Source organism: Equus caballus, chromosome 24 (assembly GCF_041296265.1).
Source record: "Equus caballus isolate H_3958 breed thoroughbred chromosome 24, TB-T2T, whole genome shotgun sequence".
Lineage (NCBI taxonomy): Eukaryota > Metazoa > Chordata > Mammalia > Perissodactyla > Equidae > Equus > Equus caballus.
Genome location: NC_091707.1, coordinates 8,268,644 through 8,405,107, shown reverse-complemented (window position 1 = coordinate 8,405,107; position 136,464 = coordinate 8,268,644).

The following is a 136,464-nucleotide window of genomic DNA, read 5'->3' as shown; positions in this document are numbered from 1 at the left end:
TTCCGAAGAGTTCACCAAATGGTTGTGGCGTAGCCGGCAGGTGATTTTGGCGTGTTCAGCAGGTGGTTTTGGCGAGTCGAGCAGGTGGTTCTGGCGTGCTCGGCAGGTGCTTCCGGAGTCATTGGCATGTGGTTCCGGCATGTCTGAGAGGCAGGTCATTTTGCATGCCCGGCAGGTGATTCCGGAGTGTTCGCCAAGTGGTTCTGGCGTAGCCGGCAGGTGATTTTGCATGTCCGGCAATGGTTCCGGCGAGTCGAGCCGGTGGTTCTCGCATGTCCGGCAGGTGATTCCTGCATGTCCAGCAGGTGGTTCCGGCATGCCCGGCAGGTGATTCCGGAGTGTCCGGCATGTGGTTCTGGCACCTCTGAGAGGTGGTTCCAGCATGCCCGGCAGGTGATACCGGAGTCTCCGGCATTTGGTTCTGGCACCTGTGAGAGGTGGTTCCGGAATGCCTGGCATGTGATTCCGGAGTGTCTGCCGTGTGTTTCTGGCGTAGCTGGCAGGTGATTTTGGCGTGTCCAGCAGGTGGTTCCAGCGAGCTCGGCAAGTGGTACCCGCGTGTCCGGATCATGGTTCTGGAACGTCTGAGAGATGGTTCCGGCATGCCCGGGAGGTGATTCGGGAGTGTCCGGCATGTGGTTCTGGCACCTCTGAGAGGTGGTTCCGGAATGCCCGGCAGGTGATTCTGGAGTGTTCGGCATGTGGTTCTGGCACCTCTGAGAGGTGGTTTGGGCATGCCCGACAGGTGATTCCGGAGTGTCCGCAACGTGGTTCTGGCGTACCCGGCAGGTGATTTTGGCGTGTCTGGCAGGTGTTTCTTGCAAGTCGAGCATGTGGCTCAGGCATGCTCAGCAGGTGCTTCCGGCGTGTCTGGCACGTGGTTCTGGTGAGTCTGAGAGCTGGTTCTGGCATGTCCGGCAGATGATTCCGGTGTGTCCACCAAGTGGTTTTGGCATACCCGGCAGGTGATTTTAGCGTGTCAGGTAGGTGGTTCCAGCGAGTCGAGTAGGTGGTTCCGGAGTGCTCGGCAGGTGGTTCAGGCGGGTCTGGCAGGTGGTTTCGTCTGTTCGGGGTGTGGTTCCGGCATCTCAGGCACATGGTTCTGGCACGTCTGATAGGTGGTTCCGGCCGGCCCGACAGGTGTTTCCATGGTGTCCGCCAAGTGGTTCTGGCATAGCTGGCAGGTGATGTTGGCGTGACCGGCAGGTGGTTCCAGCCAGCCCGGCAGGTGATTCCCAAGTGTTCACCAAATGGTTGTGGCGTAGCCGGAAGGTGATTTTGGCATGTAAAGCAGGTGGTTTTGGCGAGTCGAGTAGGTGGTTTCGGCGGGCTCGGCAGGTGCTTCCGGTGTCATTGGCATGTGGTTCCGGCATGTCTGAGAGGTGGTTCCGCCATGCCCGGCAGTTGATTCCGGAGTGTTCCCCAAGTGGTTCTGGCATAGCCGGCAGGTGATTTTGCATGTCCGGCAATGGTTCCGGCGAGTCGAGCCGGTGGTTCCGGAATGTCCGGCAGGTGGTTCCGGCATGCCCGGCAGGTGTTTCCGGAGTGTCCGGCATGCGGTTCTGGCACCTCTGAGAGGTGGTTCCAGCATGCCCGGCGGGTGATACCGGAGTGTTCGCCAAGTGGTTCTGGCATAGCCAGCAGGTGATTTTGCATGTCCGGCAATGGTTCCGGCGAGTCGAGCCGGTGGTTCCGGAATGTCCGGCAGGTGGTTCCGGCATGTCCGGCAGGTGGTTCCGGCATGTCCAGCACGTGGATCCAGCATGCCCTGCAGGTGATTCCGGAGTGTCCGGCATGGGGTTCTGGCACCTCTGAGAGGTGGTTCCGGCATGCCCGGCAGGTGTACCGGAGTCTCCCGCATTTGGTTCTGGCACCTCTGAGAGGTGGTTCCGGAATGCCTGGCATGTGATTCCGGAGTGTCTGCCGAGTGGTTCTGGCATAGCCGGCAGTTGATTTTGGCGTGTCCACTAGGTGGTTGTGGGGAGTGGATCAGGTGGTTCCGGCATACTCGGCAGGTGGTACCGGAGTGTCCATAACATGGTTCTGGAAAGTCTGAGAGGTAGTTCCGGCACGCCCGACAGGTGATTCCGGAGCCTCCGCCCAGTTTTTCTGGCGTACCCGGCAGGTGATTTTGGCATGTCCGACAGGTGTTTCTTGCGAGTCGAGCAGGTGGCTCAGGCATGCTCAGCTGGTGCTTTCGGCGTCTCTGGCACGTGGTTCTGGTGTGTCTGAGAGCTGGTTCTGGCATGTCCGGCAGATGATTCCGGAGTGTCCACCAAGTGGTTCTGGTATACCTGGCAGGTGATTTTGGCGTGTCAGGAAGTTGGTTCCGGCTAGTTGAGCAGGTGGATCAGGCGTGCTTGCTAGGGGCTTCAGGCGGGTCTGGCAGGTGGTTTCGGTCTGTTCGGGGAGTGGTTCCGCCATCTCAGGCTCATGGTTCTGGCACGTCTGAGAGGTGGTTCTGGCCGGCCCGACAGGTGTTTCCATGGTGTCCGCCAAGTGGTTCTGGCACAGCTGGCAGGTGATATTGGCGTGACCGGCAGGTGGTTCCAGCCAGCCCGGCAGGTGATTCCGGAGTGTCTGCCGTGTGGTTCTGGCGTAGCTGGCAGGTGATTTTGGCGTGTCCAGCAGGTGGTTCCGGCGAGCTCGGCAGGTGGTACCAGCGTGTCCGGAACATGGTTCTGGCACGTCTGAGAGATGGTTCCGGCATGCCCGGCAGGTGATTCGGGAGTGTCCGGCATGTGGTTCTGGCACCTCTGAGAGGTGGTTCCGGCATGCCAGGCAGGTGATTCTGGAGTGTTCGGCAAGTAGTTCTGGAACCTCTGAGAGGTGGTTCCGGCATGCCCGGCAGGTGTTTCCGGAGTGTCTGCCGAGTGTTTCTGGCGTAGTCGGCAGGTGATTCTGGCGTGTCCAGCAGGTGGTTCTGGGGAGTGGATCAGTTGGTTCCGGCATACTCGGCAGGTGGTACTGGCGTGTAAGGAACATGGTTCTGGCAAGTCTGAGAGGCGGTTCCGGCATGCCCGACAGGTGATTCCATGGTGTCCGCCAAGTGGTTATGGCATAGCTGGCAGGTGATATTGGCGTGACCGGCAGGTGGTTCCAGCAAGCCCGGCAGGTGATTCCGAAGAGTTCACCAAATGGTTGTGGCGTAGCCGGCAGGTGATTTTGGCGTGTCCAGCAGGTGGTTTTGGCGAGTCGAGCAGGTGGTTCTGGCGTGCTTGGCAGGTGCTTCCGGTGTCATTGGCATGTGTTTTTGGCATGTCTGAGAGCTGGTTCCGCCATGTCCGGCAGGTGATTCCGGAGTGTTCGCCAAGTGGTTCTGGTGTAGCCGGCAGGTGATTTTGCATGTCCGGCATTGGTTACGGCTAGTCGAGCCGGTGGTTCCGGCGAGTCGAGCCGGTGGTTCCGGCATGTCCGGCAGGTGATACCGGAGTGTTCGCCAAGTGGTTCTGGCGTAGCCGGCAGGTGATTTTGCATGTCCGGCAATGGTTCCGGCGAGTCGAGCCGGTGGTTCCGGAATGTCCCGAAGGTGGTTCCGGCATGTCCGGCAGGTGGTTCCGGCATGTCCAGCACGTGGTTCCAGCATGCCAGGCAGGTGATTCCGGAGTGTCCGGCATGTGGTTCTGGCACCTCTGAGAGGTGGTTCTGGAATGCCTGGCCTGTGATTCCGGAGTTTCTGACGAGTGGTTCTGGCGTAGCCGGCAGTTGATTTTGGCGTGTCCACTAGGTGGTTCTGGGGAGTGGATCAGCTGGTTCCGGCATACTCGGCAGGTGGTACCGGCGTGTCCGGAACATGATTCTGGCAAGTCTGAGAGGAGGTTCCGGCACGCCCGACAGGTGATTCCGGAGCGTCTGCCAAGTATTTCTGGCGTACCCGGCAGGTGATTTTGGCATCCGACAGGTGTATCTTGCGAGTCGAGCAGGTGGCTCAGGCATGCTCAGCTGTTGCTTCCGACGTCTCTGGCACGTGGTTCTGGTGTGTCTGAGAGCTGGTTCTGGCATGTCCGGCAGATGATTCCGGAGTGTCCACAAGTGGTTCTTGTATACCTGGCAGGTGATTTTGGCGTGTCAGGGAGTTGGTTCCGGCTAGTTGAGCAGGTGGATCAGGCGTGCTCGCCAGGTGGTCAGGCGGGTCTTGCAGGTGGTTTCGGTCTGTTCGGGGAGTGGTTCCGGCATCTCAGGCACATGGTTCTGGCACGTCTGAGAGGTGGTTCCGGCCGGCCCGACAGGTGTTTCCATGGTGTCTGCCAAGTGGTTCTGGCATAGCTGGCAGGTGATGTTGGCGTGACCGGCAGGTGGTTCCAACAAGCCCGGCAGGTGGTTCCGAAGAGTTCACCAAATGGTTGTGGCGTAGCCGGCAGGTGATTTTGGCGTGTCCAGCAGGTGGTTTTGGCGAGTCGAGCAGGTGGTTCTGGCGTGCTCGGCAGGTGCTTCCGGTGTCATTGGCATGTGATTCCGGCATGTCTGAGATGTGGGTCAGGCATGCCCGGCAGGTGGTTCCGGAGTGTCTGCCGAGTGGTTCTGGAGTAGTCGGCAGGTGATTCTGGCGTGTCCAGCAGGTGGTTCTGGGGAGAGGATCAGGTGGTTCCAGCATACTCGGCAGGTGGTTCTGGCGTGACCGGCACGAAGTTCTGGCACGTCTGAGAGTTGGTTCCGGCATGCCCGACAGGTGATTCCGGAGTGTCCGCCACGTGGTTCTGGCGTACCCGGCAGGTGATTTTGGCGTGTCTCGCAGGTGTTTCTTGCAAGTCGAGCATTTGGCTAAGGCATGCTCAGCAGGTGCTTCCGGCGTGTCTGGCACGTGGTTCTGGTGTGTCTGAGAGCTGGTTCGGGCATGTCCGGCAGATGATTCCGGAGTGTCCACCAAGTGGTTGTGGCATACCCGGCAGGTGATTTTAGCGTGTCAGGTAGATGGTTCCATCGAGTCATGTAGGTGGTTCCAGCGTGCTCGGCAGGTGGTTCAGACAGGTCTGGCAGGTGGTTTCGGTCTGTTCGGGGTGTGGTTCCGGCATCTCAGGCACATGGTTCTGGCAAGTCTGAGAGGCGGTTCCGGCATGCCCGACAGGTGATTCAGGAGTGTTCGCCAAGTGGTTCTGGCGTAGCCGGCAGGTCATTTTGAATGTCCGGCGGTGGTTCCGGCGAGTCGAGGCGGTGGTTCCGGCGTAGCCGGCAGTTGATTTTGGCGTGTCCACTAGGTGGTTCTGGGGAGTGGATCAGCTGGTTCCGGCATACTCGGCAGGTGGTACCGGCGTGTCCAGAACATGGTTCTGGCAAGTCTGAGAGGTGGTTCCGACACGCCCGACAGGTGATTCCGGAGCGTCCGCCAAGTTTTTCTGGCGGACCCGGCAGGTGATTTTGGCATGTCCGACAGGTGTTTCTTGCGAGTCGAGCAGGTGCCTCAGGCATGCTCTGCTGGTGCTTCCGGCGTCTGTGGCACGTGCTTCTGGTGTGTCTGAGAGCTGGTTCTGGCATGTCTGGCAGATGATTCCGGAGTGTCCACCAAGTGGTTCTTGTATACCTGGCAGGTGATTTGGCATGTCAGGAAGTTGGTTCCGGCTAGTTGAGCAGGTGGATCAGGCGTGCTCGCCAGGGGGTTCAGGCGGGTCTGGCAGGTGGTTTCGGTCTGTTCGGGGAGTGGTTCCGGCATCTCAGGCACATGGTTCTGGCACGTCTGAGAGGTAGTTCCGGCAGGCCCGACAGGTGTTTCCGGAGTGTCCGCCAAGTGGTTCCGGCGTAGCTGAAAGGTGATGTTGGCGTGTCCGGCAGGTGGTTCCAGCCAGCCCGGCAGGTGATTCCGGAGTGTCTGCCGAGTGGTTCTGGCGTAGCCGGCAGGTGATTTTGGCGTGTCCAGCAGGTGGTTCCGGCGAGCTCGTCAGGTGGTACCAGCGTGTCCGGAACATGGTTCTGGCATGTCTGAGAGATGGTTCCGTCATGCCAGGCAGGTGATTCCGGAGTGTCCGGCATGTGGTTCGGGCAACTCTGAGAGGTGGTTCCGGCATGCCCGGCATGTGATTCTGGAGTGTCCGGCATTTGGTTCTGGCACCTCTGATAGGTGGTTCCGGCATGCCCGTCAGGTGGTTCCGGAGTGTCTGCCAAGTGGTTCTGGAGTAGCCGGCAGGTGATTCTGGCGTATCCAGCAGGTGGTTCTGGGGAGTGGATCAGGTGGTTCCGGCATACTCGGCAGGTGGTACCGGCGTGTCCGGAACATGGTTTTGGCAAGTCTGAGAGGTGGTTCGGGCAGGCCCAACAGGTGATTCCGGAGTGTTCGCCAAGTGGTTCGGGCATAGCCGGCAGGTCATTTTGCATGTCCGGCGGTGGTTCCGGCGAGTCGAGCCGGTGGTTGCGGCGTATCCAGCAGGTGTTTCCCGTCTGTCCGGCAGGTGGTTCTGGCGTGACCGGCACGAGGTTCTGGCACGTCTGAGAGTTGGTTCCGGCATGCCCGACAGGTGATTCCGGAGTGTCCGCCACGTGGTTCTGGCGTACCCGGCAGGTGATTTTGGCGTGTCAGGCAGGTGTTTATTGCAAGTCGAGCTTTTGGCTCAGGCATGCTCAGCAGATGCTACCGGCGTGTCTGGCACTTGGTTCTGGTGAGTCTGAGAGCTGGTTCTGGCATGTCCGGCAGATGATTCCGGAGTGTCCAACAAGTGGTTGTGGCATACCCGGCAGGTGATTTTAGCGTGTCAGGTAGGTGGTTCCGGCGAGTCGAGTAGGCGGTTCCGGCGTGCTCGGCAGGTGGTTCAGGCGGGTCTGGCAGGTGGTTTCGGTCTGTTCGGGGTGTGGTTCCGGCATCTCAGGCACATGGTTCTGGCACGTCTGATAGGTGGTTCCGGCCAGCCTGACAGGTGTTTCCATGGTGTCCGCCAAGTGGTTCTGGCATAGCTGGCAGGTGATGTTGGCGTGACCGGCAGGTGGTTCCAGCCAGCCCGGCAGGTGATTCCGAAGCGTTCACCAAATGGTTGTGGCGTAGCCGGCAGGTGATTTTGGCGTGTCCAGCAGGTGGTTTTGGCGAGTAGAGCAGGTGGTTCTGGCTTGCTCGGCAGGTGCTTCCGGTGTCATTGGCATGTGGTTCCGGCATGTCTTAGAGGTGGTTCCGCCATGCCCGGCAGGTGATTCCTGAGTGTTCGCCAAGTGGTTCTGTTGTAGACGGCAGGTGATTTTGCATGTCCAGCAATGGTTCCGGCGAGTCGAGCCGGTGGTTCCGGCATGTCCGGCATGTGGTTCCGGCATGTCCGGCAGGTGGTTCCGGCATGCCCGGCAGGTGATTCCGGAGTGTCCGGCATATGGTTCCGGCACCTCTGAGAGGTGGTTCCGGCATGCCCGGCAGGTGATACCGGATTGTTCGCCAAGTGGTTCTGGCGTAGCCGGCAGGTGATTTTGCATGTCCGGCAATGGTTCCGGCGAGTCGAGCCGGTGGTTCCGGAATGTCCGGCAGGTGGTTCCGGCATGTCCGGCAGGTGGTTCTGGCATGTCCAGCATGTGGTTCCAGCATGCCCTGCAGGTGATTCCGGAGTGTCCGGCATGTGGTTCTGGCACCTCTGAGAGGTGGTTCCGGCATGCCCGGCAGGTGATACCGGAGTGTCCGACACTTGGTTCTGGCACCTCTGAGAGGTGGTTCCGGAATGCCTGGCCTGTGATTCCGGAGTGTCTGCCGAGTGGTTCTGGCGTAGCCGGCAGTTGATTTTGGCGTGACCACTAGGTGGTTCTGGGGAGTGGATCAGCTGGTTCCGGCATACTCGGCAGGTGGTACCGGCGTGTCCAGAACATGGTTCTGGAAAGTCTGAGAGGTGGTTCCGGCACGCCCGACAGGTGATTCCGGAGCGTCCGCCCAGTGTTTCTGGCGTACCCGGCAGGTGATTTTGGCATGTCCGACAGGTGTTTCTTGCGAGTCGAGCAGGTGGCTCAGGCATGCTCAGCTGGTGCTTTCGGCGTCTCTGGCACGTGGTTCTGGTGTGTCTGAGAGCTGGTTCTGGCATGTCCGGCAGATGATTCCGGAGTGTCCACCAAGTGGTTCTGGTATACCTGGCAGGTGATTTTGGCGTGTCAGGAAGTTGGTTCCGGCTAGTTGAGCAGGTGGATCAGGCGTGCTTGCTAGGGGCTTCAGGCGGGTCTGGCAGGTGGTTTCGGTCTGTTCGGGGAGTGGTTCCGCCATCTCAGGCTCATGGTTCTGGCACGTCTGAGAGGTGGTTCCGGCCGGCCCGACAGGTGTTTCCATGGTGTCCGCCAAGTGGTTCTGGCACAGCTGGCAGGTGATATTGGCGTGACCGGCAGGTGGTTCCAGCCAGCCCGGCAGGTGATTCCGGAGTGTCTGCCGTGTGGTTCTGGCGTAGCTGGCAGGTGATTTTGGCGTGTCCAGCAGGTGGTTCCGGCGAGCTCGGCAGGTGGTACCAGCGTGTCCGGAACATGGTTCTGGCACGTCTGAGAGATGGTTCCGGCATGCCCGGCAGGTGATTCGGGAGTGTCCGGCATGTGGTTCTGGCACCTCTGAGAGGTGGTTCCGGCATGCCAGGCAGGTGATTCTGGAGTGTTCGGCAAGTAGTTCTGGAACCTCTGAGAGGTGGTTCCGGCATGCCCGGCAGGTGTTTCCGGAGTGTCTGCCGAGTGGTTCTGGCCTAGTCGGCAGGTGATTCTGGCGTGTCCAGCAGGTGGTTCTGGGGAGTGGATCAGTTGGTTCCGGCATACTCGGCAGGTGGTACCGGCGTGTAAGGAACATGGTTCTGGCAAGTCTGAGAGGCGGTTCCGGCATGCCCGACAGGTGATTCCATGGTGTCCGCCAAGTGGTTCTGGCATAGCTGGCAGGTGATATTGGCGTGACTGGCAGGTGGTTCCAGCAAGCCCGGCAGGTGATTCCGAAGAGTTCACCAAATGGTTGTGGCGTAGCCGGCAGGTGATTTTGGCGTGTCCAGCAGGTGGTTTTGGCGAGTCGAGCAGGTGGTTCTGGCGTGCTTGGCAGGTGCTTCCGGTGTCATGGGCATGTGTTTTTGGCATGTCTGAGAGCTGGTTCCGCCATGCCCGGCAGGTGATTCCGGAGTGTTCGCCAAGTGGTTCTGGCGTAGCCGGCAGGTGATTTTGCATGTCCGGCAATGGTTACGGCTAGTCGAGCCGGTGGTTCCGGCGAGTCGAGCCGGTGGTTCCGGCATGTCCGGCAGGTGATACCGGAGTGTTCGCCAAGTGGCTCTGGCGTAGCCGGCAGGTGATTTTGCATGTCCGGCAATGGTTCCGGCGAGTCGAGCCGGTGGTTCCGGAATGTCCCGAAGGTGGTTCCGGCATGTCCGGCAGGTGGTTCCGGCATGTCCAGCACGTGGTTCCAGCATGCCAGGCAGGTGATTCCGGAGTGTCCGGCATGTGGTTCTGGCACCTCTGAGAGGTGGTTCCGGAATGCCTGGCCTGTGATTCCGGAGTTTCTGACGAGTGGTTCTGGCGTAGCCGGCAGTTGATTTTGGCGTGTCCACTAGGTGGTTCTGGGGAGTGGATCAGCTGGTTCCGGCATACTCGGCAGGTGGTACCGGCGTGTCCGGAACATGGTTCTGGCAAGTCTGAGAGGAGGTTCCGGCACGCCCGACAGGTGATTCCGGAGCGTCCGCCAAGTATTTCTGGCGTACCCGGCAGGTGATTTTGGCATCCGACAGGTGTATCTTGCGAGTCGAGCAGGTGGCTCAGGCATGCTCAGCTGTTGCTTCCGACGTCTCTGGCACGTGGTTCTGGTGTGTCTGAGAGCTGGTTCTGGCATGTCCGGCAGATGATTCCGGAGTGTCCACAAGTGGTTCTTGTATACCTGGCAGGTGATTTTGGCGTGTCAGGGATTTGGTTCCGGCTAGTTGAGCAGGTGGATCAGGCGTGCTCGCCAGGTGGTCAGGCGGGTCTTGCAGGTGGTTTCGGTCTGTTCGGGGAGTGGTTCCGGCATCTCAGGCACATGGTTCTGGCACGTCTGAGAGGTGGTTCCGGCCGGCCCGACAGGTGTTTCCATTGTGTCTGCCAAGTGGTTCTGGCATAGCTGGCAGGTGATGTTGGCGTGACCGGCAGGTGGTTCCAACAAGCCCGGCAGGTGGTTCCGAAGAGTTCACCAAATGGTTGTGGCGTAGCCGGCAGGTGATTTTGGCGTGTCCAGCAGGTGGTTTTGGCGAGTCGAGCAGGTGGTTCTGGCGTGCTCGGTAGGTGCTTCCGGTGTCATTGGCATGTGATTCCGGCATGTCTGAGATGTGGGTCAGGCATGCCCGGCAGGTGGTTCCGGAGTGTCTGCCGAGTGGTTCTGGCGTAGTCGGCAGGTGATTCTGGCGTGTCCAGCAGGTGGTTCTGGGGAGAGGATCAGGTGGTTCCAGCATACTCGGCAGGTGGTTCTGGCGTGACTGGCACGAGGTTCTGGCACGTCTGAGAGTTGGTTCCGGCATGCCCGACAGGTGATTCCGGAGTGTCCGCCACGTGGTTCTGGCGTACCCGGCAGGTGATTTTGGCGTGTCTGGCAGGTGTTTCTTGCAAGTCGAGCATTTGGCTCAGGCATGCTCAGCAGGTGCTTCCGGCGTGTCTGGCACGTGGTTCTGGTGTGTCTGAGAGCTGGTTCTGGCATGTCCGGCAGATGATTCCGGAGTGTCCAACAAGTGGTTGTGGCATACCCGGCAGGTGATTTTAGCGTGTCAGGTAGATGGTTCCATCGAGTCATGTAGGTGGTTCCAGCGTGCTCGGCAGGTGGTTCAGGCAGGTCTGGCAGGTGGTTTCGGTCTGTTCGGGGTGTGGTTCCGGCATCTCAGGCACATGGTTCTGGCAAGTCTGAGAGGCGGTTCCGGCATGCCCGACAGGTGATTCCGGAGTGTTCGCCAAGTGGTTCTGGCGTAGCCGGCAGGTCATTTTGCATGTCCGGCGGTGGTTCCGGCGAGTCGAGGCGGTGGTTCCGGCGTAGCCGGCAGTTGATTTTGGCGTGTCCACTAGGTGGTTCTGGGGAGTGGATCAGCTGGTTCCGGCATACTCGGCACGTGGTACCGGCGTGTCCAGAACATGGTTCTGGCAAGTCGTAGAGGTGGTTCCGACACGCCCGACAGGTGATTCCGGAGCGTCCACCAAGTGTTTCTGGCGTACCCGGCAGGTGATTTTGGCATGTCCGACAGGTGTTTCTTGCGAGTCGAGCAGGTGCCTCAGGCATGCTCTGCTGGTGCTTCCGGCGTCTGTGGCACGTGCTTCTGGTGTGTCTGAGAGCTGGTTCTGGCATGTCTGGCAGATGATTCCGGAGTGTCCACAAAGTGGTTCTTGTATACCTGGCAGGTTATTTGGCATGTCAGGAAGTTGGTTCCGGCTAGTTGAGCAGGTGGATCAGGCGTGCTCGCCAGGGGGTTCAGGCGGGTCTGGCAGGTGGTTTCGGTCTGTTCGGGGAGTGGTTCCGGCATCTCAGGCACATGGTTCTGGCACGTCTGAGAGGTAGTTCCGGCAGGCCCGACAGGTGTTTCCGGAGTGTCCGCCAAGTGGTTCCGGCGTAGCTGAAAGGTGATGTTGGCGTGACCGGCAGGTGGTTCCAGCCAGCCCGGCAGGTGATTCCGGAGTGTCTGCCGAGTGGTTCTGGCGTAGCCGGCAGGTGATTTTGGCGTGTCCAGCAGGTGGTTCCGGCGAGCTCGGCAGGTGGTACCAGCGTGTCCGGAACATGGTTCTGGCATGTCTGAGAGATGGTTCCGTCATGCCAGGCAGGTGATTCCGGAGTGTCCGGCATGTGGTTCGGGCAACTCTGAGAGGTGGTTCCGGCATGCCCGGCAGGTGATTCCGGAGTGTCCGGCATTTGGTTCTGGCACCTCTGATAGGTGGTTCCGGCATGCCCGTCAGGTGGTTCCGGAGTGTCTGCCAAGTGGTTCTGGAGTAGCCGGCAGGTGATTCTGGCGTATCCAGCAGGTGGTTCAGGGGAGTGGATCAGGTGGTTCCGGCATACTCGGCAGGTGGTACCGGCGTGTCTGGAACATGGTTTTGGCAAGTCTGAGAGGTGGTTCGGGCAGGCCCAACAGGTGATTCCGGAGTGTTCGCCAAGTGGTTCTGGCGTAGCCGGCAGGTCATTTTGCATGTCCGGCGGTGGTTCCGGCGAGTCGAGCCGGTGGTTGCGGCGTATCCAGCAGGTGTTTCCGGTCTGTCCGGCAGGTGGTTCTGGCAGGTCTGAGAGTTGGTTCCGGCATGCACGACAGGTGATTCCGGAGTGTCCGCCACGTGGTTCTGGCGTACCCGGCAGGTGATTTTGGCGTGTCAGGCAGGTGTTTATTGCAAGTCGAGCATTTGGCTCAGGCATGCTCAGCAGGTGCTACCGGCGTGTCTGGCACGTGGTTCTGGTGAGTCTGAGAGCTGGTTCTGGCATGTCCGGCAGATGATTCCGGAGTGTCCAACAAGTGGTTGTGGCATACCCGGCAGGTGATTTTAGCGTGTCAGGTAGGTGGTTCCGGCGAGTCGAGTAGGCGGTTCCGGCGTGCTCGGCAGGTGGTTCAGGCGGGTCTGGCAGGTGGTTTCGGTCTGTTCGGGGTGTGGTTCCGGCATCTCAGGCACATGGTTCTGGCACGTCTGATAGGTGGTTCCGGCCAGCCTGACAGGTGTTTCCATGGTGTCCACCAAGTGGTTCTGGCATAGCTGGCAGGTGATGTTGGCGTGACCGGCAGGTGGTTCCAGCCAGCCCGGCAGGTGATTCCGAAGCGTTCGCCAAATGGTTGTGGCGTAGCCGGCAGGTGATTTTCGCGTGTCCAGCAGGTGGTTTTGGCGAGTCGAGCAGGTGGTTCTGGCTTGCTCGGCAGGTGCTTCCGGTGTCATTGGCATGTGGTTCCGGCATGTCTTAGAGGTGGTTCCGCCATGCCCGGCAGATGATTCCGGAGTGTTCGCCAAGTGGTTCTGTCGTAGACGGCAGGTGATTTTGCATGTCCAGCAATGGTTCCGGCGAGTCGAGCCGGTGGTTCCGGCATGTCCGGCAGGTGGTTCCGGCATGCCCGGCAGGTGATTCCGGAGTGTCCGGCATATGGTTCTGGCACCTCTGAGAGGTGGTTCCGGCATGCCCGGCAGGTGATACCGGATTGTTCGCCAAGTGGTTCTGGCGTAGCCGGCAGGTGATTTTGCATGTCCGGCAATGGTTCCGGCGAGTCGAGCCGGTGGTTCCGGAATGTCCGGCAGGTGGTTCCGGCATGTCCGGCAGGTGGTTCTGGCATGTCCAGCATGTGGTTCCAGCATGCCCTGCAGGTGATTCCGGAGTGTCCGGCATGTGGTTCTGGCACCTCTGAGAGGTGGTTCCGGGATGCCCGGCAGGTGATACCGGAGTGTCCGACACTTGGTTCTGGCACCTCTGAGAGGTGGTTCCGGAATGCCTGGCCTGTGATTCCGGAGTGTCTGCCGAGTGGTTCTGGCGTAGCCGGCAGTTGATTTTGGCGTGACCACTAGGTGGTTCTGGGGAGTGGATCAGTTGGTTCCGGCATACTCGGCAGGTGGTACCGGCGTGTCCAGAACATGGTTCTGGCAAGTCTGAGAGGTGGTTCCGGCACGCCCGACAGGTGATTCCGGAGCGTCCGCCCAGTGTTTCTGGCGTACCCGGCAGGTGATTTTGGCATGTCCGACAGGTGTATCTTGCGAGTCGAGCAGGTGGCTCAGGCATGCTCAGCTGGTGCTTCCGGCGTCTCTGGCACGTGGTTCTGGTGTGTCTGAGAGCTGGTTCTGGCATGTCCGGCAGATGATTCCGGAGTGTCCACCAAGTGGTTCTTGTATACCTGGCAGGTGATTTTGGCGTGTCAGGAAGTTGGTTCCAGCTAGTTGAGCAGGTGGATCAGGCGTGCTTGCCAGGGGCTTCAGGCGGGTCTGGCAGGTGGTTTCGGTCTGTTCGGGGAGTGGTTCCGGCATCTCAGGCTCATGGTTCTGGCACGTCTGAGAGGTGGTTCCGGCCAGCCCGACAGGTGTTTCCATGGTGTCCGCCAAGTGGTTCTGGAATAGCTGGCAGGTGGTTTTGGCGCGTCCAGCAGGTGGTTCCGGCGAGCTCGGCAGGTGGTACCAGCGTGTCCGGAACATGGTTCTGGCACGTCTGAGAGATGGTTCCGTCATGCCAGGCAGGTGATTCCGGAGTGTCCGGCATGTGGTTCTGGCACCTCTGAGAGGTGGTTCCGGCATGCCCGGCAGGTGATTCCGGAGTGTCCGGCATGTGGTTCTGGCACCTCTGAGAGGCGGTTCCGGCATGCCCGGCAGGTGGTTCCGGAGTGTCTGCCGAGTGGTTCTGGCGTAGTCGGCAGGTGATTCTGGCGTGTCCAGCTCGTGGTTGTGGGGAGTGGATCAGGTGGTTCCGGCATACTTGGCAGGTGGTACCAGCGTGTCCGGAACATGGTTCTGGCAAGTCTGAGAGGCGGTTTCGGCATGCCCGACAGGTGATTCCGGAGTGTTCGCCAAGCGGTTCTGGCATAGCCGGCAGGTCATTTTGCATGTCCAGCGGTGGTTCCGACGAGTCGAGTCTGTGGTTCCGGCGTGTCCGGCAGGTGGTTCTGGCGTGACCGGCACGAGGTTCTGGCACGTCTGAGAGTTGGTTCCGGCATGCCCGACTGGTGATTCCGGAGTGTCCGCCACGTGGTTCTGGCGTACCAGGCAGGTGATTTTGGCGTGTCTGGCAGGTGCTTCTTGCAAGTCGAGCATTTGGCTCAGGCATGCTCAGCAGGTGCTTCCGGCGTGTCTGTCACGTGGTTCTGGTGTGTCTGAGAGCTGGTTCTGGCATGTCCGGCAGATGATTCCGGAGTGTCCACCAAGTGGTTGTGGCATACCCGGCAGGTGATTTTAGCGTGTCAGGTAGGTGGTTCCAGCGAGTCGAGAAGGTGGTTCCGGCGTGCTCGGCAGGTGGTTCAGGTGGGTCTGGCAGGTGCTTTCGGTCTGTTCGGGGTGTGGTTCCGGCATCTCAGGCACATGGTTCTGGCACGTCTGATAGGTGGTTCCGTCCGGCCCGACAGGTGTTTCCATGGTGTCCGCAAAGTGGTTCTGGCATTTCTGGCAGGTGATGTTGGCGTGACCGGCAGGTGGTTCCAGCAAGCCCGGCACGTGATTCCGAAGAGTTCACCAAATGGTTGTGGCATTGCCGGCAGGTGATTTTGGCGTGTCCAGCAGGTGGTTTTGGCGAGTCGAGCAGGTGGTTCTGGCTTGCTTGGCAGGTGCTTCCGGTGTCATTGGCATGTGGTTCCGGCATGTCTGAGAGGTGGTTCCGGCATGCCCGGCAGGTGGTTCCGGAGAGTCTGCCGAGTGGTTCTCCAGCCAGCCCGGCAGGTGATTCCGAAGAGATCACCAAATGGTTGTGGCGTAGCCGGCAGGTGATTTTGGCGTGTCAGGAAGTTGGTTCCGGCTAGTTGAGCAGGTGGATCAGGCGTGCTCGCCAAGGGGTTCAGGCGGGTCTGGCAGGTTGTTTCGGTCTGCTCGGGTAGTGGTTCTGGCATCTCAGGCACATGTTTCTGGCACGTCTGAGAGGTGGTTACCGCCGGCAGTAGAGGTGTTTCCAGAGTTCGGCCAAGTGGTTCTGGCGTGGCTGAAAGGTGATGTTGGCGTGACAAGCAGGCGGTTCCAGAGAGCCCGGCAGGTGATTCCGGAGTGTCTGCCGTGTGGTTCTGGCGTAGCTGGCAGGTGATTTTGGCGTGTCCAGCAGGTGGTTCCGGCGAGCTCGGCAGGTGGTACCTGCGTGTCCGGAACATGGTTCTGGCACGTCTGAGAGATGGTTCCGTCATGCCAGGCAGGTGATTCCGGAGTGTCCGGCATGTGGTTCTGGCACCTCTGAGAGGTGGTTCCGGCATGCCCGGCAGGTGGTTCCGGTTTGGCGTGTCTGGCAGGTGTTTCTTGCATTTGGCTCTGGCATTCTCAGCAGGTGCTTCCGGCGTGTCTGACATGTGGTTCTGGTGTGTCTGAGAGCTGGTTCTGGCATGTCCGGCAGATGATTCCGGAGTGTCCACCAAGGGGTTGTGGCATACCCGGCAGGTGATTTTAGCGTGTCAGGTAGGTGGTTCCAGCGAGTCGAGTAGGTGGTTCCGGCGTGCTCGGCAGGTGGTTCAGGCGGGTCTGGCAGGTGGTTTCGGTCTGTTCGGGGTGTGGTTCCGGTATCTCAGGCACATGGTTCTGGCATGTCTGATAGGTGGTTCCGGCCGGCCCGACAGGTGTTTCCATGGTGTCCGCCATGTGGTTCTGGCATAGCTGGCAGGTGATGTTGGCATGACTGGCAGGTGGTTCCAGCCAGCCCGGCAGGTGATTCCGAATTGTTCACCAAATGGTTGTGGCGTAGCCGGAAGGTGATTTTGGCATGTCCAGCAGGTGGTTTTGGCGAGTCGAGCAGGTGGTTCTGGCGTGCTCGGCAGGTGCTTCCGGTGTCATTGGCATGTGGTTCCGGCATGTCTGAGAGGTGGTTCCGCCATGCCCGGCAGGTGATTCCGGAGTGTTCCCCAAGTGGTTCTGGCATAGCCGGCAGGTGATTTTGCATGTCCGGCAATGGTTCCGGCGAGTGGAGCCGGTGGTTCCGGCATGTCCGGCAGGTGGTTCTGGCATGCCCGGCAGGTGATTCCGGAGTGTCCGGCATGTGGTTCTGGCACCTCTGAGAGGTGGTTCCGGCATGCCCGGCAGGTGATACCGGAGTGTTCGCCAAGTTGTTCTGGCGTAGCCTGCAGGTGATTTTGCATGTCCGGCAATGGTTCTGGCGAGTCGAGCCGGTGGTTCCGGAATGTCCGGCAGGTGGTTCCGGCATGTCCAGCAGGTGGTTCCGGCATGTCCAGCATGTGGTTACAGCATGCCCGGCAGGTGATTCCGGAGTTTCCGGCATGTGGTTCGGGCACCTCTGAGAGGTGGTTCCGGAATGCCTGGCCTGTGATTCCGGAGTGTCTGCCGAGTGGTTCTGGCGTAGCCGGCAGTTGATTTTGGCATGTCCACTAGGTGGTTCTGGGGAGTGGATCGGCTGGTTCCCGCATACTCGGCAGGTGGTACCGGCGTATCCAGAACATGGTTCTGGCATGTCTGAGATGTGGTTCCGTCACGCCCGACAGGTGATTCCGGAGTGTCCGCCAAGTGTTTCTGGCGTACCCGGTAGGTGATTTACGCCTGTCTGACAGGTGTATCTTGCCAGTCGAGCAGGTGGCTGAGGCATGCTCAACAGGTGCTTCCAGCGTCTCTGGCACGTGGTTCTGGTGTGTCTGAGAGCTGGTTCTGGCATCTCCGGCAGCTGATTCCGGAGTGTCCACCAAGTGGTTCTTGTATACCTGGCAGGTGATTTTGGCGTGTCAGGAAGTTGGTTCCGGCTAGTTGAGCAGGTGGATCAGGCATGCTCGCCAGGGGGCTCAGGCGGGTCTGGCAGGTGGATCCGGCATCTCAGGCTCATGGTTCTGGCACGTGTGAGAGGTGGTTCCGGCCGGCCCGACGGGTGTTTCCATGGTGTCCGCCAAGTGGTTCTGGCATAGCTGGCAGGTGATGTTGGCGTGACCGGCAGGTGGTTCCAGAAAGCCCGGCAGGTGATTCCGAAGATTTCACCAAATGGTTGTGGCATTGCCGGCAGGTGATGTTGGCGTGTCCAGCAGGTGGTTTTGGCGAGTCGAGCAGGTGGTTCTGGCGTGCTTGGCTGGTGCTTCCGGTGTCATTGGCATGTGGTTCCGGCATGTCTGAGAGGTGGTTCCGGCATGCCCGGCAGGTGGTTCCGGAGAGTCTGCCGAGTTGTTCTGGAGCCAGCCCGGCAGGTGATTCCGAAGAGTTCACAAAATGGTTGTGGCGTAGCCGGCAGGTGATTTTGGCGTGTCAGGAAGTTGGTTCCGGCTAGTTGAGCAGGTGGATCAGGCGTGCTCGCCAGGGGGTTCAGGCGGGTCTGGCAGGTGGTTTCGGTCTGTTCGGGTAGTGGTTCCGGCATCTCAGGCACATGGTTCTGGCACGTCTGAGAGGTGGTTACCGCCGGCCGTAGAGGTGTTTCCAGAGTTTCCGCCAAGTGGTTCTGGCGTGGCTGAAAGGTGATGTTGGCGTGACCAGCAGGTGGTTCCAGAGAGCCCGGCAGGTGATTCCGGAGTGTCTGCCGTGTGGTTCTGGCGTAGCTGGCAGGTGATTTTGGCGTGTCCAGCAGGTGGTTCCGGCGAGCTCGGCAGGTGGTACCAGCGTGTCCGGAACATGGTTCTGGCACGTCTGAGAGATGGTTCCGTCATGCCAGGCAGGTGATTCCGGAGTGTCCGGCATGTGGTTCTGGCACCTCTGAGAGGTGGTTCCGGCATGCCCGGCAGGTGATACCGGAGTCTCCGGCATGTGGTTCTGGCGTAGTCGGCAGGTGATTCTGGCGTGTCCACTAGGTAGTTCTGGGGAGTGGACCAGGTGGTTCCGGCAACTCGGCAGGTGGTACCGGCGTATCCAGAACATGGTTCTGGCAAGTCTGAGGGGTGGTTCCAGCACACCCGACAGGTGATTCCGGAGTGTTCGCCAAGTGGTTCTGGCGTAGCCGGCAGCTCATTTTGCATGTCCGGCGGTGGTTCCGGCGAGTCGAGCCGGTGGTTCCGGGGTGTCCGGCAGGTGCTTCTGGCGTGACCGGCACGAGGTTCTGGCATGTCTGAGAGTTGGTTCCGGCATGCCCGACAGGTGATTCCGGAGTGTCCGCCAGGTGGTTCTGGCGTACCCGGCAGGTGATTTTGGCGTGTCTGGCAGGTGCTTCTTGCAAGTCGAGCATTTGGCTCAGGCATGCTCAGCAGGTGCTTCCGGCGTGTCTGACACGTGGTTCTGGTGTGTCTGAGAGCTGGTTCTGGCATGTCCGGCAGATGATTCCGGAGTGTCCACCAAGTGGTTGTGGCATACCCGGCAGGTGATTTTAGCGTGTCAGGTAGGTGGTTCCAGCGAGTCGAGTAGGTGGTTCCGGCGTGCTCGGCAGGTGGTTCAGGCGGGTCTGGCAGGTGGTTTCGGTCTATTCAGGGTGTGGTTCCGGCATCTCAGGCACATGGTTCTGGCATGTCTGATAGGTGGTTCCGGCCGGCCCGACAGGTGTTTCCATGGTGTCCGCCAGGTGGTTCTGGCATAGCTGGCAGGTGATGTTGGCGTGACTGGCAGGTGGTTCCAGCCAGCCTGGCAGGTGATACCAAAGTGTTCACCAAATAGTTGTGGCGTAGCCGGAAGGTGATTTTGGCGTGTCCAGCAGGTGGTTTTGTCGAGTCGAGCAGGTGGTTCTGGCGTGCTCGCTAGGTGCTTCCGGTGTCATTGGCATGTGGTGCCGGCATGTCTGAGAGGTGGTTCCGCCATGCCCGGCAGGTGATTCCGGAGTGTTCCCCAAGTGGTTCTGGCATAGCCGGCAGGTGATTTTGCATGTTTGGCAATGGTTCCGGCGAGTCGAGCCGGTGGGTCCGGCATGTCCGGCATGTGGTTCCGGCATGCCCGGGAGGTGATTCCGGAGTGTCCGGCATGTGGTTCTGGCACCTCTGAGAGGTGGTTCCGGCATGACCGGCAGGTGATACCGGAGTGTTCGCCAAGTGGTTCTGGCGTAGCCTGCAGGTGATTTGGCATGTCCGGCAATGGTTCCGGCGAGTCGAGCCGGTGGTTCCGGAATGTCCGGCAGGTGGTTCCGGCATGTCCGGCAGGTGGTTCCGGCATGTCCAGCATGTGGTTACAGCATGCCTGGCAGGTGATTCCGGAGTGTCCGGCATGTGGTTCTGGCACCTCTGAGAGGTGGTTCCGGCGTACCCGGCAGGTGATTTTGGCGTGTCTGGCAGGTGCTTCTCGCAAGTCGAGCATTTGTCTCAGGCATGCTCAGCAGGTGCTTCCGGCATGTCTGGCACGTGGTTCTGGTTTGTCTGAGAGCTGCTTCTGGCATGTCCGGCAGATGATTCCGGAGTGTCCACCAAGTGGTTGTGGCATACCCGGCAGGTGATTTTAGCGTGTCAGGTAGGTGGTTCCAGCGAGTCGAGTCGGTGGTTCCGGCGTGCTCGGAAGGTGGTTCAGGCGGGTCTGGCAGGTGGTTTCGTCTGTTCGGGGTGTGCTTCCGGCATCTCAGGCACATGGTTCTGGCACGTCTGAGAGATGGTTCCGGCATGCCAGGCAGGTGATTCCGGAGTGTCCGGCATTTGGTTCTGGCACATCTGAGAGGTGGTTCCGGCATGCCCGGCAGGTGATACCGGAGTCTCGGACATGTGGTTCTGGCACCTCTGAGAGGTGGTTCCGGCTGCCCGGCAGGTGGTTCCGGAGTGTCTGCCGACTGGTTCTGGCGTAGTCGGCAGGTGATTTTGGCGTGTTCACTAGGTGGTTCTGGGGAGTGGATCAGGTGGTTCCGGCATACTCGGCAGGTGTTACCGGCGTGTCCAGAACATAGTTTTGGCAAGTCTGAGAGGTGGTTCGGGCAGGCCCAACAGGTGATTCCGGAGTGTTCGCCAAGTGGTTCTGGCATAGCCGGCAGGTCATTTTGCATGTCCGGCGGTGGTTCCGGCGAGTCGAGCCGGTGGTTGCGGCGTATCCAGCAGGTGTTTCCGGTCTGTCCGGCAGGTGGTTCTGGCGTGACCGGCACGAGGTTCTGGCACGTCTGAGAGTTGGTTCCGGCATGCCCGACAGGTGATTCCGGAGTGTCCGCCACGTGGTTCTGGCGTACCCGGCAGGTGATTTTGGCGTGTCAGGCAGCTGTTTCTTGCAAGTCGAGCATTTGGCTCAGGCATGCTCAGCAGGTGCTTCCGGCGTGTCTGGCACGTGGTTCTGGTGTGTCTGAGAGCTGGTTCTGGCATGTCCGGCAGATGATTCCGGAGTGTCCAACAAGTGGTTGTGGCATACCCGGCAGGTGATTTTAGCGTGTCAAGTAGGTGGTTCCGGCGAGTCGAGTAGGCGGTTCCGGCGTGCTCGGCAGGTGGTTCAGGAGGGTCTGGCAGGTGGTTTCGGTCTGTTCGGGGTGTGGTTCCGGCATCTCAGGCACATGGTTCTGGCACGTCTGATAGGTGGTTCTGGCCGGCCCGACAGGTGTTTCCATGGTGTCTGCCAAGTGGTTCTGGCATAGCTGGCAGGTGATGTTGGCATGATCGGCAGGTGGTTCCAGCCAGCCCGGCAGGTGATTCCGAAGCGTTCACCAAATGGTTGTGGCGTAGCCGGCAGGTGATTTTGGCGTGTCCAGCCGGTGGTTTTGGCGAGTCGAGCAGGTGGTTCTGGCTTGCTCGGCAGGTGCTTCCGGTGTCCTTGGCATGTGGTTCCGGCATGTCTCAGAGGTGGTTCCGCCATGCCCGGCAGGTGATTCCGGAGTGTTCGCCAAGTGGTTCTGTCGTAGCCAGCAGGTGATTTTGCATGTCCGGCAATGGTTCCGGCGAGTCGAGCCGGTGGTTCCGGCATGTCCGTCATGTGGTTCCGGCATGTCCGGCAGGTGGTTCCGGCATGCCCGGCAGGTGATTCCGGAGTGTCCAGCATGTGGTTCTGGCACCTCTGAGAGGTGGTTCCGGCATGCCCGGCAGGTGATACCGGAGTGTTCGCCAAGTGGTTCTGGCGTAGCCAGCAGGTGATTTTGCATGTCCGGCAATGGTTCCGGCGAGTCAAGCCGGTGGTACCGGCATGTCCGGCAGGTGATACCGGAGTGTTCGCCAAGTGGTTCTGGCCTAGCCAGCAGGTGATTTTGCATGTCCGGCAATGGTTCCGGCGAGTCGAGCCGGTGGTTCCGGAATGTCCCGAAGGTGGTTCCGGCATGTCCGGCAGGTGGTTCCGGCATGTCCAGCACGTGGTTCCAGCATGCCCGGCAGGTGATTCCGGAGTGTCCGGCATGTGGTTCTGGCACCTCTGAGAGGTGGTTCCGGAATGCCTGGCCTGTGATTCCGGAGTTTCTGACGAGTGGTTCTGGCGTAGCCGGCAGTTGATTTTGGCGTGTCCACTAGGTGGTTCTGGGGAGTGGATCATCTGGTTCCGGCATACTCGGCAGGTGGTACCGGCGTGTCCGGAACATGGTTCTGGCAAGTCTTAGAGGAGGTTCCGGCATGCCCGACAGGTGATTCCGGAGCGTCCGCCAAGTATTTCTGGCGTACCCGGCAGGTGAATTTGGCCTCCGACAGGTGTATCTTGCGAGTCGAGCAGGTGGCTCAGGCATGCTCAGCTGTTGCTTCCGACGTCTCTGGCACGTGGTTCTGGTGTGTCTGAGAGCTGGTTCTGGCATGTCCGGCAGATGATTCCGGAGTGTCCACAAGTGGTTCTTGTATACCTGTCAGGTGATTTTGGCGTGTCAGGGAGTTGGTTCCGGCTAGTTGAGCAGGTGGATCAGGCGTGCTCGCCAGGTGGTTCAGGCAGGTCTGGCAGGTGGTTTCGGTCTGTTCGGGGAGTGGTTCCGGCATCTCAGGCACATGGTTCTGCCACGTCTGAGAGGTGGTTCCGGCCGGCCCGACAGGTGTTTCCACGGTGTCCGCCAAGTGGTTCTGGCATAGCTGGCAGGTGATGTGGGCGTGACCGGCAGGTGGTTCCAGCAAGCCCGGTAGGTGATTCCGAAGAGTTCACCATATGGTTGTGGCGTAGCCGGCAGGTGATTTTGGCGTGTCCAGCAGGTGGTTTTGGCGAGTCGAGCAGGTGGTTCTGGCGTGCTCGGCAGGTGCTTCCGGTGTCATTGGCATGTGGTTCTGGCATGTCTGAGAGGTGGTTCCGGCATGCCCGGCAGGTGGTTCCGGAGTGTCTGCCGAGTGGTTCTGGAGCCAGCCCGGCAGGTGATTCTGAAGAGTTCACCAAATGGTTGTGGCGTAGCCGGCAGGTGATTTTGGCGTGTCAGGAAGGTGGTTCAGGGCTAGTTGAGCAGGTGGATCAGGCGTGCTCGCCAGGGGGTTCAGGCGGGTCTGGCAGGTGGTTTCGGTCTTTTCGGGGAGTGGTTCCGGCATCTCAGGCACATGGTTCTGGCACGTCTGAGAGGTGGTTCCGGCCGGCCGGAGAGGTGTTTCCGGAGTGTCCGCCAAGTGGTTCTGGCGTAGCTGAAAGGTGATGTTGGCGTGACAGGCAGGTGGTTCCAGCCAGCCCGGCAGGTGATTCCGGAGTGTCTGCCGTGTTTTTCTGGCGTAGCTGGCAGGTGATTTTGGCGTGTCCAGCAGGTGGTTCCGGCGAGCTCGGCAGGTGGTACCAGCGTGTCCGGAACATGGTTCTGGCACCTCTGAGAGATGGTTCCTGCATGCCAGGCAGGTGATTCCGGAGTGTCCGGGATGTGGTTCTGGCACCTCTGAGATGTGGGTCCGGCATGCCCGGCAGGTGGTTCCGGAGTGTCTTCCGAGTGGTTCTGGCGTAGCTGGCAGGTGATTTTGGCGTGTCCAGCAGGTGGTTCCGGCGAGCTCGGCAGGTGGTACCAGCGTGTCCGGAACATCGTTCTGGCATGTCTGAGAGATGGTTCCGTAATGCCAGGCAGGTGATTCCGGAGTGTCCGGCATGTGGTTCGGGCACCTCTGAGAGGTGGTTCCGGCATGCCCGGCAGGTGATTCCGGAGTGTCCGGCATTTGGTTCTGGCACCTCTGATAGGTGGTTCCGGCATGTCCGTCATGTGGTTCCGGAGTGTCTGCCGAGTGGTTCTGGCGTAGTCGGCAGGTGATTCTGGCGTGTCCAGCTGGTGGTTGTGGGGAGTGGATCAGGTGGTTCCGGCATACTCGGCAGGTGGTACCGGCGTGTCCGGAACATGGTTCTGGCAAGTCTCAGAGGCGGTTCCGGCATGCCCGACAGGTGATTCCGGAGTGTCCGCAACATGGTTCTGGCGTACCCGGCAGGTGATTTTGGCGTGTCTGGCAGGTGCTTCTTGCAAGTCGAGCATTTGGCTCCGGCATGCTCAGCAGGTGCTTCCGGCGTGTCTGGCACGTGGTTCTGGTGTGTCTGAGAGCTGGTTCTGGCATGTCCGGCAGATGATTCCGGAGTGTCCACCAAGTGGTTGTGGCATACCCGGCAGGTGATTTTAGCGTGTCAGGTAGGTGGTTCCAACGAGTCGAGTAGGTGGTTTCGGCGTGCTCGGAAGATGGTTCAGGCTGGTCAGGCAGGTGGTTTCGTCTGTTCGGGGTGTGGTTCCGGCATCTCAGGCACATGGTTCTGGCACGTCTGACAGATGATCCGGCATGCCCGGCAGGTGATTCCGGAGTGTCCGGCATGTCGTTCTGGCACCTCTGAGAGGTGGTTCCGGCATGCCCGGCTGTTGGTTACGGAGTGTCTGCCAAGTGGTTCTGGACTAGCCGGCAGGTGATTCTGGCGTATCCAGCAGGTGGTTCTGGGGAGTGGATCAGGTGGTTCCGGCATACTCGGCAGGTGGTACCGGCGTGTCCGGAACATGGTTTTGGCAAGTCTGAGAGGTGGTTCGGGCAGGCCCGACAGGTGATTCCGGAGTGTTCGCCAAGTGGTTCTGGCATAGCCGGCAGGTCATTTTGCATGTCCGGCGGTGGTTCCGGCGAGTCGAGCCAGTGGTTGCGGCGTATCCAGCAGGTGTTTCCGGTCTGTCCGGAGGTGGTTCTGGCGTGACCGGCACGAGGTTCTGGCACGTCTGAGAGTTGGTTCCGGCATGCCCGACAGGTGATTCCGGAGTGTCCGCCACGTGGTTCTGGCGTACCCGGCAGGTGATTTTGGCATGTCTGACAGGTGTATCTTGCGAGTCGAGCAGGTGGCTCAGGCATGCTCAGCTGGTGCTTCCGGCGTCTCTGGCACGTGGTTCTGGTGTGTCTGAGAGCTGGTTCTGGCATGTCCGGCAGATGATTCCGGAGTGTCCACCAAGTGGTTCTTGTATACCTGGCAGGTGATTTTGGCGTGTCAGGAAGTTGGTTCCGGCTAGTTGAGCAGGTGGATCAGGCGTGCTTGCCAGGGGGTTCAGGCGGGTCTGGCAGGTGGTTTCGGTCTGTTCGGGGAGTGGTTCCGGCATCTCAGGCTCATGGTTGTGGCTCGTCTGAGAGGTGGTTCCGGCCGGCCCGACAGGTGTTTCCATGGTGTCCGCCAAGTGGTCCTGGCATAGCTGGCAGGTGATATTGTCGTGACCGGCAGGTGGTTTCAGCAAGCCCGGCAGGTGATTCCGAAGCGTTCACCAAATGGTTGTGGCGTAGCCGGCAGGTGATTTTGGCGTGTCCAGCAGGAGGTTTTGGCGAGTCAAGCAGGTGGTTCTGGCGTGCTTGGCAGGTGCTTCCGGTGTCATTGGCATGTGGTTCCGGCATGTCTGAGAGGTGGTTCCGGCATGCCCGGCAGGTGGTTCCGGAGTGTCTGCCGAGTGGTTCTGGAGCCAGCCCGGCAGGTGATTCCGAAGAATTCACCAAATGGTTGTGGCGTAGCCGGCAGCTGATTTTGGCGTGTCAGGAAGTTGGTTCCGGCTAGTTGAGCAGGTGGATCAGGCGTGCTCGCCAGGGGGTTCAGGCGGGTCTGGCAGGTTGTTTCGGTCTGTTCGGGGAGTCGTTCCGGCATCTCAGGCTCATGGTTCAGGCACGTCTCTGAGGTGGTTCCGGGAGGCCGGAGAGGTGTTTCCGGAGTGTCCGCCAAGTGGTTCTGGCGTACCTGAAAGGTGATGTTGGCGTGACCGGCAGGTGGTTCCAGCCAGCCTGGCAGGTGATTCCGGAGTGTCTGCCGTGTGGTTCTGGCATAGATGGCAGGTGATTTTGGCGTGTCCAGCATGGGGTTACGGCGAGCTCTGCAGGTGGTACCAGCGTGTCCGGAACATGGTTCTGGCACGTCTGAGAGATGGTTCCGGCATGCCCGACAGGTGATTCGGGAGTGTCCGGTATGTGGTTCTGGCATACCCGGCAGGTGATTTTGGCGTGTCTGGCAGGTGTTTCTTGCAAGTCGAGCATTTGGCTCAGGCATGCTCAGCAGGTGCTTCCGGCGTGTCTGTCACGTGGTTCTGGTGTGTCTGAGAGCTGGTTCTGGCATGTCCGGCAGATGATTCCGGAGTGTCCACCAAGTGGTTGTGGCATACCCGGCAGGTGATTTTAGCTTGTCAGGTAGGTGGTTCCAGCGAGTCGAGTAGGTGGTTCCGGCGTGCTCGGCAGGTGGTACAGGCGGGTCTGGCAGGTGGTTTCGGTCTGTTCGGGGTGTGGTTCCGGCATCTCAGGCACGTGGTCCTGGCACGTCTGATAGGTGGTTCCGGCCGGCCCGACAGGTGTTTCCATGGTGTCCGCCAAGTGGTTCTGGCATAGCTGGCAGGTGATGTTGGCGTGACCGGCAGGTGGTTCCAGCCAGCCTGGCAGGTGATTCCGAAGAGTTCACCAAATGGTTGTGGCGTAGCCGGCAGGTGATTCTGGTGTGTCCTGCAGGTGGTTCTGGGGAGTGGATCAGGTGGTTCCGGCATACTCGGCAGGTTGTACGGGCGTGTCCTGAACATGGTTCTGGCAAGTCTGAGAGGTGGTTCCGGCATGCACGACAGGTGATTCCGGACTGTTCGCCATGTGGTTCTGGCCTAGTCGGCAGGTTATTTTGCATGTCCGGCGGTGGTTCCGCCGAGTCGAGCCGGTGGTTCCGGCGTGTCCAGCAGGTGTTCCCGGTCTGTCCGGCAGGTGGTTCTGGCGTGACCGGCACGAGGTTCTGGCACGTCTGAGAGTTGGTTCCGGCATGCCCGGCAGGTGGTTCCGGAGTGTCTGCCGAGTGGTTCTGGAGCCAGCCCGGCAGGTGATTCCGAAGAGTTCACCAAATGGTTGTGGCGTAGCCGGCAGGTGATTTTGGAATGTCAGGAAGTTGGTTCCGGCTAGTTGAGCAGGTGGATCAGGCGTGCTTGCCAGGGGCTTCAGGCGGGTCTGGCAGGTGGTTTCGGTCTGTTCGGGGAGTGGTTCCGCCATCTCAGGCTCATGGTTCTGGCACGTCTGAGAGGTGGTTCCGGCCGGCCCGACAGGTGTTTCCATGGTGTCCACCGAGTGGTTCTGGCGTAGCCGTCAGTTGATTTTGGCGTGACCACTAGGTGGTTCTGGGGAGTGGATCAGCTGGTTCCGGCATACTCGGCAGGTGGTACGGGCGTGTCCAGAACATGGTTCTGGCAAGTCTGAGAGGTCGGTCCGGCACGCCCGACAGGTGATTCCGGAGCGTCCGCCAAGTGTTTCTGGCGTACCCGGCAGGTGATTTTGGCATGTCCGACAGGTGTTTCTTGCAAGTCGAGCAGGTGGCTCAGGCATGCTCAGCTGGTGCTTCCGGCGTCTCTGGCACGTGGTTGTGGTGTGTCTGAGAGCTGGTTCTGGCATCTCCGGCAGATGATTCCGGAGTGGCCAGAAAGTGGTTCTGGTATACCTGGCAGGTGATTTTGGCGTGTCAGGAAGTTGGTTCCGGCTAGTTGAGCAGGTGGATCAGGCGTGCTCGCCAGGGGGTTCAGGCGGGTCTGGCAGGTGGTTTCGGTCTGTTCGGGGAGTGGTTCCGGCATCTCAGGCACATGGTTCTGCCACGTCTGAGATGAGGTTGTGGCCGGCCCGACAGGTGATTCCGGAGTGTCTGCCGAGTGGTTCTGGTGTAGCCGGCAGGTGATTTTGGCGTGTCCAGCAGGTGGTTTTGGCGATTCGAGCAGGTGGTTCTGGCTTGCTCGGCAGGTGCTTCCGGTGTCATTGGCATGTGGTTCCGGCATGTCCGGCAGGTGGTTCCGGTACGCCCGACAGGTGATTCCGGAGCGTCCGCCCAGTGTTTCTGGCGTACCCGGCAGGTGATTTTGGCATGTCCGACAGGTGTATCTTGCGAGTCGAGCTGGTGGCTCAGGCATGCTCATCTGGTGCTTCCGGCGTCTCTGGCACGTGGTTCTGGTGTGTCTGAGAGCTGGTTCTGGCATCTCCGGCAGATGATTCCGGAGTGTCCACCAAGTGGTTCTTGTATACCTGGCAGGTGATTTTGGCGTGTCAGGAAGTTGGTTCCAGCTAGTTGAGCAGGTGGCTCAGGCGTGCTTGCCAGGGGCTTCAGGCGGGTCTGGCAGGTGGTTTCGGTCTGTTCGGGGAGTGGTTCCGGCATCTCAGGCTCATGGTTCTGGGACGTCTGAGAGGTGGTTCCGGCCGGCCCGACAGGTGTTTCCATGGTGTCCGCCAAGTGGTTCTGGCATAGCTGGCACGTGATGTTGGCTTGACCGGCAGGTGGTTCCAGCAAGCCCGGCAGGTGATTCCGAAGAGTTCACCAAATGGTTGAGGCGTAGCCGGCAGGTGATTTTGGCGTGTCCAGCAGGTGGTTTTGGCGAGTCGAGCAGGTGGTTCTGGCGTGCTCGGCAGGTGCTTCCGGTGTCATTGGCATGTGGTTCCGGCATGTCTGAGAGGTGGTTCCGGCATGCCCGGCAGGTGGTTCCGGAGTGTCTGCCGAGTGGTTCTGGAGCCAGCCCGGCAGGTGATTCTGAAGAGTTCACCAAATGGTTGTGGCGTAGCCGGCAGGTGATTTTGGAATGTCAGGAAGTTGGTTCCGGCTAGTTGAGCAGGTGGATCAGGCGTGCTCGCCAGGGGGTTCAGGCGGGTCTGGCAGGTGGTTTCGGTCTGTTCGGGGAGTGGTTCCGGCATCTCAGGCACATGGTTCTGGCACGTCTGAGAGGTGGTTCCGGCCGGCCGGAGAGGTGTTTCCGGAGAGTCCGCCAAGTGGTTCTGGCGTAGCTGAAAGGTGATGTTGGCGTGACCGGCAGGTGGTTCCAGCCAGCCCGGCAGGTGATTCCGGAGTGTCTGCCGTGTGGTTCTGGCGTAGCTGGCAGGTGATTTTCGCGTGTACAGCAGGTGGTTCCGGCGAGCTCGGCAGGTGGTACCAGCATGTCGGGAACAAGGTTCTTGCACGTCTGAGAGATGGTTCCGGCATGCCCGGCAGGTGATTCGGGAGTGTCCGGCATGTGGTTCTGGCACCTCTGAGAGGTGGTTCCGGCATGCCCGGCAGGTGATTCCGGAGTGTTCGGCATGTGGTTCTGGCACCTCTGAGAGGTGGTTCCGGCATGCCCGGCAGGTGGTTCCGGAGTGTCTGCCGAGTGGTTCTGGCGTAGTCGGCAGGTGATTCTGGCGTGTCCAGCAGGTGGTTCTGGGGAGTGGATCAGGTGGTTCCGGCATACTCGGCAGGTGGTACCGGCGTGTCCGGAACATGGTTCTGGCAAGTCTGAGAGGCGGTTCCGGCATGCCGGACAGGTGATTCCGGAGTGTCCGCCACATGGTTCTGGCGTACCCGGCAGGTGATTTTGGCGTGTCTGGCAGGTGCTTCTTGCAAGTCGAGCATTTGGCTCAGGCATGCTCAGCAGGTGCTTCCGGCATGTCTGGCACGTGGTTCTGGTTTGTCTGAGAGCTGGTTCTGGCATGTCCGGCAGATGATTCCGGAGTGTCCAACAAGTGGTTGTGGCATACCTGGCAGGTGATTTTAGCGTGTCAGGTAGGTGGTTCCAGCGAGTCGATTAGGTGGTTCCGGCGTGCTCGGCAGGTGGTTCAGGCGGGTCCGGCAGGTGGTTTCGTCTGTTCGGGGTGTGGTTCCGGCATCTCAGGCACATGGTTCTGGCACGTCTGACAGATGGTTCCGCCATGCCCGGCAGGTGATTCGGGAGTCTCCGGCATGTGGTTCTGGCACCTCTGAGAGGTGGTTCCGGCATGCCCGGCAGGTGATTCCGGAGTGTCCGGCATTTGGTTCTGGCACCTCTGAGAGGTGGTTCCGGAATGTGTGTCATGTGATTCCCGAGTGTCTGCCGAGTGGTTCTGGCGTAGCCGGCAGGTGATTTTGTCGTGTCCAGCAGGTGGTTCCGGCAAGCTCGGCAGGTGGTTCCGGCATGTCCGGAACATGGTTCTGGCAAGTCTGAGAGATGGTTCCGGCATGCCCGACAGGTGATTCCGGAGTGTCCGCCACGTGGTTCTGGCGTACCCGGCAGGTGATTTTGGCGTGTCAGGCAGGTGTTTCTTGCAAGTCAAGCATTTGGCTCAGGCATGCTCAGCAGGTGTTTCCGGCGTGTCTGGTACGTGGTTCTGGTGAGTCTGAGAGCTGGTTCTGGCATGTCCGGCAGATGATACCGGAGTGTCCACCAAGTGGTTGTGGCATACCCGGCAGGTGATTTTAGCGTGTCAGGCAGGTGGTTCCAGCCAGCCCGGCAGGTGATTCCGGAGTGTCTGCCGTGTGGTTCTGGCGTAGCTGGCAGGTGATTTTGGCGTGTACAGCAGGTGGTTCCGGCGAGCTCGGCAGGTGATTCGGGAGTGTCCGGCATGTGGTTCTGGCACCACTGAGAGGTGGTTCCGGCATGCCCGGCAGGTGATTCCGGAGTGTTCGGCATGTGGTTCTGGCACCTCTGAGAGGTGGTTCCGGCATGCCCGGCAGTTGGTTACGGAGTGTCTGCCGAGTGGTTCTGGAGTAGGCTGCAGGTGATTCAGGCGTATCCAGCAGGTGGTTCTGGGGAGTGGATCAGGTGGTTCTGGCATACTCGGCAGGTCGTACCGGCGTGTCCGGAGCATGGTTCTGGCAAGTCTGAGAGGTGGTTCCGGCATGCCCGACAGGTGATTCCGGAGTGTTCGCCAAGTGGTTCTGGCGTAGCCGGCAGGTCATTTTGCATGTCCGGCGGTGGTTCCGGCGAGTCGAGCCGGTGGTTGCGGCGTATCCAGCAGGTGTTTCCGGTCTGTCCGGCAGGTGGTTCTGGCGTTACCGGCACGAGGTTCTGGTACGTCTGATAGTTGGTTCCGGCATGCCCGACAGGTGATTCCGGAGTGTCCGCCACGTGGTTCTGGCGTACCCGGCAGGTGATTTTGGCGTGTCAGGCAGGTGTTTCTTGCAAGTCGAGCATTTGGCTCAGGCATGCTCAGCAGGTGCTTCCGGCGTTTCTGGCACGCGGTTCTGGTGTGTCTGAGAGCTGGTTCTGGCATGCCCGGCAGATGATTCCGGATTGTCCACGAAGTGGTTGTGGCATACCCGGCAGGTGATTTTAGCGTGTCAGGTAGGTGGTTCCGGCGAGTCGAGTAGGTGGTTCCGGCATGCTCGGCAGGTGGTTCAGGCGGGTCTGGCAGGTGGTTTCGGTCTGTTCGGGGTGTGGTTCCGGCATCTCAGGCACATGGTTCTGGCACGTCTGATAGGTGGTTCTGGCCGGCCCGACAGGTGTTTCCATGGTGTCAGCCAAGTGGTTCTGGCATAGCTGGCAGGTGATGTTGGCGTGACCGGCAGGTGGTTCCAGCCAGCCCGGCGGGTGATTCCGAAGCGTTCACCAAATGGTTGTGGCGTAGCCGGCAGGTGATTTTGGCGTGTACAGCAGGTGGATTTGGCAAGTCCAGCAGGTGGTTCTGGCGTGCTCGGCATGTGCTTCCGGTGTCATTTGAATGTGCTTCCGGCATGTCTGAGAGGTGGTTCCGCCATGCCCGGCAGGTGGTTCCGGAGTGTCTGCCGAGTGGTTCTGGCGTAGTCGGCAGGTGATTCTGGCGTGTCCAGCTCGTGGTTGTGGGGAGTGGATCAGGTGGTTCCGGCATACTTGGCAGGTGGTACCAGCGTGTCCGGAACATGGTTCTGGCAAGTCTGAGAGGCGGTTTCGGCATGCCCGACAGGTGATTCCGGAGTGTTCGCCAAGCGGTTCTGGCGTAGCCGGCAGGTCATTTTGCATGTCCAGCGGTGGTTCCGACGAGTTGAGCCTGTGGTTCCGGCGTGTCCGGCAGGTGGTTCTGGCGTGACCGGCACGAGGTTCTGGCACGTCTGAGAGTTGGTTCCGGCATGCCCGACTGGTGATTCCGGAGTGTCCGCCACGTGGTTCTGGCGTACCCGGCAGGTGATTTTGGCGTGTCTGGCAGGTGCTTCTCGCAAGTCGAGCATTTGGCTCAGGCATGCTCAGCAGGTGATTCCGGCGTGTCTGTCACGTGGTTCTGGTGTGTCTGAGAGCTGGTTCTGGCATGTCCGGCAGATGATTCCGGAGTGTCCACCAAGTGGTTGTGGCATACCCGGCAGGTGATTTTAGCGTGTCAGGTAGGTGGTTCCAGCGAGTCGAGTAGGTGGTTCCGGCGTGCTCGGCAGGTGGTTCAGGCGGGTCTGGCAGGTGCTTTCGGTCTGTTCGGGGTGTGGTTCCGGCATCTCAGGCACATGGTTCTGGCACGTCTGATAGGTGGTTCCGTCCGGCACGACAGGTGTTTCCATGTTGTCCGCCAAGTGGTTCTGGCATAGCTGGCAGGTGATGTTGGCGTGACCGGCAGGTGGTTCCAGCAAGCCCGGCAGGTGATTCCGAAGAGTTCACCAAATGGTTGTGGCATTGCCGGCAGGTGATTTTGGCGTGTCCAGCAGGTGGTTTTGGCGAGTCGAGCAGGTGGTTCTGGCGTGCTTGGCAGGTGCTTCCGGTGTCATTGGCATGTGGTTCCGGCATGTCTGAGAGGTGGTTCCGGCATGCCCGGCAGGTGGTTCCGGAGAGTCTGCCGAGTGGTTCTGGAGCCAGCCCGGCAGGTGATTCCGAAGAGTTCACCAAATGGTTGTGGCATTGCCGGCAGGTGATTTTGGCGTGTCCAGCAGGTGGTTTTGGCGAGTCGAGCAGGTGGTTCTGGCGTGCTTGGCAGGTGCTTCCGGTGTCATTGGCATGTGGTTCCGGCATGTCTGAGAGGTGGTTCCGCCATGCCCGGCAGGTGATTCCGGAGTGTTCCCCAAGTGGTTCTGGCATAGCCGGCAGGTGATTTTGCATGTCCGGCAATGGTTCCGGCGAGTCGAGCCGGTGGTTCCGGCATGTCCGGCAGGTGGTTCCGGCATGCCCGGCAGGTGATTCCGGAGTGTCCGGCATGTGGTTCTGGCACCTCTGAGAGGTGGTTCCGGCATGCCCGGCAGGTGATACCGGAGTGTTCGCCAAGTTGTTCTGGCGTAGCCTGCAGGTGATTTTGCATGTCCGGCAATGGTTCTGGCGAGTCGAGCCGGTGGTTCCGGAATGTCCGGCAGGTGGTTCCGGCATGTCCAGCAGGTGGTTCCGGCATGTCCAGCATGTGGTTACAGCATGCCCGGCAGGTGATTCCGGAGTTTCCGGCATGTGGTTCGGGCACCTCTGAGAGGTGGTTCCGGAATGCCTGGCCTGTGATTCCGGAGTGTCTGCCGAGTGGTTCTGGCGTAGCCGGCAGTTGATTTTGGCATGTCCACTAGGTGGTTCTGGGGAGTGGATCGGCTGGTTCCCGCATACTCGGCAGGTGGTACCGGCGTATCCAGAACATGGTTCTGGCATGTCTGAGATGTGGTTCCGTCACGCCCGACAGGTGATTCCGGAGTGTCCGCCAAGTGTTTCTGGCGTACCCGGTAGGTGATTTACGCCTGTCTGACAGGTGTATCTTGCCAGTCGAGCAGGTGGCTGAGGCATGCTCAACAGGTGCTTCCAGTGTCTCTGGCACGTGGTTCTGGTGTGTCTGAGAGCTGGTTCTGGCATCTCCGGCAGATGATTCCGGAGTGTCCACCAAGTGGTTCTTGTATACCTGGCAGGTGATTTTGGCGTGTCAGGAAGTTGGTTCCGGCTAGTTGAGCAGGTGGATCAGGCATGCTCGCCAGGGGGCTCAGGCGGGTCAGGCAGGTGGATCCGGCATCTCAGGCTCATGGTTCTGGCACGTGTGAGAGGTGGTTCCGGCCGGCCCGACAGGTGTTTCCATGGTGTCCGCCAAGTGGTTCTGGCATAGCTGGCAGGTGATGATGGCGTGAAAAGCAGGTGTTTCCAGCAAGCCCGGCAGGTGATTCCGAAGAGTTCACCAAATGGTTGTGGCGTAGCCGGCAGGTGATTTTGGCGTGTCCAGCAGGTGGTTTTGGCGAGTCGAGCAGGTGGTTCTGGCGTGCTCGGCAGGTGCTTCCGGTGTCATTGGCATGTGGTTCCGGCATGTCTGAGAGGTGGTTCCGGCATGCCCGGCAGGTGGTTCCGGAGTGTCTGCCGAGTGGTTCTGGAGCCAGCCTGGCAGGTGATTCCGAAGAGTTCACCAAATTCTTGTGGCGTAGCCGGCAGGTGATTTTGGAATGTCAGGAAGTTGGTTCCGGCTAGTTGAGCAGGTGGATCAGGCGTTCTCGCCAGGGGGTTCAGGCGGGTCTGGCAGGTGGTTTTGGTCTGTTCGGGGAGTGGTTGCGGCATCTCAGGCACATGGTTCTGCAACGTCTGAGAGGTGGCTCCGGCCGGCCGGAGAGGTGTTTCCGGAGTGTCCGCCAAGTGGTTCTGGCGTAGCTGAAAGGTGATGTTGGCGTGACCGGCAGGTGGTTCCAGCCAGCCCGGCAGGTGATTCCGGAGTGTTCCCCAAGTGGTTCTGGCATAGCCGGCAGGTGATTTTGCATGTCCAGCAATGGTTCCGGCGAGTCGAGCCTGTGGATCCGGCATATCCGGCAGGTGATTCCTGCATGTCCAGCAGGTGGTTCCGGCATGCCCGGCAGGTGGTACCGAGTGTCTGCCGAGTGGTTCTGGAGCCAGCCCGGCAGGTGATTCCGAAGAGTTCACCAAATGGTTGTGGCGTAGCCGGCAGGTGATTTTGGAATGTCAGGAAGTTGGTTCCGGCTAGTTGAGCAGGTGGATCAGGCGTGCTTGCCAGGGGCTTCAGGCGGGTCTGGCAGGTGGTTTCGGTCTGTTCGGGGAGTGGTTCCGCCATCACAGGCTCATGGTTCTGGCACCTCTGAGAGGTGGTTCCGGCATGCCCGGCAGTTGGTTACGGAGTGTCTGCCGAGTGGTTCTGGAGTAGCCGGCAGGTGATTCAGGCGTATCCAGCAGGTGGTTCTGGGGAGTGGATCAGGTGGTTCCGGCATACTCGGCAGGTGGTACCGGCGTGTCCGGAACATGGTTTTGGCAAGTCTGAGATGTGGTTCGGGCAGGCCCGACAGGTGATTCCGGAGTGTTCGCCAAGTGGTTCTGGCATAGCCGGCAGGTCATTTTGCATGTCCGGCGGTGGTTCCGGCGACTCGAGCCGGTGGTTGTGGCGTATCCAGCAGGTATTTCCGGTCTGCCCGGCAGGAGGTTCTGGCGTGACCGGCACGAGGTTCTGGCACGTCTGAGAGTTGGTTCCGGCATGCCCGACAGGTGATTCCGGAGTGTCCGCCACGTGGTTCTGGCGTACCCGGCAGGTGATTTTGGCGTGTCAGGCAGGTGTTTCTTGCAAGTCGAGCATTTGGCTCAGGCATGCTCAGCAGGTGTTTCCGGCGTGTCTGGCACGTGGTTCTGGTGAGTCTGAGAGCTGGTTCTGGCAAGTCCGGCAGATGATTCCGGAGTGTCCACCAAGTGGTTGTGGCATACCCGGCAGGTGATTTTAGCGTGTCAGGTAGGTGGTTCTGGTGAGTCGAGTAGGCGGTTCCGGCGTGCTCGGCAGGTGGTTCAGGCGGGTCTGGCAGGTGGTTTCGGTCTGTTCGGGGTGTGGTTCCGGCATCTAAGGCACATGGTTCTGGCACGTCTGATAGGTGGTTCCGGCCGGCCCGACAGGTGTTTCCATGGTGTCCGCCAAGTGGTTCTGCCATAGCTGGCAGGTGATGTTGGCGTGACCGGCACGTGGTTCCAGCCAGCCCGGAAGGTGATTCCGAAGCGTTCACCAAATGGTTGTGGCGTAGCCGGAAGGTGATTTTGGCGTGTCCAGCAGGTGGTTTTGGCGAGTCGAGCAGGTGGTTCTGGCTTGCTCGGCAGGTGCTTCCGGTGCCATTGGCATGTGGTTCCGGCATGTCTTAGAGGTGGTTCCGCCATGCCCGGCAGGTGATTCCGGAGTGTTCGCCAAGTGGTTCTGTCGTAGCCGGCAGGTGATTTTGCATGTCCGGCAATCGTTCCGGCGAGTCGAGCCGGTGGTTCCGGCATGTCCGGCATGTGGTTCCGGCGTGTCCGGCAGGTGGTTCCGGCATGCCCGGCAGGTGATTCCGGAGTGTCCGGCATGTGGTTCTTGCACCTCTGAGAGGTGGTTCCGGCATGCCCGGCAGGTGATACCGGAGTGTTCGCCAAGTGGTTCTGGCATAGCCGACAGGTGATTTTGCATGTCCGGCAATGGTTCCGGCGAGTCGAGCCGGTGGTTCCGGAATGTCAGGCAGGTGGTTCCGGCATGTCCGGCAGGTGGTTCCGGCATGTCCAGCATGTGGTTCCAGCATGCCCTGCAGGTGATTCCGGAGTGTCCGGCATGTGGTTCTGGCACCTCTGAGAGGTGGTTCCGGCATGCCCGGCAGGTGATACCGGAGTGTCCGACATTTGGTTCTGGCACCTCTGAGAGGTGGTTCCGGAATGCCTGGCATGTGATTCCGGAGTGTCTGCCGAGTGGTTCTGGCGTAGCCGTCAGTTGATTTTGGCGTGACCACTAGGTGGTTCTGGGGAGTGGATCAGCTGGTTCCAGCATACTCGGCAGGTGGTACCGGCGTGTCCAGAACATGGTTCTGGCAAGTCTGAGAGGTGGTTCCGGCACGCCCGACAGGTGATTCCGGAGCGTCCGCCCAGTGTTTCTGGCGTACCCGGCAGGTGAGTTTGGCATGTACGACAGGTGTATCTTGCGAGTCGAGCAGGTGGCTCAGGCATGCTCAGCTGGTGCTTCCGGCGTCTCTCGCACATAGTTCTGGTGTGTCTGAGAGCTGGTTCTGGCATGCCCGGCAGATGATTCCGGATTGTCCACGAAGTGGTTGTGGCATACCCGGCAGGTGATTTTAGCGTGTCAGGTAGGTGGTTCCGGCGAGTCGAGTAGGTGGTTCCGGCATGCTCGGCAGGTGGTTCAGGCGGGTCTGGCAGGTGGTTTCGGTCTGTTCGGGGTGTGGTTCCGGCATCTCAGGCACATGGTTCTGGCACGTCTGATAGGTGGTTCTGGCCGGCCCGACAGGTGTTTCCATGGTGTCAGCCAAGTGGTTCTGGCATAGCTGGCAGGTGATGTTGGCGTGACCGGCAGGTGGTTCCAGCCAGCCCGGCGGGTGATTCCGAAGCGTTCACCAAATGGTTGTGGCGTAGCCGGCAGGTGATTTTGGCGTGTACAGCAGGTGGATTTGGCAAGTCCAGCAGGTGGTTCTGGCGTGCTCGGCATGTGCTTCCGGTGTCATTTGAATGTGCTTCCGGCATGTCTGAGAGGTGGTTCCGCCATGCCCGGCAGGTGGTTCCGGAGTGTCTGCCGAGTGGTTCTGGCGTAGTCGGCAGGTGATTCTGGCGTGTCCAGCTCGTGGTTGTGGGGAGTGGATCAGGTGGTTCCGGCATACTTGGCAGGTGGTACCAGCGTGTCCGGAACATGGTTCTGGCAAGTCTGAGAGGCGGTTTCGGCATGCCCGACAGGTGATTCCGGAGTGTTCGCCAAGCGGTTCTGGCGTAGCCGGCAGGTCATTTTGCATGTCCAGCGGTGGTTCCGACGAGTTGAGCCTGTGGTTCCGGCGTGTCCGGCAGGTGGTTCTGGCGTGACCGGCACGAGGTTCTGGCACGTCTGAGAGTTGGTTCCGGCATGCCCGACTGGTGATTCCGGAGTGTCCGCCACGTGGTTCTGGCGTACCCGGCAGGTGATTTTGGCGTGTCTGGCAGGTGCTTCTCGCAAGTCGAGCATTTGGCTCAGGCATGCTCAGCAGGTGATTCCGGCGTGTCTGTCACGTGGTTCTGGTGTGTCTGAGAGCTGGTTCTGGCATGTCCGGCAGATGATTCCGGAGTGTCCACCAAGTGGTTGTGGCATACCCGGCAGGTGATTTTAGCGTGTCAGGTAGGTGGTTCCAGCGAGTCGAGTAGGTGGTTCCGGCGTGCTCGGCAGGTGGTTCAGGCGGGTCTGGCAGGTGCTTTCGGTCTGTTCGGGGTGTGGTTCCGGCATCTCAGGCACATGGTTCTGGCACGTCTGATAGGTGGTTCCGTCCGGCACGACAGGTGTTTCCATGTTGTCCGCCAAGTGGTTCTGGCATAGCTGGCAGGTGATGTTGGCGTGACCGGCAGGTGGTTCCAGCAAGCCCGGCAGGTGATTCCGAAGAGTTCACCAAATGGTTGTGGCATTGCCGGCAGGTGATTTTGGCGTGTCCAGCAGGTGGTTTTGGCGAGTCGAGCAGGTGGTTCTGGCGTGCTTGGCAGGTGCTTCCGGTGTCATTGGCATGTGGTTCCGGCATGTCTGAGAGGTGGTTCCGGCATGCCCGGCAGGTGGTTCCGGAGAGTCTGCCGAGTGGTTCTGGAGCCAGCCCGGCAGGTGATTCCGAAGAGTTCACCAAATGGTTGTGGCATTGCCGGCAGGTGATTTTGGCGTGTCCAGCAGGTGGTTTTGGCGAGTCGAGCAGGTGGTTCTGGCGTGCTTGGCAGGTGCTTCCGGTGTCATTGGCATGTGGTTCCGGCATGTCTGAGAGGTGGTTCCGCCATGCCCGGCAGGTGATTCCGGAGTGTTCCCCAAGTGGTTCTGGCATAGCCGGCAGGTGATTTTGCATGTCCGGCAATGGTTCCGGCGAGTCGAGCCGGTGGTTCCGGCATGTCCGGCAGGTGGTTCCGGCATGCCCGGCAGGTGATTCCGGAGTGTCCGGCATGTGGTTCTGGCACCTCTGAGAGGTGGTTCCGGCATGCCCGGCAGGTGATACCGGAGTGTTCGCCAAGTTGTTCTGGCGTAGCCTGCAGGTGATTTTGCATGTCCGGCAATGGTTCTGGCGAGTCGAGCCGGTGGTTCCGGAATGTCCGGCAGGTGGTTCCGGCATGTCCAGCAGGTGGTTCCGGCATGTCCAGCATGTGGTTACAGCATGCCCGGCAGGTGATTCCGGAGTTTCCGGCATGTGGTTCGGGCACCTCTGAGAGGTGGTTCCGGAATGCCTGGCCTGTGATTCCGGAGTGTCTGCCGAGTGGTTCTGGCGTAGCCGGCAGTTGATTTTGGCATGTCCACTAGGTGGTTCTGGGGAGTGGATCGGCTGGTTCCCGCATACTCGGCAGGTGGTACCGGCGTATCCAGAACATGGTTCTGGCATGTCTGAGATGTGGTTCCGTCACGCCCGACAGGTGATTCCGGAGTGTCCGCCAAGTGTTTCTGGCGTACCCGGTAGGTGATTTACGCCTGTCTGACAGGTGTATCTTGCCAGTCGAGCAGGTGGCTGAGGCATGCTCAACAGGTGCTTCCAGTGTCTCTGGCACGTGGTTCTGGTGTGTCTGAGAGCTGGTTCTGGCATCTCCGGCAGATGATTCCGGAGTGTCCACCAAGTGGTTCTTGTATACCTGGCAGGTGATTTTGGCGTGTCAGGAAGTTGGTTCCGGCTAGTTGAGCAGGTGGATCAGGCATGCTCGCCAGGGGGCTCAGGCGGGTCAGGCAGGTGGATCCGGCATCTCAGGCTCATGGTTCTGGCACGTGTGAGAGGTGGTTCCGGCCGGCCCGACAGGTGTTTCCATGGTGTCCGCCAAGTGGTTCTGGCATAGCTGGCAGGTGATGATGGCGTGAAAAGCAGGTGTTTCCAGCAAGCCCGGCAGGTGATTCCGAAGAGTTCACCAAATGGTTGTGGCGTAGCCGGCAGGTGATTTTGGCGTGTCCAGCAGGTGGTTTTGGCGAGTCGAGCAGGTGGTTCTGGCGTGCTCGGCAGGTGCTTCCGGTGTCATTGGCATGTGGTTCCGGCATGTCTGAGAGGTGGTTCCGGCATGCCCGGCAGGTGGTTCCGGAGTGTCTGCCGAGTGGTTCTGGAGCCAGCCTGGCAGGTGATTCCGAAGAGTTCACCAAATTCTTGTGGCGTAGCCGGCAGGTGATTTTGGAATGTCAGGAAGTTGGTTCCGGCTAGTTGAGCAGGTGGATCAGGCGTTCTCGCCAGGGGGTTCAGGCGGGTCTGGCAGGTGGTTTTGGTCTGTTCGGGGAGTGGTTGCGGCATCACAGGCACATGGTTCTGCAACGTCTGAGAGGTGGCTCCGGCCGGCCGGAGAGGTGTTTCCGGAGTGTCCGCCAAGTGGTTCTGGCGTAGCTGAAAGGTGATGTTGGCGTGACCGGCAGGTGGTTCCAGCCAGCCCGGCAGGTGATTCCGGAGTGTTCCCCAAGTGGTTCTGGCATAGCCGGCAGGTGATTTTGCATGTCCAGCAATGGTTCCGGCGAGTCGAGCCTGTGGATCCGGCATATCCGGCAGGTGATTCCTGCATGTCCAGCAGGTGGTTCCGGCATGCCCGGCAGGTGGTACCGAGTGTCTGCCGAGTGGTTCTGGAGCCAGCCCGGCAGGTGATTCCGAAGAGTTCACCAAATGGTTGTGGCGTAGCCGGCAGGTGATTTTGGAATGTCAGGAAGTTGGTTCCGGCTAGTTGAGCAGGTGGATCAGGCGTGCTTGCCAGGGGCTTCAGGCGGGTCTGGCAGGTGGTTTCGGTCTGTTCGGGGAGTGGTTCCGCCATCACAGGCTCATGGTTCTGGCACCTCTGAGAGGTGGTTCCGGCATGCCCGGCAGTTGGTTACGGAGTGTCTGCCGAGTGGTTCTGGAGTAGCCGGCAGGTGATTCAGGCGTATCCAGCAGGTGGTTCTGGGGAGTGGATCAGGTGGTTCCGGCATACTCGGCAGGTGGTACCGGCGTGTCCGGAACATGGTTTTGGCAAGTCTGAGATGTGGTTCGGGCAGGCCCGACAGGTGATTCCGGAGTGTTCGCCAAGTGGTTCTGGCATAGCCGGCAGGTCATTTTGCATGTCCGGCGGTGGTTCCGGCGACTCGAGCCGGTGGTTGTGGCGTATCCAGCAGGTATTTCCGGTCTGCCCGGCAGGAGGTTCTGGCGTGACCGGCACGAGGTTCTGGCACGTCTGAGAGTTGGTTCCGGCATGCCCGACAGGTGATTCCGGAGTGTCCGCCACGTGGTTCTGGCGTACCCGGCAGGTGATTTTGGCGTGTCAGGCAGGTGTTTCTTGCAAGTCGAGCATTTGGCTCAGGCATGCTCAGCAGGTGTTTCCGGCGTGTCTGGCACGTGGTTCTGGTGAGTCTGAGAGCTGGTTCTGGCAAGTCCGGCAGATGATTCCGGAGTGTCCACCAAGTGGTTGTGGCATACCCGGCAGGTGATTTTAGCGTGTCAGGTAGGTGGTTCCGGTGAGTCGAGTAGGCGGTTCCGGCGTGCTCGGCAGGTGGTTCAGGCGGGTCTGGCAGGTGGTTTCGGTCTGTTCGGGGTGTGGTTCCGGCATCTAAGGCACATGGTTCTGGCACGTCTGATAGGTGGTTCCGGCCGGCCCGACAGGTGTTTCCATGGTGTCCGCCAAGTGGTTCTGCCATAGCTGGCAGGTGATGTTGGCGTGACCGGCACGTGGTTCCAGCCAGCCCGGAAGGTGATTCCGAAGCGTTCACCAAATGGTTGTGGCGTAGCCGGAAGGTGATTTTGGCGTGTCCAGCAGGTGGTTTTGGCGAGTCGAGCAGGTGGTTCTGGCTTGCTCGGCAGGTGCTTCCGGTGCCATTGGCATGTGGTTCCGGCATGTCTTAGAGGTGGTTCCGCCATGCCCGGCAGGTGATTCCGGAGTGTTCGCCAAGTGGTTCTGTCGTAGCCGGCAGGTGATTTTGCATGTCCGGCAATCGTTCCGGCGAGTCGAGCCGGTGGTTCCGGCATGTCCGGCATGTGGTTCCGGCGTGTCCGGCAGGTGGTTCCGGCATGCCCGGCAGGTGATTCCGGAGTGTCCGGCATGTGGTTCTTGCACCTCTGAGAGGTGGTTCCGGCATGCCCGGCAGGTGATACCGGAGTGTTCGCCAAGTGGTTCTGGCATAGCCGACAGGTGATTTTGCATGTCCGGCAATGGTTCCGGCGAGTCGAGCCGGTGGTTCCGGAATGTCAGGCAGGTGGTTCCGGCATGTCCGGCAGGTGGTTCCGGCATGTCCAGCATGTGGTTCCAGCATGCCCTGCAGGTGATTCCGGAGTGTCCGGCATGTGGTTCTGGCACCTCTGAGAGGTGGTTCCGGCATGCCCGGCAGGTGATACCGGAGTGTCCGACATTTGGTTCTGGCACCTCTGAGAGGTGGTTCCGGAATGCCTGGCATGTGATTCCGGAGTGTCTGCCGAGTGGTTCTGGCGTAGCCGTCAGTTGATTTTGGCGTGACCACTAGGTGGTTCTGGGGAGTGGATCAGCTGGTTCCAGCATACTCGGCAGGTGGTACCGGCGTGTCCAGAACATGGTTCTGGCAAGTCTGAGAGGTGGTTCCGGCACGCCCGACAGGTGATTCCGGAGCGTCCGCCCAGTGTTTCTGGCGTACCCGGCAGGTGAGTTTGGCATGTACGACAGGTGTATCTTGCGAGTCGAGCAGGTGGCTCAGGCATGCTCAGCTGGTGCTTCCGGCGTCTCTCGCACATAGTTCTGGTGTGTCTGAGAGCTGGTTCTGGCATGTCCGGCAGATGATTCCGGAGTGTCCACCAAGTGGTTCTTGTATACCTGGCAGGTGATTTTGGCGTGTCAGGAAGTTGGTTCCAGCTAGTTGAGCAGGTGGCTCAGGCGTGCTTGCCAGGGGCTTCAGGCGGGTCTGGCAGGTGGTTTCGGTCTGTTCGGGGAGTGGTTCCGGCATCTCAGGCTCATGGTTCTGGCACGTCTGAGAGGTGGTTCCGGCCGGCCCGACATGTGTTTCCATGGTGTCCGCCAAGTGGTTCTGGCATAGCTGGCAGGTGATGTTGGCGTGACCAGCAGGTGGTTCCAGCAAGCCCGGCAGGGGATTCCGAAGAGTTCACCAAATGGTTGTGGCGTAGCCGGCAGGTGATTTTGGCGTGTCCAGCAGGTGGTTTTGGCGAGTCGAGCAGGTGGTTCTGGAGTGCTCGACAGGTGCTTCCGGTGTCATTGGCATGTGGTTCCGGCATGTCTGAGAGGTGGTTCCGGCATGCCCGGCAGGTGGTTCCGGAGTGTCTGCCGAGTGGTTCTGGAGCCAGCCCGGCAGGTGATTCCGAAGAGTTCACCAAATGGTTGTGGCGTAGCCGGCAGGTGATTTTGGAATGTCAGGAATTTGGTTCCGGCTAGTTGAGCAGGTGGATCAGGCGTGCTCGCCAGGGGGTTCAGGCGGGTCTGGCAGGTGGTTTCGGTCTGTTCGGGGAGTGGTTCCGGCATCTCAGGCACATGGTTCTGGCACGTCTGAGAGGTGGTTCCGGCCGGCCGGAGAGGTGTTTCCGGAGTGTCCGCCAAGTGGTTCTGGCGTAGCTGAAAGGTGATGTTGGCGTGACCGGCAGGTGGTTCCAGCCAGCCCGAGAGGTGATTCCGGAGTGTCTGCCGTGTGGTTCTGGCGTAGCTGGCAGGTGATTTTGGCGTGTACAGCAGGTGGTTCCGGCGAGCTCGGCAGGTGATTCGGGAGTGTCCGGCATGTGGTTCTGGCACCTCTGAGAGGTGGTTCCGGCATACCCGGCAGGTGATTCCGGAGTGTTCGGCATGTGGCTCTGGCACCTCTGAGAGGTGGTTCCGGCATGCCCGGCAGGTGGTTCCGGAGTGTCTGCCGAGTGGTTCTGGCGTAGTCGGCAGGTGATTCTTGCGTGTCCAGCAGGTGGTTCTGGGGAGTGGATCAGGTGGTTCCGGCATACTCGGCAGGTGGTACCGGCGTGTCCGGAACATGGTTCTGGCAAGTCTGAGAGGCGGTTCCGGCATGCCCGACAGGTGATTCCGGAGTGTCCGCCACATGGTTCTGGCGTACCCGGCAGGTGATTTTGGCGTGTCTGGCAGGTGCTTCTTGCAAGTCGAGCATTTGGCTCAGGCATGCTCAGCAGGTGCTTCCGGCATGTCTGGCACGTGGTTCTGGTTTGTCTGAGAGCTGGTTCTGGCATGTCCTGCGATGATTCCGGAGTCTCCACCAAGTGTTTGCGGCATACCCAGCAGGTGATTTTAGCGTGTCAGGTAGGTGGTTCCAGCGAGTCGAGTAGGTGGTTGCGGCGTGCTCGGCAGGTGGTTCAGGCCGGTCTGGCAGGTGGTTTCGTCTGTTCGGGGTGTGGTTCCGGCATCTCAGGCACATGGTTCTGGCAGGTCTGACAGATGGTTCCGGCATGCCCGGCAGGTGATTCGGGAGGCTCCGGCATGTGGTTCTGGCACCTCTGAGAGGTGGTTCCGGCATGCCCGGCAGTTGGTTACGGAGTGTCTGCCGAGTGGTTCTGGAGTAGCCGGCAGGTGATTCAGGGCTATCCAGCAGGTGGTTCTGGGGAGTGGATCAGGTGGTTCCGGCATACTCGGCAGGTGGTACCGGCGTGCCCGGAACATGGTTTTGGCAAGTCTGAGAGGTGGTTCGGGCAGGCCCGACAGGTGATTCCGGAGTGTTCGCCAAGTGGTTCTGGCATAGCCGGCAGGTCATTTTGCATGTCCGGCGGTGGTTCCGGCGAGTCGAGCCGGTGGTTGCGGCGTATCCAGCAGTTGTTTCCGGTCTGTCCGGCAGGTGGTTCTGGCGTGACCGGCACGAGGTTCTGGCACGTCTGAGAGTTGGTTCCGGCATGCCCGACAGGTGATTCCAGAGTGTCCGCCAGGTGGTTCTGGCGTACCCGGCAGGTGATTTTGGCGTGTCTAGCAGGTGCTTCTTGCAAGTCGAGCATTTGGCTCTGGCATTCTCAGCAGGTGCTTCCGGGGTGTCTGACACGTGGTTCTGGTGTGTCTGAGAGCTGGTTCTGGCATGTCCGGCAGATGATTCCGGAGTGTCCACCAAGGGGTTGTGGCATACCCGGCAGGTGATTTTAGCGTGTCAGGTAGGTGGTTCCAGCGAGTCGAGTAGGTGGTTCCGGCGTGCTCGGCAGGTGGTTCAGGCGGGTCTGGCAGGTGGTTTCGGTCTGTTCGGGGTGTGGTTCCGGCATCTCAGGCACATGGTTCTGGCATGTCTGATAGGTGGTTCCGGCCGGCCCGACAGGTGTTTCCATGGTGTCCGCCAAGTGGTTCTGCCATAGCTGGCAGGTGATGTTGGCGTGACCGGCAGGTGGTCCAGCCAGCCCGGAAGGTGATTCCGAAGATTTCACCAAATGGTTGTGGCATAGCCGGCAGGTGATTTTGCATGTCCGGCAATGGTTCCGGCGAGTCGAGGCGGTGGTTCCGGGATGTCCGGCATGTGGTTCCTGCATGTCCGGCAGGTGGTTCCGGCATGTCCAGCATGTGATTCCCGCATGCCCTGCAGGTGATTCCGGAGTGTCCGGCATGTGGTTCTGGCACCTCTGAGAGGTGGTTCCGGAATGCCTGGCCTGTGATTCCGGAGTGTCTGCCGAGAGGTTCTGGCGTAGCCGGCAGTTGATTTTGGCGTGTCCACTAGGTGGTTCTGGGGAGTGGATCAGCTCGTTCCGGCATACTCAGCTGGCGGTACCGGCGTGTCCAGAACATGGTTCTGGCAAGTCTGAGAGGTGGTTCCGGCACGCCCGACAGGTGATTCCGGAGCGTCCGCCCAGTGTTTCTGGCGTACCCGGCTGGTGATTTTGGCATGTCCGACAGGTGTATCTTGCGAGTCGAGCAGGTGGCTCAGGCATGCTCAGCTGGTGCTTCCGGCGTCTCTGGCACGTGGTTCTGGTGTGTCTGAGAGCTGGTTCTGGCATGTCCGGCAGATGATTCCGGAGTGTCCACCAAGTGTTTCTTGTATACCTGGCAGGTGATTTTGGCGTGTCAGGAAGTTGGTTCCAGCTAGTTGAGCAGGTGGATCAGGCGTGCTTGCCAGGGGTTCAGGCGGGTCTGGCAGGTGGTTTCGGTCTGTTCGGGGAGTGGTTCCGGCATCTCAGGCTCATGGTTCTGGCCCGTCTGAGAGGTGGTTCCGGCCGGCCCGACAGGTGTTTCCATGGTGTCCGCCAAGTGGTTCTGGCATAGCTGGCAGGTGATGTTGGCGTGATCAGCAGGTGGTTCCAGCAAGCCCGGCAGGTGATTCCGAAGAGTTCACCAAATGGTTGTGGCGTAGCCGGCAGGTGATTTTGGCGTGTCCAGAAGGTGGTTTTGGCGAGTCGAGCAGGTGGTTCTGGCTTGCTCGGCAGGTGCTTCCGGTGTCATTGGCATGTGGTTCCGGCATGTCTGAGAGGTGGTTCCGGCATGCCCGGCAGGTTGTTCCGGAGTGTCTGCCGAGTGGTTCCGGAGCCAGCCCGGCAGGTGATTCCGAAGAGTTCACCAAATGGTTGTGGCGTAGCCGGCAGGTGATTTTGGAATGTCAGGAAGTTGGTTCCGACTAGTTGAGCAGGTGGATCAGGCGTGCTCGCCAGGGGGTTCAGGCGGGTCTGGCAGGTGGTTTCGGTCTGTTCGGGGAGTGGTTCCGGCATCTCAGGCACATGGTTCTGGCACGTCTGAGAGGTGGTTCCGGCCGGCCGTAGAGGTGTTTCCGGAGTGTCCGCCAAGTGGTTCTGGCGTAGCTGAAAGGTGATGTTGGCGTGACCGGCAGGTGGTTCCAGCCAGCCCGGCAGGTGATTCCGGAGTGTCTGCCGTGTGGTTCTGGCGTAGCTGGCAGGTGATTTTGGCGTGTCCAGCAGGTGGTTCCGGCGAAGTCGGCAGGTGGTACCAGCATGTCCGGAACAAGGTTCTTGCACGTCTGAGAGATGGTTCCGGCATGCCCGGCAGGTGATTCGGGAGTTTCCGGCATGTGGATCTGGCACCTCTGAGAGCTGGTTCCGGCATGCCCGGCAGGTGATTCCGGAGTGTTCGGCATGTGGTTCTGGCACCTCTGAGAGGTGGTTCCGGCATGCCCGGCAGGTGGTTCCGGAGTGTCTACCGAGTGGTTCTGGCGTAGTCGGCAGGTGATTCTGGCGTGTCCAGCAGGTGGTTCTGGGGAGTGGATCAGGTGGTTCCGGCATACTCGGCAGGTGGTACCGGCGTGTCCGGAACATGCTTCTGGCAAGTCTGAGAGACGGTTCCGGCATGCCCGACAGGTGATTCCGGAGTGTCCGCCACATGGTTCTGGCGTACCCGGCAGGTGATTTTGGCGTGTCTGGCAGGTGCTTCTTGCAAGTCGAGCATTTGGCTCAGGCATGCTCAGCAGGTGCTTCCGGCATGTCTGGCACGTGGTTCTGGTTTGTCTGAGAGCTGGTTCTGGCATGTCCGGCAGATGATTCCGGAGTGTCCACCAAGTGGTTGTGGCATACCCGGCAGGTGATTTTAGCGTGTCAGGTAGGTGGTTCCAGCGAGTCAAGTAGGTGGTTCCGGCGTGCTCGGCAGGTAGTTCAGGCGGGTCTGGCAGGTGGTTTCGTCTGTTCGGGGTGTGGTTCCGGCATCTCAGGCACATGGTTCTGGCACGTCTGACAGATGGTTCCGGCATGCCCGGCAGGTGATTCGGGAGTGTCCGGCATGTCGTTCTGGCACCTCTGAGAGGTGGTTCCGGCATGCCCGGCAGGTGATTCCGGAGTGTCCGGCATGCACTTCTGGCACCTCTGAGAGGTGGTTCCGGCAGGCCCGGCTGTTGGTTACGGAGTGTCTGCCGATTGGTTCTGGCGTAGTCGGCATGTGATTCTGGGGTGTCCAGCAGGTGGTTCTGGGTAGTGGATCAGGTGGTTCCGGCATACTCGTCAGGCAGTACTGGCGTGTCCGGAACATGGTTCTGGCAAGTCTGAGAGGTGGTTCCGGCATGCCCGACAGGTGTTTCCGGAGTGTCCGCCAAGTGGTTCCGGCGTAGCTGAAAGGTGATGTTGGCGTGACCGGCAGGTGGTTCCAGCCAGCCCGGCAGGTGATTCCGGAGTGTCTGCCGAGTGGTTCTGGTGTAGCCGGCAGGTGATTTTGGCCTGTCCAGCGGGTGGTTTTGGCGAGTCGAGCAGTTGGTTCTGGCGTGCTCGGCAGGTGCTTCCGGTGTCATTGGCATGTGGTTCCGGCATGTCTGAGAGGTGGTTCCGCCATGCCCGGCAGGTGATTCCGGAGTGTTCGCCAAGTGGTTCTGGCGTAGCCGGCAGGTGATTTTGCATGTCCGGCAATGGTTACGGCTAGTCGAGCCGGTGGTTCCGGCATGTCCAGCAGGTGGTTCCGGCATGCCCGGCAGGTGATTCCGGAGTGTCCGGCATGTGGTTCTGGCACCTCTGAGAGGTGGTTCCGGCATGCCCGGCAGGTGATACCGGAGTGTCCAGCATTTGGTTCTGGCACCTGTGAGAGGTGGTTCCGGAATGCCCGGCATGTGATTCCGGAGTGTCTGCCGAGTGGTTCTGGCATAGCCGGCAGGTGATTTTGGCGTGTCCAGCAAGTGGTTCCGGCGAGCTCGGCAGTTGGTTCCGGCATGTCCGGGACATGGTTCTGGCACGTCTGAGAGATGGTTCCGGCATGCCCGGCAGGTGATTCCGGAGTGTCTGCCGAGTGGTTCTGGCGTAGTCGGCAGGTGATTCTGGCGTGTCCAGCAGGTGGTTCTGGGGAGTGGATCAGGTGGTTCCGGCATACTCGGCAGGTGGTACCGGCGTGTCCGGAACATGGTTCTGGCAAGTCTGAGAGGCGGTTCCGACATGCCCGACATGTGATTCCGGAGTGTTCCCCAAGTGGTTCTGGCGTAGCCGGCAGGTCATTTTGCATGTCCGGCGGTGGTTCCGGCGAGTCGAGCCGCTCGTTCCGGCGTGTCCGGCAGATGGTTCTGGCGTGACCGGCACGAGGTTCTGGCACGTCTGAGAGTTGGTTCAGGCATGCCCGACAGGTGATTCCAGAGTGTCCGCAACGTGGTTCTGGCGTACCCGTCAGGTGATTTTGGCGTGTCTGGCAGGTGTTTCTTGCAAGTCGAGCATTTGGCTCAGGCATGCTCAGCAGGTGCTTCCGGCGTGTCTGGCAAGTGGTTCTGGTGAGTCTGAGAGCTGGTTCTGGCATGTCCGGCAGATGATTCCGGAGTGTACAACAAGTGGTTGTGACATACCCGGCAGGTGATTTTAGCGTGTCAGGTAGGTGGATCCAGCGAGTCGAGTAGGTGGTTCCGGAGTGCTCGGCAGGTGGTTCAGGCGGGTCTGGCAGGTGGTTACTTCTGTTCGGGGTGTGGTTCCGGCATCTCAGGCACATGGTTCTGGCACGTCTGATAGGTGGTTCCGGACAGCCCGACAGGTGTTTCCATGGTGTCCGCCAAGTGGTTATGGCATAGCTGGCAGGTGATGTTGGCGTGACCGGCAGGTGGTTCCAGCCAGCCCGGCAGGTGATTCCGAAGTGTTCACCAAATGGTTGAGGCGTAGCCGGAAGGTGATTTTGGCATGTCCAGCAGGTGGTTTTGGCGAGTCGATCATGTGGTTCTGGAGTGCTCGGCAGGTGCTTCCGGTGTCATTGGCATGTGGTTCCGGCATGTCTGAGAGGTGGTTCCGCCATGCCCGGCAGGTGATTCCGGAGTGTTCCCCAAGTGGTTCTGGCATAGCCGGCAGGTGATTTTGCATGTCCGGCAATGGTTCTGGCGAGTCGAGCCGGTGGTTCCGTCATGTCCGGCAGGTGGTTCCGGCATGCCCGGCAGGTGATTCCGGAGTGTCCGGCATGGGGTTCCAGCATGCCCGGCAGGTGATTCCGGAGTGTACGGCATGTGGTTCTGGCACCTCTGAGAGGTGGTTCCGGCATGCCCGGAAGGTGATACCGGAGTCTCCGGCATTTGGCTCTGGCACCTCTGAGAGGTGGTTCCGGAATGCCTGGCCTGTGATTCCGGAGTGTCTGCCGAGTGGTTCTGGCGTAGCCGGCAGTTGATTTTGGCGTGTCCACTAGGTGGTTGTGGGGAGTGGATCAGCTGGTTCCGGCATACTCGGCAGGTTGTACCGGCGTGTCCAGAACATGGTTCTGGCAAGTCTGAGAGGTGGTTCCGGCACGCACGACAGGTGATTCCGGAGCGTCCGCCCAGTGTTTCTGGCGTACCCGGCAGGTGATTTTGGCATGTCCGACAGGTGTTCCTTGCAAGTCGAGCAGGTGGCTCAGGCATGCTCAGCTGGTGCTTCCGGCGTCTCTGGCACGTGGTTGTGGTGTGTCTGAAAGCTGGTTCTGGCATGTCCGGCAGAATTTTCCGGAGTGTCCACAAAGTGGTTGTGGCATACCCGGCAGGTGATTTTAGCGTGTCAGGTAGGTGGTTCCAGCGAGTCGAGTAGGTGGTTCCAGCGTGCTCGGCAGGTGGTTCAGGCGGGTCTGGCAGGTTGTTTCGGTCTCTTCGGGGTGTGGTTCCGGCATCTCAGGCACATGGTTCTGGCACGTCTGAGAGGTGGTTCCGGCCGGCCCGACAGGTGTTTCCATGGTGTCCGCCAAGTGGTTCGGGCATAGCTGGCAGGTGATGTTGGCGTGACAGGCAGGTGGTTCCAGACAGCCCGGCAGGTGATTCCGGAGTGTCTGCCGTGTGGTTCTGGCGTAGCTGGCAGGTGATTTTGGCGTGTCCAGCAGGTGGTTCCGGCGATCTCTGCAGGTGGTACCAGCGTGTCAGGTACATGGTACTGGCACGTCTGAGAGATGGTTCCGTCATGCCAGGCAGGTGATTCCGGAGTGTCCGGCATTTGGTTCTGGCACCTCTGAGAGGTGGTTCCGGCATGCCCGGCAGGTGATACCGGAGTCTCCGGCATGTGGTTCTGGCACCTCTGAGAAGTGGTTCCGGCTGCCCGGCATGTGGTTGCGGAGTGTCTGCCGACTGGTTCTGGCGTAGTCGGCAGGTGATTCTGGCGTGTCCACTAGGTGGTTCTGGGGAGTGGATCAGGTGGTTCCGGCATACTCGGCAGGTGGTACCGGCGTGTCCAGAACATGGTTCTGGCAAGTCTGAGAGGTGGTTCCGGCACGCCCGACAGGTGATTCCGGAGTGTTCGCCAAGTGGTTCTGGCGTAGCCGGCAGGTCATTTTGCATGTCCAGCGGTGGTTCCGGCGAGTCGAGCCGGTGGTTCCGGCGTGTCCGGCAGGTGCTTCTGGCGTGACCGGCACGAGGTTCTGGCACGTCTGAGAGTTGGTTCCGGCATGCCCGACAGGTGATTCCGGAGTGTCCGCCACGTGGTTCTGGCGTACCCGGCAGGTGATTTTGGCGTGTCTGGCAGGTGTTTCTTGCAAGTCGAGCATTTGGCTCAGGCATGCTCAGCAGGTGCTTCCGGCGTGTCTGGCACGTGGTTCTGGTGTGTCTGAGAGCTGGTTCTGGCATGTCCGGCAGATTTTTCAGGAGTGTCCACAAAGTGGTTGTGGCATACCCGGCAGGTGATTTTAGCGTGTCAGGTAGGTGGTTCCAGCGAGTCAAGTAGGTGGTTCCAGCGTGCTCGGCTGGTGGTTCAGGCGGTTCTGGCAGGTTGTTTCGGTCTCTTCGGGGTGTGGTTCCGGCATCTCAGGCACATGGTTCTGGCACGTCTGAGAGGTGGTTCCGGCCGGCCCGACAGGTGTTTCCATGGTGTCCGCCAAGTGGTTCGGGCATAGCTGGCAGGTGATGTTGGCGTGACCGGCAGGTGGTTCCAGCCAGCCTGGCAGGTGATTCCGAAGTGTTCACCAAATGGTTGAGGCATAGCCGGAAGGTGATTTTGGCATGTCCAGCAGGTGGTTTTGGCGAGTCGATCATGTGGTTCTGGCTTGCTCGGCAGGTGCTTCCGGTGTCATTGGCATGTGGTTCCGGCATGTCTGAGAGGTGGTTCCGCCATGCCCGGCAGGTGATTCCGGAGTGTTCCCCAAGTGGTTCTGGCATAGCCGGCAGGTGATTTTTCATGTCCGGCAATGGTTCTGGCGAGTCGAGCCGGTGGTTCCGGCATGTCCGGCAGGTGGTTCCGGCATGCCCGGCAGGTGATTCCGGTGTGTCCGGCATGTGGTTCCAGCATGCCCGGCAGGTGATTCCGGAGTGTACGGCATGTGGTTCTGGCACCTCTGAGAGGTGGTTCCGGCATGCCCGGCAGGTGATACCGGAGTCTCCGGCATTTGGCTCTGGCACCTCTGAGAGGTGGTTCCGGAATGCCTGGCCTGTGATTCCGGAGTGTCTGCCGAGTGGTTCTGGCGTAGCCGGCAGTTGATTTTGGCGTGTCCACTAGGTGGTTGTGGGGAGTGGATCAGCTGGTTCCGGCATACTCGGCAGGTTGTACCGGCGTGTCCAGAACATGGTTCTGGCAAGTCTGAGAGGTGGTTCCGGCACGCACGACAGGTGATTCCGGAGCGTCCGCCAAGTGTTTCTGGCGTACCCGGCAGGTGATTTTGGCATGTCCGACAGGTGTTTCTTGCAAGTCGAGCAGGTGGCTCAGGCATGCTCAGCTGGTGCTTCCGGCGTCTCTGGCACGTGGTTGTGGTGTGTCTGAGAGCTAGGTCTGCCATGTCCGGCAGATGATTCCGGAGTGTCCACCAAGTGGTTCTGGTATACCTGGCAGGTGATTTTGGCGTGTCAGGAAGGTGGTTCCGGCTAGTTGAGCAGGTGGATCAGGCGTGCGCGCCAGGGGGTTCAGGCGGGTCTGGCAGGTGGTTTCGGTCTGTTCGGGGAGTGGTTCCGGCATCTCAGGCACATGGTTCTGGCACGTCTGAGAGGTGGTTTCGGCTGGCACGACAGGTGATTCCTGAGTGTCCGCCAAGTGTTCTGGCTTTGCTGAAAGGTGATGTTGGCATGACCGGCAGGTGGTTCCATCCAGCCCGGCAGGTGATTCCGGAGTGTCTGCCGAGTGGTTCTGGCGTAGCCGGCACATGATTTTGGCGTGTCCAGCAGGTGGTTCCGGCGAGCTCAGCAGGTGGTACCGGCGTGTCTGCCGAGTGGTTCTGGCGTAGCCGGCAGGTGATTCTGGCGTGTCCAGCAGGTGGTTCTGGGGAGAGGATCAGGTGGTTCCAGCATATTCGGCAGGTGGTTCTGGCGTGACCGGCACGAGGTTCTGGCACTTCTGAGAGTTGGTTCCGGCATGCCCGACAGGTGATTCCGGAGTGTCCGCCACGTGGTTCTGTCGTACCCGGCAGGTGATTTTGGCGTGTCTGGCAGGTGCTTCTTGCAAGTCGAGCATTTGGCTCAGGCATGCTCAGCAGGTGCTTCCGTCATGTCTGGCCGTGGTTCTGGTGTGTCTGAGAGCTGGTTCTGGCATGTCCGGCAGATGATTCCGGAGTGTCCACGAAGTGGTTGTGGCATACCCGGCAGGTGATTTTAGCGTGTCAGGTAGGTGGTTCCAACGAGTCGAGTAGGTGGTTCCGGCGTGCTCGGAAGGTGGTTCAGGCCGGTCTGGCAGGTGGTTTCGTCTGTTCGGGGTGTGGTTCCGGCATCTCAGGCACATGGTTCTGGCACGTCTGACAGATGGTTCCGGCATGCTCGGCAGGTGATTCGGGAGTGTCCGGCAGGTGGTTCTGGCACCTCTGAGAGGTGGTTCCGGCATGCCTGGCAGGTGGTTCCAGAGTGTCCGGCATGCGGTTCTGGCACCTCTGAGATGTGGTTCCGGCATGCCCGGCAGTTGGTTACGGAGTGTCTGCCACGTGGTTCTGGAGTAGCCGGCAGGTGATTCTGGCGTATCCAGCAGGTGGTTCTGGGGAGTGGATCAGGTGGTTCCGGCATACTCAGCAGGTGGTACCGGCGTGTTCAGTACATCGTTCTGGCAAGTCTGAGAGGTGGTTCCGGCACGCCCGACAGGTGATTCCGGAGTGTCCGCCAAGTGGTTCTGGCGTAGCTGAAAGGTGATGTTGGCGTGACAGGCAGGTGGTTCCAGCCAGCCCGGCAGCTGATTCCGGAGTGTCTGCCGTGTGGTTCTGGCGTAGCTGGCAGGTGATATTGGCGTGTCCAGCATGTGGTTCCGGCGAGCTCGGCAGGTGGTACCAGCGTGTCCGGAACATGGTTCTGGCACCTCTGAGAGATGGTTCCTGCATGCCAGGCAGGTGATTCCGGAGTGTCCGGCATGCGGTTCTGGCACCTCTGAGAGGTGGTTCCGGCATGCCCGGCAGTTGGTTACGGAGTGTCTGCCAAGTGGTCCTGGAGTAACCGGCATGTGATTCTGGCGTATCCAGCAGGTGGTTCTGGGGAGTGGATCAGGTGGTTCCGGCATACTCGGCAGGAGGTACCGGCCTGTCCGGAACATGGTTTTGGCAAGTCTGAGAGGCGGTTCCGGCAGGCCCGAGAGGTGATTCCGGAGTGTTCGCCAAGTGGTTCTGGCGCAGCCGGCAGGTGATTTTGCATGTCCGGCAATGGTTCTGGCGAGTCGAGCCGGTGGTTCCGGAATGTCCGGCTGGTGGTTCCGGCATGTCCGGCAGGTGGTTCCGGCATGTCCAGCACGTGGTTCCAGCATGCCCTGCAGGTGATTCCGGAGTGTCCGGCATGTGGTTCTGGCACCTCTGAGAGGTGGTTCCGGCATGCCCGGCAGGTGATACCGGAGTGTCCGCCAAGTGGTTCCGGCGTAGCTGAAAGGTGATGTTGGCGTGACCGGCAGGTGGTTCCAGCCAGCCCGGCAGGTGATTCCGGAGTGTCTGCCGAGTGGTTCTGGTGTAGCCAGCAGGTGATTTTGGCGTGTCCAGCAGGTGGTTCCGGCGAGCTTGGCAGGTGGTACCGGCGTGTCCAGAACATGGTTCTGGCAAGTCTGAGAGGTGGTTCCGGCACGCCCGACAGGTGATTCCGGAGTGTTCGCCAAGTTGTTCTGGCGTAGCCGGCAGGTCATTTTGCATGTCCGGCGGTGGTTCCGGCGAGTCGAGCCGGTGGTTCCGGCGTGTCCGGCAGGTGCTTCTGGCGTGACAGGCACGACGTTCTGGGACGTCTGAGAGTTGGTTCCGGCATGCCCGACAGGTGATTCCGGAGTGTCCGCAACGTGGTTCTACGTACCCGGCAGGTGACTTTGGCGTGTCTGGCAGGTGCTTCTTGCAAGTAGAGCATTTGGCTCAGGCATGCTCAGCAGGTGCTTCCGGCGTGTCTGGCACGTGGTTGTGGTGCGTCTGAGAGCTGGTTCTGCCATGTCCGGCAGATGATTCCGAAGTGTCCACCAAGTGGTTGTGGCATACCCGGCAGGTGATTTTAGCGTGTCAGGTACGTGGTTCCAGCGAGTCGAGTAGGTGGTTCCGGAGTGCTCGGCAGGTGGTTCAGGCGGGTCTGGCAGGTGGTTTCGTCTGTTCGGGGTGTGGTTCCGGCATCTCAGGCACATGGTTCTGGCACGTCTGAGAGGTGGTTCCGGCACGCCCGACAGGTGATTCCGGAGCGTCCGCCCAGTGTTTCTGGCGTACCCGGCAGGTGATTTTGGCATGTCCGACAGGTGTATCTTGCGAGTCGAGCAGGTGGCTCAGGCATGCTCAGCTGGTTCTTCCGGCGTCTCTGGCACGTGGTTCTGGTGTGTCTGACAGCTGGTTCTGGCATGTCCGGCAGATGATTCTGGAGTGTCCACCAAGTGGTTCTGGTATACCTGGCAGGTGATTTTGGCTTGTCAGGAAGTTGGTTTCGGCTAGTTGAGCAGGTGGATCAGGCGTGCTCGCCAGGTTGTTCAGGCGGGTCTGGCAGGTGGTTTCGGTCTGTTCGGGGAGTGGTTCCGCCATCTCAGGCTCATGGTTCTGGCACGTCTGAGAGGTGGTTCCGGCCGGCCCGACAGGTGTTTCCATGGTGTCCGCCAAGTGGTTCTGGCACAGCTGGCAGGTGATATTCGCGTGACCGGCAGGTGGTTCCAGCCAGCCCGGCAGGTGATTCCGGAGTGTCTGCCGTGTGGTTCTGGCGTAGCTTTCAGGTGATTTTGGCGTTTCCAGCAGGTGGTTCCGGCGAGCTCGGCAGGTGGTACCAGCGAGTCCGGAACATGGGTCTGGCACGTCTGAGAGATGGTTCCGGCATGCCCGGCAGGTGACTTGGGAGTGTCCGGCATGTGGTTCTGGCACCTCTGAGAGGTGGTTCCGGCATGCCAGGCAGGTGATTCTGGACTGTTCGGCAAGTGGTTCTGGAACCTCTGAGAGGTGGTTCTGGCATGCCCGGCAGGTGGTTCCGGAGTGTCTGCCGAGTGGTTCTGGCGTAGTCGGCAGGTGATTCTGGCGTGTCCAGCAGGTGGTTCTGGGGAGAGGATCAGTTGGTTCCGGCATACTCGGCAGGTGGTACCGGCGTGTAAGGAACATGGTTCTGGCAAGTCTGAGAGGCGGTTCCGGCATGCCCGACAGTTGATTCCATGGTGTCTGCCAAGTGGTTCTGGCATAGCTGGCAGGTGATATTGGCGTGACCGGCAGGTGGTTCCAGCAAGCCCGGCAGGTGATTCCGAAGAGTTCACCAAATGGTTGTGGCGTAGCCAGCAGGTGATTTTGGCGTGTCCAGCAGGTGGTTTTGGCGAGTCGAGCAGGTGGTTCTGGCGTGCTTGGCAGGTGCTTCCGGTGTCATTGGCATGTGGTTCCGGCATGTCTGAGAGCTGGTTCCGCCATGCCCGGCAGGTGATTCCGGAGTGTTTGCCAAGTGGTTCTGGCGTAGCCGGCAGGTGATTTTGCATGTCCGGCAATGGTTACGGCTAGTCGAGCCGGTGGTTCCGGCATGTCCATCAGGTGGTTCCGGCATGCTCGGCAGGTGATTCCGGAGTGTCCAGAATTTGGTTCTGGCACCTGTGAGAGGTGGTTCCGGAATGCCCGGCATGTGATTCCGGACTGTCTGCCGAGTGGTTCTGGCGTAGCCGGCAGGTGATTTTGGCGTGTCCAGAAGGTGGTTCCGGCGAGCTCGGCAGGTGGTTCCGGCATGTCCGGGACATGGTTCTGGCACGTCTGAGAGATGGTTCCGGCATGCCCGGCAGGTGATTCCGGAGTGTCCGTCATGTGGTTCTGGCACCTCTGAGAGGTGGTTCCGGCATGCCCGGCAGTTGGTTATGGAGTGTCTGCCGAGTGGTTCTGGCGTAGCCGGCAGGTGATTCTGGCGTATCCAGCAGGTGGTTTTGGGGAGTGGATCAGGTGGTTCCGGCATACTCGGCAGGTGGTACCGGCGTGTCCGGACCTTGGTTCTGGCAAGTCTGAGAGGTGGTTCCGGCATGCCCGACAGGTGATTCCGGAGTGTTCGACAAGTGGTTCTGGCGTAGCCGGCAGGTCATTTTGCATGTCCGGCGGTGGTTCCGGCGAGTCGAGCCGGTGGTTCCGGTGTGTCCAGCAGGTGTTTCCGGTCTGTCCGGCAGGTGGTTCTGGCGTGACCGGCACGAGGTTCTGGCACGTCTGAGAGTTGGTTCCGGCATGCCCGACAGGTGATTCCGGAGTGTCCGCCACGTGGTTCTGGCGTACCCGGCAGGTGATTTTGGTGTGTCTGGCAGGTGTTTCTTGCAAGTAGAGCATTTGGCTCAGGCATGCTCAGCAGGTGCTTCTGGCGTGTCTGTCACGTGGTTCTGGTGTGTCTGAGAGCTGGTTGTGGCATGTCCGGCAGATTTTTCCGGAGTGTCCACAAAGTGGTTGTGGCATACCTGGCAGGTGATTTTAGCGTGTCAGGTAGGTGGTTCCAGCGAATCGAGTAGGTGGTTCCAGCGTGCTCGGCAGGTTGTTCAGGCGGGTCTGGCAGGTTGTTTCGGTCTCTTCGGGGTGTGGTTCCGGCATCTCAGGCACATGGTTCTGGCACGTCTGAGAGGTGGTTCCGGCCGGCCCGACAGGTGTTTCCATGGTGTCCGCCAAGTGGTTCGGGCATAGCTGGCAGGTGATGTTGGCGTGACCGGCAGGTGGTTCCAGAAAGCCCGGCAGGTGATTCCGAAGAGTTCACCAAATGGTTGTGGCGTAGCCGGCAGGTGATTTTGGCGTGTTCAGCAGGTGGTTTTGGAGAGTCGAGCAGGTGGTTCTGGCGTGCTCGGCAGGTGCTTCCGGAGTCATTGGCATGTGGTTCCGGCATGTCTGAGAGGCAGGTCATTTTGCATGCCCGGCAGGTGATTCCGGAGTGTTCGCCAAGTGGTTCTGGCGTAGCCGGCAGGTGATTTTGCATGTCCGGCAATGGTTCCTGCGAGTCGAGCCGGTGGTTCCGGCATGTCCGGCAGGTGATTCCTGCATGTCCAGCAGGTGGATCCGGCATGCCCGGCAGGTGATTCCGGAGTGTCCGGCATGTGGTTCTGGCACCTCTGAGAGGTGGTTCCAGCATGCCCGGCAGGTGATACCGGAGTCTCCGGCATTTGGTTCTGGCACCTGTGAGAGGTGGTTCCGGAATGCCTGGCATGTGATTCCGGAGTGTCTGCCGTGTGGTTCTGGCGTAGCTGGCAGGTGATTTTGGCGTGTCCAGCAGGTGGTTCTGGGGAGTGGATCAGGTGGTTCCGGCATACTCGGCAGGTGGTACCGGCGTGTCCGGAACATGGTTCTGGCAAGTCTGAGAGGCGGGTCCGGCATGCCCGACATGTGATTCCGGAGTGTTCGCCAAGTGGTTCTGGCGTAGCCGGCAGGTCATTTTGCATGTCCGGCGGTGGTTCCGGCGAGTCGAGCCGGTGGTTCCGGCGTGTCCGGCAGGTGGTTCTGGCGTGACCGGCACGAGGTTCTGGCACGTCTGAGAGTTGGTTCCGGCATGCCCGACAGGTGATTCCGGAGTGTCCGCAACGTGGTTCTGGCGTACCCGGCAGGTGATTTTGGCGTGTCTGGCAGGTGTTTCTTGCAAGTCGAGCATTTGGCTCAGGCATGCTCAGCAGGTGCTTCCGGCGTGTCTGGCACGTGGTTCTGGTGTGTCTGAGAGCTGGTTCTGGCATGTCCGGCAGATGATTCCGGAGTGTCCAACAAGTGGTTGTGGCATACCCGGCAGGTGATTTTAGCGTGTCAGGTAGGTGGTTCCAGCGAGTCGAGTAGGTGGTTCCGGAGTGCTCGGCAGGTGGTTCAGGCGGGTCTGGCAGGTGGTTTCTTCTGTTCGGGGTGTGGTTCCGGCATCTCAGGCACATGGTTGTGGCACGTCTGTTAGGTGGTTCCGGCCGGCCCGACAGGTGTTTCCATGGTGTCCGCCAAGTGGTTCTGGCATAGCTGGCAGGTGATGTTGGCGTGACCGGCAGGTGGTTCCAGGGAGCCCGGCAGGTGATTCCGAAGTGTTCACCAAATGCTTGTGGCGTAGCCGGAAGGTGATTTTGGCGTGTCCAGCAGGTGGTTCTGGCGAGCTCGGCAGGTGGTACCAGCGTGTCCGGAACATGGTTCTGGCACGTCTGAGAGATGGTTCCGTCATGTCAGGCAGGTGATTCAGGAGTGTCCGGCATTTGGTTCTGGCACCTCTGAGAGGTGGTTCCGGCATGCCAGGCAGGTGATACCGGAGTCTCCGGCATGTGGTTCTGGCACCTCTGAGAGGTGGTTCCGGCTGCCCGGCAGGTGGTTCCGGAGTGTCTGACTACTGGTTCTGGCGTAGTCGGCAGGTGATTCTGGCGTGTCCAGCAGGTGGTTCTGGGGAGTGGATCAGGTGGTTCCAGCATACTCGGCAGGTGGTACCGGCGTGTCCGGAACATGGTTCTGGCAAGTCTGAGAGGTGGTTCCGGCATGCCCGGCAGGTGGTTCCGGAGTGTCTGCCGAGTGGTTCTGGAGCCAGCCTGGCAGGTGATTCCGAAGAGTTCACCAAATTCTTGTGGCGTAGCCGGCAGGTGATTTTGGAATGTCAGGAAGTTGGTTCCGGCTAGTTGAGCAGGTGGATCAGGCGTTCTCGCCAGGGGGTTCAGGCGGGTCTGGCAGGTGGTTTTGGTCTGTTCGGGGAGTGGTTGCGGCATCTCAGGCACATGGTTCTGCAACGTCTGAGAGGTGGCTCCGGCCGGCCGGAGAGGTGTTTCCGGAGTGTCCGCCAAGTGGTTCTGGCGTAGCTGAAAGGTGATGTTGGCGTGACCGGCAGGTGGTTCCAGCCAGCCCGGCAGGTGATTCCGGAGTGTTCCCCAAGTGGTTCTGGCATAGCCGGCAGGTGATTTTGCATGTCCAGCAATGGTTCCGGCGAGTCGAGCCTGTGGATCCGGCATATCCGGCAGGTGATTCCTGCATGTCCAGCAGGTGGTTCCGGCATGCCCGGCAGGTGGTACCGAGTGTCTGCCGAGTGGTTCTGGAGCCAGCCCGGCAGGTGATTCCGAAGAGTTCACCAAATGGTTGTGGCGTAGCCGGCAGGTGATTTTGGAATGTCAGGAAGTTGGTTCCGGCTAGTTGAGCAGGTGGATCAGGCGTGCTTGCCAGGGGCTTCAGGCGGGTCTGGCAGGTGGTTTCGGTCTTTTCGGGGAGTGGTTCCGCCATCACAGGCTCATGGTTCTGGCACCTCTGAGAGGTGGTTCCGGCATGCCCGGCAGTTGGTTACGGAGTGTCTGCCGAGTGGTTCTGGAGTAGCCGGCAGGTGATTCAGGCGTATCCAGCAGGTGGTTCTGGGGAGTGGATCAGGTGGTTCCGGCATACTCGGCAGGTGGTACCGGCGTGTCCGGAACATGGTTTTGGCAAGTCTGAGATGTGGTTCGGGCAGGCCCGACAGGTGATTCCGGAGTGTTCGCCAAGTGGTTCTGGCATAGCCGGCAGGTCATTTTGCATGTCCGGCGGTGGTTCCGGCGACTCGAGCCGGTGGTTGCGGCGTATCCAGCAGGTATTTCCGGTCTGCCCGGCAGGAGGTTCTGGCGTGACAGGCACGACGTTCTGGGACGTCTGAGAGTTGGTTCCGGCATGCCCGACAGGTGATTCCGGAGTGTCCGCAACGTGGTTCTACGTACCCGGCAGGTGACTTTGGCGTGTCTGGCAGGTGCTTCTTGCAAGTAGAGCATTTGGCTCAGGCATGCTCAGCAGGTGCTTCCGGCGTGTCTGGCACGTGGTTGTGGTGCGTCTGAGAGCTGGTTCTGCCATGTCCGGCAGATGATTCCGAAGTGTCCACCAAGTGGTTGTGGCATACCCGGCAGGTGATTTTAGCGTGTCAGGTACGTGGTTCCAGCGAGTCGAGTAGGTGGTTCCGGAGTGCTCGGCAGGTGGTTCAGGCGGGTCTGGCAGGTGGTTTCGTCTGTTCGGGGTGTGGTTCCGGCATCTCAGGCACATGGTTCTGGCACGTCTGAGAGGTGGTTCCGGCACGCCCGACAGGTGATTCCGGAGCGTCCGCCCAGTGTTTCTGGCGTACCCGGCAGGTGATTTTGGCATGTCCGACAGGTGTATCTTGCGAGTCGAGCAGGTGGCTCAGGCATGCTCAGCTGGTTCTTCCGGCGTCTCTGGCACGTGGTTCTGGTGTGTCTGACAGCTGGTTCTGGCATGTCCGGCAGATGATTCTGGAGTGTCCACCAAGTGGTTCTGGTATACCTGGCAGGTGATTTTGGCTTGTCAGGAAGTTGGTTTCGGCTAGTTGAGCAGGTGGATCAGGCGTGCTCGCCAGGTTGTTCAGGCGGGTCTGGCAGGTGGTTTCGGTCTGTTCGGGGAGTGGTTCCGCCATCTCAGGCTCATGGTTCTGGCACGTCTGAGAGGTGGTTCCGGCCGGCCCGACAGGTGTTTCCATGGTGTCCGCCAAGTGGTTCTGGCACAGCTGGCAGGTGATATTCGCGTGACCGGCAGGTGGTTCCAGCCAGCCCGGCAGGTGATTCCGGAGTGTCTGCCGTGTGGTTCTGGCGTAGCTGGCAGGTGATTTTGGCGTTTCCAGCAGGTGGTTCCGGCGAGCTCGGCAGGTGGTACCAGCGTGTCCGGAACATCGTTCTGGCATGTCTGAGAGATGGTTCCGTAATGCCAGGCAGGTGATTCCGGAGTGTCCGGCATGTGGTTCGGGCACCTCTGAGAGGTGGTTCCGGCATGCCCGGCAGGTGATTCCGGAGTGTCCGGCATTTGGTTCTGGCACCTCTGATAGGTGGTTCCGGCATGTCCGTCATGTGGTTCCGGAGTGTCTGCCGAGTGGTTCTGGCGTAGTCGGCAGGTGATTCTGGCGTGTCCAGCTGGTGGTTGTGGGGAGTGGATCAGGTGGTTCCGGCATACTCGGCAGGTGGTACCGGCGTGTCCGGAACATGGTTCTGGCAAGTCTCAGAGGCGGTTCCGGCATGCCCGACAGGTGATTCCGGAGTGTCCGCAACATGGTTCTGGCGTACCCGGCAGGTGATTTTGGCGTGTCTGGCAGGTGCTTCTTGCAAGTCGAGCATTTGGCTCCGGCATGCTCAGCAGGTGCTTCCGGCGTGTCTGGCACGTGGTTCTGGTGTGTCTGAGAGCTGGTTCTGGCATGTCCGGCAGATGATTCCGGAGTGTCCACCAAGTGGTTGTGGCATACCCGGCAGGTGATTTTAGCGTGTCAGGTAGGTGGTTCCAACGAGTCGAGTAGGTGGTTTCGGCGTGCTCGGAAGATGGTTCAGGCTGGTCAGGCAGGTGGTTTCGTCTGTTCGGGGTGTGGTTCCGGCATCTCAGGCACATGGTTCTGGCACGTCTGACAGATGATCCGGCATGCCCGGCAGGTGATTCCGGAGTGTCCGGCATGTCGTTCTGGCACCTCTGAGAGGTGGTTCCGGCATGCCCGGCTGTTGGTTACGGAGTGTCTGCCAAGTGGTTCTGGACTAGCCGGCAGGTGATTCTGGCGTATCCAGCAGGTGGTTCTGGGGAGTGGATCAGGTGGTTCCGGCATACTCGGCAGGTGGTACCGGCGTGTCCGGAACATGGTTTTGGCAAGTCTGAGAGGTGGTTCGGGCAGGCCCGACAGGTGATTCCGGAGTGTTCGCCAAGTGGTTCTGGCATAGCCGGCAGGTCATTTTGCATGTCCGGCGGTGGTTCCGGCGAGTCGAGCCAGTGGTTGCGGCGTATCCAGCAGGTGTTTCCGGTCTGTCCGGAGGTGGTTCTGGCGTGACCGGCACGAGGTTCTGGCACGTCTGAGAGTTGGTTCCGGCATGCCCGACAGGTGATTCCGGAGTGTCCGCCACGTGGTTCTGGCGTACCCGGCAGGTGATTTTGGCATGTCTGACAGGTGTATCTTGCGAGTCGAGCAGGTGGCTCAGGCATGCTCAGCTGGTGCTTCCGGCGTCTCTGGCACGTGGTTCTGGTGTGTCTGAGAGCTGGTTCTGGCATGTCCGGCAGATGATTCCGGAGTGTCCACCAAGTGGTTCTTGTATACCTGGCAGGTGATTTTGGCGTGTCAGGAAGTTGGTTCCGGCTAGTTGAGCAGGTGGATCAGGCGTGCTTGCCAGGGGGTTCAGGCGGGTCTGGCAGGTGGTTTCGGTCTGTTCGGGGAGTGGTTCCGGCATCTCAGGCTCATGGTTGTGGCTCGTCTGAGAGGTGGTTCCGGCCGGCCCGACAGGTGTTTCCATGGTGTCCGCCAAGTGGTTCTGGCATAGCTGGCAGGTGATATTGTCGTGACCGGCAGGTGGTTTCAGCAAGCCCGGCAGGTGATTCCGAAGCGTTCACCAAATGGTTGTGGCGTAGCCGGCAGGTGATTTTGGCGTGTCCAGCAGGAGGTTTTGGCGAGTCAAGCAGGTGGTTCTGGCGTGCTTGGCAGGTGCTTCCGGTGTCATTGGCATGTGGTTCCGGCATGTCTGAGAGGTGGTTCCGGCATGCCCGGCAGGTGGTTCCGGAGTGTCTGCCGAGTGGTTCTGGAGCCAGCCCGGCAGGTGATTCCGAAGAATTCACCAAATGGTTGTGGCGTAGCCGGCAGCTGATTTTGGCGTGTCAGGAAGTTGGTTCCGGCTAGTTGAGCAGGTGGATCAGGCGTGCTCGCCAGGGGGTTCAGGCGGGTCTGGCAGGTTGTTTCGGTCTGTTCGGGGAGTCGTTCCGGCATCTCAGGCTCATGGTTCAGGCACGTCTCTGAGGTGGTTCCGGGAGGCCGGAGAGGTGTTTCCGGAGTGTCCGCCAAGTGGTTCTGGCGTACCTGAAAGGTGATGTTGGCGTGACCGGCAGGTGGTTCCAGCCAGCCTGGCAGGTGATTCCGGAGTGTCTGCCGTGTGGTTCTGGCATAGATGGCAGGTGATTTTGGCGTGTCCAGCATGGGGTTACGGCGAGCTCTGCAGGTGGTACCAGCGTGTCCGGAACATGGTTCTGGCACGTCTGAGAGATGGTTCCGGCATGCCCGACAGGTGATTCGGGAGTGTCCGGTATGTGGTTCTGGCATACCCGGCAGGTGATTTTGGCGTGTCTGGCAGGTGTTTCTTGCAAGTCGAGCATTTGGCTCAGGCATGCTCAGCAGGTGCTTCCGGCGTGTCTGTCACGTGGTTCTGGTGTGTCTGAGAGCTGGTTCTGGCATGTCCGGCAGATGATTCCGGAGTGTCCACCAAGTGGTTGTGGCATACCCGGCAGGTGATTTTAGCTTGTCAGGTAGGTGGTTCCAGCGAGTCGAGTAGGTGGTTCCGGCGTGCTCGGCAGGTGGTACAGGCGGGTCTGGCAGGTGGTTTCGGTCTGTTCGGGGTGTGGTTCCGGCATCTCAGGCACGTGGTCCTGGCACGTCTGATAGGTGGTTCCGGCCGGCCCGACAGGTGTTTCCATGGTGTCCGCCAAGTGGTTCTGGCATAGCTGGCAGGTGATGTTGGCGTGACCGGCAGGTGGTTCCAGCCAGCCTGGCAGGTGATTCCGAAGAGTTCACCAAATGGTTGTGGCGTAGCCGGCAGGTGATTCTGGTGTGTCCTGCAGGTGGTTCTGGGGAGTGGATCAGGTGGTTCCGGCATACTCGGCAGGTTGTACGGGCGTGTCCTGAACATGGTTCTGGCAAGTCTGAGAGGTGGTTCCGGCATGCACGACAGGTGATTCCGGACTGTTCGCCATGTGGTTCTGGCCTAGTCGGCAGGTTATTTTGCATGTCCGGCGGTGGTTCCGCCGAGTCGAGCCGGTGGTTCCGGCGTGTCCAGCAGGTGTTCCCGGTCTGTCCGGCAGGTGGTTCTGGCGTGACCGGCACGAGGTTCTGGCACGTCTGAGAGTTGGTTCCGGCATGCCCGGCAGGTGGTTCCGGAGTGTCTGCCGAGTGGTTCTGGAGCCAGCCCGGCAGGTGATTCCGAAGAGTTCACCAAATGGTTGTGGCGTAGCCGGCAGGTGATTTTGGAATGTCAGGAAGTTGGTTCCGGCTAGTTGAGCAGGTGGATCAGGCGTGCTTGCCAGGGGCTTCAGGCGGGTCTGGCAGGTGGTTTCGGTCTGTTCGGGGAGTGGTTCCGCCATCTCAGGCTCATGGTTCTGGCACGTCTGAGAGGTGGTTCCGGCCGGCCCGACAGGTGTTTCCATGGTGTCCACCGAGTGGTTCTGGCGTAGCCGTCAGTTGATTTTGGCGTGACCACTAGGTGGTTCTGGGGAGTGGATCAGCTGGTTCCGGCATACTCGGCAGGTGGTACGGGCGTGTCCAGAACATGGTTCTGGCAAGTCTGAGAGGTCGGTCCGGCACGCCCGACAGGTGATTCCGGAGCGTCCGCCAAGTGTTTCTGGCGTACCCGGCAGGTGATTTTGGCATGTCCGACAGGTGTTTCTTGCAAGTCGAGCAGGTGGCTCAGGCATGCTCAGCTGGTGCTTCCGGCGTCTCTGGCACGTGGTTGTGGTGTGTCTGAGAGCTGGTTCTGGCATCTCCGGCAGATGATTCCGGAGTGGCCAGAAAGTGGTTCTGGTATACCTGGCAGGTGATTTTGGCGTGTCAGGAAGTTGGTTCCGGCTAGTTGAGCAGGTGGATCAGGCGTGCTCGCCAGGGGGTTCAGGCGGGTCTGGCAGGTGGTTTCGGTCTGTTCGGGGAGTGGTTCCGGCATCTCAGGCACATGGTTCTGCCACGTCTGAGATGAGGTTGTGGCCGGCCCGACAGGTGATTCCGGAGTGTCTGCCGAGTGGTTCTGGTGTAGCCGGCAGGTGATTTTGGCGTGTCCAGCAGGTGGTTTTGGCGATTCGAGCAGGTGGTTCTGGCTTGCTCGGCAGGTGCTTCCGGTGTCATTGGCATGTGGTTCCGGCATGTCCGGCAGGTGGTTCCGGTACGCCCGACAGGTGATTCCGGAGCGTCCGCCCAGTGTTTCTGGCGTACCCGGCAGGTGATTTTGGCATGTCCGACAGGTGTATCTTGCGAGTCGAGCTGGTGGCTCAGGCATGCTCATCTGGTGCTTCCGGCGTCTCTGGCACGTGGTTCTGGTGTGTCTGAGAGCTGGTTCTGGCATCTCCGGCAGATGATTCCGGAGTGTCCACCAAGTGGTTCTTGTATACCTGGCAGGTGATTTTGGCGTGTCAGGAAGTTGGTTCCAGCTAGTTGAGCAGGTGGCTCAGGCGTGCTTGCCAGGGGCTTCAGGCGGGTCTGGCAGGTGGTTTCGGTCTGTTCGGGGAGTGGTTCCGGCATCTCAGGCTCATGGTTCTGGGACGTCTGAGAGGTGGTTCCGGCCGGCCCGACAGGTGTTTCCATGGTGTCCGCCAAGTGGTTCTGGCATAGCTGGCACGTGATGTTGGCTTGACCGGCAGGTGGTTCCAGCAAGCCCGGCAGGTGATTCCGAAGAGTTCACCAAATGGTTGAGGCGTAGCCGGCAGGTGATTTTGGCGTGTCCAGCAGGTGGTTTTGGCGAGTCGAGCAGGTGGTTCTGGCGTGCTCGGCAGGTGCTTCCGGTGTCATTGGCATGTGGTTCCGGCATGTCTGAGAGGTGGTTCCGGCATGCCCGGCAGGTGGTTCCGGAGTGTCTGCCGAGTGGTTCTGGAGCCAGCCCGGCAGGTGATTCTGAAGAGTTCACCAAATGGTTGTGGCGTAGCCGGCAGGTGATTTTGGAATGTCAGGAAGTTGGTTCCGGCTAGTTGAGCAGGTGGATCAGGCGTGCTCGCCAGGGGGTTCAGGCGGGTCTGGCAGGTGGTTTCGGTCTGTTCGGGGAGTGGTTCCGGCATCTCAGGCACATGGTTCTGGCACGTCTGAGAGGTGGTTCCGGCCGGCCGGAGAGGTGTTTCCGGAGAGTCCGCCAAGTGGTTCTGGCGTAGCTGAAAGGTGATGTTGGCGTGACCGGCAGGTGGTTCCAGCCAGCCCGGCAGGTGATTCCGGAGTGTCTGCCGTGTGGTTCTGGCGTAGCTGGCAGGTGATTTTCGCGTGTACAGCAGGTGGTTCCGGCGAGCTCGGCAGGTGGTACCAGCATGTCGGGAACAAGGTTCTTGCACGTCTGAGAGATGGTTCCGGCATGCCCGGCAGGTGATTCGGGAGTGTCCGGCATGTGGTTCTGGCACCTCTGAGAGGTGGTTCCGGCATGCCCGGCAGGTGATTCCGGAGTGTTCGGCATGTGGTTCTGGCACCTCTGAGAGGTGGTTCCGGCATGCCCGGCAGGTGGTTCCGGAGTGTCTGCCGAGTGGTTCTGGCGTAGTCGGCAGGTGATTCTGGCGTGTCCAGCAGGTGGTTCTGGGGAGTGGATCAGGTGGTTCCGGCATACTCGGCAGGTGGTACCGGCGTGTCCGGAACATGGTTCTGGCAAGTCTGAGAGGCGGTTCCGGCATGCCGGACAGGTGATTCCGGAGTGTCCGCCACATGGTTCTGGCGTACCCGGCAGGTGATTTTGGCGTGTCTGGCAGGTGCTTCTTGCAAGTCGAGCATTTGGCTCAGGCATGCTCAGCAGGTGCTTCCGGCATGTCTGGCACGTGGTTCTGGTTTGTCTGAGAGCTGGTTCTGGCATGTCCGGCAGATGATTCCGGAGTGTCCAACAAGTGGTTGTGGCATACCTGGCAGGTGATTTTAGCGTGTCAGGTAGGTGGTTCCAGCGAGTCGATTAGGTGGTTCCGGCGTGCTCGGCAGGTGGTTCAGGCGGGTCCGGCAGGTGGTTTCGTCTGTTCGGGGTGTGGTTCCGGCATCTCAGGCACATGGTTCTGGCACGTCTGACAGATGGTTCCGCCATGCCCGGCAGGTGATTCGGGAGTCTCCGGCATGTGGTTCTGGCACCTCTGAGAGGTGGTTCCGGCATGCCCGGCAGGTGATTCCGGAGTGTCCGGCATTTGGTTCTGGCACCTCTGAGAGGTGGTTCCGGAATGTGTGTCATGTGATTCCCGAGTGTCTGCCGAGTGGTTCTGGCGTAGCCGGCAGGTGATTTTGTCGTGTCCAGCAGGTGGTTCCGGCAAGCTCGGCAGGTGGTTCCGGCATGTCCGGAACATGGTTCTGGCAAGTCTGAGAGATGGTTCCGGCATGCCCGACAGGTGATTCCGGAGTGTCCGCCACGTGGTTCTGGCGTACCCGGCAGGTGATTTTGGCGTGTCAGGCAGGTGTTTCTTGCAAGTCAAGCATTTGGCTCAGGCATGCTCAGCAGGTGTTTCCGGCGTGTCTGGTACGTGGTTCTGGTGAGTCTGAGAGCTGGTTCTGGCATGTCCGGCAGATGATACCGGAGTGTCCACCAAGTGGTTGTGGCATACCCGGCAGGTGATTTTAGCGTGTCAGGCAGGTGGTTCCAGCCAGCCCGGCAGGTGATTCCGGAGTGTCTGCCGTGTGGTTCTGGCGTAGCTGGCAGGTGATTTTGGCGTGTACAGCAGGTGGTTCCGGCGAGCTCGGCAGGTGATTCGGGAGTGTCCGGCATGTGGTTCTGGCACCACTGAGAGGTGGTTCCGGCATGCCCGGCAGGTGATTCCGGAGTGTTCGGCATGTGGTTCTGGCACCTCTGAGAGGTGGTTCCGGCATGCCCGGCAGTTGGTTACGGAGTGTCTGCCGAGTGGTTCTGGAGTAGGCTGCAGGTGATTCAGGCGTATCCAGCAGGTGGTTCTGGGGAGTGGATCAGGTGGTTCTGGCATACTCGGCAGGTCGTACCGGCGTGTCCGGAGCATGGTTCTGGCAAGTCTGAGAGGTGGTTCCGGCATGCCCGACAGGTGATTCCGGAGTGTTCGCCAAGTGGTTCTGGCGTAGCCGGCAGGTCATTTTGCATGTCCGGCGGTGGTTCCGGCGAGTCGAGCCGGTGGTTGCGGCGTATCCAGCAGGTGTTTCCGGTCTGTCCGGCAGGTGGTTCTGGCGTTACCGGCACGAGGTTCTGGTACGTCTGATAGTTGGTTCCGGCATGCCCGACAGGTGATTCCGGAGTGTCCGCCACGTGGTTCTGGCGTACCCGGCAGGTGATTTTGGCGTGTCAGGCAGGTGTTTCTTGCAAGTCGAGCATTTGGCTCAGGCATGCTCAGCAGGTGCTTCCGGCGTTTCTGGCACGCGGTTCTGGTGTGTCTGAGAGCTGGTTCTGGCATGCCCGGCAGATGATTCCGGATTGTCCACGAAGTGGTTGTGGCATACCCGGCAGGTGATTTTAGCGTGTCAGGTAGGTGGTTCCGGCGAGTCGAGTAGGTGGTTCCGGCATGCTCGGCAGGTGGTTCAGGCGGGTCTGGCAGGTGGTTTCGGTCTGTTCGGGGTGTGGTTCCGGCATCTCAGGCACATGGTTCTGGCACGTCTGATAGGTGGTTCTGGCCGGCCCGACAGGTGTTTCCATGGTGTCAGCCAAGTGGTTCTGGCATAGCTGGCAGGTGATGTTGGCGTGACCGGCAGGTGGTTCCAGCCAGCCCGGCGGGTGATTCCGAAGCGTTCACCAAATGGTTGTGGCGTAGCCGGCAGGTGATTTTGGCGTGTACAGCAGGTGGATTTGGCAAGTCCAGCAGGTGGTTCTGGCGTGCTCGGCATGTGCTTCCGGTGTCATTTGAATGTGCTTCCGGCATGTCTGAGAGGTGGTTCCGCCATGCCCGGCAGGTGGTTCCGGAGTGTCTGCCGAGTGGTTCTGGCGTAGTCGGCAGGTGATTCTGGCGTGTCCAGCTCGTGGTTGTGGGGAGTGGATCAGGTGGTTCCGGCATACTTGGCAGGTGGTACCAGCGTGTCCGGAACATGGTTCTGGCAAGTCTGAGAGGCGGTTTCGGCATGCCCGACAGGTGATTCCGGAGTGTTCGCCAAGCGGTTCTGGCGTAGCCGGCAGGTCATTTTGCATGTCCAGCGGTGGTTCCGACGAGTTGAGCCTGTGGTTCCGGCGTGTCCGGCAGGTGGTTCTGGCGTGACCGGCACGAGGTTCTGGCACGTCTGAGAGTTGGTTCCGGCATGCCCGACTGGTGATTCCGGAGTGTCCGCCACGTGGTTCTGGCGTACCCGGCAGGTGATTTTGGCGTGTCTGGCAGGTGCTTCTCGCAAGTCGAGCATTTGGCTCAGGCATGCTCAGCAGGTGATTCCGGCGTGTCTGTCACGTGGTTCTGGTGTGTCTGAGAGCTGGTTCTGGCATGTCCGGCAGATGATTCCGGAGTGTCCACCAAGTGGTTGTGGCATACCCGGCAGGTGATTTTAGCGTGTCAGGTAGGTGGTTCCAGCGAGTCGAGTAGGTGGTTCCGGCGTGCTCGGCAGGTGGTTCAGGCGGGTCTGGCAGGTGCTTTCGGTCTGTTCGGGGTGTGGTTCCGGCATCTCAGGCACATGGTTCTGGCACGTCTGATAGGTGGTTCCGTCCGGCACGACAGGTGTTTCCATGTTGTCCGCCAAGTGGTTCTGGCATAGCTGGCAGGTGATGTTGGCGTGACCGGCAGGTGGTTCCAGCAAGCCCGGCAGGTGATTCCGAAGAGTTCACCAAATGGTTGTGGCATTGCCGGCAGGTGATTTTGGCGTGTCCAGCAGGTGGTTTTGGCGAGTCGAGCAGGTGGTTCTGGCGTGCTTGGCAGGTGCTTCCGGTGTCATTGGCATGTGGTTCCGGCATGTCTGAGAGGTGGTTCCGGCATGCCCGGCAGGTGGTTCCGGAGAGTCTGCCGAGTGGTTCTGGAGCCAGCCCGGCAGGTGATTCCGAAGAGTTCACCAAATGGTTGTGGCATTGCCGGCAGGTGATTTTGGCGTGTCCAGCAGGTGGTTTTGGCGAGTCGAGCAGGTGGTTCTGGCGTGCTTGGCAGGTGCTTCCGGTGTCATTGGCATGTGGTTCCGGCATGTCTGAGAGGTGGTTCCGCCATGCCCGGCAGGTGATTCCGGAGTGTTCCCCAAGTGGTTCTGGCATAGCCGGCAGGTGATTTTGCATGTCCGGCAATGGTTCCGGCGAGTCGAGCCGGTGGTTCCGGCATGTCCGGCAGGTGGTTCCGGCATGCCCGGCAGGTGATTCCGGAGTGTCCGGCATGTGGTTCTGGCACCTCTGAGAGGTGGTTCCGGCATGCCCGGCAGGTGATACCGGAGTGTTCGCCAAGTTGTTCTGGCGTAGCCTGCAGGTGATTTTGCATGTCCGGCAATGGTTCTGGCGAGTCGAGCCGGTGGTTCCGGAATGTCCGGCAGGTGGTTCCGGCATGTCCAGCAGGTGGTTCCGGCATGTCCAGCATGTGGTTACAGCATGCCCGGCAGGTGATTCCGGAGTTTCCGGCATGTGGTTCGGGCACCTCTGAGAGGTGGTTCCGGAATGCCTGGCCTGTGATTCCGGAGTGTCTGCCGAGTGGTTCTGGCGTAGCCGGCAGTTGATTTTGGCATGTCCACTAGGTGGTTCTGGGGAGTGGATCGGCTGGTTCCCGCATACTCGGCAGGTGGTACCGGCGTATCCAGAACATGGTTCTGGCATGTCTGAGATGTGGTTCCGTCACGCCCGACAGGTGATTCCGGAGTGTCCGCCAAGTGTTTCTGGCGTACCCGGTAGGTGATTTACGCCTGTCTGACAGGTGTATCTTGCCAGTCGAGCAGGTGGCTGAGGCATGCTCAACAGGTGCTTCCAGTGTCTCTGGCACGTGGTTCTGGTGTGTCTGAGAGCTGGTTCTGGCATCTCCGGCAGATGATTCCGGAGTGTCCACCAAGTGGTTCTTGTATACCTGGCAGGTGATTTTGGCGTGTCAGGAAGTTGGTTCCGGCTAGTTGAGCAGGTGGATCAGGCATGCTCGCCAGGGGGCTCAGGCGGGTCAGGCAGGTGGATCCGGCATCTCAGGCTCATGGTTCTGGCACGTGTGAGAGGTGGTTCCGGCCGGCCCGACAGGTGTTTCCATGGTGTCCGCCAAGTGGTTCTGGCATAGCTGGCAGGTGATGATGGCGTGAAAAGCAGGTGTTTCCAGCAAGCCCGGCAGGTGATTCCGAAGAGTTCACCAAATGGTTGTGGCGTAGCCGGCAGGTGATTTTGGCGTGTCCAGCAGGTGGTTTTGGCGAGTCGAGCAGGTGGTTCTGGCGTGCTCGGCAGGTGCTTCCGGTGTCATTGGCATGTGGTTCCGGCATGTCTGAGAGGTGGTTCCGGCATGCCCGGCAGGTGGTTCCGGAGTGTCTGCCGAGTGGTTCTGGAGCCAGCCTGGCAGGTGATTCCGAAGAGTTCACCAAATTCTTGTGGCGTAGCCGGCAGGTGATTTTGGAATGTCAGGAAGTTGGTTCCGGCTAGTTGAGCAGGTGGATCAGGCGTTCTCGCCAGGGGGTTCAGGCGGGTCTGGCAGGTGGTTTTGGTCTGTTCGGGGAGTGGTTGCGGCATCTCAGGCACATGGTTCTGCAACGTCTGAGAGGTGGCTCCGGCCGGCCGGAGAGGTGTTTCCGGAGTGTCCGCCAAGTGGTTCTGGCGTAGCTGAAAGGTGATGTTGGCGTGACCGGCAGGTGGTTCCAGCCAGCCCGGCAGGTGATTCCGGAGTGTTCCCCAAGTGGTTCTGGCATAGCCGGCAGGTGATTTTGCATGTCCAGCAATGGTTCCGGCGAGTCGAGCCTGTGGATCCGGCATATCCGGCAGGTGATTCCTGCATGTCCAGCAGGTGGTTCCGGCATGCCCGGCAGGTGGTACCGAGTGTCTGCCGAGTGGTTCTGGAGCCAGCCCGGCAGGTGATTCCGAAGAGTTCACCAAATGGTTGTGGCGTAGCCGGCAGGTGATTTTGGAATGTCAGGAAGTTGGTTCCGGCTAGTTGAGCAGGTGGATCAGGCGTGCTTGCCAGGGGCTTCAGGCGGGTCTGGCAGGTGGTTTCGGTCTTTTCGGGGAGTGGTTCCGCCATCACAGGCTCATGGTTCTGGCACCTCTGAGAGGTGGTTCCGGCATGCCCGGCAGTTGGTTACGGAGTGTCTGCCGAGTGGTTCTGGAGTAGCCGGCAGGTGATTCAGGCGTATCCAGCAGGTGGTTCTGGGGAGTGGATCAGGTGGTTCCGGCATACTCGGCAGGTGGTACCGGCGTGTCCGGAACATGGTTTTGGCAAGTCTGAGATGTGGTTCGGGCAGGCCCGACAGGTGATTCCGGAGTGTTCGCCAAGTGGTTCTGGCATAGCCGGCAGGTCATTTTGCATGTCCGGCGGTGGTTCCGGCGACTCGAGCCGGTGGTTGTGGCGTATCCAGCAGGTATTTCCGGTCTGCCCGGCAGGAGGTTCTGGCGTGACCGGCACGAGGTTCTGGCACGTCTGAGAGTTGGTTCCGGCATGCCCGACAGGTGATTCCGGAGTGTCCGCCACGTGGTTCTGGCGTACCCGGCAGGTGATTTTGGCGTGTCAGGCAGGTGTTTCTTGCAAGTCGAGCATTTGGCTCAGGCATGCTCAGCAGGTGTTTCCGGCGTGTCTGGCACGTGGTTCTGGTGAGTCTGAGAGCTGGTTCTGGCAAGTCCGGCAGATGATTCCGGAGTGTCCACCAAGTGGTTGTGGCATACCCGGCAGGTGATTTTAGCGTGTCAGGTAGGTGGTTCCGGTGAGTCGAGTAGGCGGTTCCGGCGTGCTCGGCAGGTGGTTCAGGCGGGTCTGGCAGGTGGTTTCGGTCTGTTCGGGGTGTGGTTCCGGCATCTAAGGCACATGGTTCTGGCACGTCTGATAGGTGGTTCCGGCCGGCCCGACAGGTGTTTCCATGGTGTCCGCCAAGTGGTTCTGCCATAGCTGGCAGGTGATGTTGGCGTGACCGGCACGTGGTTCCAGCCAGCCCGGAAGGTGATTCCGAAGCGTTCACCAAATGGTTGTGGCGTAGCCGGAAGGTGATTTTGGCGTGTCCAGCAGGTGGTTTTGGCGAGTCGAGCAGGTGGTTCTGGCTTGCTCGGCAGGTGCTTCCGGTGCCATTGGCATGTGGTTCCGGCATGTCTTAGAGGTGGTTCCGCCATGCCCGGCAGGTGATTCCGGAGTGTTCGCCAAGTGGTTCTGTCGTAGCCGGCAGGTGATTTTGCATGTCCGGCAATCGTTCCGGCGAGTCGAGCCGGTGGTTCCGGCATGTCCGGCATGTGGTTCCGGCGTGTCCGGCAGGTGGTTCCGGCATGCCCGGCAGGTGATTCCGGAGTGTCCGGCATGTGGTTCTTGCACCTCTGAGAGGTGGTTCCGGCATGCCCGGCAGGTGATACCGGAGTGTTCGCCAAGTGGTTCTGGCATAGCCGACAGGTGATTTTGCATGTCCGGCAATGGTTCCGGCGAGTCGAGCCGGTGGTTCCGGAATGTCAGGCAGGTGGTTCCGGCATGTCCGGCAGGTGGTTCCGGCATGTCCAGCATGTGGTTCCAGCATGCCCTGCAGGTGATTCCGGAGTGTCCGGCATGTGGTTCTGGCACCTCTGAGAGGTGGTTCCGGCATGCCCGGCAGGTGATACCGGAGTGTCCGACATTTGGTTCTGGCACCTCTGAGAGGTGGTTCCGGAATGCCTGGCATGTGATTCCGGAGTGTCTGCCGAGTGGTTCTGGCGTAGCCGTCAGTTGATTTTGGCGTGACCACTAGGTGGTTCTGGGGAGTGGATCAGCTGGTTCCAGCATACTCGGCAGGTGGTACCGGCGTGTCCAGAACATGGTTCTGGCAAGTCTGAGAGGTGGTTCCGGCACGCCCGACAGGTGATTCCGGAGCGTCCGCCCAGTGTTTCTGGCGTACCCGGCAGGTGAGTTTGGCATGTACGACAGGTGTATCTTGCGAGTCGAGCAGGTGGCTCAGGCATGCTCAGCTGGTGCTTCCGGCGTCTCTCGCACATAGTTCTGGTGTGTCTGAGAGCTGGTTCTGGCATGCCCGGCAGATGATTCCGGATTGTCCACGAAGTGGTTGTGGCATACCCGGCAGGTGATTTTAGCGTGTCAGGTAGGTGGTTCCGGCGAGTCGAGTAGGTGGTTCCGGCATGCTCGGCAGGTGGTTCAGGCGGGTCTGGCAGGTGGTTTCGGTCTGTTCGGGGTGTGGTTCCGGCATCTCAGGCACATGGTTCTGGCACGTCTGATAGGTGGTTCTGGCCGGCCCGACAGGTGTTTCCATGGTGTCAGCCAAGTGGTTCTGGCATAGCTGGCAGGTGATGTTGGCGTGACCGGCAGGTGGTTCCAGCCAGCCCGGCGGGTGATTCCGAAGCGTTCACCAAATGGTTGTGGCGTAGCCGGCAGGTGATTTTGGCGTGTACAGCAGGTGGATTTGGCAAGTCCAGCAGGTGGTTCTGGCGTGCTCGGCATGTGCTTCCGGTGTCATTTGAATGTGCTTCCGGCATGTCTGAGAGGTGGTTCCGCCATGCCCGGCAGGTGGTTCCGGAGTGTCTGCCGAGTGGTTCTGGCGTAGTCGGCAGGTGATTCTGGCGTGTCCAGCTCGTGGTTGTGGGGAGTGGATCAGGTGGTTCCGGCATACTTGGCAGGTGGTACCAGCGTGTCCGGAACATGGTTCTGGCAAGTCTGAGAGGCGGTTTCGGCATGCCCGACAGGTGATTCCGGAGTGTTCGCCAAGCGGTTCTGGCGTAGCCGGCAGGTCATTTTGCATGTCCAGCGGTGGTTCCGACGAGTTGAGCCTGTGGTTCCGGCGTGTCCGGCAGGTGGTTCTGGCGTGACCGGCACGAGGTTCTGGCACGTCTGAGAGTTGGTTCCGGCATGCCCGACTGGTGATTCCGGAGTGTCCGCCACGTGGTTCTGGCGTACCCGGCAGGTGATTTTGGCGTGTCTGGCAGGTGCTTCTCGCAAGTCGAGCATTTGGCTCAGGCATGCTCAGCAGGTGATTCCGGCGTGTCTGTCACGTGGTTCTGGTGTGTCTGAGAGCTGGTTCTGGCATGTCCGGCAGATGATTCCGGAGTGTCCACCAAGTGGTTGTGGCATACCCGGCAGGTGATTTTAGCGTGTCAGGTAGGTGGTTCCAGCGAGTCGAGTAGGTGGTTCCGGCGTGCTCGGCAGGTGGTTCAGGCGGGTCTGGCAGGTGCTTTCGGTCTGTTCGGGGTGTGGTTCCGGCATCTCAGGCACATGGTTCTGGCACGTCTGATAGGTGGTTCCGTCCGGCACGACAGGTGTTTCCATGTTGTCCGCCAAGTGGTTCTGGCATAGCTGGCAGGTGATGTTGGCGTGACCGGCAGGTGGTTCCAGCAAGCCCGGCAGGTGATTCCGAAGAGTTCACCAAATGGTTGTGGCATTGCCGGCAGGTGATTTTGGCGTGTCCAGCAGGTGGTTTTGGCGAGTCGAGCAGGTGGTTCTGGCGTGCTTGGCAGGTGCTTCCGGTGTCATTGGCATGTGGTTCCGGCATGTCTGAGAGGTGGTTCCGGCATGCCCGGCAGGTGGTTCCGGAGAGTCTGCCGAGTGGTTCTGGAGCCAGCCCGGCAGGTGATTCCGAAGAGTTCACCAAATGGTTGTGGCATTGCCGGCAGGTGATTTTGGCGTGTCCAGCAGGTGGTTTTGGCGAGTCGAGCAGGTGGTTCTGGCGTGCTTGGCAGGTGCTTCCGGTGTCATTGGCATGTGGTTCCGGCATGTCTGAGAGGTGGTTCCGCCATGCCCGGCAGGTGATTCCGGAGTGTTCCCCAAGTGGTTCTGGCATAGCCGGCAGGTGATTTTGCATGTCCGGCAATGGTTCCGGCGAGTCGAGCCGGTGGTTCCGGCATGTCCGGCAGGTGGTTCCGGCATGCCCGGCAGGTGATTCCGGAGTGTCCGGCATGTGGTTCTGGCACCTCTGAGAGGTGGTTCCGGCATGCCCGGCAGGTGATACCGGAGTGTTCGCCAAGTTGTTCTGGCGTAGCCTGCAGGTGATTTTGCATGTCCGGCAATGGTTCTGGCGAGTCGAGCCGGTGGTTCCGGAATGTCCGGCAGGTGGTTCCGGCATGTCCAGCAGGTGGTTCCGGCATGTCCAGCATGTGGTTACAGCATGCCCGGCAGGTGATTCCGGAGTTTCCGGCATGTGGTTCGGGCACCTCTGAGAGGTGGTTCCGGAATGCCTGGCCTGTGATTCCGGAGTGTCTGCCGAGTGGTTCTGGCGTAGCCGGCAGTTGATTTTGGCATGTCCACTAGGTGGTTCTGGGGAGTGGATCGGCTGGTTCCCGCATACTCGGCAGGTGGTACCGGCGTATCCAGAACATGGTTCTGGCATGTCTGAGATGTGGTTCCGTCACGCCCGACAGGTGATTCCGGAGTGTCCGCCAAGTGTTTCTGGCGTACCCGGTAGGTGATTTACGCCTGTCTGACAGGTGTATCTTGCCAGTCGAGCAGGTGGCTGAGGCATGCTCAACAGGTGCTTCCAGTGTCTCTGGCACGTGGTTCTGGTGTGTCTGAGAGCTGGTTCTGGCATCTCCGGCAGATGATTCCGGAGTGTCCACCAAGTGGTTCTTGTATACCTGGCAGGTGATTTTGGCGTGTCAGGAAGTTGGTTCCGGCTAGTTGAGCAGGTGGATCAGGCATGCTCGCCAGGGGGCTCAGGCGGGTCAGGCAGGTGGATCCGGCATCTCAGGCTCATGGTTCTGGCACGTGTGAGAGGTGGTTCCGGCCGGCCCGACAGGTGTTTCCATGGTGTCCGCCAAGTGGTTCTGGCATAGCTGGCAGGTGATGATGGCGTGAAAAGCAGGTGTTTCCAGCAAGCCCGGCAGGTGATTCCGAAGAGTTCACCAAATGGTTGTGGCGTAGCCGGCAGGTGATTTTGGCGTGTCCAGCAGGTGGTTTTGGCGAGTCGAGCAGGTGGTTCTGGCGTGCTCGGCAGGTGCTTCCGGTGTCATTGGCATGTGGTTCCGGCATGTCTGAGAGGTGGTTCCGGCATGCCCGGCAGGTGGTTCCGGAGTGTCTGCCGAGTGGTTCTGGAGCCAGCCTGGCAGGTGATTCCGAAGAGTTCACCAAATTCTTGTGGCGTAGCCGGCAGGTGATTTTGGAATGTCAGGAAGTTGGTTCCGGCTAGTTGAGCAGGTGGATCAGGCGTTCTCGCCAGGGGGTTCAGGCGGGTCTGGCAGGTGGTTTTGGTCTGTTCGGGGAGTGGTTGCGGCATCTCAGGCACATGGTTCTGCAACGTCTGAGAGGTGGCTCCGGCCGGCCGGAGAGGTGTTTCCGGAGTGTCCGCCAAGTGGTTCTGGCGTAGCTGAAAGGTGATGTTGGCGTGACCGGCAGGTGGTTCCAGCCAGCCCGGCAGGTGATTCCGGAGTGTTCCCCAAGTGGTTCTGGCATAGCCGGCAGGTGATTTTGCATGTCCAGCAATGGTTCCGGCGAGTCGAGCCTGTGGATCCGGCATATCCGGCAGGTGATTCCTGCATGTCCAGCAGGTGGTTCCGGCATGCCCGGCAGGTGGTACCGAGTGTCTGCCGAGTGGTTCTGGAGCCAGCCCGGCAGGTGATTCCGAAGAGTTCACCAAATGGTTGTGGCGTAGCCGGCAGGTGATTTTGGAATGTCAGGAAGTTGGTTCCGGCTAGTTGAGCAGGTGGATCAGGCGTGCTTGCCAGGGGCTTCAGGCGGGTCTGGCAGGTGGTTTCGGTCTGTTCGGGGAGTGGTTCCGCCATCACAGGCTCATGGTTCTGGCACCTCTGAGAGGTGGTTCCGGCATGCCCGGCAGTTGGTTACGGAGTGTCTGCCGAGTGGTTCTGGAGTAGCCGGCAGGTGATTCAGGCGTATCCAGCAGGTGGTTCTGGGGAGTGGATCAGGTGGTTCCGGCATACTCGGCAGGTGGTACCGGCGTGTCCGGAACATGGTTTTGGCAAGTCTGAGATGTGGTTCGGGCAGGCCCGACAGGTGATTCCGGAGTGTTCGCCAAGTGGTTCTGGCATAGCCGGCAGGTCATTTTGCATGTCCGGCGGTGGTTCCGGCGACTCGAGCCGGTGGTTGTGGCGTATCCAGCAGGTATTTCCGGTCTGCCCGGCAGGAGGTTCTGGCGTGACCGGCACGAGGTTCTGGCACGTCTGAGAGTTGGTTCCGGCATGCCCGACAGGTGATTCCGGAGTGTCCGCCACGTGGTTCTGGCGTACCCGGCAGGTGATTTTGGCGTGTCAGGCAGGTGTTTCTTGCAAGTCGAGCATTTGGCTCAGGCATGCTCAGCAGGTGTTTCCGGCGTGTCTGGCACGTGGTTCTGGTGAGTCTGAGAGCTGGTTCTGGCAAGTCCGGCAGATGATTCCGGAGTGTCCACCAAGTGGTTGTGGCATACCCGGCAGGTGATTTTAGCGTGTCAGGTAGGTGGTTCCGGTGAGTCGAGTAGGCGGTTCCGGCGTGCTCGGCAGGTGGTTCAGGCGGGTCTGGCAGGTGGTTTCGGTCTGTTCGGGGTGTGGTTCCGGCATCTAAGGCACATGGTTCTGGCACGTCTGATAGGTGGTTCCGGCCGGCCCGACAGGTGTTTCCATGGTGTCCGCCAAGTGGTTCTGCCATAGCTGGCAGGTGATGTTGGCGTGACCGGCACGTGGTTCCAGCCAGCCCGGAAGGTGATTCCGAAGCGTTCACCAAATGGTTGTGGCGTAGCCGGAAGGTGATTTTGGCGTGTCCAGCAGGTGGTTTTGGCGAGTCGAGCAGGTGGTTCTGGCTTGCTCGGCAGGTGCTTCCGGTGCCATTGGCATGTGGTTCCGGCATGTCTTAGAGGTGGTTCCGCCATGCCCGGCAGGTGATTCCGGAGTGTTCGCCAAGTGGTTCTGTCGTAGCCGGCAGGTGATTTTGCATGTCCGGCAATCGTTCCGGCGAGTCGAGCCGGTGGTTCCGGCATGTCCGGCATGTGGTTCCGGCGTGTCCGGCAGGTGGTTCCGGCATGCCCGGCAGGTGATTCCGGAGTGTCCGGCATGTGGTTCTTGCACCTCTGAGAGGTGGTTCCGGCATGCCCGGCAGGTGATACCGGAGTGTTCGCCAAGTGGTTCTGGCATAGCCGACAGGTGATTTTGCATGTCCGGCAATGGTTCCGGCGAGTCGAGCCGGTGGTTCCGGAATGTCAGGCAGGTGGTTCCGGCATGTCCGGCAGGTGGTTCCGGCATGTCCAGCATGTGGTTCCAGCATGCCCTGCAGGTGATTCCGGAGTGTCCGGCATGTGGTTCTGGCACCTCTGAGAGGTGGTTCCGGCATGCCCGGCAGGTGATACCGGAGTGTCCGACATTTGGTTCTGGCACCTCTGAGAGGTGGTTCCGGAATGCCTGGCATGTGATTCCGGAGTGTCTGCCGAGTGGTTCTGGCGTAGCCGTCAGTTGATTTTGGCGTGACCACTAGGTGGTTCTGGGGAGTGGATCAGCTGGTTCCAGCATACTCGGCAGGTGGTACCGGCGTGTCCAGAACATGGTTCTGGCAAGTCTGAGAGGTGGTTCCGGCACGCCCGACAGGTGATTCCGGAGCGTCCGCCCAGTGTTTCTGGCGTACCCGGCAGGTGAGTTTGGCATGTACGACAGGTGTATCTTGCGAGTCGAGCAGGTGGCTCAGGCATGCTCAGCTGGTGCTTCCGGCGTCTCTCGCACATAGTTCTGGTGTGTCTGAGAGCTGGTTCTGGCATGTCCGGCAGATGATTCCGGAGTGTCCACCAAGTGGTTCTTGTATACCTGGCAGGTGATTTTGGCGTGTCAGGAAGTTGGTTCCAGCTAGTTGAGCAGGTGGCTCAGGCGTGCTTGCCAGGGGCTTCAGGCGGGTCTGGCAGGTGGTTTCGGTCTGTTCGGGGAGTGGTTCCGGCATCTCAGGCTCATGGTTCTGGCACGTCTGAGAGGTGGTTCCGGCCGGCCCGACATGTGTTTCCATGGTGTCCGCCAAGTGGTTCTGGCATAGCTGGCAGGTGATGTTGGCGTGACCAGCAGGTGGTTCCAGCAAGCCCGGCAGGGGATTCCGAAGAGTTCACCAAATGGTTGTGGCGTAGCCGGCAGGTGATTTTGGCGTGTCCAGCAGGTGGTTTTGGCGAGTCGAGCAGGTGGTTCTGGAGTGCTCGACAGGTGCTTCCGGTGTCATTGGCATGTGGTTCCGGCATGTCTGAGAGGTGGTTCCGGCATGCCCGGCAGGTGGTTCCGGAGTGTCTGCCGAGTGGTTCTGGAGCCAGCCCGGCAGGTGATTCCGAAGAGTTCACCAAATGGTTGTGGCGTAGCCGGCAGGTGATTTTGGAATGTCAGGAATTTGGTTCCGGCTAGTTGAGCAGGTGGATCAGGCGTGCTCGCCAGGGGGTTCAGGCGGGTCTGGCAGGTGGTTTCGGTCTGTTCGGGGAGTGGTTCCGGCATCTCAGGCACATGGTTCTGGCACGTCTGAGAGGTGGTTCCGGCCGGCCGGAGAGGTGTTTCCGGAGTGTCCGCCAAGTGGTTCTGGCGTAGCTGAAAGGTGATGTTGGCGTGACCGGCAGGTGGTTCCAGCCAGCCCGAGAGGTGATTCCGGAGTGTCTGCCGTGTGGTTCTGGCGTAGCTGGCAGGTGATTTTGGCGTGTACAGCAGGTGGTTCCGGCGAGCTCGGCAGGTGATTCGGGAGTGTCCGGCATGTGGTTCTGGCACCTCTGAGAGGTGGTTCCGGCATACCCGGCAGGTGATTCCGGAGTGTTCGGCATGTGGCTCTGGCACCTCTGAGAGGTGGTTCCGGCATGCCCGGCAGGTGGTTCCGGAGTGTCTGCCGAGTGGTTCTGGCGTAGTCGGCAGGTGATTCTTGCGTGTCCAGCAGGTGGTTCTGGGGAGTGGATCAGGTGGTTCCGGCATACTCGGCAGGTGGTACCGGCGTGTCCGGAACATGGTTCTGGCAAGTCTGAGAGGCGGTTCCGGCATGCCCGACAGGTGATTCCGGAGTGTCCGCCACATGGTTCTGGCGTACCCGGCAGGTGATTTTGGCGTGTCTGGCAGGTGCTTCTTGCAAGTCGAGCATTTGGCTCAGGCATGCTCAGCAGGTGCTTCCGGCATGTCTGGCACGTGGTTCTGGTTTGTCTGAGAGCTGGTTCTGGCATGTCCTGCGATGATTCCGGAGTCTCCACCAAGTGTTTGCGGCATACCCAGCAGGTGATTTTAGCGTGTCAGGTAGGTGGTTCCAGCGAGTCGAGTAGGTGGTTGCGGCGTGCTCGGCAGGTGGTTCAGGCCGGTCTGGCAGGTGGTTTCGTCTGTTCGGGGTGTGGTTCCGGCATCTCAGGCACATGGTTCTGGCAGGTCTGACAGATGGTTCCGGCATGCCCGGCAGGTGATTCGGGAGGCTCCGGCATGTGGTTCTGGCACCTCTGAGAGGTGGTTCCGGCATGCCCGGCAGTTGGTTACGGAGTGTCTGCCGAGTGGTTCTGGAGTAGCCGGCAGGTGATTCAGGGCTATCCAGCAGGTGGTTCTGGGGAGTGGATCAGGTGGTTCCGGCATACTCGGCAGGTGGTACCGGCGTGCCCGGAACATGGTTTTGGCAAGTCTGAGAGGTGGTTCGGGCAGGCCCGACAGGTGATTCCGGAGTGTTCGCCAAGTGGTTCTGGCATAGCCGGCAGGTCATTTTGCATGTCCGGCGGTGGTTCCGGCGAGTCGAGCCGGTGGTTGCGGCGTATCCAGCAGTTGTTTCCGGTCTGTCCGGCAGGTGGTTCTGGCGTGACCGGCACGAGGTTCTGGCACGTCTGAGAGTTGGTTCCGGCATGCCCGACAGGTGATTCCAGAGTGTCCGCCAGGTGGTTCTGGCGTACCCGGCAGGTGATTTTGGCGTGTCTAGCAGGTGCTTCTTGCAAGTCGAGCATTTGGCTCTGGCATTCTCAGCAGGTGCTTCCGGGGTGTCTGACACGTGGTTCTGGTGTGTCTGAGAGCTGGTTCTGGCATGTCCGGCAGATGATTCCGGAGTGTCCACCAAGGGGTTGTGGCATACCCGGCAGGTGATTTTAGCGTGTCAGGTAGGTGGTTCCAGCGAGTCGAGTAGGTGGTTCCGGCGTGCTCGGCAGGTGGTTCAGGCGGGTCTGGCAGGTGGTTTCGGTCTGTTCGGGGTGTGGTTCCGGCATCTCAGGCACATGGTTCTGGCATGTCTGATAGGTGGTTCCGGCCGGCCCGACAGGTGTTTCCATGGTGTCCGCCAAGTGGTTCTGCCATAGCTGGCAGGTGATGTTGGCGTGACCGGCAGGTGGTCCAGCCAGCCCGGAAGGTGATTCCGAAGATTTCACCAAATGGTTGTGGCATAGCCGGCAGGTGATTTTGCATGTCCGGCAATGGTTCCGGCGAGTCGAGGCGGTGGTTCCGGGATGTCCGGCATGTGGTTCCTGCATGTCCGGCAGGTGGTTCCGGCATGTCCAGCATGTGATTCCCGCATGCCCTGCAGGTGATTCCGGAGTGTCCGGCATGTGGTTCTGGCACCTCTGAGAGGTGGTTCCGGAATGCCTGGCCTGTGATTCCGGAGTGTCTGCCGAGAGGTTCTGGCGTAGCCGGCAGTTGATTTTGGCGTGTCCACTAGGTGGTTCTGGGGAGTGGATCAGCTCGTTCCGGCATACTCAGCTGGCGGTACCGGCGTGTCCAGAACATGGTTCTGGCAAGTCTGAGAGGTGGTTCCGGCACGCCCGACAGGTGATTCCGGAGCGTCCGCCCAGTGTTTCTGGCGTACCCGGCTGGTGATTTTGGCATGTCCGACAGGTGTATCTTGCGAGTCGAGCAGGTGGCTCAGGCATGCTCAGCTGGTGCTTCCGGCGTCTCTGGCACGTGGTTCTGGTGTGTCTGAGAGCTGGTTCTGGCATGTCCGGCAGATGATTCCGGAGTGTCCACCAAGTGTTTCTTGTATACCTGGCAGGTGATTTTGGCGTGTCAGGAAGTTGGTTCCAGCTAGTTGAGCAGGTGGATCAGGCGTGCTTGCCAGGGGTTCAGGCGGGTCTGGCAGGTGGTTTCGGTCTGTTCGGGGAGTGGTTCCGGCATCTCAGGCTCATGGTTCTGGCCCGTCTGAGAGGTGGTTCCGGCCGGCCCGACAGGTGTTTCCATGGTGTCCGCCAAGTGGTTCTGGCATAGCTGGCAGGTGATGTTGGCGTGATCAGCAGGTGGTTCCAGCAAGCCCGGCAGGTGATTCCGAAGAGTTCACCAAATGGTTGTGGCGTAGCCGGCAGGTGATTTTGGCGTGTCCAGAAGGTGGTTTTGGCGAGTCGAGCAGGTGGTTCTGGCTTGCTCGGCAGGTGCTTCCGGTGTCATTGGCATGTGGTACCGGCATGTCTGAGAGGTGGTTCCGGCATGCCCGGCAGGTTGTTCCGGAGTGTCTGCCGAGTGGTTCCGGAGCCAGCCCGGCAGGTGATTCCGAAGAGTTCACCAAATGGTTGTGGCGTAGCCGGCAGGTGATTTTGGAATGTCAGGAAGTTGGTTCCGACTAGTTGAGCAGGTGGATCAGGCGTGCTCGCCAGGGGGTTCAGGCGGGTCTGGCAGGTGGTTTCGGTCTGTTCGGGGAGTGGTTCCGGCATCTCAGGCACATGGTTCTGGCACGTCTGAGAGGTGGTTCCGGCCGGCCGTAGAGGTGTTTCCGGAGTGTCCGCCAAGTGGTTCTGGCGTAGCTGAAAGGTGATGTTGGCGTGACCGGCAGGTGGTTCCAGCCAGCCCGGCAGGTGATTCCGGAGTGTCTGCCGTGTGGTTCTGGCGTAGCTGGCAGGTGATTTTGGCGTGTCCAGCAGGTGGTTCCGGCGAAGTCGGCAGGTGGTACCAGCATGTCCGGAACAAGGTTCTTGCACGTCTGAGAGATGGTTCCGGCATGCCCGGCAGGTGATTCGGGAGTTTCCGGCATGTGGATCTGGCACCTCTGAGAGCTGGTTCCGGCATGCCCGGCAGGTGATTCCGGAGTGTTCGGCATGTGGTTCTGGCACCTCTGAGAGGTGGTTCCGGCATGCCCGGCAGGTGGTTCCGGAGTGTCTACCGAGTGGTTCTGGCGTAGTCGGCAGGTGATTCTGGCGTGTCCAGCAGGTGGTTCTGGGGAGTGGATCAGGTGGTTCCGGCATACTCGGCAGGTGGTACCGGCGTGTCCGGAACATGCTTCTGGCAAGTCTGAGAGACGGTTCCGGCATGCCCGACAGGTGATTCCGGAGTGTCCGCCACATGGTTCTGGCGTACCCGGCAGGTGATTTTGGCGTGTCTGGCAGGTGCTTCTTGCAAGTCGAGCATTTGGCTCAGGCATGCTCAGCAGGTGCTTCCGGCATGTCTGGCACGTGGTTCTGGTTTGTCTGAGAGCTGGTTCTGGCATGTCCGGCAGATGATTCCGGAGTGTCCACCAAGTGGTTGTGGCATACCCGGCAGGTGATTTTAGCGTGTCAGGTAGGTGGTTCCAGCGAGTCAAGTAGGTGGTTCCGGCGTGCTCGGCAGGTAGTTCAGGCGGGTCTGGCAGGTGGTTTCGTCTGTTCGGGGTGTGGTTCCGGCATCTCAGGCACATGGTTCTGGCACGTCTGACAGATGGTTCCGGCATGCCCGGCAGGTGATTCGGGAGTGTCCGGCATGTCGTTCTGGCACCTCTGAGAGGTGGTTCCGGCATGCCCGGCAGGTGATTCCGGAGTGTCCGGCATGCACTTCTGGCACCTCTGAGAGGTGGTTCCGGCAGGCCCGGCTGTTGGTTACGGAGTGTCTGCCGATTGGTTCTGGCGTAGTCGGCATGTGATTCTGGGGTGTCCAGCAGGTGGTTCTGGGTAGTGGATCAGGTGGTTCCGGCATACTCGTCAGGCAGTACTGGCGTGTCCGGAACATGGTTCTGGCAAGTCTGAGAGGTGGTTCCGGCATGCCCGACAGGTGTTTCCGGAGTGTCCGCCAAGTGGTTCCGGCGTAGCTGAAAGGTGATGTTGGCGTGACCGGCAGGTGGTTCCAGCCAGCCCGGCAGGTGATTCCGGATTGTCTGCCGAGTGGTTCTGGTGTAGCCGGCAGGTGATTTTGGCCTGTCCAGCGGGTGGTTTTGGCGAGTCGAGCAGTTGGTTCTGGCGTGCTCGGCAGGTGCTTCCGGTGTCATTGGCATGTGGTTCCGGCATGTCTGAGAGGTGGTTCCGCCATGCCCGGCAGGTGATTCCGGAGTGTTCGCCAAGTGGTTCTGGCGTAGCCGGCAGGTGATTTTGCATGTCCGGCAATGGTTACGGCTAGTCGAGCCGGTGGTTCCGGCATGTCCAGCAGGTGGTTCCGGCATGCCCGGCAGGTGATTCCGGAGTGTCCGGCATGTGGTTCTGGCACCTCTGAGAGGTGGTTCCGGCATGCCCGGCAGGTGATACCGGAGTGTCCAGCATTTGGTTCTGGCACCTGTGAGAGGTGGTTCCGGAATGCCCGGCATGTGATTCCGGAGTGTCTGCCGAGTGGTTCTGGCATAGCCGGCAGGTGATTTTGGCGTGTCCAGCAAGTGGTTCCGGCGAGCTCGGCAGTTGGTTCCGGCATGTCCGGGACATGGTTCTGGCACGTCTGAGAGATGGTTCCGGCATGCCCGGCAGGTGATTCCGGAGTGTCTGCCGAGTGGTTCTGGCGTAGTCGGCAGGTGATTCTGGCGTGTCCAGCAGGTGGTTCTGGGGAGTGGATCAGGTGGTTCCGGCATACTCGGCAGGTGGTACCGGCGTGTCCGGAACATGGTTCTGGCAAGTCTGAGAGGCGGTTCCGACATGCCCGACATGTGATTCCGGAGTGTTCCCCAAGTGGTTCTGGCGTAGCCGGCAGGTCATTTTGCATGTCCGGCGGTGGTTCCGGCGAGTCGAGCCGCTCGTTCCGGCGTGTCCGGCAGATGGTTCTGGCGTGACCGGCACGAGGTTCTGGCACGTCTGAGAGTTGGTTCAGGCATGCCCGACAGGTGATTCCAGAGTGTCCGCAACGTGGTTCTGGCGTACCCGTCAGGTGATTTTGGCGTGTCTGGCAGGTGTTTCTTGCAAGTCGAGCATTTGGCTCAGGCATGCTCAGCAGGTGCTTCCGGCGTGTCTGGCAAGTGGTTCTGGTGAGTCTGAGAGCTGGTTCTGGCATGTCCGGCAGATGATTCCGGAGTGTACAACAAGTGGTTGTGACATACCCGGCAGGTGATTTTAGCGTGTCAGGTAGGTGGATCCAGCGAGTCGAGTAGGTGGTTCCGGAGTGCTCGGCAGGTGGTTCAGGCGGGTCTGGCAGGTGGTTACTTCTGTTCGGGGTGTGGTTCCGGCATCTCAGGCACATGGTTCTGGCACGTCTGATAGGTGGTTCCGGACAGCCCGACAGGTGTTTCCATGGTGTCCGCCAAGTGGTTATGGCATAGCTGGCAGGTGATGTTGGCGTGACCGGCAGGTGGTTCCAGCCAGCCCGGCAGGTGATTCCGAAGTGTTCACCAAATGGTTGAGGCGTAGCCGGAAGGTGATTTTGGCATGTCCAGCAGGTGGTTTTGGCGAGTCGATCATGTGGTTCTGGAGTGCTCGGCAGGTGCTTCCGGTGTCATTGGCATGTGGTTCCGGCATGTCTGAGAGGTGGTTCCGCCATGCCCGGCAGGTGATTCCGGAGTGTTCCCCAAGTGGTTCTGGCATAGCCGGCAGGTGATTTTGCATGTCCGGCAATGGTTCTGGCGAGTCGAGCCGGTGGTTCCGTCATGTCCGGCAGGTGGTTCCGGCATGCCCGGCAGGTGATTCCGGAGTGTCCGGCATGGGGTTCCAGCATGCCCGGCAGGTGATTCCGGAGTGTACGGCATGTGGTTCTGGCACCTCTGAGAGGTGGTTCCGGCATGCCCGGAAGGTGATACCGGAGTCTCCGGCATTTGGCTCTGGCACCTCTGAGAGGTGGTTCCGGAATGCCTGGCCTGTGATTCCGGAGTGTCTGCCGAGTGGTTCTGGCGTAGCCGGCAGTTGATTTTGGCGTGTCCACTAGGTGGTTGTGGGGAGTGGATCAGCTGGTTCCGGCATACTCGGCAGGTTGTACCGGCGTGTCCAGAACATGGTTCTGGCAAGTCTGAGAGGTGGTTCCGGCACGCACGACAGGTGATTCCGGAGCGTCCGCCCAGTGTTTCTGGCGTACCCGGCAGGTGATTTTGGCATGTCCGACAGGTGTTCCTTGCAAGTCGAGCAGGTGGCTCAGGCATGCTCAGCTGGTGCTTCCGGCGTCTCTGGCACGTGGTTGTGGTGTGTCTGAAAGCTGGTTCTGGCATGTCCGGCAGAATTTTCCGGAGTGTCCACAAAGTGGTTGTGGCATACCCGGCAGGTGATTTTAGCGTGTCAGGTAGGTGGTTCCAGCGAGTCGAGTAGGTGGTTCCAGCGTGCTCGGCAGGTGGTTCAGGCGGGTCTGGCAGGTTGTTTCGGTCTCTTCGGGGTGTGGTTCCGGCATCTCAGGCACATGGTTCTGGCACGTCTGAGAGGTGGTTCCGGCCGGCCCGACAGGTGTTTCCATGGTGTCCGCCAAGTGGTTCGGGCATAGCTGGCAGGTGATGTTGGCGTGACAGGCAGGTGGTTCCAGACAGCCCGGCAGGTGATTCCGGAGTGTCTGCCGTGTGGTTCTGGCGTAGCTGGCAGGTGATTTTGGCGTGTCCAGCAGGTGGTTCCGGCGATCTCTGCAGGTGGTACCAGCGTGTCAGGTACATGGTACTGGCACGTCTGAGAGATGGTTCCGTCATGCCAGGCAGGTGATTCCGGAGTGTCCGGCATTTGGTTCTGGCACCTCTGAGAGGTGGTTCCGGCATGCCCGGCAGGTGATACCGGAGTCTCCGGCATGTGGTTCTGGCACCTCTGAGAAGTGGTTCCGGCTGCCCGGCATGTGGTTGCGGAGTGTCTGCCGACTGGTTCTGGCGTAGTCGGCAGGTGATTCTGGCGTGTCCACTAGGTGGTTCTGGGGAGTGGATCAGGTGGTTCCGGCATACTCGGCAGGTGGTACCGGCGTGTCCAGAACATGGTTCTGGCAAGTCTGAGAGGTGGTTCCGGCACGCCCGACAGGTGATTCCGGAGTGTTCGCCAAGTGGTTCTGGCGTAGCCGGCAGGTCATTTTGCATGTCCAGCGGTGGTTCCGGCGAGTCGAGCCGGTGGTTCCGGCGTGTCCGGCAGGTGCTTCTGGCGTGACCGGCACGAGGTTCTGGCACGTCTGAGAGTTGGTTCCGGCATGCCCGACAGGTGATTCCGGAGTGTCCGCCACGTGGTTCTGGCGTACCCGGCAGGTGATTTTGGCGTGTCTGGCAGGTGTTTCTTGCAAGTCGAGCATTTGGCTCAGGCATGCTCAGCAGGTGCTTCCGGCGTGTCTGGCACGTGGTTCTGGTGTGTCTGAGAGCTGGTTCTGGCATGTCCGGCAGATTTTTCAGGAGTGTCCACAAAGTGGTTGTGGCATACCCGGCAGGTGATTTTAGCGTGTCAGGTAGGTGGTTCCAGCGAGTCAAGTAGGTGGTTCCAGCGTGCTCGGCTGGTGGTTCAGGCGGTTCTGGCAGGTTGTTTCGGTCTCTTCGGGGTGTGGTTCCGGCATCTCAGGCACATGGTTCTGGCACGTCTGAGAGGTGGTTCCGGCCGGCCCGACAGGTGTTTCCATGGTGTCCGCCAAGTGGTTCGGGCATAGCTGGCAGGTGATGTTGGCGTGACCGGCAGGTGGTTCCAGCCAGCCTGGCAGGTGATTCCGAAGTGTTCACCAAATGGTTGAGGCATAGCCGGAAGGTGATTTTGGCATGTCCAGCAGGTGGTTTTGGCGAGTCGATCATGTGGTTCTGGCTTGCTCGGCAGGTGCTTCCGGTGTCATTGGCATGTGGTTCCGGCATGTCTGAGAGGTGGTTCCGCCATGCCCGGCAGGTGATTCCGGAGTGTTCCCCAAGTGGTTCTGGCATAGCCGGCAGGTGATTTTTCATGTCCGGCAATGGTTCTGGCGAGTCGAGCCGGTGGTTCCGGCATGTCCGGCAGGTGGTTCCGGCATGCCCGGCAGGTGATTCCGGTGTGTCCGGCATGTGGTTCCAGCATGCCCGGCAGGTGATTCCGGAGTGTACGGCATGTGGTTCTGGCACCTCTGAGAGGTGGTTCCGGCATGCCCGGCAGGTGATACCGGAGTCTCCGGCATTTGGCTCTGGCACCTCTGAGAGGTGGTTCCGGAATGCCTGGCCTGTGATTCCGGAGTGTCTGCCGAGTGGTTCTGGCGTAGCCGGCAGTTGATTTTGGCGTGTCCACTAGGTGGTTGTGGGGAGTGGATCAGCTGGTTCCGGCATACTCGGCAGGTTGTACCGGCGTGTCCAGAACATGGTTCTGGCAAGTCTGAGAGGTGGTTCCGGCACGCACGACAGGTGATTCCGGAGCGTCCGCCAAGTGTTTCTGGCGTACCCGGCAGGTGATTTTGGCATGTCCGACAGGTGTTTCTTGCAAGTCGAGCAGGTGGCTCAGGCATGCTCAGCTGGTGCTTCCGGCGTCTCTGGCACGTGGTTGTGGTGTGTCTGAGAGCTAGGTCTGCCATGTCCGGCAGATGATTCCGGAGTGTCCACCAAGTGGTTCTGGTATACCTGGCAGGTGATTTTGGCGTGTCAGGAAGGTGGTTCCGGCTAGTTGAGCAGGTGGATCAGGCGTGCGCGCCAGGGGGTTCAGGCGGGTCTGGCAGGTGGTTTCGGTCTGTTCGGGGAGTGGTTCCGGCATCTCAGGCACATGGTTCTGGCACGTCTGAGAGGTGGTTTCGGCTGGCCCGACAGGTGATTCCTGAGTGTCCGCCAAGTGTTCTGGCTTTGCTGAAAGGTGATGTTGGCATGACCGGCAGGTGGTTCCATCCAGCCCGGCAGGTGATTCCGGAGTGTCTGCCGAGTGGTTCTGGCGTAGCCGGCACATGATTTTGGCGTGTCCAGCAGGTGGTTCCGGCGAGCTCAGCAGGTGGTACCGGCGTGTCTGCCGAGTGGTTCTGGCGTAGCCGGCAGGTGATTCTGGCGTGTCCAGCAGGTGGTTCTGGGGAGAGGATCAGGTGGTTCCAGCATATTCGGCAGGTGGTTCTGGCGTGACCGGCACGAGGTTCTGGCACTTCTGAGAGTTGGTTCCGGCATGCCCGACAGGTGATTCCGGAGTGTCCGCCACGTGGTTCTGTCGTACCCGGCAGGTGATTTTGGCGTGTCTGGCAGGTGCTTCTTGCAAGTCGAGCATTTGGCTCAGGCATGCTCAGCAGGTGCTTCCGTCATGTCTGGCCGTGGTTCTGGTGTGTCTGAGAGCTGGTTCTGGCATGTCCGGCAGATGATTCCGGAGTGTCCACGAAGTGGTTGTGGCATACCCGGCAGGTGATTTTAGCGTGTCAGGTAGGTGGTTCCAACGAGTCGAGTAGGTGGTTCCGGCGTGCTCGGAAGGTGGTTCAGGCCGGTCTGGCAGGTGGTTTCGTCTGTTCGGGGTGTGGTTCCGGCATCTCAGGCACATGGTTCTGGCACGTCTGACAGATGGTTCCGGCATGCTCGGCAGGTGATTCGGGAGTGTCCGGCAGGTGGTTCTGGCACCTCTGAGAGGTGGTTCCGGCATGCCTGGCAGGTGGTTCCAGAGTGTCCGGCATGCGGTTCTGGCACCTCTGAGATGTGGTTCCGGCATGCCCGGCAGTTGGTTACGGAGTGTCTGCCACGTGGTTCTGGAGTAGCCGGCAGGTGATTCTGGCGTATCCAGCAGGTGGTTCTGGGGAGTGGATCAGGTGGTTCCGGCATACTCAGCAGGTGGTACCGGCGTGTTCAGTACATCGTTCTGGCAAGTCTGAGAGGTGGTTCCGGCACGCCCGACAGGTGATTCCGGAGTGTCCGCCAAGTGGTTCTGGCGTAGCTGAAAGGTGATGTTGGCGTGACAGGCAGGTGGTTCCAGCCAGCCCGGCAGCTGATTCCGGAGTGTCTGCCGTGTGGTTCTGGCGTAGCTGGCAGGTGATATTGGCGTGTCCAGCATGTGGTTCCGGCGAGCTCGGCAGGTGGTACCAGCGTGTCCGGAACATGGTTCTGGCACCTCTGAGAGATGGTTCCTGCATGCCAGGCAGGTGATTCCGGAGTGTCCGGCATGCGGTTCTGGCACCTCTGAGAGGTGGTTCCGGCATGCCCGGCAGTTGGTTACGGAGTGTCTGCCAAGTGGTCCTGGAGTAACCGGCATGTGATTCTGGCGTATCCAGCAGGTGGTTCTGGGGAGTGGATCAGGTGGTTCCGGCATACTCGGCAGGAGGTACCGGCCTGTCCGGAACATGGTTTTGGCAAGTCTGAGAGGCGGTTCCGGCAGGCCCGAGAGGTGATTCCGGAGTGTTCGCCAAGTGGTTCTGGCGCAGCCGGCAGGTGATTTTGCATGTCCGGCAATGGTTCTGGCGAGTCGAGCCGGTGGTTCCGGAATGTCCGGCTGGTGGTTCCGGCATGTCCGGCAGGTGGTTCCGGCATGTCCAGCACGTGGTTCCAGCATGCCCTGCAGGTGATTCCGGAGTGTCCGGCATGTGGTTCTGGCACCTCTGAGAGGTGGTTCCGGCATGCCCGGCAGGTGATACCGGAGTGTCCGCCAAGTGGTTCCGGCGTAGCTGAAAGGTGATGTTGGCGTGACCGGCAGGTGGTTCCAGCCAGCCCGGCAGGTGATTCCGGAGTGTCTGCCGAGTGGTTCTGGTGTAGCCAGCAGGTGATTTTGGCGTGTCCAGCAGGTGGTTCCGGCGAGCTTGGCAGGTGGTACCGGCGTGTCCAGAACATGGTTCTGGCAAGTCTGAGAGGTGGTTCCGGCACGCCCGACAGGTGATTCCGGAGTGTTCGCCAAGTTGTTCTGGCGTAGCCGGCAGGTCATTTTGCATGTCCGGCGGTGGTTCCGGCGAGTCGAGCCGGTGGTTCCGGCGTGTCCGGCAGGTGCTTCTGGCGTGACAGGCACGACGTTCTGGGACGTCTGAGAGTTGGTTCCGGCATGCCCGACAGGTGATTCCGGAGTGTCCGCAACGTGGTTCTACGTACCCGGCAGGTGACTTTGGCGTGTCTGGCAGGTGCTTCTTGCAAGTAGAGCATTTGGCTCAGGCATGCTCAGCAGGTGCTTCCGGCGTGTCTGGCACGTGGTTGTGGTGCGTCTGAGAGCTGGTTCTGCCATGTCCGGCAGATGATTCCGAAGTGTCCACCAAGTGGTTGTGGCATACCCGGCAGGTGATTTTAGCGTGTCAGGTACGTGGTTCCAGCGAGTCGAGTAGGTGGTTCCGGAGTGCTCGGCAGGTGGTTCAGGCGGGTCTGGCAGGTGGTTTCGTCTGTTCGGGGTGTGGTTCCGGCATCTCAGGCACATGGTTCTGGCACGTCTGAGAGGTGGTTCCGGCACGCCCGACAGGTGATTCCGGAGCGTCCGCCCAGTGTTTCTGGCGTACCCGGCAGGTGATTTTGGCATGTCCGACAGGTGTATCTTGCGAGTCGAGCAGGTGGCTCAGGCATGCTCAGCTGGTTCTTCCGGCGTCTCTGGCACGTGGTTCTGGTGTGTCTGACAGCTGGTTCTGGCATGTCCGGCAGATGATTCTGGAGTGTCCACCAAGTGGTTCTGGTATACCTGGCAGGTGATTTTGGCTTGTCAGGAAGTTGGTTTCGGCTAGTTGAGCAGGTGGATCAGGCGTGCTCGCCAGGTTGTTCAGGCGGGTCTGGCAGGTGGTTTCGGTCTGTTCGGGGAGTGGTTCCGCCATCTCAGGCTCATGGTTCTGGCACGTCTGAGAGGTGGTTCCGGCCGGCCCGACAGGTGTTTCCATGGTGTCCGCCAAGTGGTTCTGGCACAGCTGGCAGGTGATATTCGCGTGACCGGCAGGTGGTTCCAGCCAGCCCGGCAGGTGATTCCGGAGTGTCTGCCGTGTGGTTCTGGCGTAGCTGGCAGGTGATTTTGGCGTTTCCAGCAGGTGGTTCCGGCGAGCTCGGCAGGTGGTACCAGCGAGTCCGGAACATGGGTCTGGCACGTCTGAGAGATGGTTCCGGCATGCCCGGCAGGTGACTTGGGAGTGTCCGGCATGTGGTTCTGGCACCTCTGAGAGGTGGTTCCGGCATGCCAGGCAGGTGATTCTGGACTGTTCGGCAAGTGGTTCTGGAACCTCTGAGAGGTGGTTCTGGCATGCCCGGCAGGTGGTTCCGGAGTGTCTGCCGAGTGGTTCTGGCGTAGTCGGCAGGTGATTCTGGCGTGTCCAGCAGGTGGTTCTGGGGAGAGGATCAGTTGGTTCCGGCATACTCGGCAGGTGGTACCGGCGTGTAAGGAACATGGTTCTGGCAAGTCTGAGAGGCGGTTCCGGCATGCCCGACAGTTGATTCCATGGTGTCTGCCAAGTGGTTCTGGCATAGCTGGCAGGTGATATTGGCGTGACCGGCAGGTGGTTCCAGCAAGCCCGGCAGGTGATTCCGAAGAGTTCACCAAATGGTTGTGGCGTAGCCAGCAGGTGATTTTGGCGTGTCCAGCAGGTGGTTTTGGCGAGTCGAGCAGGTGGTTCTGGCGTGCTTGGCAGGTGCTTCCGGTGTCATTGGCATGTGGTTCCGGCATGTCTGAGAGCTGGTTCCGCCATGCCCGGCAGGTGATTCCGGAGTGTTTGCCTAGTGGTTCTGGCGTAGCCGGCAGGTGATTTTGCATGTCCGGCAATGGTTACGGCTAGTCGAGCCGGTGGTTCCGGCATGTCCATCAGGTGGTTCCGGCATGCTCGGCAGGTGATTCCGGAGTGTCCAGAATTTGGTTCTGGCACCTGTGAGAGGTGGTTCCGGAATGCCCGGCATGTGATTCCGGACTGTCTGCCGAGTGGTTCTGGCGTAGCCGGCAGGTGATTTTGGCGTGTCCAGAAGGTGGTTCCGGCGAGCTCGGCAGGTGGTTCCGGCATGTCCGGGACATGGTTCTGGCACGTCTGAGAGATGGTTCCGGCATGCCCGGCAGGTGATTCCGGAGTGTCCGTCATGTGGTTCTGGCACCTCTGAGAGGTGGTTCCGGCATGCCCGGCAGTTGGTTATGGAGTGTCTGCCGAGTGGTTCTGGCGTAGCCGGCAGGTGATTCTGGCGTATCCAGCAGGTGGTTTTGGGGAGTGGATCAGGTGGTTCCGGCATACTCGGCAGGTGGTACCGGCGTGTCCGGACCTTGGTTCTGGCAAGTCTGAGAGGTGGTTCCGGCATGCCCGACAGGTGATTCCGGAGTGTTCGACAAGTGGTTCTGGCGTAGCCGGCAGGTCATTTTGCATGTCCGGCGGTGGTTCCGGCGAGTCGAGCCGGTGGTTCCGGTGTGTCCAGCAGGTGTTTCCGGTCTGTCCGGCAGGTGGTTCTGGCGTGACCGGCACGAGGTTCTGGCACGTCTGAGAGTTGGTTCCGGCATGCCCGACAGGTGATTCCGGAGTGTCCGCCACGTGGTTCTGGCGTACCCGGCAGGTGATTTTGGTGTGTCTGGCAGGTGTTTCTTGCAAGTAGAGCATTTGGCTCAGGCATGCTCAGCAGGTGCTTCTGGCGTGTCTGTCACGTGGTTCTGGTGTGTCTGAGAGCTGGTTGTGGCATGTCCGGCAGATTTTTCCGGAGTGTCCACAAAGTGGTTGTGGCATACCTGGCAGGTGATTTTAGCGTGTCAGGTAGGTGGTTCCAGCGAATCGAGTAGGTGGTTCCAGCGTGCTCGGCAGGTTGTTCAGGCGGGTCTGGCAGGTTGTTTCGGTCTCTTCGGGGTGTGGTTCCGGCATCTCAGGCACATGGTTCTGGCACGTCTGAGAGGTGGTTCCGGCCGGCCCGACAGGTGTTTCCATGGTGTCCGCCAAGTGGTTCGGGCATAGCTGGCAGGTGATGTTGGCGTGACCGGCAGGTGGTTCCAGAAAGCCCGGCAGGTGATTCCGAAGAGTTCACCAAATGGTTGTGGCGTAGCCGGCAGGTGATTTTGGCGTGTTCAGCAGGTGGTTTTGGAGAGTCGAGCAGGTGGTTCTGGCGTGCTCGGCAGGTGCTTCCGGAGTCATTGGCATGTGGTTCCGGCATGTCTGAGAGGCAGGTCATTTTGCATGCCCGGCAGGTGATTCCGGAGTGTTCGCCAAGTGGTTCTGGCGTAGCCGGCAGGTGATTTTGCATGTCCGGCAATGGTTCCTGCGAGTCGAGCCGGTGGTTCCGGCATGTCCGGCAGGTGATTCCTGCATGTCCAGCAGGTGGATCCGGCATGCCCGGCAGGTGATTCCGGAGTGTCCGGCATGTGGTTCTGGCACCTCTGAGAGGTGGTTCCAGCATGCCCGGCAGGTGATACCGGAGTCTCCGGCATTTGGTTCTGGCACCTGTGAGAGGTGGTTCCGGAATGCCTGGCATGTGATTCCGGAGTGTCTGCCGTGTGGTTCTGGCGTAGCTGGCAGGTGATTTTGGCGTGTCCAGCAGGTGGTTCTGGGGAGTGGATCAGGTGGTTCCGGCATACTCGGCAGGTGGTACCGGCGTGTCCGGAACATGGTTCTGGCAAGTCTGAGAGGCGGGTCCGGCATGCCCGACATGTGATTCCGGAGTGTTCGCCAAGTGGTTCTGGCGTAGCCGGCAGGTCATTTTGCATGTCCGGCGGTGGTTCCGGCGAGTCGAGCCGGTGGTTCCGGCGTGTCCGGCAGGTGGTTCTGGCGTGACCGGCACGAGGTTCTGGCACGTCTGAGAGTTGGTTCCGGCATGCCCGACAGGTGATTCCGGAGTGTCCGCAACGTGGTTCTGGCGTACCCGGCAGGTGATTTTGGCGTGTCTGGCAGGTGTTTCTTGCAAGTCGAGCATTTGGCTCAGGCATGCTCAGCAGGTGCTTCCGGCGTGTCTGGCACGTGGTTCTGGTGTGTCTGAGAGCTGGTTCTGGCATGTCCGGCAGATGATTCCGGAGTGTCCAACAAGTGGTTGTGGCATACCCGGCAGGTGATTTTAGCGTGTCAGGTAGGTGGTTCCAGCGAGTCGAGTAGGTGGTTCCGGAGTGCTCGGCAGGTGGTTCAGGCGGGTCTGGCAGGTGGTTTCTTCTGTTCGGGGTGTGGTTCCGGCATCTCAGGCACATGGTTGTGGCACGTCTGTTAGGTGGTTCCGGCCGGCCCGACAGGTGTTTCCATGGTGTCCGCCAAGTGGTTCTGGCATAGCTGGCAGGTGATGTTGGCGTGACCGGCAGGTGGTTCCAGGGAGCCCGGCAGGTGATTCCGAAGTGTTCACCAAATGCTTGTGGCGTAGCCGGAAGGTGATTTTGGCGTGTCCAGCAGGTGGTTCTGGCGAGCTCGGCAGGTGGTACCAGCGTGTCCGGAACATGGTTCTGGCACGTCTGAGAGATGGTTCCGTCATGTCAGGCAGGTGATTCAGGAGTGTCCGGCATTTGGTTCTGGCACCTCTGAGAGGTGGTTCCGGCATGCCAGGCAGGTGATACCGGAGTCTCCGGCATGTGGTTCTGGCACCTCTGAGAGGTGGTTCCGGCTGCCCGGCAGGTGGTTCCGGAGTGTCTGACTACTGGTTCTGGCGTAGTCGGCAGGTGATTCTGGCGTGTCCAGCAGGTGGTTCTGGGGAGTGGATCAGGTGGTTCCAGCATACTCGGCAGGTGGTACCGGCGTGTCCGGAACATGGTTCTGGCAAGTCTGAGAGGTGGTTCCGGCATGCCCGGCAGGTGGTTCCGGAGTGTCTGCCGAGTGGTTCTGGAGCCAGCCTGGCAGGTGATTCCGAAGAGTTCACCAAATTCTTGTGGCGTAGCCGGCAGGTGATTTTGGAATGTCAGGAAGTTGGTTCCGGCTAGTTGAGCAGGTGGATCAGGCGTTCTCGCCAGGGGGTTCAGGCGGGTCTGGCAGGTGGTTTTGGTCTGTTCGGGGAGTGGTTGCGGCATCTCAGGCACATGGTTCTGCAACGTCTGAGAGGTGGCTCCGGCCGGCCGGAGAGGTGTTTCCGGAGTGTCCGCCAAGTGGTTCTGGCGTAGCTGAAAGGTGATGTTGGCGTGACCGGCAGGTGGTTCCAGCCAGCCCGGCAGGTGATTCCGGAGTGTTCCCCAAGTGGTTCTGGCATAGCCGGCAGGTGATTTTGCATGTCCAGCAATGGTTCCGGCGAGTCGAGCCTGTGGATCCGGCATATCCGGCAGGTGATTCCTGCATGTCCAGCAGGTGGTTCCGGCATGCCCGGCAGGTGGTACCGAGTGTCTGCCGAGTGGTTCTGGAGCCAGCCCGGCAGGTGATTCCGAAGAGTTCACCAAATGGTTGTGGCGTAGCCGGCAGGTGATTTTGGAATGTCAGGAAGTTGGTTCCGGCTAGTTGAGCAGGTGGATCAGGCGTGCTTGCCAGGGGCTTCAGGCGGGTCTGGCAGGTGGTTTCGGTCTTTTCGGGGAGTGGTTCCGCCATCACAGGCTCATGGTTCTGGCACCTCTGAGAGGTGGTTCCGGCATGCCCGGCAGTTGGTTACGGAGTGTCTGCCGAGTGGTTCTGGAGTAGCCGGCAGGTGATTCAGGCGTATCCAGCAGGTGGTTCTGGGGAGTGGATCAGGTGGTTCCGGCATACTCGGCAGGTGGTACCGGCGTGTCCGGAACATGGTTTTGGCAAGTCTGAGATGTGGTTCGGGCAGGCCCGACAGGTGATTCCGGAGTGTTCGCCAAGTGGTTCTGGCATAGCCGGCAGGTCATTTTGCATGTCCGGCGGTGGTTCCGGCGACTCGAGCCGGTGGTTGCGGCGTATCCAGCAGGTATTTCCGGTCTGCCCGGCAGGAGGTTCTGGCGTGACAGGCACGACGTTCTGGGACGTCTGAGAGTTGGTTCCGGCATGCCCGACAGGTGATTCCGGAGTGTCCGCAACGTGGTTCTACGTACCCGGCAGGTGACTTTGGCGTGTCTGGCAGGTGCTTCTTGCAAGTAGAGCATTTGGCTCAGGCATGCTCAGCAGGTGCTTCCGGCGTGTCTGGCACGTGGTTGTGGTGCGTCTGAGAGCTGGTTCTGCCATGTCCGGCAGATGATTCCGAAGTGTCCACCAAGTGGTTGTGGCATACCCGGCAGGTGATTTTAGCGTGTCAGGTACGTGGTTCCGGCGAGTCGAGTAGGTGGTTCCGGAGTGCTCGGCAGGTGGTTCAGGCGGGTCTGGCAGGTGGTTTCGTCTGTTCGGGGTGTGGTTCCGGCATCTCAGGCACATGGTTCTGGCACGTCTGAGAGGTGGTTCCGGACAGCCCGACAGGTGTTTCCATGGTGTCCGCCAAGTGGTTATGGCATAGCTGGCAGGTGATGTTGGCGTGACCGGCAGGTGGTTCCAGCCAGCCCGGCAGGTGATTCCGAAGTGTTCACCAAATGGTTGAGGCGTAGCCGGAAGGTGATTTTGGCGTGTCCAGCAGGTGGTTTTGGCGAGTCGAGCAGGTGGTTCTGGCTTGCTCGGCAGGTGCTTCCGGTGCCATTGGCATGTGGTTCCGGCATGTCTTAGAGGTGGTTCCGCCATGCCCGGCAGGTGATTCCGGAGTGTTCGCCAAGTGGTTCTGTCGTAGCCGGCAGGTGATTTTGCATGTCCGGCAATCGTTCCGGCGAGTCGAGCCGGTGGTTCCGGCATGTCCGGCATGTGGTTCCGGCGTGTCCGGCAGGTGGTTCCGGCATGCCCGGCAGGTGATTCCGGAGTGTCCGGCATGTGGTTCTTGCACCTCTGAGAGGTGGTTCCGGCATGCCCGGCAGGTGATACCGGAGTGTTCGCCAAGTGGTTCTGGCATAGCCGACAGGTGATTTTGCATGTCCGGCAATGGTTCCGGCGAGTCGAGCCGGTGGTTCCGGAATGTCAGGCAGGTGGTTCCGGCATGTCCGGCAGGTGGTTCCGGCATGTCCAGCATGTGGTTCCAGCATGCCCTGCAGGTGATTCCGGAGTGTCCGGCATGTGGTTCTGGCACCTCTGAGAGGTGGTTCCGGCATGCCCGGCAGGTGATACCGGAGTGTCCGACATTTGGTTCTGGCACCTCTGAGAGGTGGTTCCGGAATGCCTGTCATGTGATTCCGGAGTGTCTGCCGAGTGGTTCTGGCGTAGCCGTCAGTTGATTTTGGCGTGACCACTAGGTGGTTCTGGGGAGTGGATCAGCTGGTTCCAGCATACTCGGCAGGTGGTACCGGCGTGTCCAGAACATGGTTCTGGCAAGTCTGAGAGGTGGTTCCGGCACGCCCGACAGGTGATTCCGGAGCGTCCGCCCAGTGTTTCTGGCGTACCCGGCAGGTGAGTTTGGCATGTACGACAGGTGTATCTTGCGAGTCGAGCAGGTGGCTCAGGCATGCTCAGCTGGTGCTTCCGGCGTCTCTCGCACATAGTTCTGGTGTGTCTGAGAGCTGGTTCTGGCATGTCCGGCAGATGATTCCGGAGTGTCCACCAAGTGGTTCTTGTATACCTGGCAGGTGATTTTGGCGTGTCAGGAAGTTGGTTCCAGCTAGTTGAGCAGGTGGCTCAGGCGTGCTTGCCAGGGGCTTCAGGCGGGTCTGGCAGGTGGTTTCGGTCTGTTCGGGGAGTGGTTCCGGCATCTCAGGCTCATGGTTCTGGCACGTCTGAGAGGTGGTTCCGGCCGGCCCGACATGTGTTTCCATGGTGTCCGCCAAGTGGTTCTGGCATAGCTGGCAGGTGATGTTGGCGTGACCAGCAGGTGGTTCCAGCAAGCCCGGCAGGGGATTCCGAAGAGTTCACCAAATGGTTGTGGCGTAGCCGGCAGGTGATTTTGGCGTGTCCAGCAGGTGGTTTTGGCGAGTCGAGCAGGTGGTTCTGGAGTGCTCGACAGGTGCTTCCGGTGTCATTGGCATGTGGTTCCGGCATGTCTGAGAGGTGGTTCCGGCATGCCCGGCAGGTGGTTCCGGAGTGTCTGCCGAGTGGTTCTGGAGCCAGCCCGGCAGGTGATTCCGAAGAGTTCACCAAATGGTTGTGGCGTAGCCGGCAGGTGATTTTGGAATGTCAGGAATTTGGTTCCGGCTAGTTGAGCAGGTGGATCAGGCGTGCTCGCCAGGGGGTTCAGGCGGGTCTGGCAGGTGGTTTCGGTCTGTTCGGGGAGTGGTTCCGGCATCTCAGGCACATGGTTCTGGCACGTCTGAGAGGTGGTTCCGGCCGGCCGGAGAGGTGTTTCCGGAGTGTCCGCCAAGTGGTTCTGGCGTAGCTGAAAGGTGATGTTGGCGTGACCGGCAGGTGGTTCCAGCCAGCCCGAGAGGTGATTCCGGAGTGTCTGCCGTGTGGTTCTGGCGTAGCTGGCAGGTGATTTTGGCGTGTACAGCAGGTGGTTCCGGCGAGCTCGGCAGGTGATTCGGGAGTGTCCGGCATGTGGTTCTGGCACCTCTGAGAGGTGGTTCCGGCATACCCGGCAGGTGATTCCGGAGTGTTCGGCATGTGGCTCTGGCACCTCTGAGAGGTGGTTCCGGCATGCCCGGCAGGTGGTTCCGGAGTGTCTGCCGAGTGGTTCTGGCGTAGTCGGCAGGTGATTCTTGCGTGTCCAGCAGGTGGTTCTGGGGAGTGGATCAGGTGGTTCCGGCATACTCGGCAGGTGGTACCGGCGTGTCCGGAACATGGTTCTGGCAAGTCTGAGAGGCGGTTCCGGCATGCCCGACAGGTGATTCCGGAGTGTCCGCCACATGGTTCTGGCGTACCCGGCAGGTGATTTTGGCGTGTCTGGCAGGTGCTTCTTGCAAGTCGAGCATTTGGCTCAGGCATGCTCAGCAGGTGCTTCCGGCATGTCTGGCACGTGGTTCTGGTTTGTCTGAGAGCTGGTTCTGGCATGTCCTGCGATGATTCCGGAGTCTCCACCAAGTGTTTGCGGCATACCCAGCAGGTGATTTTAGCGTGTCAGGTAGGTGGTTCCAGCGAGTCGAGTAGGTGGTTGCGGCGTGCTCGGCAGGTGGTTCAGGCCGGTCTGGCAGGTGGTTTCGTCTGTTCGGGGTGTGGTTCCGGCATCTCAGGCACATGGTTCTGGCAGGTCTGACAGATGGTTCCGGCATGCCCGGCAGGTGATTCGGGAGGCTCCGGCATGTGGTTCTGGCACCTCTGAGAGGTGGTTCCGGCATGCCCGGCAGTTGGTTACGGAGTGTCTGCCGAGTGGTTCTGGAGTAGCCGGCAGGTGATTCAGGGCTATCCAGCAGGTGGTTCTGGGGAGTGGATCAGGTGGTTCCGGCATACTCGGCAGGTGGTACCGGCGTGCCCGGAACATGGTTTTGGCAAGTCTGAGAGGTGGTTCGGGCAGGCCCGACAGGTGATTCCGGAGTGTTCGCCAAGTGGTTCTGGCATAGCCGGCAGGTCATTTTGCATGTCCGGCGGTGGTTCCGGCGAGTCGAGCCGGTGGTTGCGGCGTATCCAGCAGTTGTTTCCGGTCTGTCCGGCAGGTGGTTCTGGCGTGACCGGCACGAGGTTCTGGCACGTCTGAGAGTTGGTTCCGGCATGCCCGACAGGTGATTCCAGAGTGTCCGCCAGGTGGTTCTGGCGTACCCGGCAGGTGATTTTGGCGTGTCTAGCAGGTGCTTCTTGCAAGTCGAGCATTTGGCTCTGGCATTCTCAGCAGGTGCTTCCGGGGTGTCTGACACGTGGTTCTGGTGTGTCTGAGAGCTGGTTCTGGCATGTCCGGCAGATGATTCCGGAGTGTCCACCAAGGGGTTGTGGCATACCCGGCAGGTGATTTTAGCGTGTCAGGTAGGTGGTTCCAGCGAGTCGAGTAGGTGGTTCCGGCGTGCTCGGCAGGTGGTTCAGGCGGGTCTGGCAGGTGGTTTCGGTCTGTTCGGGGTGTGGTTCCGGCATCTCAGGCACATGGTTCTGGCATGTCTGATAGGTGGTTCCGGCCGGCCCGACAGGTGTTTCCATGGTGTCCGCCAAGTGGTTCTGCCATAGCTGGCAGGTGATGTTGGCGTGACCGGCAGGTGGTCCAGCCAGCCCGGAAGGTGATTCCGAAGATTTCACCAAATGGTTGTGGCATAGCCGGCAGGTGATTTTGCATGTCCGGCAATGGTTCCGGCGAGTCGAGGCGGTGGTTCCGGGATGTCCGGCATGTGGTTCCTGCATGTCCGGCAGGTGGTTCCGGCATGTCCAGCATGTGATTCCCGCATGCCCTGCAGGTGATTCCGGAGTGTCCGGCATGTGGTTCTGGCACCTCTGAGAGGTGGTTCCGGAATGCCTGGCCTGTGATTCCGGAGTGTCTGCCGAGAGGTTCTGGCGTAGCCGGCAGTTGATTTTGGCGTGTCCACTAGGTGGTTCTGGGGAGTGGATCAGCTCGTTCCGGCATACTCAGCTGGCGGTACCGGCGTGTCCAGAACATGGTTCTGGCAAGTCTGAGAGGTGGTTCCGGCACGCCCGACAGGTGATTCCGGAGCGTCCGCCCAGTGTTTCTGGCGTACCCGGCTGGTGATTTTGGCATGTCCGACAGGTGTATCTTGCGAGTCGAGCAGGTGGCTCAGGCATGCTCAGCTGGTGCTTCCGGCGTCTCTGGCACGTGGTTCTGGTGTGTCTGAGAGCTGGTTCTGGCATGTCCGGCAGATGATTCCGGAGTGTCCACCAAGTGTTTCTTGTATACCTGGCAGGTGATTTTGGCGTGTCAGGAAGTTGGTTCCAGCTAGTTGAGCAGGTGGATCAGGCGTGCTTGCCAGGGGTTCAGGCGGGTCTGGCAGGTGGTTTCGGTCTGTTCGGGGAGTGGTTCCGGCATCTCAGGCTCATGGTTCTGGCCCGTCTGAGAGGTGGTTCCGGCCGGCCCGACAGGTGTTTCCATGGTGTCCGCCAAGTGGTTCTGGCATAGCTGGCAGGTGATGTTGGCGTGATCAGCAGGTGGTTCCAGCAAGCCCGGCAGGTGATTCCGAAGAGTTCACCAAATGGTTGTGGCGTAGCCGGCAGGTGATTTTGGCGTGTCCAGAAGGTGGTTTTGGCGAGTCGAGCAGGTGGTTCTGGCTTGCTCGGCAGGTGCTTCCGGTGTCATTGGCATGTGGTTCCGGCATGTCTGAGAGGTGGTTCCGGCATGCCCGGCAGGTTGTTCCGGAGTGTCTGCCGAGTGGTTCCGGAGCCAGCCCGGCAGGTGATTCCGAAGAGTTCACCAAATGGTTGTGGCGTAGCCGGCAGGTGATTTTGGAATGTCAGGAAGTTGGTTCCGACTAGTTGAGCAGGTGGATCAGGCGTGCTCGCCAGGGGGTTCAGGCGGGTCTGGCAGGTGGTTTCGGTCTGTTCGGGGAGTGGTTCCGGCATCTCAGGCACATGGTTCTGGCACGTCTGAGAGGTGGTTCCGGCCGGCCGTAGAGGTGTTTCCGGAGTGTCCGCCAAGTGGTTCTGGCGTAGCTGAAAGGTGATGTTGGCGTGACCGGCAGGTGGTTCCAGCCAGCCCGGCAGGTGATTCCGGAGTGTCTGCCGTGTGGTTCTGGCGTAGCTGGCAGGTGATTTTGGCGTGTCCAGCAGGTGGTTCCGGCGAAGTCGGCAGGTGGTACCAGCATGTCCGGAACAAGGTTCTTGCACGTCTGAGAGATGGTTCCGGCATGCCCGGCAGGTGATTCGGGAGTTTCCGGCATGTGGATCTGGCACCTCTGAGAGCTGGTTCCGGCATGCCCGGCAGGTGATTCCGGAGTGTTCGGCATGTGGTTCTGGCACCTCTGAGAGGTGGTTCCGGCATGCCCGGCAGGTGGTTCCGGAGTGTCTACCGAGTGGTTCTGGCGTAGTCGGCAGGTGATTCTGGCGTGTCCAGCAGGTGGTTCTGGGGAGTGGATCAGGTGGTTCCGGCATACTCGGCAGGTGGTACCGGCGTGTCCGGAACATGCTTCTGGCAAGTCTGAGAGACGGTTCCGGCATGCCCGACAGGTGATTCCGGAGTGTCCGCCACATGGTTCTGGCGTACCCGGCAGGTGATTTTGGCGTGTGTGGCAGGTGCTTCTTGCAAGTCGAGCATTTGGCTCAGGCATGCTCAGCAGGTGCTTCCGGCATGTCTGGCACGTGGTTCTGGTTTGTCTGAGAGCTGGTTCTGGCATGTCCGGCAGATGATTCCGGAGTGTCCACCAAGTGGTTGTGGCATACCCGGCAGGTGATTTTAGCGTGTCAGGTAGGTGGTTCCAGCGAGTCAAGTAGGTGGTTCCGGCGTGCTCGGCAGGTAGTTCAGGCGGGTCTGGCAGGTGGTTTCGTCTGTTCGGGGTGTGGTTCCGGCATCTCAGGCACATGGTTCTGGCACGTCTGACAGATGGTTCCGGCATGCCCGGCAGGTGATTCGGGAGTGTCCGGCATGTCGTTCTGGCACCTCTGAGAGGTGGTTCCGGCATGCCCGGCAGGTGATTCCGGAGTGTCCGGCATGCACTTCTGGCACCTCTGAGAGGTGGTTCCGGCAGGCCCGGCTGTTGGTTACGGAGTGTCTGCCGATTGGTTCTGGCGTAGTCGGCATGTGATTCTGGGGTGTCCAGCAGGTGGTTCTGGGTAGTGGATCAGGTGGTTCCGGCATACTCGTCAGGCAGTACTGGCGTGTCCGGAACATGGTTCTGGCAAGTCTGAGAGGTGGTTCCGGCATGCCCGACAGGTGTTTCCGGAGTGTCCGCCAAGTGGTTCCGGCGTAGCTGAAAGGTGATGTTGGCGTGACCGGCAGGTGGTTCCAGCCAGCCCGGCAGGTGATTCCGGAGTGTCTGCCGAGTGGTTCTGGTGTAGCCGGCAGGTGATTTTGGCCTGTCCAGCGGGTGGTTTTGGCGAGTCGAGCAGTTGGTTCTGGCGTGCTCGGCAGGTGCTTCCGGTGTCATTGGCATGTGGTTCCGGCATGTCTGAGAGGTGGTTCCGCCATGCCCGGCAGGTGATTCCGGAGTGTTCGCCAAGTGGTTCTGGCGTAGCCGGCAGGTGATTTTGCATGTCCGGCAATGGTTACGGCTAGTCGAGCCGGTGGTTCCGGCATGTCCAGCAGGTGGTTCCGGCATGCCCGGCAGGTGATTCCGGAGTGTCCGGCATGTGGTTCTGGCACCTCTGAGAGGTGGTTCCGGCATGCCCGGCAGGTGATACCGGAGTGTCCAGCATTTGGTTCTGGCACCTGTGAGAGGTGGTTCCGGAATGCCCGGCATGTGATTCCGGAGTGTCTGCCGAGTGGTTCTGGCATAGCCGGCAGGTGATTTTGGCGTGTCCAGCAAGTGGTTCCGGCGAGCTCGGCAGTTGGTTCCGGCATGTCCGGGACATGGTTCTGGCACGTCTGAGAGATGGTTCCGGCATGCCCGGCAGGTGATTCCGGAGTGTCTGCCGAGTGGTTCTGGCGTAGTCGGCAGGTGATTCTGGCGTGTCCAGCAGGTGGTTCTGGGGAGTGGATCAGGTGGTTCCGGCATACTCGGCAGGTGGTACCGGCGTGTCCGGAACATGGTTCTGGCAAGTCTGAGAGGCGGTTCCGACATGCCCGACATGTGATTCCGGAGTGTTGCCCAAGTGGTTCTGGCGTAGCCGGCAGGTCATTTTGCATGTCCGGCGGTGGTTCCGGCGAGTCGAGCCGCTCGTTCCGGCGTGTCCGGCAGATGGTTCTGGCGTGACCGGCACGAGGTTCTGGCACGTCTGAGAGTTGGTTCAGGCATGCCCGACAGGTGATTCCAGAGTGTCCGCAACGTGGTTCTGGCGTACCCGTCAGGTGATTTTGGCGTGTCTGGCAGGTGTTTCTTGCAAGTCGAGCATTTGGCTCAGGCATGCTCAGCAGGTGCTTCCGGCGTGTCTGGCAAGTGGTTCTGGTGAGTCTGAGAGCTGGTTCTGGCATGTCCGGCAGATGATTCCGGAGTGTACAACAAGTGGTTGTGACATACCCGGCAGGTGATTTTAGCGTGTCAGGTAGGTGGATCCAGCGAGTCGAGTAGGTGGTTCCGGAGTGCTCGGCAGGTGGTTCAGGCGGGTCTGGCAGGTGGTTACTTCTGTTCGGGGTGTGGTTCCGGCATCTCAGGCACATGGTTCTGGCACGTCTGATAGGTGGTTCCGGACAGCCCGACAGGTGTTTCCATGGTGTCCGCCAAGTGGTTATGGCATAGCTGGCAGGTGATGTTGGCGTGACCGGCAGGTGGTTCCAGCCAGCCCGGCAGGTGATTCCGAAGTGTTCACCAAATGGTTGAGGCGTAGCCGGAAGGTGATTTTGGCATGTCCAGCAGGTGGTTTTGGCGAGTCGATCATGTGGTTCTGGTGTGCTCGGCAGGTGCTTCCGGTGTCATTGGCATGTGGTTCCGGCATGTCTGAGAGGTGGTTCCGCCATGCCCGGCAGGTGATTCCGGAGTGTTCCCCAAGTGGTTCTGGCATAGCCGGCAGGTGATTTTGCATGTCCGGCAATGGTTCTGGCGAGTCGAGCCGGTGGTTCCGTCATGTCCGGCAGGTGGTTCCGGCATGCCCGGCAGGTGATTCCGGAGTGTCCGGCATGGGGTTCCAGCATGCCCGGCAGGTGATTCCGGAGTGTACGGCATGTGGTTCTGGCACCTCTGAGAGGTGGTTCCGGCATGCCCGGAAGGTGATACCGGAGTCTCCGGCATTTGGCTCTGGCACCTCTGAGAGGTGGTTCCGGAATGCCTGGCCTGTGATTCCGGAGTGTCTGCCGAGTGGTTCTGGCGTAGCCGGCAGTTGATTTTGGCGTGTCCACTAGGTGGTTGTGGGGAGTGGATCAGCTGGTTCCGGCATACTCGGCAGGTTGTACCGGCGTGTCCAGAACATGGTTCTGGCAAGTCTGAGAGGTGGTTCCGGCACGCACGACAGGTGATTCCGGAGCGTCCGCCCAGTGTTTCTGGCGTACCCGGCAGGTGATTTTGGCATGTCCGACAGGTGTTCCTTGCAAGTCGAGCAGGTGGCTCAGGCATGCTCAGCTGGTGCTTCCGGCGTCTCTGGCACGTGGTTGTGGTGTGTCTGAAAGCTGGTTCTGGCATGTCCGGCAGAATTTTCCGGAGTGTCCACAAAGTGGTTGTGGCATACCCGGCAGGTGATTTTAGCGTGTCAGGTAGGTGGTTCCAGCGAGTCGAGTAGGTGGTTCCAGCGTGCTCGGCAGGTGGTTCAGGCGGGTCTGGCAGGTTGTTTCGGTCTCTTCGGGGTGTGGTTCCGGCATCTCAGGCACATGGTTCTGGCACGTCTGAGAGGTGGTTCCGGCCGGCCCGACAGGTGTTTCCATGGTGTCCGCCAAGTGGTTCGGGCATAGCTGGCAGGTGATGTTGGCGTGACAGGCAGGTGGTTCCAGACAGCCCGGCAGGTGATTCCGGAGTGTCTGCCGTGTGGTTCTGGCGTAGCTGGCAGGTGATTTTGGCGTGTCCAGCAGGTGGTTCCGGCGATCTCTGCAGGTGGTACCAGCGTGTCAGGTACATGGTACTGGCACGTCTGAGAGATGGTTCCGTCATGCCAGGCAGGTGATTCCGGAGTGTCCGGCATTTGGTTCTGGCACCTCTGAGAGGTGGTTCCGGCATGCCCGGCAGGTGATACCGGAGTCTCCGGCATGTGGTTCTGGCACCTCTGAGAAGTGGTTCCGGCTGCCCGGCATGTGGTTGCGGAGTGTCTGCCGACTGGTTCTGGCGTAGTCGGCAGGTGATTCTGGCGTGTCCACTAGGTGGTTCTGGGGAGTGGATCAGGTGGTTCCGGCATACTCGGCAGGTGGTACCGGCGTGTCCAGAACATGGTTCTGGCAAGTCTGAGAGGTGGTTCCGGCACGCCCGACAGGTGATTCCGGAGTGTTCGCCAAGTGGTTCTGGCGTAGCCGGCAGGTCATTTTGCATGTCCAGCGGTGGTTCCGGCGAGTCGAGCCGGTGGTTCCGGCGTGTCCGGCAGGTGCTTCTGGCGTGACCGGCACGAGGTTCTGGCACGTCTGAGAGTTGGTTCCGGCATGCCCGACAGGTGATTCCGGAGTGTCCGCCACGTGGTTCTGGCGTACCCGGCAGGTGATTTTGGCGTGTCTGGCAGGTGTTTCTTGCAAGTCGAGCATTTGGCTCAGGCATGCTCAGCAGGTGCTTCCGGCGTGTCTGGCACGTGGTTCTGGTGTGTCTGAGAGCTGGTTCTGGCATGTCCGGCAGATTTTTCAGGAGTGTCCACAAAGTGGTTGTGGCATACCCGGCAGGTGATTTTAGCGTGTCAGGTAGGTGGTTCCAGCGAGTCGAGTAGGTGGTTCCAGCGTGCTCGGCTGGTGGTTCAGGCGGTTCTGGCAGGTTGTTTCGGTCTCTTCGGGGTGTGGTTCCGGCATCTCAGGCACATGGTTCTGGCACGTCTGAGAGGTGGTTCCGGCCGGCCCGACAGGTGTTTCCATGGTGTCCGCCAAGTGGTTCGGGCATAGCTGGCAGGTGATGTTGGCGTGACCGGCAGGTGGTTCCAGCCAGCCTGGCAGGTGATTCCGAAGTGTTCACCAAATGGTTGAGGCATAGCCGGAAGGTGATTTTGGCATGTCCAGCAGGTGGTTTTGGCGAGTCGATCATGTGGTTCTGGCTTGCTCGGCAGGTGCTTCCGGTGTCATTGGCATGTGGTTCCGGCATGTCTGAGAGGTGGTTCCGCCATGCCCGGCAGGTGATTCCGGAGTGTTCCCCAAGTGGTTCTGGCATAGCCGGCAGGTGATTTTTCATGTCCGGCAATGGTTCTGGCGAGTCGAGCCGGTGGTTCCGGCATGTCCGGCAGGTGGTTCCGGCATGCCCGGCAGGTGATTCCGGTGTGTCCGGCATGTGGTTCCAGCATGCCCGGCAGGTGATTCCGGAGTGTACGGCATGTGGTTCTGGCACCTCTGAGAGGTGGTTCCGGCATGCCCGGCAGGTGATACCGGAGTCTCCGGCATTTGGCTCTGGCACCTCTGAGAGGTGGTTCCGGAATGCCTGGCCTGTGATTCCGGAGTGTCTGCCGAGTGGTTCTGGCGTAGCCGGCAGTTGATTTTGGCGTGTCCACTAGGTGGTTGTGGGGAGTGGATCAGCTGGTTCCGGCATACTCGGCAGGTTGTACCGGCGTGTCCAGAACATGGTTCTGGCAAGTCTGAGAGGTGGTTCCGGCACGCACGACAGGTGATTCCGGAGCGTCCGCCAAGTGTTTCTGGCGTACCCGGCAGGTGATTTTGGCATGTCCGACAGGTGTTTCTTGCAAGTCGAGCAGGTGGCTCAGGCATGCTCAGCTGGTGCTTCCGGCGTCTCTGGCACGTGGTTGTGGTGTGTCTGAGAGCTAGGTCTGCCATGTCCGGCAGATGATTCCGGAGTGTCCACCAAGTGGTTCTGGTATACCTGGCAGGTGATTTTGGCGTGTCAGGAAGGTGGTTCCGGCTAGTTGAGCAGGTGGATCAGGCGTGCGCGCCAGGGGGTTCAGGCGGGTCTGGCAGGTGGTTTCGGTCTGTTCGGGGAGTGGTTCCGGCATCTCAGGCACATGGTTCTGGCACGTCTGAGAGGTGGTTTCGGCTGGCCCGACAGGTGATTCCTGAGTGTCCGCCAAGTGTTCTGGCTTTGCTGAAAGGTGATGTTGGCATGACCGGCAGGTGGTTCCATCCAGCCCGGCAGGTGATTCCGGAGTGTCTGCCGAGTGGTTCTGGCGTAGCCGGCACATGATTTTGGCGTGTCCAGCAGGTGGTTCCGGCGAGCTCAGCAGGTGGTACCGGCGTGTCTGCCGAGTGGTTCTGGCGTAGCCGGCAGGTGATTCTGGCGTGTCCAGCAGGTGGTTCTGGGGAGAGGATCAGGTGGTTCCAGCATATTCGGCAGGTGGTTCTGGCGTGACCGGCACGAGGTTCTGGCACTTCTGAGAGTTGGTTCCGGCATGCCCGACAGGTGATTCCGGAGTGTCCGCCACGTGGTTCTGTCGTACCCGGCAGGTGATTTTGGCGTGTCTGGCAGGTGCTTCTTGCAAGTCGAGCATTTGGCTCAGGCATGCTCAGCAGGTGCTTCCGTCATGTCTGGCCGTGGTTCTGGTGTGTCTGAGAGCTGGTTCTGGCATGTCCGGCAGATGATTCCGGAGTGTCCACGAAGTGGTTGTGGCATACCCGGCAGGTGATTTTAGCGTGTCAGGTAGGTGGTTCCAACGAGTCGAGTAGGTGGTTCCGGCGTGCTCGGAAGGTGGTTCAGGCCGGTCTGGCAGGTGGTTTCGTCTGTTCGGGGTGTGGTTCCGGCATCTCAGGCACATGGTTCTGGCACGTCTGACAGATGGTTCCGGCATGCTCGGCAGGTGATTCGGGAGTGTCCGGCAGGTGGTTCTGGCACCTCTGAGAGGTGGTTCCGGCATGCCTGGCAGGTGGTTCCAGAGTGTCCGGCATGCGGTTCTGGCACCTCTGAGATGTGGTTCCGGCATGCCCGGCAGTTGGTTACGGAGTGTCTGCCACGTGGTTCTGGAGTAGCCGGCAGGTGATTCTGGCGTATCCAGCAGGTGGTTCTGGGGAGTGGATCAGGTGGTTCCGGCATACTCAGCAGGTGGTACCGGCGTGTTCAGTACATCGTTCTGGCAAGTCTGAGAGGTGGTTCCGGCACGCCCGACAGGTGATTCCGGAGTGTCCGCCAAGTGGTTCTGGCGTAGCTGAAAGGTGATGTTGGCGTGACAGGCAGGTGGTTCCAGCCAGCCCGGCAGCTGATTCCGGAGTGTCTGCCGTGTGGTTCTGGCGTAGCTGGCAGGTGATATTGGCGTGTCCAGCATGTGGTTCCGGCGAGCTCGGCAGGTGGTACCAGCGTGTCCGGAACATGGTTCTGGCACCTCTGAGAGATGGTTCCTGCATGCCAGGCAGGTGATTCCGGAGTGTCCGGCATGCGGTTCTGGCACCTCTGAGAGGTGGTTCCGGCATGCCCGGCAGTTGGTTACGGAGTGTCTGCCAAGTGGTCCTGGAGTAACCGGCATGTGATTCTGGCGTATCCAGCAGGTGGTTCTGGGGAGTGGATCAGGTGGTTCCGGCATACTCGGCAGGAGGTACCGGCCTGTCCGGAACATGGTTTTGGCAAGTCTGAGAGGCGGTTCCGGCAGGCCCGAGAGGTGATTCCGGAGTGTTCGCCAAGTGGTTCTGGCGCAGCCGGCAGGTGATTTTGCATGTCCGGCAATGGTTCTGGCGAGTCGAGCCGGTGGTTCCGGAATGTCCGGCTGGTGGTTCCGGCATGTCCGGCAGGTGGTTCCGGCATGTCCAGCACGTGGTTCCAGCATGCCCTGCAGGTGATTCCGGAGTGTCCGGCATGTGGTTCTGGCACCTCTGAGAGGTGGTTCCGGCATGCCCGGCAGGTGATACCGGAGTGTCCGCCAAGTGGTTCCGGCGTAGCTGAAAGGTGATGTTGGCGTGACCGGCAGGTGGTTCCAGCCAGCCCGGCAGGTGATTCCGGAGTGTCTGCCGAGTGGTTCTGGTGTAGCCAGCAGGTGATTTTGGCGTGTCCAGCAGGTGGTTCCGGCGAGCTTGGCAGGTGGTACCGGCGTGTCCAGAACATGGTTCTGGCAAGTCTGAGAGGTGGTTCCGGCACGCCCGACAGGTGATTCCGGAGTGTTCGCCAAGTTGTTCTGGCGTAGCCGGCAGGTCATTTTGCATGTCCGGCGGTGGTTCCGGCGAGTCGAGCCGGTGGTTCCGGCGTGTCCGGCAGGTGCTTCTGGCGTGACAGGCACGACGTTCTGGGACGTCTGAGAGTTGGTTCCGGCATGCCCGACAGGTGATTCCGGAGTGTCCGCAACGTGGTTCTACGTACCCGGCAGGTGACTTTGGCGTGTCTGGCAGGTGCTTCTTGCAAGTAGAGCATTTGGCTCAGGCATGCTCAGCAGGTGCTTCCGGCGTGTCTGGCACGTGGTTGTGGTGCGTCTGAGAGCTGGTTCTGCCATGTCCGGCAGATGATTCCGAAGTGTCCACCAAGTGGTTGTGGCATACCCGGCAGGTGATTTTAGCGTGTCAGGTACGTGGTTCCAGCGAGTCGAGTAGGTGGTTCCGGAGTGCTCGGCAGGTGGTTCAGGCGGGTCTGGCAGGTGGTTTCGTCTGTTCGGGGTGTGGTTCCGGCATCTCAGGCACATGGTTCTGGCACGTCTGAGAGGTGGTTCCGGCACGCCCGACAGGTGATTCCGGAGCGTCCGCCCAGTGTTTCTGGCGTACCCGGCAGGTGATTTTGGCATGTCCGACAGGTGTATCTTGCGAGTCGAGCAGGTGGCTCAGGCATGCTCAGCTGGTTCTTCCGGCGTCTCTGGCACGTGGTTCTGGTGTGTCTGACAGCTGGTTCTGGCATGTCCGGCAGATGATTCTGGAGTGTCCACCAAGTGGTTCTGGTATACCTGGCAGGTGATTTTGGCTTGTCAGGAAGTTGGTTTCGGCTAGTTGAGCAGGTGGATCAGGCGTGCTCGCCAGGTTGTTCAGGCGGGTCTGGCAGGTGGTTTCGGTCTGTTCGGGGAGTGGTTCCGCCATCTCAGGCTCATGGTTCTGGCACGTCTGAGAGGTGGTTCCGGCCGGCCCGACAGGTGTTTCCATGGTGTCCGCCAAGTGGTTCTGGCACAGCTGGCAGGTGATATTCGCGTGACCGGCAGGTGGTTCCAGCCAGCCCGGCAGGTGATTCCGGAGTGTCTGCCGTGTGGTTCTGGCGTAGCTGGCAGGTGATTTTGGCGTTTCCAGCAGGTGGTTCCGGCGAGCTCGGCAGGTGGTACCAGCGAGTCCGGAACATGGGTCTGGCACGTCTGAGAGATGGTTCCGGCATGCCCGGCAGGTGACTTGGGAGTGTCCGGCATGTGGTTCTGGCACCTCTGAGAGGTGGTTCCGGCATGCCAGGCAGGTGATTCTGGACTGTTCGGCAAGTGGTTCTGGAACCTCTGAGAGGTGGTTCTGGCATGCCCGGCAGGTGGTTCCGGAGTGTCTGCCGAGTGGTTCTGGCGTAGTCGGCAGGTGATTCTGGCGTGTCCAGCAGGTGGTTCTGGGGAGAGGATCAGTTGGTTCCGGCATACTCGGCAGGTGGTACCGGCGTGTAAGGAACATGGTTCTGGCAAGTCTGAGAGGCGGTTCCGGCATGCCCGACAGTTGATTCCATGGTGTCTGCCAAGTGGTTCTGGCATAGCTGGCAGGTGATATTGGCGTGACCGGCAGGTGGTTCCAGCAAGCCCGGCAGGTGATTCCGAAGAGTTCACCAAATGGTTGTGGCGTAGCCAGCAGGTGATTTTGGCGTGTCCAGCAGGTGGTTTTGGCGAGTCGAGCAGGTGGTTCTGGCGTGCTTGGCAGGTGCTTCCGGTGTCATTGGCATGTGGTTCCGGCATGTCTGAGAGCTGGTTCCGCCATGCCCGGCAGGTGATTCCGGAGTGTTTGCCAAGTGGTTCTGGCGTAGCCGGCAGGTGATTTTGCATGTCCGGCAATGGTTACGGCTAGTCGAGCCGGTGGTTCCGGCATGTCCATCAGGTGGTTCCGGCATGCTCGGCAGGTGATTCCGGAGTGTCCAGAATTTGGTTCTGGCACCTGTGAGAGGTGGTTCCGGAATGCCCGGCATGTGATTCCGGACTGTCTGCCGAGTGGTTCTGGCGTAGCCGGCAGGTGATTTTGGCGTGTCCAGAAGGTGGTTCCGGCGAGCTCGGCAGGTGGTTCCGGCATGTCCGGGACATGGTTCTGGCACGTCTGAGAGATGGTTCCGGCATGCCCGGCAGGTGATTCCGGAGTGTCCGTCATGTGGTTCTGGCACCTCTGAGAGGTGGTTCCGGCATGCCCGGCAGTTGGTTATGGAGTGTCTGCCGAGTGGTTCTGGCGTAGCCGGCAGGTGATTCTGGCGTATCCAGCAGGTGGTTTTGGGGAGTGGATCAGGTGGTTCCGGCATACTCGGCAGGTGGTACCGGCGTGTCCGGACCTTGGTTCTGGCAAGTCTGAGAGGTGGTTCCGGCATGCCCGACAGGTGATTCCGGAGTGTTCGACAAGTGGTTCTGGCGTAGCCGGCAGGTCATTTTGCATGTCCGGCGGTGGTTCCGGCGAGTCGAGCCGGTGGTTCCGGTGTGTCCAGCAGGTGTTTCCGGTCTGTCCGGCAGGTGGTTCTGGCGTGACCGGCACGAGGTTCTGGCACGTCTGAGAGTTGGTTCCGGCATGCCCGACAGGTGATTCCGGAGTGTCCGCCACGTGGTTCTGGCGTACCCGGCAGGTGATTTTGGTGTGTCTGGCAGGTGTTTCTTGCAAGTAGAGCATTTGGCTCAGGCATGCTCAGCAGGTGCTTCTGGCGTGTCTGTCACGTGGTTCTGGTGTGTCTGAGAGCTGGTTGTGGCATGTCCGGCAGATTTTTCCGGAGTGTCCACAAAGTGGTTGTGGCATACCTGGCAGGTGATTTTAGCGTGTCAGGTAGGTGGTTCCAGCGAATCGAGTAGGTGGTTCCAGCGTGCTCGGCAGGTTGTTCAGGCGGGTCTGGCAGGTTGTTTCGGTCTCTTCGGGGTGTGGTTCCGGCATCTCAGGCACATGGTTCTGGCACGTCTGAGAGGTGGTTCCGGCCGGCCCGAAAGGTGTTTCCATGGTGTCCGCCAAGTGGTTCGGGCATAGCTGGCAGGTGATGTTGGCGTGACCGGCAGGTGGTTCCAGAAAGCCCGGCAGGTGATTCCGAAGAGTTCACCAAATGGTTGTGGCGTAGCCGGCAGGTGATTTTGGCGTGTTCAGCAGGTGGTTTTGGAGAGTCGAGCAGGTGGTTCTGGCGTGCTCGGCAGGTGCTTCCGGAGTCATTGGCATGTGGTTCCGGCATGTCTGAGAGGCAGGTCATTTTGCATGCCCGGCAGGTGATTCCGGAGTGTTCGCCAAGTGGTTCTGGCGTAGCCGGCAGGTGATTTTGCATGTCCGGCAATGGTTCCTGCGAGTCGAGCCGGTGGTTCCGGCATGTCCGGCAGGTGATTCCTGCATGTCCAGCAGGTGGATCCGGCATGCCCGGCAGGTGATTCCGGAGTGTCCGGCATGTGGTTCTGGCACCTCTGAGAGGTGGTTCCAGCATGCCCGGCAGGTGATACCGGAGTCTCCGGCATTTGGTTCTGGCACCTGTGAGAGGTGGTTCCGGAATGCCTGGCATGTGATTCCGGAGTGTCTGCCGTGTGGTTCTGGCGTAGCTGGCAGGTGATTTTGGCGTGTCCAGCAGGTGGTTCTGGGGAGTGGATCAGGTGGTTCCGGCATACTCGGCAGGTGGTACCGGCGTGTCCGGAACATGGTTCTGGCAAGTCTGAGAGGCGGGTCCGGCATGCCCGACATGTGATTCCGGAGTGTTCGCCAAGTGGTTCTGGCGTAGCCGGCAGGTCATTTTGCATGTCCGGCGGTGGTTCCGGCGAGTCGAGCCGGTGGTTCCGGCGTGTCCGGCAGGTGGTTCTGGCGTGACCGGCACGAGGTTCTGGCACGTCTGAGAGTTGGTTCCGGCATGCCCGACAGGTGATTCCGGAGTGTCCGCAACGTGGTTCTGGCGTACCCGGCAGGTGATTTTGGCGTGTCTGGCAGGTGTTTCTTGCAAGTCGAGCATTTGGCTCAGGCATGCTCAGCAGGTGCTTCCGGCGTGTCTGGCACGTGGTTCTGGTGTGTCTGAGAGCTGGTTCTGGCATGTCCGGCAGATGATTCCGGAGTGTCCAACAAGTGGTTGTGGCATACCCGGCAGGTGATTTTAGCGTGTCAGGTAGGTGGTTCCAGCGAGTCGAGTAGGTGGTTCCGGCGTGCTCGGCAGGTGGTTCAGGCGGGTCTGGCAGGTGGTTTCTTCTGTTCGGGGTGTGGTTCCGGCATCTCAGGCACATGGTTGTGGCACGTCTGTTAGGTGGTTCCGGCCGGCCCGACAGGTGTTTCCATGGTGTCCGCCAAGTGGTTCTGGCATAGCTGGCAGGTGATGTTGGCGTGACCGGCAGGTGGTTCCAGGGAGCCCGGCAGGTGATTCCGAAGTGTTCACCAAATGCTTGTGGCGTAGCCGGAAGGTGATTTTGGCGTGTCCAGCAGGTGGTTCTGGCGAGCTCGGCAGGTGGTACCAGCGTGTCCGGAACATGGTTCTGGCACGTCTGAGAGATGGTTCCGTCATGTCAGGCAGGTGATTCAGGAGTGTCCGGCATTTGGTTCTGGCACCTCTGAGAGGTGGTTCCGGCATGCCAGGCAGGTGATACCGGAGTCTCCGGCATGTGGTTCTGGCACCTCTGAGAGGTGGTTCCGGCTGCCCGGCAGGTGGTTCCGGAGTGTCTGACTACTGGTTCTGGCGTAGTCGGCAGGTGATTCTGGCGTGTCCAGCAGGTGGTTCTGGGGAGTGGATCAGGTGGTTCCAGCATACTCGGCAGGTGGTACCGGCGTGTCCGGAACATGGTTCTGGCAAGTCTGAGAGGCGGTTCCGGCATGCCCGACAGGTGATTCCGGAGTGTCCGCCACATGGTTTTGGCGTACCCGGCAGGTGATTTTGGCGTGTCTGGCAGGTGCTTCTTGCAAGTCGAGCATTTGGCTCAGGCATGCTCAACAGGTGCTTCCGGCATGTCTGGCACGTGGTTCTGGTTTGTCTGAGAGCTGGTTCTGGCATGTCCGGCAGATGATTCTGGAGTGTCCACCAAGTGGTTGTGGCATACCCGGCAGGTGATTTTAGCGTGTCAGGTAGGTGGTTCCAGCGAGTCGAGTAGGTGGTTCCGGTGTGCTCGGAAGGTGGTTCAGGCGGGTCTGGCAGGTGGTTTCGTCTGTTCGGGGTTTGGTTCCGGCATCTCAGGCACATGGTTCTGGCACGTCTGAGAGGTGGTTCCGGCCAGCCCGACAGGTGTTTCCGGAGTGTCCACCAAGTGGTTCTGGCGTAGCTGAAAGGTGATGTTGGCGTGACAGGCAGGTGGTTCCAGCCAGCCCGGCAGGTGATTCCGGAGTGTCTGCCGTGTGGTTCTGGCGTAGCTGGCAGGTGATATTGGCGTGTCCAGCATGTGGTTCCGGCGAGCTCGGCAGGTGGTACCAGCGTGTCCGGAACATGGTTCTGGCACCTCTGAGAGATGGTTTCTGCATGCCAGGCAGGTGATTCCGGAGTGTCCGGCATGCGGTTCTGGCACCTCTGAGAGGTGGTTCCGGCATGCCCGGCAGTTGGTTACGGAGTGTCTGCCAAGTGGTCCTGGAGTAACCGGCATGTGATTCTGGCGTATCCAGCAGGTGGTTCTGGGGAGTGGATCAGGTGGTTCCGGCATACTCGGCAGGAGGTACCGGCCTGTCCGGCACATGGTTTTGGCAAGTCTGAGAGGCGGTTCCGGCAGGCCCGAGAGGTGATTCCGGAGTGTTCGCCAAGTGGTTCTGGCGCAGCCGGCAGGTGATTTTGCATGTCCGGCAATGGTTCTGGCGAGTCGAGCCGGTGGTTCCGGAATGTCCGGCTGGTGGTTCCGGCATGTCCGGCAGGTGGTTCCGGCATGTCCAGCACGTGGTTCCAGCATGCCCTGCAGGTGATTCCGGAGTGTCCGGCATGTGGTTCTGGCACCTCTGAGAGGTGGTTCCGGCATGCCCGGCAGGTGATACCGGAGTGTCCGCCAAGTGGTTCCGGCGTAGCTGAAAGGTGATGTTGGCGTGACCGGCAGGTGGTTCCAGCCAGCCCGGCAGGTGATTCCGGAGTGTCTGCCGAGTGGTTCTGGTGTAGCCAGCAGGTGATTTTGGCGTGTCCAGCAGGTGGTTCCGGCGAGCTCGGCAGGTGGTACCGGCGTGTCCAGAACATGGTTCTGGCAAGTCTGAGAGGTGGTTCCGGCACGCCCGACAGGTGATTCCGGAGTGTTCGCCAAGTTGTTCTGGCGTAGCCGGCAGGTCATTTTGCATGTCCGGCGGTGGTTCCGGCGAGTCGAGCCGGTGGTTCCGGCGTGTCCGGCAGGTGCTTCTGGCGTGACAGGCACGACGTTCTGGGACGTCTGAGAGTTGGTTCCGGCATGCCCGACAGGTGATTCCGGAGTGTCCGCCACGTGGTTCTACGTACCCGGCAGGTGACTTTGGCGTGTCTGGCAGGTGCTTCTTGCAAGTCGAGCATTTGGCTCAGGCATGCTCAGCAGGTGCTTCCGGCGTGTCTGGCACGTGGTTGTGGTGCGTCTGAGAGCTGGTTCTGCCATGTCCGGCAGATGATTCCGAAGTGTCCACCAAGTGGTTGTGGCATACCCGGCAGGTGATTTTAGCGTGTCAGGTACGTGGTTCCAGCGAGTCGAGTAGGTGGTTCCGGAGTGCTCGGCAGGTGGTTCAGGCGGGTCTGGCAGGTGGTTTCGTCTGTTCGGGGTGTGGTTCCGGCATCTCAGGCACATGGTTCTGGCACGTCTGAGAGGTGGTTCCGGCACGCCCGACAGGTGATTCCGGAGCGTCCGCCAAGTGTTTCTGGCGTACCCGGCAGGTGATTTTGGCATGTCCGACAGGTGTATCTTGCGAGTCGAGCAGGTGGCTCAGGCATGCTCAGCTGGTGCTTCCGGCGTCTCTGGCACGTGGTTCTGGTGTGTCTGACAGCTGGTTCTGGCATGTCCGGCAGATGATTCTGGAGTGTCCACCAAGTGGTTCTGGTATACCTGGCAGGTGATTTTGGCTTGTCAGGAAGTTGGTTTCGGCTAGTTGAGCAGGTGGATCAGGCGTGCTCGCCAGGTTGTTCAGGCGGGTCTGGCAGGTGGTTTCGGTCTGTTCGGGGAGTGGTTCCGCCATCTCAGGCTCATGGTTCTGGCACGTCTGAGAGGTGGTTCCGGCCGGCCCGACAGGTCTTTCCATGGTGTCCGCCAAGTGGTTCTGGCACAGCTGGCAGGTGATATTCACGTGACCGGCAGGTGGTTCCAGCCAGCCCGGCAGGTGATTCCGGAGTGTCTGCCGTGTGGTTCTGGCGTAGCTGGCAGGTGATTTTGGCGTTTCCAGCAGGTGGTTCCGGCGAGCTCGGCAGGTGGTACCAGCGAGTCCGGAACATGGGTCTGGCACGTCTGAGAGATGGTTCCGGCATGCCCGGCAGGTGACTTGGGAGTGTCCGGCATGTGGTTCTGGCACCTCTGAGAGGTGGTTCCGGCATGCCAGGCAGGTGATTCTGGACTGTTCGGCAAGTGGTTCTGGAACCTCTGAGAGGTGGTTCTGGCATGCCCGGCAGGTGGTTCCGGAGTGTCTGCCGAGTGGTTCTGGCGTAGTCGGCAGGTGATTCTGGCGTGTCCAGCAGGTGGTTCTGGGGAGAGGATCAGTTGGTTCCGGCATACTCGGCAGGTGGTACCGGCGTGTAAGGAACATGGTTCTGGCAAGTCTGAGAGGCGGTTCCGGCATGCCCGACAGTTGATTCCATGGTGTCCGCCAAGTGGTTCTGGCATAGCTGGCAGGTGATATTGGCGTGACCGGCAGGTGGTTCCAGCAAGCCCGGCAGGTGATTCCGAAGAGTTCACCAAATGGTTGTGGCGTAGCCAGCAGGTGATTTTGGCGTGTCCAGCAGGTGGTTTTGGCGAGTCGAGCAGGTGGTTCTGGCGTGCTTGGCAGGTGCTTCCGGTGTCATTGGCATGTGGTTCCGGCATGTCTGAGAGCTGGTTCCGCCATGCCCGGCAGGTGATTCCGGAGTGTTTGCCAAGTGGTTCTGGCGTAGCCGGCAGGTGATTTTGCATGTCCGGCAATGGTTACGGCTAGTCGAGCCGGTGGTTCCGGCATGTCCATCAGGTGGTTCCGGCATGCTCGGCAGGTGATTCCGGAGTGTCCAGAATTTGGTTCTGGCACCTGTGAGAGGTGGTTCCGGAATGCCCGGCATGTGATTCCGGACTGTCTGCCGAGCGGTTCTGGCGTAGCCGGCAGGTGATTTTGGCGTGTCCAGAAGGTGGTTCCGGCGAGCTCGGCAGGTGGTTCCGGCATGTCCGGGACATGGTTCTGGCACGTCTGAGAGATGGTTCCGGCATGACCGGCAGGTGATTCCGGAGTGTCCGTCATGTGGTTCTGGCACCTCTGAGAGGTGGTTCCGGCATGCCCGGCAGTTGGTTATGGAGTGTCTGCCGAGTGGTTCTGGCGTAGCCGGCAGGTGATTCTGGCGTATCCAGCAGGTGGTTTTGGGGAGTGGATCAGGTGGTTCCGGCATACTCGGCAGGTGGTACCGGCGTGTCCGGACCTTGGTTCTGGCAAGTCTGAGAGGTGGTTCCGGCATGCCCGACAGGTGATTCCGGAGTGTTCGACAAGTGGTTCTGGCGTAGCCGGCAGGTCATTTTGCATGTCCGGCGGTGGTTCCGGCGAGTCGAGCCGGTGGTTCCGGTGTGTCCAGCAGGTGTTTCCGGTCTGTCCGGCAGGTGGTTCTGGCGTGACCGGCACGAGGTTCTGGCACGTCTGAGAGTTGGTTCCGGCATGCCCGACAGGTGATTCCAGAGTGTCCGCCACGTGGTTCTGGCGTACCCGGCAGGTGATTTTGGCGTGTCTGGCAGGTGTTTCTTGCAAGTAGAGCATTTGGCTCAGGCATGCTCAGCAGGTGCTTCTGGCGTGTCTGTCACGTGGTTCTGGTGTGTCTGAGAGCTGGTTGTGGCATGTCCGGCAGATTTTTCCGGAGTGTCCACAAAGTGGTTGTGGCATACCTGGCAGGTGATTTTAGCGTGTCAGGTAGGTGGTTCCAGCGAATCGAGTAGGTGGTTCCAGCGTGCTCGGCAGGTTGTTCAGGCGGGTCTGGCAGGTTGTTTCGGTCTCTTCGGGGTGTGGTTCCGGCATCTCAGGCACATGGTTCTGGCACGTCTGAGAGGTGGTTCCGGCCGGCCCGACAGGTGTTTCCATGGTGTCCGCCAAGTGGTTCGGGCATAGCTGGCAGGTGATGTTGGCGTGACCGGCAGGTGGTTCCAGAAAGCCCGGCAGGTGATTCCGAAGAGTTCACCAAATGGTTGTGGCGTAGCCGGCAGGTGATTTTGGCGTGTTCAGCAGGTGGTTTTGGAGAGTCGAGCAGGTGGTTCTGGCATGCTCGGCAGGTGCTTCCGGAGTCATTGGCATGTGGTTCCGGCATGTCTGAGAGGCAGGTCATTTTCCATGCCCGGCAGGTGATTCCGGAGTGTTCGCCAAGTGGTTCTGGCGTAGCCGGCAGGTGATTTTGCATGTCCGGCAATGGTTCCTGCGAGTCGAGCCGGTGGTTCCGGCATGTCCGGCAGGTGATTCCTGCATGTCCAGCAGGTGGATCCGGCATGCCCGGCAGGTGATTCCGGAGTGTCCGGCATGTGGTTCTGGCACCTCTGAGAGGTGGTTCCAGCATGCCCGGCAGGTGATACCGGAGTCTCCGGCATTTGGTTCTGGCACCTGTGAGAGGTGGTTCCGGAATGCCTGGCATGTGATTCCGGAGTGTCTGCCGTGTGGTTCTGGCGTAGCTGGCAGGTGATTTTGGCGTGTCCAGCAGGTGGTTCTGGGGAGTGGATCAGGTGGTTCCGGCATACTCGGCAGGTGGTACCGGCGTGTCCGGAACATGGTTCTGGCAAGTCTGAGAGGCGGGTCCGGCATGCCCGACATGTGATTCCGGAGTGTTCGCCAAGTGGTTCTGGCGTAGCCGGCAGGTCATTTTGCATGTCCGGCGGTGGTTCCGGCGAGTCGAGCCGCTGGTTCCGGCGTGTCCGGCAGGTGGTTCTGGCGTGACCGGCACGAGGTTCTGGCACGTCTGAGAGTTGGTTCCGGCATGCCCGACAGGTGATTCCGGAGTGTCCGCAACGTGGTTCTGGCGTACCTGGCAGGTGATTTTGGCGTGTCTGGCAGGTGTTTCTTGCAAGTCGAGCATTTGGCTCAGGCATGCTCAGCAGGTGCTTCCGGCGTGTCTGGCACGTGGTTCTGGTGTGTCTGAGAGCTGGTTCTGGCATGTCCGGCAGATGATTCCGGAGTGTCCAACAAGTGGTTGTGGCATACCCGGCAGGTGATTTTAGCGTGTCAGGTAGGTGGTTCCAGCGAGTCGAGTAGGTGGTTCCGGAGTGCTCGGCAGGTGGTTCAGGCGGGTCTGGCAGGTGGTTTCTTCTGTTCGGGGTGTGGTTCCGGCATCTCAGGCACATGGTTGTGGCACGTCTGTTAGGTGGTTCCGGCCTGCCCGACAGGTGTTTCCATGGTGTCCGCCAAGTGGTTCTGGCATAGCTGGCAGGTGATGTTGGCGTGACCGGCAGGTGGTTCCAGGGAGCCCGGCAGGTGATTCCGAAGTGTTCACCAAATGCTTGTGGCGTAGCCGGAAGGTGATTTTGGCGTGTCCAGCAGGTGGTTCTGGCGAGCTCGGCAGGTGGTACCAGCGTGTCCGGAACATGGTTCTGGCACGTCTGAGAGATGGTTCCGTCATGCCAGGCAGGTGATTCCGGAGTGTCCGGCATTTGGTTCTGGCACCTCTGAGAGGTGGTTCCGGCATGCCAGGCAGGTGATACCGGAGTCTCCGGCATGTGGTTCTGGCACCTCTGAGAGTTGGTTCCGGCTGCACGGCAGGTGGTTCCGGAGTGTCTGACTACTGGTTCTGGCGTAGTCGGCAGGTGATTCTGGCGTGTCCAGCAGGTGGTTCTGGGGAGTGGATCAGGTGGTTCCAGCATACTCGGCAGGTGGTACCGGCGTGTCCGGAACATGGTTCTGGCAAGTCTGAGAGGCGGTTCCGGCATGCCCGACAGGTGATTCCGGAGTGTCCGCCACATGGTTTTGGCGTACCCGGCAGGTGATTTTGGCGTGTCTGGCAGGTGCTTCTTGCAAGTCGAGCATTTGGCTCAGGCATGCTCAACAGGTGCTTCCGGCATGTCTGGCACGTGGTTCTGGTTTGTCTGAGAGCTGGTTCTGGCATGTCCGGCAGATGATTCTGGAGTGTCCACCAAGTGGTTGTGGCATACCCGGCAGGTGATTTTAGCGTGTCAGGTAGGTGGTTCCAGCGAGTCGAGTAGGTGGTTCCGGTGTGCTCGGAAGGTGGTTCAGGCGGGTCTGGCAGGTGGTTTCGTCTGTTCGGGGTTTGGTTCCGGCATCTCAGGCACATGGTTCTGGCACGTCTGAGAGGTGGTTCCGGCCAGCCCGACAGGTGTTTCCGGAGTGTCCACCAAGTGGTTCTGGCGTAGCTGAAAGGTGATGTTGGCGTGACAGGCAGGTGGTTCCAGCCAGCCCGGCAGGTGATTCCGGAGTGTCTGCCGTGTGGTTCTGGCGTAGCTGGCAGGTGATATTGGCGTGTCCAGCATGTGGTTCCGGCGAGCTCGGCAGGTGGTACCAGCGTGTCCGGAACATGGTTCTGGCACCTCTGAGAGATGGTTTCTGCATGCCAGGCAGGTGATTCCGGAGTGTCCGGCATGCGGTTCTGGCACCTCTGAGAGGTGGTTCCGGCATGCCCGGCAGTTGGTTACGGAGTGTCTGCCAAGTGGTCCTGGAGTAACCGGCATGTGATTCTGGCGTATCCAGCAGGTGGTTCTGGGGAGTGGATCAGGTGGTTCCGGCATACTCGGCAGGAGGTACCGGCCTGTCCGGCACATGGTTTTGGCAAGTCTGAGAGGCGGTTCCGGCAGGCCCGAGAGGTGATTCCGGAGTGTTCGCCAAGTGGTTCTGGCGCAGCCGGCAGGTGATTTTGCATGTCCGGCAATGGTTCTGGCGAGTCGAGCCGGTGGTTCCGGAATGTCCGGCTGGTGGTTCCGGCATGTCCGGCAGGTGGTTCCGGCATGTCCAGCACGTGGTTCCAGCATGCCCTGCAGGTGATTCCGGAGTGTCCGGCATGTGGTTCTGGCACCTCTGAGAGGTGGTTCCGGCATGCCCGGCAGGTGATACCGGAGTGTTCGCCAAGTGGTTCTGGCGTAGCCGGCAGGTGATTTTGCATGTCCGGCAATGGTTCTGGCGAGTCGAGCCGGTGGTTCCGGAATGTCCGGCAGGTGGTTCCAGCATGTCCGTCAGGTGGTTCCGGCATGTCCAGCACGTGGTTCCAGCATGCCCTGCAGGTGATTCCGGAGTGTCCGGCATGTGGTTCTGGCACCTCTGAGAGGTGGTTCCGGCATGCCCGGCAGGTGTACCGGAGTCTCCGGCATGTGGTTCCAGCATGCCCGGCAGGTGATTCCGGAGTGTACGGCATGTGGTTCTGGCACCTCTGAGAGGTGGTTCCGGCATGCTCGGCAGGTGATTCGGGAGTGTCCGGCATGTGGTTCTGGAACCTCTGAGAGGTGGTTCCGGCATGCCCGGCAGTTGGTTACGGAGTGTCTGCCAAGTGGTTCTGGAGTAGCCGGCAGGTGATTCTGTCGTATCCAGCAGGTGGTTCTGGGGAGTGGATCAGGTGGTTCCGGCATACTCAGCAGGTGGTACCGGCATGTCCAGTACATGGTTCTGGCAAGTCTGAGAGGTGGTTCCGGCACGCCCGACAGGTGATTCCGGAGTGTTCGCCAAGTGTTTCTGGCGTAGCCGGCAGGTCATTTTGCATGTCCGGCGGTGGTTCCGGCGAGTCGAGCCGGTGGTTCCGGCGTGTCTGGCACGTGGTTCTGGTGTGTCTGAGAGCTTGTTCTGGCATGTCCGGCAGATGATTCCGGAGTGTCCACCAAGTGGTTGTGGCATACCCGGCAGGTGATTTTAGCGTTTCAGGTAGGTGGTTCCAGCGAGTCGAGTAGGTGGTTCCGGCGTGCTCGGCAGGTGGTTCAGGCGGGTCTGGCAGGTAGTTTCGGTCTGTTCGGGGTGTGGTTCCGGCATCTCAGGCACATGGTTCTGGCACGTCAGATAGGTGGTTCCGGCCGGCCCGACAGGTGTTTCCATGGTGTCCGCCAAGTGGTTCTGGCATAGCTGGCAGGTGATGTTGGCGTGACCGGCAGGTGGTTCCAGCCAGCCCGGCAGGTGATTCCGAAGTGTTCACCAAACGGTTGTGGCGTAGCCGGAAGGTGATTTTGGCGTGTCCAGCAGGTGGTTTGGCGAGTCGAGCAGATGGTTCTGACGTGCTCGGCAGGTGCTTCCGGTGTCATTGGCATGTGGTTCCAGCATGTCTGAGAGTTGGTTCCGCCATGCCCGGCAGGTGACACCGGAGTGTTCGCCAAGTGGTTCTGGCGTAGCTGGCAGGTGATTTTGCATGTCCGGCAATGCTTCCGGCGAGTCGAGCCGGTGGTTCCAGAATATCCGGCAGGTGGTTCCGGCATGTCCGGCAGGTGGTTCCGGCATGTCCAGCACGTGGTTCCAGCATTCCCGGCAGGTGATTCCGGAGTTTCCGGCATGTGGTTCTGGCACCTCTGAGAGGTGGTTCTGGCATGCCCGGCAGGTGATACCGGAGTGTCCGGCATTTGGTTCTGGCACCTCTGAGAGGTGGTTCCGGAATGCCTGGCCTGTGATTCCGGAGTGTCTGCCGAGTGGTTTTGGCATAGCCGGCAGTTGATTTTGGCGTGTCCACTAGGTGGTTGTGGGTAGTGGATCAGCTGGTTCCGGCATACTCGGCAGGTGGTACCGGCGTGTCCAGAACATGGTTCTGGCAAGTCTGAGAGGTGGTTCCGTCACGCCCGACAGGTGATTCCGGAGCGTCCGCCAAGTGTTTCTGGCGTACCCGGCAGGTGATTATCGCCTGTCCGACAGGTGTATCTTGCGAGTCGAGCAGCTGGCTGAGGCATGCTCAGCTGGTGCTTCCGGCGTCTCTGGCGCGTGGTACTGGTGTGTCTGAGAGCTGGTTCTGGCATGTCCGGCAGATGATTCCGGAGTGTCCACCAAGTGGTTCTTGTATACCTGGCAGATGATTTTGGCGTGTCAGGAAGTTGGTTCCTGCTAGTTGATCAGGTGGATCAGGCGTACTCGCCAGGGGGTTCACGCGGGTCTGGCAGGTGGTTTTGGTCTGTTCGGGGAGTGGTTCCGGCATCTCAGGCTCATGGTTCTGGCACGTCTGAGAGGTGGTTCCGGCCGGCCCGACAGGTGTTTCCATGATGTCCGCCAAGTGGTTCTGGCATAGCTGGCAGGTGATGTTTGCGTGACCGGCAGGTGGTTCCAGCCAGCCCGGCAGGTGATTCCGAAGAGTTCACCAAATGGTTGTGGCGTAGCCGGCAGGTTATTTTGGCGTGTCAGGAAGTTGGTTCCGGCTAGTTGAGCAGGTGGATCAGGCGTGCTCGCCAGGGGGTTCAGGCGGGTGTGGCAGGTGGTTTCGGTCTGTTCGGGGAGTGGTTCCGGCATCTCAGGCACATGGTTATGGCACGTCTGAGAGGTGGTTCCGGCCGGCCGGAGAGGTTTTTCCGGAGTGTCCGCCAAGTGGTTCTGGCGTAGCTGAAAGTGATGTTGGCATGACCGGCAGGTGGTTCCAGCCAGCCCGGCAGATGATTCCGGAGTGTCTGCCGTGTGGTTCTGGCGTAGCTGGCAGGTGATTTTGGCGTGTACAGCAGGCGGTTCCGGCGAGCTCGGCAGGTGGTACCAGCATGTCCGGAACAAGGTTCTTGCACGTCTGAGAGATGGTTCCGGCATGCCCGGCAGGTGATTCGGGAGTGTCCGGCATGTGGTTCTGGCACCTCTGAGAGGTGGTTCCCGGCATGCCCGGCAGGTGATTCCGGAGTGTTCGGCATGTGGTTCTGGCACCTCTGAGAGGTGGTTCCTGCATGCCCGGCAGGTGGTTCCGGAGTGTCTGCCGAGTGGTTCTGGCGTAGTCGGCATGTGATTCTGGCGTGTCCAGCAGGTGGTTCTGGGGAGTGGATCAGGTGGTTCTGGCATACTCGGCAGGTGGTACCGGCGTGTCCGGAACATGGTTATGGCAAGTCTGAGAGGCGGTTCCGGCATGCACGACTGGTGATTCCGGAGTGTCCGCAACATGGTTCTGGCGTAGCCAGCAGGTGATTTTGGCGTGTCTGGCAGGTACTTCTTGCAAGTTGAGAATGTGGCTCCGGCATGCTCAGCAGGTGCTTCCGGCGTGTCTGGCACGTGGTTCTGGTGTGTCTGAGAGCTGGTTCTGGCATGTACGGCAGATGATTCCGGAGTGTCCACCAAGTGGTTGTGGCATACCCGGCAGGTGATTTTAGCGTGTCAGGTAGGTGGTTCCAGCGCGTCGAGTAGGTGGTTCCGGCGTGCTCGGAAGATGGTTCAGGCGGGTCTGGCAGGTGGTTTAGTCTGTTTGGGGTGTGGTTCCGGCATCTCAGGCACATGGTTCTGGCACGTCTGACAGATGGTTCCGGCATGCCCGGCAGGTGATTCGGGAGTGTCCAGCATGTGGTTCTGGCACCTCTGAGAGGTGGTTCCGGCATGCCCGGCACGTGATTCCGGAGTGTCCGGCATTTGGTTCTGGCACCTTTGAGAGGTGGTTCCAGCATGCCCGGCAGGTGATTCTGGCGTATCCAGCAGGTGGTTCTGGGGAGTGGATCATGTGGTTCCGGCATACTCGTCAGGTGGTACCGGCCTGTCCGGAACATGGTTTTGGCAAGTCTGAGAGGTGGTTCGGGCAGGCCCGACAGCTGATTCCGGAGTGTTCGCCAAGTGGTTCTGGCATAGCCGGCAGGTCATTTTGCATGTCCGGCGGTGGTTCCGGCGAGTCGAGCCGGTGGTTGCGGCGTATCCAGCAGGTGTTTCCGGTCTGTCCGGCAGGTGGTTCTGGCGTGACCGGCACGAGGTTCTGGCACGTCTGAGAGTTGGTTCCGGCATGCCCGACAGGTGATTCCGGAGTGTCCGCCACGTGGTTCTGGCGTACCCGGCAGGTGATTTTGGCGTGTCAGGCAGCTGTTTCTTGCAAGTCGAGCATTTGGCTCAGGCATGCTCAGCAGGTGCTTCCGGCGTGTCTGGCACGTGGTTCTGGTGAGTCTGAGAGCTGGTTCTGGCATGACCGGCAGATGATTCCGGAGTGTCCACCAAGTGGTTGTGGCATACCCGGCAGGTGATTTTAGCATGTCAGGTAGGTGGTTCCAGCGAGTCGAGTAGGCGGTTCCAGCGTGCTTGGCAGGTGGTTCAGGCGGGTCTGGCAGGTGGTTTCGGTCTGTTCGGGGAGTGGTTCCGGCATCTCAGGCACATGGTTATGGCACGTCTGAGAGGTGGTTCCGGCCGGCCGGAGAGGTTTTTCCGGAGTGTCCGCCAAGTGGTTCTGGCGTAGCTGAAAGTGATGTTGGCATGACCGGCAGGTGGTTCCAGCCAGCCCGGCAGATGATTCCGGAGTGTCTGCCGTGTGGTTCTGGCGTAGCTGGCAGGTGATTTTGGCGTGTACAGCAGGCGGTTCCGGCGAGCTCGGCAGGTGGTACCAGCATGTCCGGAACAAGGTTCTTGCACGTCTGAGAGATGGTTCCGGCATGCCCGGCAGGTGATTCGGGAGTGTCCTGCATGTGGTTCTGGCACCTCTGAGAGGTGGTTCCCGGCATGCCCGGCAGGTGATTCCGGAGTGTTCGGCATGTGGTTCTGGCACCTCTGAGAGGTGGTTCCTGCATGCCCGGCAGGTGGTTCCGGAGTGTCTGCCGAGTGGTTCTGGCGTAGTCGGCATGTGATTCTGGCGTGTCCAGCAGGTGGTTCTGGGGAGTGGATCAGGTGGTTCTGGCATACTCGGCAGGTGGTACCGGCGTGTCCGGAACATGGTTATGGCAAGTCTGAGAGGCGGTTCCGGCATGCACGACTGGTGATTCCGGAGTGTCCGCAACATGGTTCTGGCGTAGCCAGCAGGTGATTTTGGCGTGTCTGGCAGGTACTTCTTGCAAGTTGAGAATGTGGCTCCGGCATGCTCAGCAGGTGCTTCCGGCGTGTCTGGCACGTGGTTCTGGTGTGTCTGAGAGCTGGTTCTGGCATGTACGGCAGATGATTCCGGAGTGTCCACCAAGTGGTTGTGGCATACCCGGCAGGTGATTTTAGCGTGTCAGGTAGGTGGTTCCAGCGCGTCGAGTAGGTGGTTCCGGCGTGCTCGGAAGATGGTTCAGGCGGGTCTGGCAGGTGGTTTAGTCTGTTTGGGGTGTGGTTCCGGCATCTCAGGCACATGGTTCTGGCACGTCTGACAGATGGTTCCGGCATGCCCGGCAGGTGATTCGGGAGTGTCCAGCATGTGGTTCTGGCACCTCTGAGAGGTGGTTCCGGCATGCCCGGCACGTGATTCCGGAGTGTCCGGCATTTGGTTCTGGCACCTTTGAGAGGTGGTTCCAGCATGCCCGGCAGGTGATTCTGGCGTATCCAGCAGGTGGTTCTGGGGAGTGGATCATGTGGTTCCGGCATACTCGTCAGGTGGTACCGGCCTGTCCGGAACATGGTTTTGGCAAGTCTGAGAGGTGGTTCGGGCAGGCCCGACAGCTGATTCCGGAGTGTTCGCCAAGTGGTTCTGGCATAGCCGGCAGGTCATTTTGCATGTCCGGCGGTGGTTCCGGCGAGTCGAGCCGGTGGTTGCGGCGTATCCAGCAGGTGTTTCCGGTCTGTCCGGCAGGTGGTTCTGGCGTGACCGGCACGAGGTTCTGGCACGTCTGAGAGTTGGTTCCGGCATGCCCGACAGGTGATTCCGGAGTGTCCGCCACGTGGTTCTGGCGTACCCGGCAGGTGATTTTGGCGTGTCAGGCAGCTGTTTCTTGCAAGTCGAGCATTTGGCTCAGGCATGCTCAGCAGGTGCTTCCGGCGTGTCTGGCACGTGGTTCTGGTGAGTCTGAGAGCTGGTTCTGGCATGTCCGGCAGATGATTCCGGAGTGTCCACCAAGTGGTTGTGGCATACCCGGCAGGTGATTTTAGCATGTCAGGTAGGTGGTTCCAGCGAGTCGAGTAGGCGGTTCCAGCGTGCTTGGCAGGTGGTTCAGGCGGGTCTGGCAGGTGGTTTCGGTCTGTTCGGGGTGTGGTTCCGGCATCTCAGGCACATGGTTCTGGCACGTCTGAGAGGTGGTTCCGGCCGGCCCGACAGGTGTTTCCATGGTGTCCGCCAAGTGATTCTGGCATAGCTGGCAGGTGATGTTGGCGTGACCGGCAGGTGGTTCCAGCCAGCCCGGCAGGTGATTCCGAAGCATTCACCATATGGTTGTGGCGTAGCCGGCAGGTGATTTTGGCGTGTCCAGCAGGTGGTTTTGGCGAGTCGAGCAGGTGGTTCTGGCTTGCTCGGAAGGTGCTTCCGGTGTCATTGGCATGTGGTTCCGGCATGTCTTAGAGGTGGTTCCGCCATGCCCGGCAGGTGATTCCGGAGTGTTCGCCAAATGGTTCTGTCGTAGCCGGCAGGTGATTTTGCATGTCCGGCAATGGTTCCGGCGAGTCGAGCCGGTAGTCCCGGCATGTCCGGCATGTGGTTCCGGCATGTCCGGCAGGTGGTTCCGGCATGCCCGGCAGGTGATTCCGGAGTGTCCGGCATGTGGTTCTGGCACCTCTGAGAGGTGGTTCCGGCATGCCCGGCAGGTGATACCGGAGTGTTCGCCAAGTGGTTCTGGCTCTAGCCGGCAGGTGATTTTGCATGTCCGGCAATGGTTCCGGAGAGTCGAGCCGGTGGTTCCGGAATGTCCGGCAAGTGGTTCCGGCATGTCCGGCAGGTGGTTCCGGCATGTCCAGCATGTGGTTCCAGCATGCCCTGCAGGTGATTCCGGAGTGTCCGGCATGTGGTTCTGGCACCTCTGAGAGGTGGTTCCGGCATGCCCGGCAGGTGATACCGGAGTCTCCGGCATGTGGTTCTGGCACCTCTGAGAGGTGGTTCCGGAATGCCTGGCCTGTGATTTCGGAGTGTCTGCCGAGTGGTTCTGGCGTAGCCGGCAGTTGATTTTGGCGTGTCCACTACGTGGTTCTGAGGAGTGGATCAGCTGGTTCTGGCATACTCGGCAGGTGGTACCGGCGTGTCCAGAACATGGTCCTGGAAAGTCTGAGAGGTGGTTCCGGCACGCCCGACAGGTGATTCAGGAGCGTCCTCCCAGTGTTTCTGGCGTACCCGGCAGGAGATTTTGGCATGTCCGATAGGTGTATCTTGCGAGTCGAGCAGGTGGCTCAGGCATGCTCAGCTGGTGCTTCCGGTGTCTCTCTCACGTGGTTCTGGTGTGTCTGAGAGCTCGTTCTGGCATGTCCGGCAGATGATTCCGGAGTGTCCACCAAGTGGTTCTTGTATACCTGGCAGGTTATTTTGGCGTGTCAGGAAGTTGGTTCCAGCTAGTTGAGCAGGTGGATCAGGCGTGCTCGCCAGGGGGTTCAGGCGGGTCTGGAAGGTGGTTTCGGTCTGTTCGGGGAGTGGTTCCGGCATCTCAGGCTCATGATTCTGGCCCGTCTGAGAGGTGGTTCCGGCCGGCCCGACAGGTGTTTCCATGGTGTCCGCCAAGTGGTTCTGGCATAGCTGGCAGGTGATGTTGGCGTGACCAGCAGGTGGTTCCAGCAAGCCCGGCAGGTGATTCCGAAGGGTTCACCAAATGGTTGTGGCGTAGCCGGCAGGTGATTTTGGCATGTCCAGCTGGTGGTTTTGGCGAGTCGAGCAGGTGGTTCTGGCGTGCTCGGCAGGTGCTTCCGGTGTCATTGGCATGTGGTTCCGGCATGTCTGAGAGGTGGTTCCGGCATGCCCGGCAGGTGGTTCCGGAGTGTCTGCCGAGTGTTTCTGGAGCCAGCCCGGCAGGTGATTCCGAAGAGTTCACCAAATGGTTGTGGCGTAGCCGGCAGGTGATTTTGGAATGTCAGGAAGTTGGTTCCGGCTAGTTGAGCAGGTGGATCAGGCGTGCTCGCCAGGGGGTTCAGGCAGGTCTGGCAGGTGGTTTCGGTCTGTTCGGGGAGTGGTTCCGGCATCTCAGGCACATGGTTCTGGCACGTCTGAGAGGTGGTTCCGGCCGGCCGGAGAGGTGTTTCCGGAGTGTCCGCCAAGTGGTTCTGGCGTAGCTGAAAGGTGATGTTGGCGTGACCGGCAGGTGGTTCCAGCCAGCCCGGCAGGTGATTCCGGAGTGTCTGCCGTGTGGTTCTGGCGTAGCAGGCAGGTGATTTTGGCGTGTACAGCAGGTGGTTCCGGCGAGCTCGGCAGGTGGTACCAGCATGTCCGGAACAAGGTTCTTGCACGTCTGAGAGATGGTTCCGGCATGCCCGGCAGGTGATTCGGGAGTGTTCGGCATGTGGTTCTGGCACCTCTGAGAGGTGGTTCCGGCATGCCCGGCAGGTGGTTCCGGAGTGTCTGCCGAGTGGTTCTGGCGTAGTCGGCAGGTGATTCTGGCGTGTCCAGCAGGTGGTTCTGGGGAGTGGATCAGGTGGTTCCGGCATACTCGGCAGGTGGTACCGGCGTGTCCGGAACGTGGTTCTGGCAAGTCTGAGAGGCGGTTCCGGCATGCCCGACAGGTGATTCCGGAGTGTCCGCCACATGGTTCTGGCGTACCCGGCAGGTGATTTTGGCGTGTCTGGCAGGTGCTTCTTGCAAGTCGAGCATTTGGCTCAGGCATGCTCAGCAGCTGCTTCCGGCATTTCTGGCACGTGGTTCTGGTTTGTCTGAGAGCTGGTTCTGGCATGTCCGGCAGATGATTCCGGAGTGTCCACCAAGTGGTTGTGGCATACCCGGCAGGTGATTTTAGCGTGTCAGGTAGGTGGTTCCAGCGAGTCGAGTAGGTGGTTCCGGCGTGCTCGGCAGGTGGTTCAGGCCGGTCTGGCAGGTGGTTTCGTCTGTTCGGGGTGTGGTTCCGGCATCTCAGGCACATGGTTCTGGCACGTCTGACAGATGGTTCCGGCATGCCCGGCAGGTGATTCGGAAGTCTCCGGCATGTGGTTCTGGCACCTCTGAGAGGTGGTTCCGGCATGCCCGGCAGGTGATTCCGGAGTGTCCGGCATTTGGTTCTGGCACCTCTGAGAGATGGTTCCGGAATGCGTGGCATGTGATTCCCGAGTGTCTGCCGAGTGGTTCTGGCGTAGCCGGCAGGTGATTTTGGCGTGTCCAGCAGGTGGTTCCGGCAAGCTCGGCAGGTGGTTCCGGCATGTCCGGAACATGGTTCTGGCAAGTCTGAGAGATGGTTCCGGCATGCCCGGCAGGTGATTCAGGAGTGTCCGGCATGTGGTTCTGGCACCTCTGAGAGGTGGTTCCGGCATGCCCGGCAGTTGGTTACGGAGTGTCTGCCGAGTGGTTCTGGAGTAGCCGGCAGGTGATTCAGGCGTATCCAGCAGGTGGTTCTTCGGAGTGGATCAGGTGGTTCCGGCATACTCGGCAGGTGGTTGCGGCGTGTCCGGAACATGGTTTTGGCAAGTCTGAGAGGTGGTTCGGGCAGGCCCGACAGGTGATTCCGGAGTGTTCGCCAAGTGGTTCTGGCATAGCCGGCAGGTCATTTTGCATGTCCGGCAGTGGTTCCGGCGAGTCGAGCCGGTGGTTGCGGCGTATCCAGCAGGTGTTTCCGGTCTGTCCGGCAGGTGGTTCTGGCGTGACCGGCACGAGGTTCTGGCACGTCTGAGAGTTGGTTCCGGCATGCCCGACAGGTGATTCCGGAGTGTCCGCCACGTGGTTCTGGCGTACCCGGCAGGTGATTTTGGAGTGTCAGGCAGGTGTTTCTTGCAAGTCGAGCATTTGGCTCAGGCATGCTCAGCAGGTGCTTCCGGCGTGTCTGGCACGTGGTTCTGGTGAGTCTGAGAGCTGGTTCTGGCATGTCCGGCAGATGATTCCGGAGTGTCCACCAAGTGGTTGTGGCATACCCGGCAGGTGATTTTAGCGTGTCAGGTAGGTGGTTCCGGCGAGTCGAGTAGGCGGTTCCGGCGTGCTCGGCAGGTGGTTCAGGCGGGTCTGGCAGGTGGTTTCGGTCTGTTCGGGGTGTGGTTCCGGCATCTCAGGCACATGGTTCTGGCACGTCTGAGAGGTGGTTCCGGCCGGCCCGACAGGTGTTTCCATGGTGTCCGCCAAGTGGTTCTGGCATAGCTGGCAGGTGATGTTGGCGTGACCGGCAGGTGGTTCCAGCAAGCCCGGCAGGTGATTCCGAAGCGTTCACCAAATGGTTGTGGCGTAGCCGGCAGGTGATTTTGGCGTGTCCAGCAGGTGGTTTTGGCGAGTCGAGCAGGTGGTTCTGGCGTGCTCGGCAGGTGCTTCCGGTGTCATTGGCATGTGGTTCCGGCATGTCTGAGAGGTGGTTCCGGCATGCCCGGCAGGTGGTTCCGGAGTGTCTGCCGAGTGGTTCTGGAGCCAGCCCGGCAGGTGATTCCGAAGAGTTCACCAAATGGTTGTGGCGTAGCCGGCAGGTGATTTTGGAATGTCAGGAAGTTGGTTCCGGCTAGTTGAGCAGGTGGATCCGGCGTGCTCGCCAGGGGGTTCAGGCGGGTCTGGCAGGTGGTTTCGGTCTGTTCGGGGTGTGGTTCCGGCATCTCAGGCACATGTTTCTGGCACGTCTGAGAGGCGGTTCCGGGAGGCCGGAGAGGTGTTTCCGGAGTGTCCGCCAAGTGGTTCTGGCGTAGCTGAAAGGTGATGTTGGCGTGACCGGCAAGTGGTTCCAGCCAGCCCGGCAGGTGATTCCGGAGTGTCTACCATGTGGTTCTGGTGTAGCTGGCAGGTGATTTTGGTGTGTACAGCAGGTGGTTCCAGCGAGCTCGGGAGGTGGTACCAGCATGTCCGGAACAAGGTTCTTGCACATCTGAGAGATGGTTCCGGCATGCCCGACAGGTGATTCGGGAGTGTCCGGCATGTGGTTCTCGCACCTCTGAGAGGTGGTTCCGGCATCCCCGGCAGGTGATTCCGGAGTGTTCGGCATGTGGTTCTGGCACCTCTGAGAGGTGGTTCCGGCATGCCCGGCAGGTGGTTCCGGAGTGTCTGCCGAGTGGTTCTGGCGTAGTCGGCAGGTGATTCTGGCGTATCCAGCAGGTGGTTCTGGGGAGTGGATCAGGTGGTTCCGGCATACTCGGCAGGAGGTACCTGTGTGTCCGGAACATGGTTTTGACAAGTCTGAGAGGTGGTTCCGGCAGGCCCGAGAGGTGATTCCGGAGTGTTCGCCAAGTGGTTCTGGCATAGCCGGCAGGTCATTTTGCATGTCCGGCAGTGGTTCCGGCGAGTCGAGGCGGTGGTTGCGGCGTATCCAGCAGATGTTTCCGGTCTGTAAGGCAGGTGGTTCTGGCGTGACAGGCACGAGGTTCTGGCACGTCTGAGAGTTGGTTCCGGCCGGCCCGACAGGTGTTTCCATGGTGTCTGCCAAGTGGTTCTGGCGTAGCTGAAAGGTGATGTTGGCGTGACCGGCAGGTGGTTCCAGAGAGCCCGGCAGGTGATTCCGGAGTGTCTGCCGTGTGGTTCTGGCGTAGCTGGCAGGTGATTTTGGCGTGTCCAGCAGGTGGTTCCGGCGAGCTCTGCAGGTGGTACCAGCGTGTCCGGAACATGGTTCTGGCACGTCTGAGAGATGGTTCCGTCATGCCAGGCAGGTGATTCCGGAGTGTCCGGCATTTGGTTCTGGCACCTCTGAGAGGTGGTTCCGGCATGCCCGGCAGGTGATACCGGAGTCTCCGGCATGTGGTTCTGGCACCTCTGAGAGGTGGTTCCGGCATGCCCGGCAGGTGGTTCCGGAGTGTCTGCCGACTGGTTCTGGCGTAGTCGGCAGGTGATTCTGGCGTGTCCACTAGGTGGTTCTGGGGAGTGGATCAGGTGGTTCCGGCATACTCGGCAGGTGGTACCGGCGTGTCCAGAAAATGGTTCTGGCAAGTCTGAGAGGTGGTTCCGGCACGCCCGACAGGTGATTCCGGAGTGTTCGCCAAGTGGTTCTGGCGTAGCCGGCAGGTCATTTTGCATGTCCGGCGGTGGTTCCGGCGAGTCGAGCCGGTGGTTCCGGCCTGTCCGGCAGGTGCTTCTGGCGTGACCGGCACGAGGTTCTGGCACGTCTGAGAGTTGGTTCCGGCATGCCCGACAGGTGATTCCGGAGTGTCCGCCACGTGGTTCTACGTACCCGGCAGGTGATTTTGGCGTGTCCACTAGGTGGTTCTGGGGAGTGGATCAGCTGGTTCCGGCATACTCGGCAGGTGGTACCGGCGTGTGCGGAACATGGTTCTGGCAAGTCTGAGAGGAGGTTCCGGCACGCCCGACAGATGATTCCGGAGCGTCCGCCAAGTGGTTCTTGTATACCTGTCAGGCGATTTTGGCGTGTCAGAGAGTTGGTTCCGGCTAGTTGAGCAGGTGGATCAGGCGTGCTCACCAGGTGGTTCAGGCGGGTCTGGCAGGTGGTTTCGGTCTGTTCGGGGAGTGGTTCCGGCATCTCAGGCACATGGTTCTGGCACGTATGAGAGGTGGTTCCGGCCGGCCCGACAGGTGTTTCCATGGTGTCCGCCAAGTGGCTCTGGCATAGCTGGAAGGTGATGTTGGCGTGACCGGCAGGTGGTTCCAGCAAGCCCGGCAGGCGATTCCGAAGAGTTCACCATATGGTTGTGGCGTAGCCGGCAGGTGATTTTGGCGTGTCCAGCAGGTTGTTTTGGCGAGTCGAGCAGGTGGTTCTGGCGTGCTCGGCAGGTGCTTCCGGTGTCTTTGGCATGTGGTTCCGGCATGTCTGAGAGGTGGTTCCGGCATGCCCGGCAGGTGGTTCCGGAGTGTCTGCCGAGTGGTTCTGGAGCCAGCCCGGCAGGTGATTCCGAAGAGTTCACCAAATGGTTGTGGCGTAGCCGGCAGGTGATTTTGGCGTGTCAGGAAGGTGGTTCCGGCTAGTTGAGCAGGTGGATCAGGCGTGCTCGCCAGGGGGTTCAGGCGGGTCTGGCAGGTGGTTTCGGTCTGTTCGGGGAGTGGTTCCGGCATCTCAGGCACATGGTTCTGGCACGTCTGAGAGGTGGTTCCGGCCGGCCGGAGAGGTGTTTCCGGAGTGTCCGCCAAGTGGTTCTGGCGTAGCTGAAAGGTGATGTTGGCGTGACCAGCAGGTGGTTCCAGCCAGCCCGGCAGGTGATTCCGGAGTGTCTGCCGTGTGGTTCTGGCGTAGCTGGCAGGTGATTTTGGCGTGTCCAGCAGGTGGTTCCCGCGAGCTCGGCAGGTGGTACCAGCGTGTCCGGAACATGGTTCTGGCACCTCTGAGAGATGGTTCCTGCATGCCAGGCAGGTGATTCCGGAGTGTCCGGGATGTGGTTCTGGCACCTCTGAGATGTGGGTCCGGCATGCCCGGCAGGTGGTTCCGGAGTGTCTGCCGAGTGGTTCTGGCGTAGTCGGCAGGTGATTCTGGCGTGTCCAGCAGGTCGTTCTGGGGCGAGGATCAGGTGGTTCCAGCATACTCGGCAGGTGGTTCTGGCTTGACCGGCACGAGGTTCTGGCACGTCTGAGAGTTGGTTCCGGCATGCCCGACAGGTGATTCCGGGGTGTCCGCCACATGGTTCTGGCG